The following is a 144,179-nucleotide window of genomic DNA, read 5'->3' as shown; positions in this document are numbered from 1 at the left end:
TGTCACACCCCTTCTCTTTCTAAAACCATGTTGGGCGTTAGCGAGAATATTGTAATGATCCAAATGTGACATGATGTTACTGGTAAGAATGTGCTCCAAAATCTTACAACAGATTGAAGTCAAAGCAATAGGTCTGTAGTTACTAGGTGAGCTTTTGCTACCTTTTTTGTAAATAGGTGTTATGTGGGACATGAGCCAGTCTGTGGGGAGCTGGCCTGTATTTAGGCTCTGGTTGAATATAGCAGCCAGAATGGGAGCCAAAGGCTCTGCACACTCCTTCAAAATTCTAGCTGGGAGTTTGTCCGGTCCTGGGGACTTGTTTGGTTGAAGGTCTGAAAGGAGTTTTTTTACCCCCTCTGACGTGACTGTAATGGGTGGCATCTCGGGGAAAGGTATCCCAGATTCAGTTGGGATGTTTGTAGTGTCCTCATGTGTGTAGACTGATTTGAAATACTCGTTTAGTATTTCCGCTTTTGTCTGGCTGTTATCAGTTGTATTTGAACCATGTATAAGTGGTGGAATACCTCCGTTGTCTATCCTCTTAGACTTCACTATCTTCCAGAAGTTTTTTGTGTTTTGATGCAAATTATCAGTCATATTGTTGTTAATGTAATCTCCCTGTGCATGTCTGAGTTCTTTCTTGTAGTTAGCTCTGTAGGTTTTGAAAGCTATTTCGTCTTGTTCAGAATTTGATTTCTTTTTGCTTATTGTAAAGCCTTTGAAGTTTACGATTCATTCGTTTGAGTCTGTTGTTGTACCAAGGCAAATTATGTCTGCTAGATGATAATTTAGTTGGAATGTAATTATCCATTAAAGCAGTAATTTTTTCTGATAAAAGAGTCCAGTTTTGTTGGACTGAGTTTTTGTGTAAATTTTGGATCAGAGATTCCCCAAAAATCTCCAGGTCTTGGCAAAGGGATGGCAAATCGCCCTTGGAGTACTGAAAAATCTTGCGTCTGGGTTGGCGCTTTTTACAGGGTTTCACGTCACACATGACCTTAACTACCTCGTGATCACTGAGTCCGGGCAATGTGACAATTTGAGTGACAAGAGTGGGGTTTGTGGTAAGGAATAAGTCTAGAGTGCTTTTACCACGTGTGGGAACCCTCACTGTTTGTGTAAGATGATAATTAGTACACAAATCCAGGAAGTAGGAACATTGTTTGAAATGAGCCACCAGGCTTGACAGAGTGATTTTCCCAGTCAATATCTTTCATGTTGAAGTCACCACTCAACCAAAATGAACAATTGGTACTGTAGTTTGTATGAAGTTTGGAAATTGATTTATCAAGTTCATGTAAGGAGTCCATAGACGTATCAGGATTATAATATGCACAGACGTAGATAACAGAGTTCTTACCAAGGTCGAGCTTGATCCATAACAGTTCAGCATCGACTGTTAGATCATCTAAAAGCTGGGCTGGCATGTTTTTAACTGCCACCAAAACACCACCATAACCATCATGGCGGTCTTTGCGGAAAACTTGGTAGTTTCCGGGAAGATTTCACAGGTTTTGATATCTGGGTTAAGCCACGTCTCTGTGCCTATAATAATGTCAGGTTGCTCGGTGTCTATGAGAGCCTGTATCTCAGGTACCTTACGTTTCAGGCTCTGGAAGTTTATGTTTAGTAGGGTTAAACCAAAAGTTTGTTTGCTGTTATGTGATTTAGCTCTCCCAGTATGCATTGCTGTATCTGTTTTATTGGCTTGGTTTTGTAACACAGGTCTGGGGATCGTGGGTACACGGTCTCCCGTTTTGCTGACTTGGTTGAGTAACACAGAACTGGTGATCTGGTGAACAGGATCACCCGTTTTATTGACTTGGTTGAGTAACACAGGTCTGGTGATCTGGGGTACAGGATCACCATTAGGTTTTTTCATGTAAATAATTGAACCACCATGGTGTTTTGTGGTGGGTGGGGCATCACCACTACTCATGTTGTTGCACGTTGGGTGATTTGTGGGCGCCCTTTTTGTTTTGATGTTTTGTTTCTTTCTGGACGAGCTGGGTTTTTTTTTACGAGGCGTTGTATCATTTGACTTCATGATACTACCTATGAATGAGTCACCAAGTATTTCATATAAATTAGTACATTCAATATGAGTGAAATTGAAGAATGAATCATTAAAATTTACCACATCACATGCAGGGCACAGCCATGCAAAGTCAACTACTTGTGTGAGAGTGTTGTATTCATCATCACTTACATCACCACATTGAGTATGAGTCCATTTACCACAACCATCACAACTAAGTGCACGCTGGTTGTCTAAAACTTCGTTGCCACAACAAGTGCATGGAAATTTGGGTTTTTTCGTACGCTTACCTCTCCTGCTTCGGGACAGGGGCCCAGGGTGTGGGTGGATATCGCCACACAAACCCAGCAAAGTGAACAAGTTTGAAGTTGAAATGATGCTTTGGTTCTTTATGTCAGGTTGGAAATTAATAAACATGGAGGGGAACAAACCCCTACTTGCAAGAAGATGAGTGTGAAGTTTACAAGATGTATACAAAAGAGTAGCATGGTCAAATTGATCGCTGTTAACAACATTGCTGATAACATTTCTTACGTCAGGGAAAATACATGAAGACCCAGAGAATAAGTGGTTGGATCCTACCTTACAATTCAGGCCCGAGTTGTAAACATGATGACCCTCGTCCCGCTCAATCCAGATGGAGAGCAGGAGTGTTGAGATGGTGAACAAAGAACGTAGCGAATGCATTACTCCAGAGTATGAGTCCTAAGAATAAGAAAAATAAATCAAGTCGGGAGATACAAGATGGCGTCAGGTGTCTTGGTACAGGTGGGTGGGGTCTTTAAAGATGGCGTCCCGTTGGTTTCGAAGCAATGGTCAGATGTACACAGCATAAAGTCCAAGGTTAAAAACACACAAAAACACGCAGAAAATCGTTGACAGGACTGCTGGAGTCTTGGTGAAACCGATGGAAGTGGTTTAATGACCTCAGTGATAACAATTTTCGAAGAACAATGTAGTAGAAAAATGAATTTTCATTCCAATGAATCTCCAATGGTGTCCGTATAGTCAACCAACGTAGGATACACAGGTACACGGGTGCGAGAAATATAAGTTAAAATTCCGAAGGTTAAAATTCGTAAAAATTCTTAAAAACACCAAAACTTTATTGAGAAGGTTAAAATGTAACATATATAACGCGGATTGGTGCGGATGGTAACTAAAAGTCGAAAAATAAAGGTGATTTAAAATCAGCGGAGGCTCCGCGAAATTTTTCACGTCTTCACCGTCTCGCGGTCAGAGGTCATGTTTAAAATAAATTTTGGCCATTTTCAGCAAGCAGGGCCTGTGCTGTGCGTTTCGCCCCTTTTTACACCGCTGGTATTTGCTGCCGACGATTGCTTGACAAGTCCCCTGCGTGCCTGCACACCGCCAGCCAAACCACGGAATGGCCCGGAAATGGAATATACTGGCTATATGTTGCGTGCTACGGTCACAGTGCCATTGATTTACCCATGTCATACCCGGCGATTTCGCGGAAGTCTTTACTTGCCAGCGTGTTGGATGACGGGTAGTGTGCGCAACAAAAATTTGTAATTGCGGGCCGTGTTAAAACATGTTTTGTGCTTGTAAGTCCGTACCATGCACACGAAGACGAAGGAAAGCCATTGAATTATGATACAAAATCATAAGGGTATTAATGAAAGTTGATTCCAAGTTTCCCATCATCGGCATCACTTTTTACATTATATTAGCTTATATTTTCACGAACAATAATTAATTTAATATGTCCGAAATTTAGGCCTTATAAATGTATTTTTATGTTAAATCCTTAGGCCTATGTATTTTATTTTTACAGGTATGTTTTCATGAACAAAAGAATCAATTATAGGCCCTATTATATGTGTTATTTTATTTTACAAATTATGTTTACTTACTTCATATAAGTTCATACTTTTTAGTGTTAAATTAATTATGGCCAGTATGGCCTAATAATTTATATAATATGGCCAAAAAAAGCGCTTATGAGTTTTGTTTGTTTTATTTAATTAACTTGAATCATTCATTTTACCGGTTCAAACTCACTTAAAATAAAGTTTGAGATGTTCAAAACTTTTAAAACTTGCAGTCCTATATAAGATATTAAATCAGAGAAGATCTTCTTTGACATAGCCTAATGAAACAATTAAGGGAAAAAAACATTTGCCAAATTTTTCAAAGACAAATGTGCACGACTAGCAAAACAAACGCCAGCAGCATGCAGCTTTGAGATATTTTGTGGGGTGCTGTGCAGTGACTTATGCCCCATTTTTGCACCGCGTGTTAACGGCGGATATTAGCTATACCACTTACACGAAAACGCCGGGTGTGATTATGTTCAATCAATGGTATCGTGATCCAAGCACGCAAAAATGCCAGAATACACCGATGTACCTTCCTTGACAAGGCCGGGTCCCGCGCGCGGCCGCATGAGTCCTGGGTCAAGTATGCTCTCAGTTTGATTAAGACCCGAGAATTATACGGGCCATGTTTTGTGCTTGCGACGTAGCGCTATTGGAGGCAAGCGAAGAAAAAAAAGTTGCAAATGTTTGCAAAACTGGTTAATACTAAAATACGATTTCGGTAAAATTTTAATTTGGGGTTATTCTTTGTCAAATATTATTAGTATTTAAATAACGTGCTCCCTTATAGGCCTACACATCCAAAGACCCATCATTTTCTTATTGTTTTCACGCAAAAGGCCAGCTCCCAAGACCACATGATAAATGAAAGAAAGATAATAATTATAATAATAGAAACAAGGAAGGAATTATTTTAGACAAGTGTTAATTGTGTGTATATGCCCAGCCTGATCATGCAAACGACATCCGAGTAATTATAGCTTCCAAATCTGGGTGTTTGATAAGCCTAGATAGGGAAGACCTATTCGTAGACGGTGCGCACATGAACAGGCAAAATACGAGCAAAATAATGATTTATATGAAGTTTAAAATGAAATCATGTATGGTATTTGATAGACCTAGGCAGGAGCGCGTGTTAACAGGATCTAGGAAAAATAACGAGTTATATGAAGTTTAAAATGAATCATACCTGTATATAAAGCCAAACAACCTACATCTTCCAAATCTGGGGAAAATAACGAGTTACGTGAAGTTGCAAATTAAATCACAGCTCAGTATATCAATAAACACATTTATTGCACAAAATGTTTCCATTTATTTGAAATTTTTTCCCAGGGTAGCCCCGATGTCTTACAAACATAATGAATTTGATTCCAATGTATACTCAGTGGACATGTTAAAACATTACAATGCCAAAAAATCAGCATGATCAGGGTTGAAACGTATTATGTAAAACGATCGAAGGCCTGCACTATATGGTTTTATCTCTTGGCCCGGCTCTTGACAGTTCAGTTTCGCACACTAAATTAATACTAGGAGAAACTCAAGAAATAAGGGAAGGATTCGACTTTGAGCTTGTCACCAAGAAATTTAAGAAAGAAGGACTCCGGGGGGGCCCGAGTAGACTTTGAGCATTGGTCATCAAAAGGCCCTTCCATCGTGAGACGACCATCTATATACATGTTGCGTAGAGAAACGTAACACTAGCTTGCAGCTGTAAATGCGTAGGTCTTTTAGTTTTAGCTTAGTCTTTCACATGTCATTTCAGTACACCCATTATAATCATTTTTTCCTCTTTCCCGTCCAATTATGCTTGTTTTGTACTCCGTCGGCCCGTCGGTAATCACTTAGTTCAAACTATAAACGAATACCGTATTAGATTGTTAACCCCCGGTTTCCTACTTCAGGCATATGGCCAAAGTCTTTCTTTCCTTATGTCCTTAATTTTTCTTTATTCAATCCTGTTCTTTCTTGAGGCCTAGGCCTAATTCTTTTTTCCCCTTTGATACGTTATTGTATTGTCAATGGCCATGTCATATACATAAATAATTCAAACTTTCTGACTTTGGTTTGAGCTGAGACTAAAATACCTAAAGCCTTACTTGCATTTGAATCAAATAAATATATTATATAGGATACATGCTAAATACTTGAAGCCAAAGCAATTGCGTATAACGAGTCAGATCATGCTGACGGTGTTTATGCTACATCATATGCGCAGGTGCTCCTTTGTTAAAAGGGAAATCCCTAATGAGGAACGGTCAAAGAGTAGTTCTCGCCAGTAAAGGAAGATAAACTGTGAAAGTCCACTAACCGCCCACCCGAAAAGGAACTTTCACCAGTTCATCTTCATGGTCTTTCTTACGCCATGTGAGATACTAGTAGTGATCATATATTCTGAGCTAAGCATAGTTTGGTAACTATAAAGAAAGAAAAAAGGTCCTACTCGTCCGACTGTCAAAAAGCTTAGAGCGGTTAAATAATAGCATTGCATGAGTACGACACTCATAGAATACTAGCTTAAACATATAAATCATCATTATCAGTTTGTTTTATAAAGTTTCAACACCATTATAAATTATACGACATGCACCGAATAAAGTGCACATGACATAGAGCCTCACGTATCTTCCAAATCTAGGTTTATCAAACTCCCAGATTTGGAAGTTATATGAAGTGGTCCTTTTTTTATTATTATTATTCATTTTGCATTTATATTAAACAGGACAAAAGACAAATAACTTGAGAAAAAAAGATAGAAAGAATAAAAAACAACATACACAACACAAATACAAAAGCATCTCTAACATTATAATATATGACTAGTACAATATTATGCATATTTTAAAATTCGTTTTATACTTTGTTTGTCCGTGGGCACACGAGAAAGACAATAATATGTTATATTTATGTAATTACTAATTTTCTTTGTTGTTACATTATTTTCTTACACAAAACATTCCCATTTCATACGAAGTGGTCCTTCAATAATGTGTGATTTGCATAAAAAATTGCTTCCTATTTAAATGATAGTTTTCACTGATAGCTCTTATATATTAGCTCGTACTGATCGCATTATCCCCTTTTAATTGCGAGCCAAACAAACGAAGAAAATTGGTATTTCATTCCAGCGCCTACAATCTGTGTATTAGCTTGCCGATCATATTATTATCCGGCGGGAGCTAAAGGAAAATTATAAAAGACCAACTTGGACCCAACCCATACCGATCAGATAGGGCCTACCCTTGAGTCAGACTCAGATGCCAACAACAACCCACCAGGAACCACGGAAATCCATCCAAAAGTGGCAATATAATAATAAGAAGTTAAGAACACATGCAGTAAAACATAAAATCAGACCAAATAAAAGAGGCGAATAAAAGTAAAACAAAATTGTGACTAAAAATTTTTTTTAAAAGTAGAACCACATAACAAAACGAATTCAACAAAACATAACATAACACATAACAAAAAGTAGAAAAACATAAAAATAGAACAAAAAGGCCTATAATCCAAAAGAAAGCAAGACCAAAAAGAAAATCATACATAAAAAAAAAAAAAAAAAATTAAAGAAAAACATAAAAATGGAAAAACAAAAATAGGACAAAAAAAGCCCAACCCCCAAACATGTCACAAAACAATACCAAATAAACAAAATCAAAAAGAAACAGTACAAAATACAGACAGACATAATATTAATTGATACAGACAAAATAAAAGAAACAAAAACGCATAATATACAAAAAACAATACGATCGTACCAAATTAGTATTACTATACTATAGTAGGCTACAAAACATTACAAAATAAAGAAAAGGATAACCAAACCAAAACGAGCCAAAATATAACTAGAAACGTAACAAAAACAAGCAAAAAGCCATAGACCTATTCCAAACAAAGAAATTATTCACCAAACAAAGAAAAGCATAAACAACAATACACTAATTAAAGGAAAAACTAAATTGAAAATATATAACCAAAAACCCACACAGACAAAGCTCTGATATATCCAAACGAAGAAAAACAAATAAACATTAAACAACATAACACATTATAGCAAGAACCAAGAACAACAACAAAGCCAAACACTAAAAAACATTACGAAAGATAAAAGAAGAATATGACAAATTACCCAACAAAGAAAACATGCAAAAGTCCAAAAGACTATTAAAAAAAAGCGGTACCGTAGGAAAACGTAGGCCTATTAAATTTTGATGCGCTATACTTTCCTTATTTCGGAAACGCAATACTGAGCTACTATTCTAATTGCCGCTATAGCTAAATTAGGTGAGGGGGAAATACAACTATACTTCTCAACTTCAAATCACCACAGCACCATCATTAAAAACAATCATCACCTATCGACACCGGGCTATTCTCAAGACTACAATAGGACGTGGTCACTATATTCTCGTCCATTCAATGGGGGCGATTTAATGAATACATCATTGATAGTACGATCTGAATACACACACATCCTGTGCACATCGATCGTATACATCCAAAATGCTTCTGCGTTGCATTGCCGCAATAGCTAATTAGGGGGCGAGATGGCACGTAGGCGAAATGGCATGTAGGCGAAGTGCATTGTGGGCGAAGTGTCCTGTATTCATGGTCATGGACATTAGATTGTCACGAATGACAAGTCTTTGAATTCAAACAAGTGTCATTTGCTTTTGATCGATAAATCTTTCTTACTATCCACAACAACACGATATATTAACTGTGTGTGAGTGTGGACAGTGTTGCCAAAACTTTTCAGCTCCAAGGCGCGGCACATTGGCTCGCCAAGCTGCGGTAAATGAGTCTCAAGTAGCCTAATTTTTAAACTTCCTAGAAAAGCGCCCGATACCGGATATTTGGGTAGATTTACCCTAATTTAGAACGCAAATCACCCAATTGGGCGGAAAAGTACTTGACTTCAAAACTTCCAGTACTATGGGAAGTTATGGACCGATCAATAAATGGTCACAAAATCCATTGTAATTGCAATTTCGAGCTTCAGTGACTCAAATCTTTATAAATCGGCTAAATTGAAAGGAGAATACATCAAATTACTGCCACGGCCTAATAAGTAGCCCAATTTTAGGCAAGTAGCGGCATGCTTTTTTGAGTAGCGGCAAAAAACGCCGGCAAGTGATCGCCAAGTAGCCCAATTGTGCGCATAAGGTGCAGCGTTGGCATCACTGTGTGTGGATGGCCGTGTGTCCTGAACTCGCCACCCTTAGCGTTACATGACAAATATTATGAATTTTTACACCAACCGGGTTTCTAATTAGATTATCTCGACAATCATCAACCCTAAACTAGCAAAAGTATACATTTTTGGAAAGCTGAAGGAATCAGCAATTCCAATATATACATTTCAACTCATTATACAGGGTGACCTGCAAGTTATACAGGGTGGAATAAAAAAGATTTGATAAAAAATGGGTCACTCAATGCATTGCTTATTACCAACTTACAGTAATAAACTGGAAGTAAACAACATTCATTTGGTGGAGGAAATGGAGAGCCAACTTACTTCGGAAGAAACCAAAATCACAGCTGTTTGGTAATCTCAGAATATAGGGTGTCCCAAAGTATGTTAGATTTTTTTTACAATTCAACATATTTTGAACCTAAACATTTTCCCCGTAACCCATACAGAAAAAATATGTCCATATTTAGATTCCTCGTCAAATTTCCCTTCAGAAAATCTATAGGCCTACTTTGACTATGATAGGATAAGTAATTAAAATTTTACAGCAACTTTCAGATTTTGAAGACATCTGCATTTACTTACTACAGTGTTTAATATGACAACGGGTAGTTTTGTATGGAAAAGTTTGTATTTTCTTCACTAAACCAATCATAAATGATTAAAAACAATTAGTAGAATTGTTTAGCTGTAAGGCCGTGAGTCGTTTAGATGCTAAGTCCAAATCCAATTTACAGCCTTTACAGAAGCAGATTACGCACTAAAAAATACCAATCCCATAGAGTTTGTGTGTACCACATCCCCACCACCACATCCCCCACTACCGCCACCCTGCCCATTCTGAATTCTATGAAGCACAGTGTCAGTATTAAAAAAAGTTCAAGTATTTCTTTTTACAGGGTTGAAAGTGCATTTTATTTAGCAATAAAATGAGACCACAAGCAAGACAATAACTTCTTGCTTGACAGAGATATCATCATTTGTTTTGAGTCGACTTTGGCAAAATGTAGCGTCGCCACCTTTTTTTTTTTTGGTGGCGAGCTCAAGACACACGACCGGATACTAAGATAGACAGGCCCCAGGGGAACCAATTTTGCCCTCAGTTTCATGGTTTGAGATCTCGTCAATTTTCACTAAATGCAAAAAAACATTTTTTAGATTGTAAATTTGGCTTCAATTTAGCTGGGCTAACATTTAATGATTTATGTATCTTTGCTAAAGTGTTTACCAGAAACACAGGCACTGAAGTACAAATTCTGACAATAGTATTTTGGGATCAGGCTTGATCAAAGTACCATCATAATGTTTGGGTTTTTTACAGGTAAAATCTTCAAATTCAAACAAGGAAAATACCCATGCTATTTTATTTTTTATATTTATTTTATTAAAAAAATTACCTCAGCTCAGAAAACTAATAAAAGATATTGATATTGAAACACAATTTGGCTGCGTCATCGATAGTACGGTATGTATTTAATAAAAATGGTGGCTGCATCACTCCAGAAAAATTGATACAAAATGACATTTTAGCAAGGAAAAGGTAAATAAACTGTCAAAATAATGCATCAACAAGTATCTTAGAACATGTCAGAAACCATTGTATGTAATATTTTTAGGGTGTAATGATGTAAATAAAGGAGTTGTTAGGGCTGATACGGGTACAAACAAAACTTGGGACTTACAATGACTTATTACAAGATGGGCAATTCCACGGTAACGGAAGGACATTTGCACTCTAAAACGACTTTTCAAACTTGGATATCAAAAACACCTTTATTAGTTATATCAAACAAATGTTACCATTTCATTACTAACACTGCTACCTTCAAATTTCACATCTTTTTTTCACAGAAATACCTTTCGCGTATGAAATATGAATATTAATGAGCTCGGTAATGGAAGGACGGTAAAACGGACATGTATTTTTTACCTAAATTTCTTTTGCAAAAATTATGTGAATTTTGTAAGGCTCCATTTTGTTTTCAAGGTGGGAAATGTAATCCTTTGAGTGTTAGCTACTTAATATCACTTTTCATTTGAATTTATGTGTTTCGGTAATATAATTACAATGCCAAGTGGATTAGCCATGGTAACGGAAGGACAAAAGGTTTACTAAATTTTAGAAGATAATAAAATACATAAGAAATACAAAAATCATGAAAAACACCACAGTATGTAAAACTTTTAACTCTCATTAAGCAATTTTGTACAGAAAACCTGTAACAACATCTTAATGAGGATGTGTAAATTGGATACAAAGTGAGGCAGTTTTTCTTTAAAAAAATCCCAAAATTTGACCAAAAAACGGGTTTTTTGAAGAAATTTCATTGTACATATTTTAAATTATCTGTAAGATAGCTCAAATGACAGAGCACATTGAACTCTTTCATCTGATACCAAATGTGTCATTGTAGCATTTGTAGTTTCAAAGTTCTAAGCATTTTTCAATTTTTTTCTCATGTCCACTTTGGTGTGGAATTGCCCAGATACATCCCCGTTCTAACTAAACACATCAAAAGAAATAAGTCCCCCTCTGAAAATTTCATCATAACATCGTAAAGTAAAACTTTGTACCAATAAAACTTACTATTAAAGAAATAATTATATGATTGTTTACTAAGCGTTTTGTGAAAATGAAAGATGTCCATGACTTCATGGCTGAATGAACCCAAATTGAAGACAAAAACTGCACTTTTCCAAAAGTCACAAAGTAGGCCTACATGTATGCTTGTTAACTGCAAGGCGTATTGGGACAAGGAATGGAACTGGGAGCTTCGGCGCACTTGGCTATGGATCATTGGATGTATAATCTACGTGCACTTTTAGTTCTGAAACCAAAAGGAAATACATGTAGAACAAGTATTGTGAGATCGTAAATATGTGTTTGTCTCAAGCTAAGAACAAACAAGAACAGCTTGAAAACCTGGCCGGGGAAAACTGGGTATCAAACATGTCGTGAAAATAATATTCAAAACATAAAATAATTTTGACTGCAAATGTTTGTACGTACAGACACGTCACTGATGTAACAAATGTTGATATAATATTGGATGGCTGAGCATGATGAGTCATAAAAATATCGGACGAGCCAACGCCGAGTTCGATATTTGTATGACGAATCCGATATGTTATGGTATCATGCGAAAAAAGCCATCCAGTATTATCATTATTAGGTTTTCTTAACTCCTAATAACCCTGAGAACATAATAATGAATTATATCTGCCATCTTCTATGTATCGGTCTGTAAAATTTGTGATGGCAAGACGAATGTTTTGGGTGAATAAATTGCTATTTCATAAGATTCATGTGTGGGGAAATTTGATGCACAAACCGATGACTCGGAGACCAGCGTATCACGGGCTGACTTTGCGGGCAAAAATGTCAGGTTCCCGGTTGGGTTCTTGCAAATTTATCGCGGGCGAAGTTTTAAAGTTAATAATAGCGCTCGTACAAACACAGGTTTGAGCATAAAGCGGGGATTTTTCTCAAAAATTTGCTGTTTTTATTTCCATTTTTGTACATGTTTAAAAACAGGTTGTCTTATTTTTTTTATTAGTTTTGTAAATTAATTGCGCATCGTTGATGTTTTAACTTTTGCTGTTCTTCTAAACATGGAAATAGTATTGAAGATAATGTTCATGTTCCAAGCTAACATCAAGCTGCTCAGTGCTTCATGTCATGATGTGTCACTGTCAATCAATAACGATGAAGGTACATCTCGTTGAACTACTTCAAGTGATGAATGCGAATCATTAGCCTATCGATTGAAGCGAATAGGATTAAGCGGTGCAAAACTCATGCGCGGTACAGTCAGTATAGAGATGCTAGTCACATGAAGAGGTTCATCAGAGATGACCGTGCAACAACTACCGCGCAAAACATCAACCCGCGAATACCGCGTGTGGGTTTTGCACGGCCCATGCCCGGTGGATTCCAGCCAGTACTGTACCAATATAATCCGATTCCCAAGTTTTGAAGTAAATTGCACTAGCCGTTTTGATATTACATGTAGAAATAAAATGTTTCACAATGGTCCATAGAATGGTACCGGTATGTATGGTGTAACACAATTGGGGATGAGGCTATCATATCATATTGATTTTCAGCCCTTTTTTGGGGGTATTTTAGCCTAATTTCACACTGTTAGGATATTTCACAAGCTATGAATCACACCCCTGGTACATGTATTTGCTTTTTAGCGAACATATCTACATTGTAAACAACCGGAAATCACATTTTCATCAAATAACTTTTATTTTTTAGCCTAGATATAGATTTACTAGTATAAACATGGGTAATTTCAATATCCTGGCATGTATGATAATAGAGATGTGATGATAGAGGTAGAACTTTTTGAATGACCCTTGTATCATAGACTGCGGAACTCAGTCGTTATACCTGTATATTCACATTGTTTTGGTCGTTATATGACTATCATTTGAAGACTGAGTTTTCATGATACATCCTCCAGCGAGCAGTTTCAGACAATAGCTTGGGATTATTAGGGCAGAGGTTATCTTTTGAATCCTTTCACGACCACTGAAGCATACTCAAAGACACTTGCACGTATTGAAAGACTTGTCACTTGTGTCAAAAGAATGTCAACGGTCATAAAACACCAATTTGGTGTTTTCCCCCGGGTGTTTTCCACTCCCCATAATATGTGTTTGAACAGCGGCTGGATGTATCAGGAGGGTGAAATGGCCAAGTGGTAAAAGGCCTTGCGCTGCCTGCCGGACGAATATGATCGGCAAGGTTTCGAGCCTTGGGCTTACCTTAGGTGAGAATTATCTTCCTCTCCCAAAATGTTCCTTTAAGGTCGGAAATCCTACAATTGTATTCAGTTACATTATAGAATAAAATTGTAGAATTTCTTCTCACCTCATACACTGCTTAGCACATGCAGATATGCAATGTGCAATGTCTCATGGTTAGGGAGTCATGTAAAGCCATTGGTCCTGTGTACAGGAAGAGTCAAACCCTGTGCACATTAGATCAACAGTCTTGAAAATAAGGCAGTTGTTGACCCATTGGTCATTAGCACATAGAAGGGGAGGAGACCTTGCCATTTCTATGCGATCACTGACCACCAGCGTGTACTCGGACCCCGGAAGTTGATCAAGAAGTCTATCCTCATCCAGGCCACTAATAACCCGTGATGGATGTGAGGATAGAACTTGGAGCTATCTCAAATCGTGTCAGAATCAGTGAAGTATGACACCATATAAAGCAATGAAAATTCAGAAGTAAACAACGCCAATCTCGAGGGGTATACATGTAGCACCTGAAAAAGTTGCTCAAATGAGACATTGGTGAATTGTTAATAGCATGGTTAATCTCTTACAAATTTGCAAACTTTGCTCTGAAGATAAGTCATCAAAATACATTTTGGTAACATTAAACTTCACAAAGAATTGTTTTAATGCGTTTGAAACTTGGCAACGATTGAGTGATTGAAGTAGTTATAGTTCCATGCTCTATCACTATCCACATGTAGAGTGCCCCTAGGGATATAACTCGGGGCCATGAGGGCTGAGGTTCGTGAATAGTAGATAGATTTGTCAATCAACACAGAAGTACTAACAAATCTACTTTGGTTTACACATTTGCTAGTCAGCCAAATTGGCCCAATACAGAAGTAACTAAGAGCCATGTGGTTCTCAAGAAGACAGGATCTTGTAATCACAAATCCTGACTTCTTGTGTTCCTGACTTAGCTAGTTTGAAATAAAGAAATAGTAAAGATATAAAAATAAAGAAATAGTTAAGACATCTCAGGATGTCAAGAACTCATGAAATCTGTTCAATTTTCACAGCGTCAGTATTTTAATTGTAAGCCCATCCACTTTTGTTATATCAAGATCCTATTTTTGTGACTTAAAGTCCGGAACTCACGAACTCACGCCACGCTTGAGTTCCTGACTTCTTGACTTAAAGTCAGGAACTCACAAACACATATATCGAGTTTTTATACTAAATACTATGTATTGAAATTATTTTTCAGAAGCTGACAAAGGAAGTAATAGCCAGTTCTGCAACCTAAATTTAAAAGATGTGATTTTGACAAGGAATATTACAAATCAGGGTTTTCAAAGGTAAATGGATACAGTATTTAAAATTCTCTTACCTCTACTGATGAGCAACCAGTGGTGGCACCAGGAACCTCTACTGATGAGCAACCAGTGTTGGCACCAGGAATTTTTTTTTGGGGGGGGGAGTGACATGTGGGTCGTGGGAGGGAGCAAAAGTTGGACAAATTTTCCTACAGTTGGGCGATTTTGGCCCCAAATAGGGTGATTTTGACCCAAAATAGTGGATATACTGATACGGAGAAAAAATGTGAGGGTCCCACTATAACACTGCCACTGCAAGGAATGAGTTCAGAAGGACTATGGATTAAGCATCGCACAGCGTCATCATCCCTATATCTTCGTGTCAAAAATTGCTGTGATAGTACAGCAAATCCTCTCTTTCTTCAAAAGCTACGCATGGCGATTTTGTTCGAGATAGGCCGAGCGACTCAGGCTAAGCATATTACTTGCACTATATGAGATACCGCACCGTTTCCATTCATACATGTTTATACGATCTGCGCATGCTCAGTGCCTCATATGGCGTTGCCATTACAAGAAAATTCAATTTGTTGTCAGGTAAAATGCAGGTTTTGTTTTCAATACACTAACTGGAAATTCAATACACTCAGCTGCTTCTTTAAACACATATATTTTACTGCATTTTCACCATAACGTTTTTTAATTGTACATTAATAATGTGATATATTCAACTGTTTGAGAATTATTATTATTATGGAAACAACAAGCATAGCCCAGACCACGGTGCTATTACACTGGCTATAGAATATTAAATCACAAGTCTATAATATAATACTGCACAGTGAACAACTATACAACTTTCTTTATCTGCGTCAATAATAGAATATTGATTTAAATGTAATTGAATACATCTCTACATCTCTTAGTTTGTACTTCATCACTGAGCGATCTAGCGATCGGTTTCTAGCCAATCAGAGAGGACGCCTTTTCTTGCATTCGGTGAAATACCAATCACCCGTCGCTCACTATAAACAGAGTATTAAGATGTGATTCATTTCAGGGAAAAGATATTTATCATATAGGTTGACGACACTGTGCACCGTCTGGGTGTGTCGGTGTGTGTGGGGTGGGGTGCATTTGTAATTACCTGCAAACATGGACCTACAGTAGGATGACACACATTGCAACCGTTGATGTACATCTGCAACCGTGGACATACTAATAAAAGCAGGACAACACAAATAACATAAAAATGCATTTAAAAAGCGGTCCATCTTTAATTGGGGGGTCAGGATAGGTCACGGTTGGATAGGAAGTTGTCAGTGTGTCGATTGAAATCGGGTTTGTGTGTCCTCAGTTTTAAATAGGTTTAAATCATATGCAAAATGAAAAGGGTGATTATATTGCTGCAACTGGAGATGGGGTCAAATTCATTCACTGCATGGAATTGGACCACCCTCCTTCAATCACTAGCAAGCAATTAATTTTGTTTTGTTTTTTTGCAGGGATTTGGTGAGTGTTATTGAGATCACATTTGAAGACCATACACCATGCAACACATGTTGGTTTATGCTGGTTGAAGCTGTCCCCAGTGGCATGTATGTTGATTTAGATCAAATCAAAGCAGTTGAATCATTTGGAGCTCCAAAGGTAATACTGTAATTCTAGGGGTTACTTTGGCCCACTACTTTTTAATTTCATTTGTTGGTTAACTGTACTTCTTGATAATTAAAAATAATAATTTATATTTAAATATCTTGGTTACAAAAGTAACAAAATAACAGTACATTTACACACACTTTACATTTCTTACATGTGATGCTGAAGTAATGATGACATGAGTATTGAGTACTACAAATCTTTTCGTGGATTCTAGGGTGGGGTTATCTTGAACCACATTTCTTTTTTCTCAGTCACTCATCAGGCTGTTTCACCCACTGGTCCTAACTCCTCCAGTATTTTCCATCTATTTCTCTGTTCCTTGCCACTGATGACCATCTCATTTGATCTGATGCCAAGTGCCTTGCACCTTGCATTTCTTGGTTAGCTTCATGTCATTAGTCCAATGTAAGTAGCAATGGAAAACACAATTGCACAAAGTAGGCATACTTTGAGGTCAATGGATAAGCCTGGGCTTTGCTTGACATGCCTTGCACAGTTGTCATTGCAAAGTTGCCTTCTGTTAATTTCAGTTGTGCTATCACCAATTCACCAATGTTGTTAATCATTGAACCCTGGTATTCAAAGTGCTTCTCTATCTGCTGTTCATCTATCACAAACTCATCACCTTTTTGCTCTCTGTCTACAACCATTATTTTTGTATTTGTGTTCAAGAGAAGGCTTTTCTCTTCACCGGCCTCTATAATGCGCTTCAAAAGGTCAATCAGCTCAACTCTGCTGCGACAAATAAGAGTGGTATCAACTGCATACCTCAGGTTATTAATCTTTGTACCGCCAATCTTCATTCCACCTTCAAACCCCTCCAAAGTTATTCTCCTAAAGTCTTCACAGTAGGTGTTAAATAGGTTTGGTGGATACACAGGTCTGCCATAAGCCTCTTCCAATCTTGAACCAATCTGTGTCTCCACTGCTTGTTCTGACTGCAGATCTTGATCTTCATATAATCGACTGATCAGGTCCACAAGATGACTTGGGAAACCCATCTTCTTCATAAGTTCCCACATCTGTGGGTGGCTAACACAGTTAAAAGCTTTACTGTAATCTATGAAGCACATGTAAAGAGGAAGTATATGCTCTCTGCAATTCTCAATCATATTTCTGAAACAAAATCCAGCCTGCTCATCAGATATTTCACTCTTTACTAAGCAAGGTATATTTGATTATTTTTTCAGATACCTTATAAGATCTTCAGAGGAGCAATAATTTGGTTGCAAAAATGTTTGACAATTCCACCCCCACCCCTGCCTCAAAGGCACCCTGGTTCCCTTTTGAAAAAAACAACAAATTGTGGCTGCGCTACTGCATTGGCTGAACTTAATGAATGCTCTTTCCATTATAGGTATTATCTTACGAAGAAATTGATGTTGAACAGCCTGCATATCTATCACCAGAGCACACAATCCTTGTCTACAGTCCCCACTTAATAACAGACTCTAAACACTATGGTACTATCCATGTTGATATGCCAATACACCTCAGATATCATAGGCCGTCCAGGGACACAGATGTAGCTTCAGCATTGGTAGAGCTACAGCATCCTAATGTCATGATTAGATGCCAAGGTATTAAATCATTAGTTTCTGGTAGAGTGTCAATCAGTGAATTTATTTGTGGAAATTAAATTTAAATACATTTTGTATACTGTGTCAAAAGTAGTTTCTGATCTGATCTGTTTATTGTAGACTAACTATACCCATAGTTCCAGCTAGTTACATAACTATAACAATAGGTTGAAATCCTTGTGATCAGACAAATAATTTGGTATATCATTTAACAAGATTGCAGACATTTTAAATTTTTACCCATGCATGATTTCAAGATGGCTGCCATCTACCAAGATATTTATAATTTTATGATGTACTAAATGGAAAAAATATGTTTTGCAAGATTCTACCAAAATTTACTATTGCAGTGATTTTGTTATCTCATTTTCAGGCTCAGCATCAGGGAATGAATTTGATCTAAAGGATCTGTACCAGGCTCCATGTGATAGCCTCAATACAAGCATGTGTGCATGGCAAGATCTCAAATATCGCATGGTTAGTATCCATAGCTACACGACCTGTGTGCCTGCCTGCCCAGGATCAGTGTATGGCACACTTTTTTAAAGTTTCCTAATGCTCAGGAAATTTTATAATTGATCGATTAAGGCCAGAGTAATGGAAGACACATTCGTCCACGACCGAATTTGAGATTTTTTGATATTTATCAACACTAAGATGTATTCTTTCACTTGAAACTGATAAAATACAACTTGCTAATATTTATTCGTATTTTTGCTTGATTTATTTCACTCTTTTCAACTCTAAAAAGTCACATGGCTCAAGACAGCTTAGTAGATTGGCGGAAATATTGAGTCAGAAATGCTTGAATCTGAAATATTGTGATTACTGCTAGCGTGATTCGCGTCGGCGTGGCCTTGGCGCAGCTCTCTTGCGTATGTTCAACGCATGATCAAGGCGCATTCGGTATGTTGTTAACGCCAGCAAAATGTGGTGTAAACAAAACAAAAATTTGCAGTCAAAATGCCACTTAGATTTTTTAATTATTTTGAATTTTGGCACACTGAAGCAGAAATTATAGATTAAAAAAAAAAAAAAGATGCATATTTAGACCATGCACCAGATACAGCTTTTACAAGTGTTTAAGTCTTACCGTTTTAAAATTTAAGGACGTTTTGTGCATAATTTTGACATTTTTTACTAAAACGTCGATTTCTCAGAGTTCACTTTTGACAATATTATGCGATTTTTGTGACAAGATAACTCAAAAAATATGCAAGCAAAGGGTAAACTTTTTGCACTATCCTTTAGAGTTCATCAAAGTCTAGGGAAGGTTTTTTCATTTTTTCAAAATATTTGTTTTAAACAAAAATATACACCATTATGTGCAAATTTTAGCTTAATAGAGTGACAAAATGGCTTTTTTCACATGTTTTTTTCAATATTTCGAAAAAAGAGACGAATTTCAAAAAAATAAAACCTTCCCTAAGTTCATGTCTCTTCATGAAAAGCTAACTGAATTTTTTTTACTCCGAACGGATTTTTTTCCAAGTTGTCACAAAAAAATTGGGGTAAAAAAGTGAATTTTTGTGATTTTTTCAAAAACTTGAGATTTTTGAACAAATCTGACATCACCATGGGATTCCTTGACTCATTTCCTTTCCAAAAATGTCTAGTTTTATATACTTTGGACATACAATTCAGAAATAATGAAGCTCAAAAAGGTCCATGTTCTCTCCCATTACTCTGCCCTTAACACTGGTTAATGAATGACCTTGGGTGTTTTGGTCCTAGAAAAGGAAAGATATATCGCTGGCGAAGTTACGTAATTAATCGGATTAATTACCATAGCAATAGGTGAAAACAATTTTGAACATATCGCTGCTGCACTACAAGCAGGTTACACTCATCATCTGTGTATGTCTGCAATCATAGATTGAATACAATACTGGTCTTTTCAAAGATACTAATCTTACAGGTGCAAGTAATCAGCTTGATATGGTTCAATGAAGAGGTACCGCGTGGCGGTATCAGTGCAGCGCGGTATATTCAAAAATTGTTTTCACCTATTGCTATGGTAGTTAATCCGATTATTACGTAACTTCGCCAGCGTATAGAGCATCGAGGGAGGGATAATATGACTTGGTCATCTGTAATGTATATTTGCTACAGGAACACATCATGAGCTAGAGTTGTTGTATGCTACAATGCTTGGGAAGCAATTTTGAAATGCTAACAATTGCATGTCAAATGATTAGGGGGTGCTAGACCATACTATTCACATGCTCTTGTTGATAGTTTTTATTTGGACTAGTGAACCGTATTTCAAATGTGGTCTAGCCAACTTTGAATAATAAAGTCAAATTATGTACTGTATTTGTTCCATTAACCACCCAGTCATTTTGGGTGAGCACTTATTTTTTACATTGTTAAATAATCATCAATCACCATCTGATAGTATCTAATTACTCACAGTTAATGTGCCCTCAAAAATGGTGTCCAGAAATGTCCAGGTTTGTTTATATTTAATGGCATCAAATTGTGACCGCATGCAAATAAAATACGATTTTGATGTCAGAATTACATCAAACTTGGCATTTTTAAGGCGTTTGCAGGTGGTTATTGACACATATTTTTAATACAGTAAAACCTCATTATAACGAAATCAGATACAAGAAAAACCCTGTTATAAAGAAGTATTTTTCCAGAACCAAGATACAAAATTCTTTTGTTATTTATTGTTTTTACAACCCTATGACGAAATTTGGATATAAAGAACTAATTTCTCTGTCCCTGACAACTTCGTTATAACGAGTTTCCACTGTATCTATACATCTGTCCACTATGAAATTGCGTCATAATTTACTTTTAGCGCACATTTTCAATATCAATTTCCCACATGCATGCTTGTATAGTCACCCAATAGGTAAGCTGAAAGGAAGTGTTTTGACAGTATTAGATGGGCGGTTAATAATATCACATTTTGCTTGTTGTAAAGTCGCTGGGTAGGCGCTAATAGGGGCATGGGCGGTTAATGGAATGAATACAGTAGCTTATTTAACTTTATTGTCGCTACCAAACAAGCTCCAATGTCTGTGTACAGTGTATGATGTACAGATTGTTTAAAGAGAAGTAACAAGGAACAAAAATATTCCCATCATGCAAATTGCTATTTACTTTATGTTCAAATCTGATATTACAGTAACTCGGCTTCAAACTACCATTAATTTCATGTATTTAGCTGCTCCTTATGAGTATTATCGCACTGCGTACAGCTTATTTTTTACTCTGGAACCTAGAGTAGATGAGTGTATTTTTGAAGTACAGTCAACAGTACCAGGATGATCCCCTGCTCTTTTTGAATAGCCTGTGACATTCTTTAACATGCACACTGCATTAATGTCAGAAATACATGTACACGGGACCGACAGCTTAAAGTGCCCTCCGAAGCACTAAGCAAGTAGAGTGAAGTGCCTTGCTCAAACCCCCGACCCTTGGATTAACAGTGCTCTACTTCATGAGATATGGTCAGCCCGGCCGGGAGGTGGGGGGGTCACTCCCACTTTGGAGGCTGTTTAGACCCCTCTTTTCAGATTCGCTGTCACCCAAAGACCCCATATTTGTTTACAAACATATACACTGTCCCCAGAGACCCCTTATATTTCCATTTGATCTATCAGCTAAAGACCCTTATTTTTTAATTTGAACAGCAACTTTCATTTATCACTGATTACTTCTTTACTTTGTTAAATTTGAAGCCATTTAGAACTAGCAATTCAATGTTCGAGGTTTCTGTGGCACTATTTCGGCTCTCACCCAAAGGTTCCATTTAAAGAAAGGTCATATTCTCACCCAGTGACCCCATATTTTTTGCATTATGCTCTCACCGAATGCCAAAATCATGCTCTCACCCAATGACCCCATATTTTTTACATTTTGCTCTCACCGAATGCCAAAAATCATGCTCTCACCCAATGGCCCCATATTTGTTTACATTTTGCTCTCACCGAATGCCCCTTACTGTGAAAGTGTCATATTGAAGTGCCCCCGATGGTCAGTTTTAAAAAATGCTTTGAAATCCAAATTCCAAATTGTCCCAATATACAATTCTTGAGACTTGAGTTCATTAATTGTGTATCGGCCTTGGAGGTAATAACTATAATGATATACTTTTGTTTTATTTTTATTTTTTAAGAATAATGGGAAGCAACTTCAGTTCCAAGTTCCTGTAGGTCAGCAAAGTGACACAGTGATAATCTCCATTGTGACGTTTGCAGCTACGATTTCAGGTGTTCTTGTGTTGCTATGGGATATGCACTTACCACATAAAAGCAAAATCACCTGATGATGGTTGGATTTGGTTTGTCATCCTTTTGAAATCCCTCCTTTTTGAGGAGCATCAAGCTAGTACTGTACAACTATTAAAATGTACATGTAAAAGAGTCACAATTAGCAGATAAAAACTAATAGACTATAAAGCAAGTGACCAAGCAGGTAAGCTCCAGTTCACAACAGGAATTGCATGCAGCAGGTTACCGCAGGTCAGTCACCCAGCACATGCAGATGGAAGGAACATGCAAGATGGTATACTAAAAACTACTGCTGGGGGAATGTGGAGCTAGATAAATAACATGTGCTCCAAATTAGGCTTGCTTTAGTTATGCCACTTAAAGTAGTCTGGCTGAGTAGGACCTGTTTTTGTCTTAGTTACCAAACAATACTCAGACTCTGATTGCTGAAGAAAGATTAAAGCCATATTGTAACACTTCAATACAAATAGATTAGTATTTCTTTTCCAAAAAATGTTACCTTTTACTGTCAGATATGTCTCCTTTTAATTTTGAGCGGAACAACTCGGGTAAGCAAAGAAAATGCTATTACCAGTCCCCAATTCATGTCACTCTGTCGGTCATGCTACGGTATGTTCCTTTGGTGTGTGTATGACCATCCTGCACCCATGTACGTACTGTGTTATGAATATCGCGTACACATTCAACTAATATTTCTATTGTAATAATTAAATGACGGTTCCTGCACTTTTTTCAAAATCTCAAGAAGTCTTGATTTTTGCAGGGTATGTTAGTTTCATAAAGTAAATCATGTAAAGAAGAATTTTGAAAAATATTGAGGGCGTCTACCTCAGCAAATGTTACAATATGGCTTTTTCTCAAGTCAGTGGCGTAGATTTCTTTTTAACATTGGGGGGATGGGGTTGGAAAAACTTCTTGAAGTATAGTGAATCCAGCACCTTTTTGCGACCAAATATGTTTATATGGTACAAATGCGTGCGGAAATTTTTGCCATATTGAAGCTAAAATGATGAAATACAGGGTGTCCCAGAAAAAATTACCGAGCGAATAAAATTGAACGTAAGTCGAGAAATAGACATCAGAATCATAAAATTTAAAATGTAGCGCATAGCTTATTTTGTTGTGCATCACATACACAAGTTTTATTTGATTCGGTTGACTGGTTGCGAAGAAATGAACGATTACATAATGCATGCATCAATTCAGTTCATTCCAAGTTTGATCTGATCAACAGGCGGTTTTTCATACTCGCTCACCGCTTCCTAAAGTTTGTGTATCTCATTAAATTTAGCCCACATTATATAGTTTATAATCGGACGGTGTTATGTCATTGATGCTTTTACTGAAGATGGGTAACTGTTTGTCCGAAAAAACTTTGATTTCTGCAATTGGAAGCTTTCCAACTTCAATTCGTAATGTTATATCTTAACTTTCAAAAGAACATTTTGAGCCAAGAATAACAATGATCAAGTGCTTACAGCTTTACGTGTGATTTTTGATACCAAGCAACATTAATGTTGAAGTTTTAAAATATTTAAACTTTGCATTACAATTTCTTGGAAATATTCCAAAAACATTAAGGGATCTAAAATGAGCCTTTATTGTGTTTCGACAGTATTTTTGTGGGACATGAGAGCACCTCAGACCTATCGAATTGCATTCTGAATCTGAAGCATGTCTTTCTGATATCAAATAATTTTCATTTTTGAAAATCACAATATAATACAAATTTTATGACAAATTATAAAAATTGATATTTTCAAATTTTTGATATATAGCAGTCCTCGAAGTAAATTTTATAAATCTAATGATATATACTTAAAGTGTATGTAGCAGGGAGGAAATGCCGACGGTCAATTGAAAATTTTGACCTTTCATATTGAAGATATGGATTTTTTTCCCAAAAAGACCTAATTTTTTTTGGTGTTTTATAAAGTTTACTTCAAGTACTGTTAAATATCAAAAATATCAATTTTTAATGATTTGCCATAAAATGTGTATTACATTGCGAATTTCAAAAAATCAAAATTATTTGATATCAGAATGACTTTCTTCGTATTCAGAATGCAATTCTATATGTCTGATGTGCTCTAATGTCCCAAAATAAATACTGTCCAAACGTTCATACCCCAGCCCTTAATGTGTGTGAGAAATGTTTTAAGCCAACTGGAATTCGTTATGCAATAATTCTTTATGCAACATTTATATCAACATCAACGAAAAAATATATTTACAAGTACCGAGCATCATCTTACATGCAAGTTTTCATTTTCAATATCGTGCAGGTTTTAATATTTGAAACAAAACCTTATTAAATGTTTTGCAAGAAACATTGTTTAAAAAGAACGAAAAGGATTTCACAGAACAAAATATGAAGCCCGTTGACAGTTAACCATTAGTTAACCACATTGTGTTGAATAATCTTTCTTTCAAACTTGGAATGAAGTGAATTGACGTATGCATTATGTAATCGCTCATTTCTTCCCGATCAGGCAACCGATTCCAGTAAAATTGGCGTATAAGATGCAGAATAAAATGGGCTACACGCTGATGTTTAGATTTTTGGATTTGGATGTCTATTTCTCGACTTTCGTCCAAATTCATTCGCCCGGTAATTTTTTCTGGGACACCCTGTATGGTGCAAAAGTGGAATCTATGCCTATGGCCAAAGTCCACTGATAACCACCCTGGCCAAAATTGTGCAGTGCGGTCACTGGACTTTTACGATTCGTCTTACGGTCTTTGTTGCGCCATGTGAAATAGTGATCATAGTCTTGACCGAGTATATTCTGGTAATTAACAAAAATAAGGTTGTACTTCTCGGTGGCAGTCACTTCAATGGCTTTCACAATTTATATTTCGTGCGCCATGTGAGATTGTGATCATAGTCTTGCATGTTAATGCTATAGTCTGATAACTAAGAATAATAAGGTCCTATTGGTGGGACTAACCTAAAGCTTATTGCTATCATTTCAATGTCTCCAATGATCTTGGCTATAAACCAGGGTAACAAGCCAAGTAATATTGTTTGTCGGTAAGAAGTCAAAGGAGATCTCTGACCAAGAATTTCAATTGGAGACACAATTCACGTAAAAATTGATGAGCAATATTTCAAGGGTTTTTTTCATTTGAATTTGATTGAGGTCCTTTTAATTTCCCAATGGTCCAATATAACATGGAATCTATAAATGAAAAACACTGTTAAGGCCACAGGATCAAATATGATGCAGCCACCTTTTTCTGACAATTCTGAAGAAAATTCACAATGCATGTAGGTAAAGGTCTAAGGAGTCTATTTTAGTGAGTTTTATTCTGAGCCAAAGGAAACCTTTGCTATCACATCGCTCTATCGTGACAAACTCAATTCATTTTGGAAAGCTTACTATTAACAGATTTTGTTTAAAGTTTGGATACCGGTATGCATTGTTAACATATTAGAGAAATAGGATTAGTCATTCGACTTTCAGGAATGCAAGCTGACCTTAAGGGAAAAACCTGAAAAGTGTGTGAATCTGGGCCAAAAGCCTCCAAAACGGGCTGAAAATAATGAAAAGTGCGGGAATTTGGACTTCAGGAAAGCAGGAATTACTGCAAAAGCAGAAAAACTTGCATCCCTGGACTTTACTAGCCCCCTGGGCTCATCTAAGTTGAACCCACATCAAAAGCAAGTCTTTACTATCAGTGGAAGTTTCTGCGCTTGTCGCTGCCACTTCCTGATGCATGATTTTGAGTGCAAGATAAACAACGCATTCAAATTTGAAGAATAAAATTGGATGTCTTTTTGCCATTTCAGTTTCCAAATGTAGTGTGGGTAAATACTCTTTGTGCAAGTTACATATGTATACTATTGTAGCTCAGTATAACTGCACGTGTGGGACGCGTGCTCGTAAGTACATAAAACGGTTTCATTGTTTTTTGTTTAAATGCCATAAATTATTGATAAACATGATTCACACAAAAGATGATTTTCCAAATTTTCAACTTAAGTTATGAAAGAGTGACCATTAATTATGAAAGAAATGAAGAAATAAACATGCTTATTTAATAAACAAGAAAGAAATGAACCTACCTGTTGTCTAGAACTGTCTGTCTGTTTTCCCAAAAAGTTATTAAATGTTCCCTCACGATTTTGCCCTTTTCAGAAAATCTAATGGATCTAATATTTTCAAGTTAGATAATTACATACCGTAAACGTTCACCTAATGGCCCTCCCATAAAAATCCCACCAGCAAATAAGGGCACATACAATGTACTATCAATTCTTGTTGGGATTTTTAGAGGAGGGAGCTCTCTATTTGTACATGAAATGTACCCAAAGTACTCATATTTTAAATAATTTGGAATATCCAATATTTTCACCATTTTCAAAGTAAAACAGTTATAATTTGGATAATACCAAAATTATCCTAAATATAATTTGGATATCTGAATTCTAAATGATCTGAATTTGGATAAATATCACATCATTAAATTTAAATATCAGAAATATAAGAATTTGACTCGTTATCTATAATATCGGGATATTTAGGATATCTATTGTGTTAATTTGGATCATTTTCCTTATATTTTGCACAATTCAGATAAAAAAAGTTAGGTGATATAAATTATCTGATATTTGGATAATTCGGACTCAAATTTATCAGATAAGATAACTAAAATAACTGATATATAATGTACATGTATCAGATTTGAATGAAATTAACTAGTGAGATATATTGGATATTTTAGATAATATCCAAACAATCGGTCCATGAGTGGCCAAACGGTTCCTGGTATAAAGCCTATTACAGTATATGCAGTCTACATCTCCTCTGTTGACAAGGGGCAGTCTTCATTGAACAGCTCTTCCTCAGAGCCAACAAACCTTTAATTTAGCAGATAGGCGAGGTCTGCTTGTTTTCTGTAGACAAGGGGCAGTCTTCAGCAAACGGCTCTTTTCAGAGCCACCAAAACTTACAAATTCAGCAGATAGGCGAGATCTGCTTGTTTCTGTAGACAAGGGCAGTCTTCAGCAAACGGCTCTTTTCAGAGCCACCAAAACCTTTATATTAGCAGATAGGCGAGATCTGCTAGTTCTCTGTAGACAAGGGGCAGTCTTCAGTGAAAGGCTCTTTTCAGAGCAACCAAAGCCTTTATATTAGCAAATAGGCGAGATCTGCTTGTTCTCTGTTGATAAAGGGCAGTCTTCAGTGAACGACTCTTTTCAGAGTCATCAGTAGACAAGGGGCGGTCTACATGTCTCATTCTTAGGTACTTTGTCTTGAAGAAGTCGGAGCTACTCCTGACGAAAGCTTGACAGTTCTAAACTTGTCCGACGGCGAACCCGCTAAAAACCCACTAATTGTTATGAATTCCTGTCGTAAAAGCCTATCCCACAAATATCCAAATTATACGGCTGATTTTCTAGATAATATCTAAGGGGCTGTGCAATAATTATGTGCCCTGGGAAAGGTAAAATTGGGAGGGGCAAGGATTTTTTGGCCAGCTGAAAGGGGGCAGCAATTTTTGGCACACATTCATGGGGTGCCTTTTAAGGTTATTAACTATTTTAAACTGTTGTGATTTGGTAGTTCACAGCATCTTACAAATGGTAGTGAGCTTTGGCAAACACTGCATTGCTCAATTCATAGCGAGCGTGTAGAAGAATTAAAATATCACAGATATACTGAAGAGGGCTGAAACAACGCTTTTGTAAAACGTACATAACTTGTTAACAACAATAAATTAAGCAAGTTTGCAAAGTATACGATTTGTAGAATGAACTTTTGCAAAACATCAAGGTGTTATTTTTCAATAATATATTGATCTAGATATCGACCAACAATACCTCGTCTACCCTTAAATAAAACACTCTAAGAAGGCTTAAAGGGCAGGTCTATAGCAAAAACAACATCATATCATTGGCAAGCTAATATTATGAGGACAATGAAAATGACTCCTTTTTTGTTGAGAAAATAGACGTTTAAAATTGATATTCCTCAAAAACCAACTTAAGCAGTGAGTTCCTTCGAACGAGACAGATTTAGCCTAGAAAACCGGTGACGTCATGAAATGAGATGTGCCCGCTGTGAGAAAAGGGACTATAAACGCTCTCAATGGACAAAACGTATACTGTTGCTGTTCACAGAAAAAAATCCAAATTAAGTATTACAAATTTCATGGTTTTTAAACATATGGATAAAACAGCCGCTTCTTTTTTATATATGAGACAATTGTGATATTACAATTCATGTATATCAATATCATAAGAAATGTTAGGCCTAAAAAATAAATACATAATTTGAGCTTAGAATTTCATCTGAGACTAGCATATAAACCGTGTTAGTCCACAAACTCATGTATCTGATTTCCCTGTATTATTGCAATGCTATAGTTTCAGTTGGATGAAATATTACAAAGCAAGCGCATAGTAACAATTACTGTGTGGGATTTGTTCCCGAAAGAGAACAATAAGCGTGCATATTGTTATGCAGCATTGTTATGGTAAGTGATAGTACAACTCATTGTTGCTAATGTCAAAGTGATTGTGATTGTATGATGAGAGCACGATAAAGTGTCCGCTTCATTTACCTCGTCATCAGTCAGGCGGGGAGAACACACGCTTCAAGCGGGGAAGAACACGTCTGAGGCTGAACTTTACCCACACAATTTCTCCTTTTTCAGGAGAAATACGCACAAAAAATTGCAACAAGTGTCAACTTGTAATGTGTAATAATTATTCTCTTCGAATAGAGATAAACTTGTTTTTGCTATAGACCTGCCCTTTAAGAAAACAGTAAGGAAATGTTAAAGCAGGCACACAGGATCACTCAGAGTGGGAAATTTTCGACATTGTTTTGTGTTAGATAAGTACATAAAATTATACATTTTCATAAAGGAAATGAGTTTTTGAGAAAAGTGTCAAATTTAACTTTCCGTTGCAATTTTCCCCCCATATGCAAGTTTTCCTGCTTGCTGCATTCGCAATATATATCTATCTGAGGTTTGCAAATTAGGATCCTAGCTGATAATTATTGCACACAGCCCCTAAATTTGATGATTTTTGGTAATTCATCTCATATCTTATATTTTCCACCATTTTGAAATGAAAGAATGAGCGGGTGCCACCGTGGACTGTGGCACCCTTGGGCATTTTTAAATAAATTAACCTGAAGGATTATGCTGGGGCCAAAAATTGGAAGCATTCAATATGATCAGTTCAAAGTACATCAAATTATTTATCTAGGCCCAAAGAATCCCAAATATGTCATTTTTGTCTCAAATCATTGGTGCCGCAAAGCCCGCAAATAGGTCAAGGGTAAATTTCCAATTTGTACAGGGGTCAAAATTAAAGTTGCTCCAATTTTGTTAGTTGATACAAATTGTTCATCTACTAATGGGGATTCAGACAAATAATACACAGTGGCGTAGCTGCCGGGGGGGCGGGGGAAAAAGACTTTTTTTTTTTTTTTAACTTTTTAGTAACAGTCAGGGATGTTATGTATATAAATTCCGAATCCTCTAAGGCAAGAGAACCTCGGGCAAATTGAACTGATCTATTTAATGCAAGACAGAGGAACAAGTTCAATACCATGTTAAACAATGAAATTTTTTTAATCTTTTCCCAGAGTAGCCAGTGCACATAAACGTTGAAAACACCCAACATGCATCTGGCCAGAATCGATAATACTAGCACGACACACGCTGGAAAAGAGCGGGAGATAATAATCGATAGGCATTAGTTCAAATGATGTTCGTCGCATTCCTATCGGAAGGCATACGAACTGCATATTTATAACAAATACACAGTCACATAGGTATGAAAGTTCAACTTTCAAGTTAAACAATGTTTACTCCAAAGATATTGCTAAATTAAATTTTCTCAACAGGGGGTATTTTTTATGAAGAAGACACTTAATTTTGGTGAAATTTACATGTCAGTCTTTTGAGTAACATGGTATTAAACTTAAGTTATAGTTAGTATGTGAAACAATTCTGTTTTTCTACTCCATGTTTCCTGACAATATGGCTGAAGTATTTGAGCTTTCTCTCCATATTAAATGCCATTTCTGATGGTTAACATGTACCTATTTTGTCTAAGATCTAGATATTTGTTTTCCTGTCTTTCCATGTCACTTGCAGAAGCCTCTTGTGTAGCACCACATCTCAGAAGCATGTCATAAGACTGAACACTCACATCCATAACTGGCAATGGCAAACATGATTGCATGTAGATATAAGCGTCTTATGGTCCATCTTAAATAAGACATTTACCTAATATCTTCACTGGCCTCTTTGACATGCTTCAAAAGATCAATCAGTTGCCTCGGCTGCTACAAATAAGTCAGCAAACCTGAAGTGGCGTTAGTGATTGTTGTACCATCAAACTTCTCTCCACCTTCAAACCTTTCCAAATAAGCTTCACTCCACTTTCAAACCCCTCTAAAGCTGTTCTCATGATGTCTTCAAGTTTGATGATAGTATGTAGCCATGTTCCAATTATCAAATTATCCGAACAAAGAAATATATAGTTTCGCAAGTTTGCTATATCTACAGAGTCTGAACTGTCAAGGTTATGTATACTTTCCAAGGGTAAACATAAATGGAAGACAGGAGCCATTTGGCCCCCAGAAACTCCGAAATGGCCCCTGGTTCCATCTTAGTTGACCAGGGGACACTTTTCTCACAAACTTGCACCCTGGATAGTCATCCAAAAATATCAAATTCAAAGCAACTAGTGCTTATTTAACTCACCAGCACATCTTTATTTTTATTGGCCCCTTGATTGGAAATGGCCCCCAATTCCTAGTTAAATTCTATGAAGGGGCCATTTGTATGTAAATGTAGCCCCTGATCCATCACTCTTTATTTTCACCCAAGGTCTGTGACCCCTGGTTCATCCAAAGTGGCCCCTGGTTCACTCCAAATCTTGGTGAACCAGGGGCCACTTTTTTTTCTTTTGCCAAAGTAGCCTATGGTTCAAGCTCTCTTATTTTCACCCTTGATACTCTCCCAGGTCCCAGCAAAGTGTTATGTGTTTTGGTATTTGTCACACAGATTAAGTTAAGTGCTGGACTAAAATGTGACTAAATCTTATAAAAGTAACATTTATTTTCCAGAAACGTCACAGGTGTGGAATAATTAATAGTCTCTAGATTTCTTTACCATAATCAGGTTAAATCATTGCAAAGTATTTCTCAGTTCATACATGACTTGTATCCTTATTGTATACAATAGAGTTGCACAAATATACTCTGATCAGCTCATACTAGACGGGACTCATAACACCGTGCATTGATATAGAATAGAATGCGCATTGTGTGTTGCCTGACTGACACACGCTTTTGTGAATTTACGTGGGCGTAAGTCGCAACTTTATTGACTCGCGCAGTAACAAAAACCGAATTCTCACCTATTACAAGCTGATCATAGTTTAAGCTGAAAATAGTCGTAGTCATAGCTATTAGCGATAGTCATTTCCGCCCCATGTGCATGATCCTTCTTCGAAGAGGGAAAAATAATGGCCAATACTTTTGTTTTGATTATTATTGGCTTTAAATCATGAACTGCATGCATGACCTATGGAAATATAAATGCAATTCATGGCTTCTTCAACTCACTTCCCATAAGATTAATGAAGTACACATTAGTCTAAAACTAGACAAAATATATAGCCCTTGCCATCTTAACTCGCCTTAATTGACAATAGCGTGTTCATAAGTGAAAACTAACATGCTGTCTAAAATAATGTTTGAAGTTTTTCTACACTGACAAAATCCACACACAGAAAGTACAGAAATTGCAATGTCCAGTGACAGCACCTGGGTTAAAAAATTTAAAGGGAGCAAAAATCCAAAACTTTGCCTAAAATTCATCACTTATGGCCTAAAATGTTTGAAATGTCTAATTTTGGGTGAGAAGGGGGGGGGGAGCCCATCATTGAAGGGTAGAAGATGTTTTCCTCATGGTGCTTGTCTCATCCAAGGCCAGGCACTATAAACCTCTTAAATACAGTTTGATGATGAGTTTGGCTGCTTATTCAATGACACATTCTCCTCCTGCTTTCTCCACTTGTTCTTTAATCTTCTCAGCTTCATCTTTACCAATGTCTGCTTTGACCACTGCAGGGATGGACTCTACAAATTTTTTTGCCTGTAAAAATATTTAAACAAATAAAATGAGTAAGCTTCAGAGGTTTCTTTTTACATTATATAAAGGGTATACTATAAGCACATTTTGATAACATTCATAAAATATATTTGAAAACATGATGCAAAACATTCAACAGTTATTGAAGACAAAATATTTGTCAAAAAATATTTTACAATGTTTTACAAACGTATTCATGACCTATATAACGCACCATTTAAATGTTTTGAATAAACCTTTTAAGAACATTTTTGTGCTGGGAACATAGATCAAGCAGAGTTCTCATGCAAAAAGCAATATATCAATTTTCCTCAGTTTTAGATATCTGTGGGCAAATAACTCCCTCGTCAAATATAAAGAACATATGGAAATATAATGTGTTGTTTTTGATCATATAAAAATATTTCAAAAATATTCATTGGATTTTTAAAGTAGGGTGTCAGAAGCTAGCATTAAAATGGCATATGTTGGTGGCCTGATGAAAATGGCGTATACTGCCTTTTATTTTGTATCTGAACTCTTCAATTCCTCTTTATCATAAAGTTGCATGAACATTTTGACTGGGTTTTATTGGTTTTTAATACAAGCTGTGACAAAAAATATCATACACTTGCCATTTTGTGTTTCAAAGTAAAAAAGTGCAATGGCATAACATTTCCAATATTAAATACATAGTGTCTAGGCCATCAGAACCACTTAGATGGTTGCTTTCAATGCTCAGGTGATCTTAATCATGGAATTATGGAAACTTTTGGCCTCGTAACTGCTAAATTATTAGTCTAAAGTATATAAACTTATACATATTTAGAATGGCAAAGAACTTGACAAATTCATCTGCTAGTTAAAATGTGGGCAAAATAAAAAAATAATAATGTGGGTTTTTTAGTTGGGGGAAAAAGTTCACTTTGGTGACCACTCTCTGGCTAGTAAGGTTTGACGATTGATTAGTCTTCTATGGACCATTTAGAAAAAATTAGCCACCATGTCCCTTGAAAATCCGGCATTTTTTGCTAGAGGCCAAAATCCAAAATGGCCGCCGCCACCATTTTTTGAAAATTTAAGTTTTGAACCAGAGCACCTATAATCATGCACAAAGACACTTTTTCGGATATATAGAGTACAAGGATTCGATTCTGACATTAGTTTGACATTACGGACATAATTTTCACCCAGAAATCCAAGATGGTGGCCGGCACCATCTTGAAAAATTTAGTTTTGAACAAGCGGACCTTAAATCGTGTACAAAGACACTTTTTTGGACAAGTCGACCACAAGGATTTCAAATTTGACATTACTTTGACATTACGAACTCATATTTACCCAGAAATCCAAGATGGTGGCACTTGGCATCATCTTGAAAAAAAATAAGTTTTGAACCAGATTACCTAAAATGTGTACAAAGACACTTTTTCGATAAGTCGACCCCAAAGAAATCCGAATCTGACATTAATTTGACGTTACAACATAATTTTTGCCCAGAAATCCAAGATGGCCCCCATTTGGTAGAGCGTAAATGTGATTTTTGAATGAGAGCAGAAGCACAAGTGTGTCATTTCCGCCTTATCTGGGGTTCATGTCTCTTATATGGGGTTTAAACTGCCTTATCTTGGGTTTACATCCCTTATCTAGGGATAAGGCGCCTTATCTGTGGTTTAGACGGCCTTATCCTGGGTTTCGTTCCTTACCTGTGGCTAAGATGCCTTAACCTTAGCATATCGCAGTCTAAACCCAGATGATGCATATAAACCCCAGATAATGCGCCGTAACCCCAGATAAGCGACGTAGACCCCAGATAAAGCAGTCTAAACCCCAAATAAGGTGCCTTAACCCTTAATAAGGAACATAAACCACAGAAAAGGCATCCAAACCCCACATAAGGTACCTTAACTCTAGATAAGGGTTGTTAACACCAGATAAGGGTCGTAAACCTCAGATAAGGCATCTAAACCTAAGATAAGGCGCCTTAACCCCAGATAAGAGACGTAAACTCAGATATGGCAGTCTAAACCCCAGATAAGGCGCGGTCAAGGGTTTACTTCTCTTATCTTAGATTTATGTTCCTTATTTAGGGTTAAGGCGCCTTATTTGGGGTTGGGACTGGATTATCTGAGGTGTACGTCCCTTATCTGGGGTTCTGGCGCCTTAAGGCGCCTTATTTGGCCTTATCTTGGGTTTAGATGTCTTATCTGAGGTTTACGACCCTTATCTGGGGTTAACGACCCTTATCTAGAGTTAAGGTACCTTATGTGGGGTTTAGATGCCTTATCTTAGGTTTATGTTCCTCATTTAGGGTTAAAGCGCCTTATTTGGGGTTTAGACTGCTTTTTCGGAGGTCTACGTCCCTTATATAGGTATACGGCGCATTATCTGGGGTTTAGATGCCTTATCTGGGTTTAGACTGCGATATGCTAAGGTTAAGGCATCTTAGCCACAGGTAAGGAACGTAAACCCAGGATAAGGCCGTCTAAACCACAGATAAGGGATGTAAACCCAAGATAAGGCAGTTTAAACCCCATGTAAGAGACATGAACCCCAGATAAAGGCGGAAATGACACACTTGTGCTTCTGCTCTCATTCAAAAATCACATTTACGCTCTACCAAATGGGGCCATCTTGGATTTCTGGGCAAAAATTAAGTTATTACGTCAAATTAATGTCAGATTCGGTTTCTTGGGGTTGACTTACCGAAAAAGTGTCTTTGTACACGATTTTAGGTAATCTGGTTAAAACTTTTTTTTCAAGATGGCCAAGCGTACCATCTTGGATTTCTGGGTAAATATGAGTTAAGTAATGTCAAAGTAATGTCAAATTTGAAATCCTTGTGGTCGACTTATCCAAAAAGTGTCTTTGTACACGATTTTAGGTCCTCTTGTTCAAAACTAAATTTTTCAAGATGCTGCGGCCACCATCTTGGATTTCTGGGTGAAAATGATGCCGTAATGTCAAACTAATGTCAGAATCGGAATCCTTGTACTTTCGACATATCCGAAAAAGTGTCTTTGTGCGTGATTATAGGTGCTCTGGTTCAAAACTTAAATTATCAAAATGGTGGCGGCGGCCATTTTGGATTTTGGCCTCTAGCGAAAAATGCCGGGATTTTCGCGAGGGACATGGTGGCTAATTTTTTCTAAATGGTCCATAGAAGACTGCAATCAATCGTCAAACCTTACTAGCCAGAGAGTGGTCACCAAAGTGAACTTTTTCCCCTAACTATTTTTTACCCAAATTTTTTCAGTAGTATGTTCTTAGTGGTTTGTTCTCCAGAAAGAACTTTAAATAGCTGTTTAATCAACAGACCTGATGAACCTCTTCAGTCCAGTGGCGTAACTACGGGGGCGCCAAATTGACCAATGCAGCATCAATTGAAGACTGATATTCAACTTCTAGTAACCAAAATTAATTAGTGGTAGGCCTTATTTGTCCAAAATTTCCGCAAGCAATTGTTTCAAGAATTGAGGGGTAGGGTGCATCAGATGCCCCTCATGTCAATGGATTCATCTGTCCCTAGTCTTAAAATGTTCCTATTGTCACAAAACTAACATGTGCCAAGTTTGAATTAATTAGGAGGTCGTCCTGGGGGCCACCGAGAGCCTAAAGTTACAATGTGTGTTCCTATGTAGTAAAGTTCGTTGACCCCTGTACAATTCCAATTAGAAGCCGATCGAACAATTTAAAGTAGCTGCCATATCAAAACCGTTAGGAATTAGAAGCTCAAATCTTTTGCGCTTATAGTACTGATAATCATCTTGAATCGGTGATAAAATTAATCACCAACAAAATGCGCATGTGTGGAATTGGCACAAGCGCCCTCGATACAAAATTTCAGTGAAATAGGCATTTTGTGGTAGTTTTTACCTCAAATTTTACAAATGTTGATGTCCTGGTTGTCATTACACTTTTACAAAGCAGATTTTCTGAACTTTAGATCAATATATAATACATATTAACAACTTTCAGTGTGAAATAAAGTATTATAGCACTTGGTTAAGACAGAAATTATAGATTTTCCCAAGAATATGGACTGTGGGGGCGCTTTTGACAATAAAACACGCACAGTCATTTCTTTGGAGATGGATTTTCATCACAGATTCAAAGATGATTATCAATACGATTAGCTCCCAAGATTTGAGCTTCTAAATCCAAACGGTTTTGATATGGCAGCTACTTTAAATTGTTCGATCGGCTTCTAATTGGAATTGTACAGGGGTCAACGAACTTTACTACATAGGAACACACATTGTAACTTTAGGCTCTCGGTGGCCCCTCAGGACGACCTCCGAATTAATTCAAACTTGGCACATGTTAGTTTTGTGACAATAGGAACATTTTAAGACTAGGGACAGATGAATCCATTGACATGAGGGGCATCTGATGCACCCTATTGAGGGGCATTATGTAGCCTTAGCCCTGGGCACCACAACCCCTAGCTACGTCACTGCCCGTGTCTAAGATATTCTCGGGTGGGGGTAGAGGTGCCAATTTTGTTTCTAGCCCCAGGCGCTACCAACCCTAGTTACGCCACTGCTTCAGTCATGACATTAATGTCCATTTCTTCTAAAAAAAGACATTAACATTATAGTAAAGGGCGGGCCTTGTAACTTCGCAGATAAATGTCAATATGTGACCAGCTCCAACAAAACCCAGAACAAGTCGCCAGACATGTTTTTGAGTTAGAAAACTTATAGGCCTTTAAAGATGACATTCCCATAAAAAAATGAAATTGTGGAATTCTTAATTTCATAATTTTTGACTGTGGGACTAAATGGTCGTTCAAATTCTTAAAAATACTTATTCCTAAGAGGTTTATTTAATAAATAACAGTTGAACTATGATAATCCTATTCAATCCTCGTAAGGCAGGAAACTAATTATTTAATACTCAGAATAGCAATTTGGCAAAAATATCAAGGTATCATTTACAAAGTTTTCCATATTTTGAAACGTATTGATGATATTTATATAATTTTGGTATCATTTTAAAGCTTTGTCTAGTGGTTACATTTTTATTCAAATCATGAAATGCAACTTGTTCCTGGTTTTGTCAGAGCGGGTCACATATATGTTATTACATCTTGCCAGAAGCATCACAAATTATGAATTCAAATCCTATACTTTGTCTGCTTTCTTTAAACACAAACAATACACCAGACAGGTCAACTATATCACTCTTAATAACTTGGGTCTACTTTTTGGCGTAGTGGCAAAATCCTAACAATTCCTGCTGATTACGAGCTAATAGGTTTCGTATTTTTTATATTCTCAGTCACAAAAAGATATTTACTGATTTATGACAGCATCACCATCTGCTGAAGACGGTAGTAGAACATTCCAGGTGAGCAAAAAATAGTGTAGTGTTGAAGTTAAACTCTTTTCATTTTATCTACCACTACGTATGAATATCCACTTGTATAAGATATTTACTGTTTGTAATAATATTATAGTCTTTTATTTCTTTATTATTTATCTATTATTCATTTATCTATTAATTTATCTCTTTATCAATTAGTATTGGGCGACTCTGTCGACTAAAGTTAACATTAGTCGGCAACTCAACTTTGACAATTGTCATAGTCGACTCTTCACCAGCTTATATAAAATGCCTATTTAATGCAGTAAAAATCTCCACTGCCTTGAAAAATAACAAATAAAAATAGACAGAATCATCAAACTACAATAGAACTTAATGCATAAGCTTAAACCATTATTTTTTATATAAGTTGGGTCACTGCTACTGTGCTACATGTCGGTTACATAGGCATTGTTTTCATCTGCATTTCCAGCAATCCAAATTCCAAAATTTATGGTCTGCCAAAGTCGCAGACTCAGTTGAAGTCACAACTTTCAGGCTTCTGACTAGTTGACTCCAGAAAAGTGCATGTTGCCCAACACTATTATCAATTTATATTTATTTCTTTAAATATTATTATTTAGTGCCTATTTATAATGAACATGATATTGAAAGAGACGATTAATTGCTAGCTTTTATTAAAAGCAGGTCAACATATGTGATGTGATCAAGCAAAATCAGTCAGAACTCCGAAATATTAAATTTTCAGTTTCTTATAGGATAGTAAAAAGCATTTACAAAGCTGGATTTTGCAGAAAACCCCATTGAAATTAAACAATGAGTTCCAAATATATGAACAATTAAAGAGTTTCCAAAACAGCAGGAAAGAAAAGGAAATAGTTCCTTTGTTTAGCTTTATCTCAAAATCAGTATTTTGCTTGATTTCAACTGATTTTGCTTGATCGCATCACATATGCTCTCGTCATACAGGAATTATAATCCCACTGAGTCAGGTTTTAATGTTTTGTGTGAAATGTGTACATAGAACTTTGCACTGTATAATATTATGATGAGGCTTTTTAGATTATGAGACAAAACTGCATAAACGTTCCCATATGATCGTACATCTCTCACATGTAAAAGATTGCCAAAGTTATTCATCACTATGGATTTCATTTGCATATTATCAATATCATAGGCAGGCTTCAAAATATACTTCAAAATTTTCACCCGGGGGGGGGGGGTGTATGTTTCCCCAAGCCTACCCCCATCATAATTTGAATACATATCTGGGTAAAAACAATACCAATGTATTTCTCTCATTATTGGGATCAGACTCTGAACTAATCTAAGAAGCTCTACCTACCTGTACAAGATTCATATTCGCTGATAAAGCTTTAATTTCCTTGATTAATTTCACTTTGTTTTTCTCATCAAATTTGAGGAGTTTGATTGTAAATGAGGTCTGGACTTGTTTTGCAGCTGATTCATCTTCCTCAGCATCCTCATCTTCCTGTAGTCAAATACAACATAATATCAAATTAATTAATACTCGCAAATCACACAGCCTCGCCTCAAATTCAACATGCACTACTGTAGATGGGTTATTTGCTCTTCAACAAGTTTATGGAGCTGTAACCTATAACCCTTTAGCTAGACTGTATCTAAACTCACTTTTTTCAGGCCTTTATCTACTCTTTTTCCACTTAAATGTACATTGACAGATGTGGTTTTTTCAGTGATCAAAACATGCACTGATAATTTCCTGAAACTGCTTTAACATTTCCTGAAAATGTATATATACTTTGTACAGGGAAGATCCAAGCAAATTTTCCTGAAATCAGGAAATTTCCTGAAGATTTTACATTCCTGGTTTTTGTAACCCAGACTTCCAACAAATTGTCAGAAGAATATAGAGCCAATCCATGTCAACTCCAGGGATGTGCACCGCAGCACCTCTTCAATTTTTCTTTTTCTGTGTGGTGGTAGATATTGATGAGGAAGTTAAATCCTGAAAATTTGAGCTTCATACTAAAACAAAATCTGTTTCTGAGGCAAGATTCTGCTTCTCTGGGTGAAAGTCACCCTGGGTAGTACTTTTCAGCTTGATATTTTTTTTGCAAAGTCAAAATATGAGTGTCCCAAAACGTGACTAATTCAACAGTGCGACTCGAGAGAGCAAAAAGTGGGGTCTGGGTAAAATTTTGACAAGCCATATCGCCAAAACCGCTTGGAGTTGAGCATTCATTTTTTCCATGTGTTCATTATGCCCATAGAGGTATGCTAGAAATGAATTTCAGCAAAACCTGAGGGGATGACCACTGACCAGCCAACCTATTTGTTGATATGGCATGGAATGACTCATACATACAAAGTGTGGAGTAGGCAAACATAACTGATGTTTTTAAAGCCCTATATCTTTTAAAGTAAATGTTTACAAGTTTTCTGATGCCAGATTTCAATTCTACACAAAATGGTACTCCAGGATACATACTTTTCAAAGTTGTAGGGGGTTCCCTTTATACATTTATGGACCTCCGAACATCGTCTTTCATGTCGCGCCACATTTTTTACGTTGACCCCCACCCCAAAAAAAATTGATTTTCAAATTGATGCCACAGGAAAAGAAATGGAGTATGAAGCTTTCATCAATATCTACCACCGCACAAAAAAGAAAAAATTGGAAGAGGTGCTGCGGTGCACATCCCTGGAGTTGACATAGATTGGCTCTATACTGCTTTTTTTGGGAAAGATGTGCTCTTTGGCGTAGGCCTAATCTGAACCTCCTTCATTTTGGCTGGATTAATAGCACATTTATTGGTTATGCAAACTGACTAGCTCACAGGTATTTGAAGCCACATAGCAGTAATCAAACAACTCTTTCATAAATCTATCACAAAATCATACATTTTGTTACATACATACATGTATAAATGACCATAAATGGTCAAAAACTAAATCTACAGAGTTGGAATTTAAAGCAAATCTCAGGGATTAAGCATCAATGGTTAAATTGTTGAAAATTTGCTCATTTTTCTGAATTCAACATGTAAAAGAAATTTCTCTTAAAGCCATATTATAACATTTTCATACAAAATAGATTAGCATTTCTTTGCCATAAAATGTTAGTTTTTACTGTCAGATATATCCCCTTTTATTTTTGAGCCGAACTACGGCAAAGCAAAGAAAAATTGGAATTTACTACCAGCGCATATGTCGCCAATACGCACTACTCCTTCGGTCATGTTATGGTACGACCCTTTGTTGTGTAGATCACCGTCCCCGCCGCCGTGTAATGTACTGTGGTTTATGAACATCGTGTATGCGTTCAACTAATAATTCCATCGTAATAATAAAATGTCGGTTCCGGCGTTTTATTCAAAATCTCGGATTTTGACAAAACTACAGCACCTAGAGTATTGATTTTTGCAGGGTATATTGGTTTAATAAAGTACAATATAATCGTGTAAAAAATTAATTTTAAAAAATCAGTGAGGGCATCCTCCTCAGCAAATGTTATAATATGGCTTTTATGTGAATGTCACAGAGAAACTTTGAGTGTTTATCTCAAAACATTTTATATTTCAAAAAAAAGATTTTAAAAAGTTTGATTTTATGAACATCAGGTTATATGTCCATTTCAGACCCAAAGGTTGCTGAGTAAGGAAGTAAGGAAGCAAGGAAGGAAGTAACATAGACTACTATAGGCTGACCATTTCATGGTTCAGCAATAACAGGTTTTTATTCACCTGCTGCAAAACCCTGAAACAAGTAAAGAAAACCACCATTTTTACAGATTTCAATGGGGGGCGATCATTTAGTGGTGTTTCTAAGACCTATAGATATATTTAATTTTCAGATTTGCCTAGAATCAAGTTTTAGAAAACAGAAAAAACACTGAATTTGACATTTATGTGACACCATCTGGTCCATTGGGGCTAAAGGGAGCAAATTTGAAATTGAGATAAAGGCAAAAATATGGATTAAAATAGACATCACAAATCTTTAGAACCAAGTATGCTAGACCTTTGGCATTTTAAGTATGCCCAATGTTTGTATTTATAAGGCAATAATTATAGTAACTCAATTGTCAAAAATGCATCCTTTGGCATCCATGGAGTAGATTGTGTCACAAATAGAAAGCGTAAAACTTGCCACTCTACACTCATCAAATTAATCTCTAAAAGTACAATGACAACACATCACTGTTTGTCCAGCACTCTTTCTACAGTGTTGGGTGTTTGAAATGCCAAAAATTGGTAAAAAGGGTGGGGGATAAAATTTTGCTGTATGAAGGGTGGGTTTCTAAAAAGCATGGGAGCAAAATATTAAGTGTGGTGGTAAAGTTACTGATTGAAAAAAATTATGAAAATTAAGTAATTTGCTGATTTTGTTCAAAAACGTTAATATTTTCATGAAAAATTTCCAATGAAAATTTGAAGATGAGGTTTGCAACCCATTCGATGTTGCCTATTTAATAGAATCAACGATTCCATAAACATTGCATGTATCGCAATCGATTCTGAATGTCAGCCAATGTGTTGAATCTGAATCAGTGTGTTGTTGTCCAGCAAAATGATGGAAATGGCCAATTTGCTGAATTGTCGATGCATGTGAGTTCGTTGACAGGGTCAGGGTTGGGCAAGTAATTGTGCCAATAACATTGCAAATGATTCAGATGAAGAATAAAATCATGAGTGTTTGTCAGATGAGGATAATTTCTGCATCAATTCAGACTCTGATAGTAGAGATAGTAATAATACAATGAACCTGGAAGTGACCATGAAATTTGCATTAGCGACTATGTTCAGTCTTTCAAATTCACAACTAACAAGCTTTGGCACAAAAGGGTGCATGGGGGTTCAATTCCTGATAAAAAGGGTGCAGGTTTGACCCCACAACAACCAGTGCACATGACTATCATTTCAAGAGCAAATTGCTCAAATGTTACCAATATTTTCCAAAATAGTTATAGGCGGCATGGACATTGGATCATAACACTGTGAATTATTTAATTATACACTCATAGTCTTAATGACTGACTTGCCTGCTTTGCTTGTGCTGGTGCCATTGTCATCCCTGCAGCCATTACAGGAGCATCTTGAATATTCAATGTTTTCTGTTGATGAAAATAAATAAGGAAACTTGGGTTTAGGTTCATCTGCTAACATGTAATTAAAGAATAAAATATAGGAATGATACATGTGTTTAGTATAAACATGTAGTGTCATTGAAGATAGGCAGGTGCTGCAGGTCCAATAATATCTCTTCTTTTCAATTGAATAATATATGTTTACAATGTGTCATGGCCAAGTGTGACAGTATGATTGTGGAAGAGACTGATTTTGTTTAGGCGACGTCAACACACACCGATCAAGTCGACACTGCACCCAGCCTGTTATAACAAAACAAGCAAGCTAATAAGAAACTAGAATTGCGCGGGTCTCGACCTGCGCAGTTCTCGACGCAAAGCGTCGGCCGCAATGCCTCCACCTTGACGCCCATCATTTTAACCGGTGCAATTTCACTTGACCCCAAAATGGCCTTTACATTCTTTGTCTCACTAAGGTGGCTGTTCCCACCAAATTTCATGAACCTGCAGCAGTCTATGGCGATTTGACCCCAGATGACTCAGACAGTTGACCCCAAAACTAGGCGTACCTTAGGGCTAACTTCAAAATCATCAACATGGTCTTTGCAGAAAGCCTGCCTATGATATTGATAATATTACAAATATGAGGATTATTTAACACGATCATCTAGATGAAAAGAGTTGGTAAGGAAAAAAAATTGCTTCCACTAAATTCACCAATCAACACAGTGATTATAGTTCGACATCATAGGCCTTGTCTTGGTCTACGTGGGGCCTAGTCGTCACTCTCTGACAAAATGGGCCTGAAGCTAAGGTGAAAGCATGCAGCCTGGCCTAGCCTGACATATTCTTTTAACCAATCACATGACAAGAATCTATTTTATTCAGTACATATAAAACAAATATTTAGTGCTTTATATTCGGGACATGGTTAAAATTATAGGCCCGCTGTGATGGTTTTGAGACCACCTTGGGCCTATAATTCGCCCAGGGGCATACATGTAGTCATGGTTTTGAGATATCCGCGGACCTACTTTCATGGAAATAAAGTTGATTTTAAAATTCTTTATATTTTTATGTTGTAAAATAGTGAGATATACATATATTGTCCTCTCAAACATGTCACTATTGCCAATTGGATGAAATACTTCAGTTACGTGAATGCAAGTTGTCACTCAAATTCCACTTGTTACAATTGGTTCCCTTCAGGTCTACAAAATGATATTACCTGAAATGATTTGCTGTGTGTTTGCCTTTTTTAACATTGCTCCTAAAGTAACTGGCTTGACAAAGTTGCCGCTTGCACAAAGACGTACATGTATTATGTTTAATTGCCAGATCAAGCCATTTCTTCACACTTTAAACACAATGAGCATAAAATCCCTTACAGAAACACTTAGTGTTAATGAACAATACAAAAATATTGTGCTTTAAAACAATATATGATCTTGAACACTACCATTGAATGAAGCTTTCCATGGTGCAGATATGACCAACTTTTGTTATAAAATTGGATACACATTTCCTGATTGGCTTAGCCTACCTTTAATAATTCATTAAGATCTGCCACTTCTAGTAATGTCAGCCCTGCAATTTGATCAACTACTTCCTGAATTTTCTGTGGGTATTGCTTTTCTTCTCCATCTCTGCCTGGTGGTGATAATGCTTCACTAGCTACACTACAATGTCTTACTGATGAGATAACTGGCAGTTGTTGTCTTGTGTGAGACAGAGACTGCTGATAGATGCAACATCTACACAAAGATTATAAAGTAAAACATTCAGTACATTATCATCTCATGTGTTCTTAGTATAATATTGTCTAGAGAAATTAAACCAGCTGCAACCACAGAAGCAGACCAAACAGAATCAGGATTCGAAAAAACATACACTGTTGAAGGTGGAAGACATCATGGTTTTAATGAAATTTGTACTTCACCTTCTGCAAACCATCTACAAACAAACACTTGGCACTGCCATGGGATTGCAATTACAATTAATTTTTTGTAACTTGGCCTGTGCTGTGCGCCGAGCATACACAAGTACAACTGCAGAAGTGATAAACAATCACACTGATTGGCTGATCAATACAGTCTTGACCATAGGTCGTTGGCACGTAGAAGGGGAGGAGCAAGCAACATCTTTGCTTGGTTTCTCTCTTTATTCCGTCCTTCTTTCCCTTCCAGTCGCCAAAGAGCCCCTCGGGTGTTAGGGTTAGTTAACCACTCCACTATCAAAACTCAATATAGGCTTCATTAACCCTATCATGCCTGAGTACGGTACTACAAAATATTACATTATATGCATTGCACCCAGCGTTCGAAATAAGCAGTGATGCCAACGCCGCGCCTTAGGCGCACAATTGGGCTACTTGGCGATCGCCTGCCGCTACTCAAAAAAGCATGCCGCTACTTGTCTAAAATTGGGCTACTTTTGGCAGTCTCAGGCCGCGGCACTAATTTGATGTATTTTCCTTTCAATTTAGCCGATTTATAAAGGTTTTGAGCCTTTGAAGCTCCAAATTGAAATTACAATGGGTTTTGTGACCATTTATTGATCGGTCAGTAACTTCCCAGTAAGTACCGGAAGTTTTAAAGTCAAGTGCTTTTCCGCCCAATTGGGTGTTTTGCGTTCTAAATGCGGGTAAATCCACCCAAATATCCGGTATTAGGCGCTTTTTGGAAGCTTAAAAATTGGGCTACTTGAGAATCCTTTACCGCGGCCTGGCGAGTCAATGCGCCGCGCCTTGACGCTGAAAAGTTTTGGCAACACTGGAAATAAGTGGTTGTCCGGTTGTCCGGAACAACCACAATGAACGTCGGACAACCCAAAATGCTGACGGCAGTTGTCCGAGAGACAACCATAAAAATGTGTACGATAATCATGACATACCGTATTTCGTCAAATAGTTGCCCACCCCCAAATAAACGCCCCACCACTTTTTTTCAACCAAGATGTTTCAAAATGCCGATATTTCCATGCTATCTTGTGTAGTGAGCTTACCAAGTTGCACACATGGTCGATAATAGCGTCACTCTTTGGCGAAAATCTGGATTGGAAACCCGGAAGTGAACCAGAAGTCAGTGTTTCTAGTTCATCGTTCGTCATTTTAGCGTGAGTTTTAAGTTTACCTAATGATTTTAACAGGAATTATCGTTCTAAAATTGACCTTGAATAAACGCCCCCCGTTTGGAAAATGTAACCTTCAATCTTCAATCTTCAAAGGTGAATCCTTTTGCAGCTTTAAAAGCTATACTAGGATGGTGCAGAAGTGACGTCAACAGGCAAAGTGCAGAAAAGTGTAGGTGAAGAAAAAAGGAACGCCCATACCAAACGAAAAACTTAGGGTGCGGGATAAAAACATACTTGCTGCGGTGGTTTACAGGAGTCTTGAGCCAACAGGTACCTTCATCCCCCTCACAGCTGATAGGGCGGCTTCCTTGAAAGTGGCTAAAGATGGTGCTAACACTGTCGCTGATGGTAGTTGGTTCCACAATCTTACGGCTCTAGGATAGTATGCATATTTGTAGCAGTCTATGGTGGCTTCTGGTATGGAATATTTCAATTGATGGTCGTGTCTACTAGATGTATGAAGCTGGTTGGATAATGTGTGGCAGCTGTATGTTGACCAGGCCATGTTGGATCTTATAGAACATGGTCAGCTGTGATGCCAGGCGCCTGGTATGGAGTTGGTCCCAGCCCAAGGTGTTGATCAGGCTTGACACAGATGTAGTTCTTCTGAAGTCTCTGAAGACAAACCGTGCTGCAGCTCGCTGAACTTGCTCAATGCGATTAACTACAGTGATGGTATCACGGGTTCCAGGCTTCAGCGGCGTAGTCAAGCTGAAGGCGTACAAGCGCCTGGTAGGCTCTGGCTTTGACGTCTTGATTACAGGGAGATAAGGTACGGCGTAGCAAACCCAAGGTGAGACTCGCTTTCTTGGTGATTTTACTGCAGTGGTCGTTCCATTGGAGATCATGCGAGATGGTAACGCCGAGATACTTGTGCTGGTCTGCTCTCACAAGCGGCTGTCCAAAGATGTTATATTGGAAGATACTTGGTTTGCGTTTCTTGGTGATGGAGAGAATGGCACACTTGCTGATGTTAAACTGCATAAGCCAGGTGGATGACCAGTCAGCGAGGACTTCGAGATCTCTCTGCAGGATGCGATGGTCTTCTTCGCTCTTTATCTCCCGATACACAATACTGTCGTCTGCAAACAAGCGTATACTGGACTGGATCTTCTCTTGGATATCATTAATGTACAACAGGAAGAGGGCTGGTCCAAGTACCGATCCTTGGGGTACACCTGATGTAACATTGCCCCAGCTGGAGTGAGAACCGTTTACTGACACAGCTTGTACTCTGTTGTGCAGAAAGGAGTTGACCCATTCCAAAGTCGGACCTCTGATGCCGTAGAAGTTTAGTTTGGCGGATAAACGATGATGTGGAACTTTATCAAACGCCTTGCTAAAGTCTAGCAACACTACGTCAGCTTGGCCGCGATTTTGGAGAGTGTAAGACCAGTCATGGCAAGATGTAATTAGTTGTGTTACCGTTGACAGTCTCTCCCTAAACCCGTGTTGAGAGTATGTTATTTGCATTGAGATGCTTGGAAACATGGCTGAGTACAATGTGTTCCATTATTTTGCAACACAGGCAAGTGAAATGGGTCTGTAATTTGCAGGGTCGGATTTGAGACCTTTCTTGTGTATACCGGTGACCAGAGCTTGTTTCCATTGGGTTGGTACGCAGCCCAGGGTGTACATGTAGGATTGGTGATAAAGAAATCTGAGTGCAGGTGTTAGTTCATGTGCGACCATCTTCAAGAGCTTGGCAGGCAATTCATCTGGTCCACAAGCCTTGGTTGGGTTCAGTGATGAAAGTTGTTTTTGTGGATTTGTGGTGGTGATCAAATCCAATATGCTATTGGATATGGGTCTAGTGACCTTTGTGACAAGTTGGGAGAGTGAGTTTTCAAGTAAAAAGCTCAAGAAGCTTCTGTGTTCACTAGCTGTTTTGGGATTGGTGGTTGTCCATGAATCCCAATTTATGTCAGCAAAGTTGAAATCGCCCCCGATGATGACATTTGGGAGCTATATCTTTCCTATAAATGGCGTAATTGTCTGGGAATATGGAATATGTAGCCATATCTTGACTGATTTTTGACTCACAGCCCAGGATGATATCAGGATTGTGATGATCAACTGAGGCACGAAAGGCTGCCTGTTTCTTTTGACCTTTCAGCCCATTACAGTTTATAATCATTGTCTTGATTTTGTTGCTACGGTTTTTGGGAGGAGAAAAACTCCTGAATTGTTGCTCATGGTTTGTATCAGTTGGAGTGGATGTTTTGGGGTAATCACCACCTGGATTGTCAATGATGGAATCACTTAGTGTTGAGAAAGGATTTGACAACTCTATGGATCTGGTTCCAAAAAGAGAGCTATCAAAATTTGGACAGCCACATTGATAGCACACCCAGGAAAATCTACCAGATGTGTTCATCAGGTCATTATAATTTTGATCAGATAAACCAACACACTCGGTGTGACACCAGAAGTTGCACTTGTCACAGATTAACGCTTGAGCATCATTACCAGTGTTCTTAATTAACCGGTTAATTATAAACGGCGGTTAATTAACCGGTAAGATTGGTTAATTATGGTTGAAAAATATATAAATCCAAGCTCGGAATTCAATATGCCATCATACTGAAGAACATTGTGAAAGTATTTAACATGAGCAGATGAAGTGTGCTTGTCCACCTTAACCTTTAAAACATTCCATTTTAAATTTTAAAATTGAAAAACTATTTTCATATAAACGTGGTCAAAAAATGTGCTTGGATAGGTAGTTTTCAACAGATTTACAACATTCGCCTTGCTATAACATTGAATTGTGTTATCTATTGACCTAATGGGGAAAAGTCTTTTTACGGGAAGTGTTAGCTTTCGTTTGATATTAAAAAAATCGGATTGGATGAAGGGAACACTTGAGGTTTTGACAAAAACCAATCACAGAATCCTATTTTCCACTAGATCTCACACAGCTCTTATGATGCTATGCACTCAACCGTGTGGTATAACACAGAAATATTTGAGTGCTCGGGTGTATCGAGGTGGAAACTGTGCGTAGATACATTAATAAGAGAATCGTTTTTGTAGTCAGCCTTATATGATAATCACGTATTATAGATCCGGCCGCAAATTTTAAGATTTTCACAAAATAACCATTTTTCAAGCACTAATTTTCCAAAAACTTGAAGTTTCCACTATACTAATATCTGACATAATTGAGGAGCAAGGTTTATACAACGCAAATCCACAAAAATTATTGCCGGATGGCCAAAGGAAATCAGAAAATTGCGAAGATTTGATTCAAAGCTTCGCGGGAGCAAAAAAGAGATGCGACCGATGCACAGTGTATTTTACCCATACGAAAAATCATTCCGTACGGACCGTACCGTGCATGCACAGATCACTGACAGTAACGCAATCAACCAATCAGCAGTTGGAAAATCGTTAACCCAATGACGTCATCGCTGCATTTTCATTGATAAAATTCAAAATCGTTCAAAAACACAAGTTTTTAATTGCAGATATTTAATTTTTGTAATCATGAATGCCAATGCCTAATTCAAATTAACATTGTGTATTATCGTTGCGTTGAATGCGCTGAAGCTTGTGAGGCGGATCCTTTGCAAATTTGGCGGATCTTTTGTTTTTTGTGACATTAAAAATCCATCTTTTGCATGGCCACTGTGTGTGTGTGTGTGTGGGAACGGGGTCAGCTATGCACGCATGGGTTCTATTAATAGCGACCTGCATGCATAAACACTAGTACTGCTGACTGAGTGTACCAATCGTAGCAGGGTGTAAAATTTAAAACAAAGTCAATGTTTAATCTCAAATACGTTATGGGGTAAATATAAGCATTTGAATAATTTAACAATAATTTGAACCTGAAAAATAAATGAACATGAAAGTTCATGAGTGATTTTTCAACATATTTGACTGTTGGATAAATATGGGTGCTGCAGCTTTGGAGCTAAGGCAATATGGCGCATTATTTTGAAGTTGGTAATGGGTAAATTACACTGTGCGATGCCTGTGATGTCACATCCCCGGGGGCGTTTATTTGACGAAATACGGTAGTTATGTTATTTTTTTCAGTGAGTTTTGCTTTATTCGGTGTTTGATTATGAAAAACAAAAAAAAATGGCCTCCAGGACTCTCTGTAGACTGCCTGTATCACGTTTCAGGGAAAGAACGTCTGTAGTACATACCTGTTTTTAATGATGTTGCAACAACGTTTCTATTGTCAGCAATAACACCTTGCATTCATACTTTTGAGTTTGTATGGTGGACGTTCGTACACATTATAAATAAATGAAATCAGAATATCCTGAAAGGAATTTAGGTAACGAATTGAACGACACTGACCTCGCAGCAGCTAATGTTTTCATGTAAACATGGCGAATGAATGACGTCATTAGACATTTTAGCCTACGCTCAGTATCCTACTATCGGATCGTTGAAACAAGAAAATCTCATTCCCGGCCTCATTCACGAATTCACTCACCTTCCTACACCACCAGTTGAAATAAAACTCAAAACATCCCGTGTTATTCCTCAAAACTACATGCACCTTCATTAATAAAAAATTGAAATCCTAGTAGAAATCCAGTGCCGTACTATTACGCTGACTTTCGTATTCGGCGAGGAGGACGATTTCGACCTCCTCGTTTGTTTACAAACAGAGAGGTAGACAAAGGGGCCTGTCAAACCTGTTCCGCTTGTCCAAATACTCAAGTATCAAAAGGATGGTCCACAATATATCCAGGCTGGACACATCACACTACCGTGTGATGTGTCCAGTTCGTCGCCGAACTTGCATATAACATGGAGAGCTTAGCATAACGGCCTGCCTATTTACGCTTCCTGAAAACACTCTTGCACATAACATACAAAACCACAAATTCACTAACTTCAACTTGCACTACCGACACCATGAAAAATATTTTAATTATTACCGATCCTTCAGAATACTTGCAAATATTGGCAGTTTCATAAAATCCTGCTGCTGAAAATCGTAAATTCCACAATCTTCTGTCAGATCCAGGTCAGTAATCACAGGTGGGCGAATCTACCAGCGTGACAAGACCAGAGATAATAAAAAGGATGAGAGGCCACGCCGTACAAATAGCTAGCCTGATTGGCAAGCGTAAATGCTGGCCAGATCTTCTACGATCGTGTATGATGAGTAGAGGCCATAGAGCCCTATATAGGGCTCTGTGGAAGAAACGGTTCCTAATTTTGAAGCCATGGATAATATATTCATTTATCACGAGAACCATATTTTTGTACCAATCACAGAACAGAATTTCACTTACTCACAGCTGTCAATCATTCTTGTGAAACGTAAGCTCCGCCTAGTATCAAGGTCTTCTTCTGCGCATTGGTTGTGCGCATTAACTAGCCTCCAGCACAAATCCTGTGCACACGATCAGGTTGGATGGGCGGTTTACGCCTGGTTTACACAACAGGAACTGCGATGCATCCTAAACTGGATCGTTTCCGTGTATTCGCATTGCATGGTGGGTAATCGCCTGCCAATTTACGTAGCTCCACGTTCACAACAGTTTAAAATCAACACAGGTAAATCCATATAAAAATTAACATGGGACACAAAATTGACATAGCTTATGTAATTCAAATAATAAAATAATAAAATGTAATATTATCATGATAGATGCACGTTTTATTAAAACTTGAAAAGATTATTAAGTCCAATAATTTGTTTGTGTTAGTTTGCACGAGTCACAAAATGGCGACCCATCACGCATTTTCTGCATGTGCCGACATTAGTAACTCATAGTGACTGTCCTCAAACTAGCGCCAGTGTGTCTCAGGCCTGATAACGACCCCAGGTAATTTTATGCAGAAAGTTTTCTTGCGAACAGCTGCAGGTGACAATTAAACAATGAACACGGCTTGTTTATGTACATGCGTGGGGAGGCTTGTACGTCAGCTGGCGTGTTTTGGACATGTTCGGCGTAAAAAGTGTCGTTTTCTTCATGAAAAATACCAGCGATGACCAGTTTTTGTGGGCTATTTGATTTACAGGTATGTCGGTGCGTCATAGGGTAGAAATGATAGCTGTACAATTTGTATAACATACAGTTTAACATAGGCCTAAACATTTATGGGCACAAATCGACCTTCCGTATTATGCACAAGTATGTGGAAGTGGCAGGCATAGGTCCACAATAGAGACTAAATCAGTGATTCACGCAACATGAATAGGGGATTAAAAACTGTGAAGTAGCACCATGTGCTTCTATTGTCCAATTTGCCATCAAGATTTCGAATGAAAACAGTTCAGACCCAGTACACGATAATGTCAGAAATTAATAATTTGTTCTGGGTCTGATTATTCGGACTAGTAGAAATCTGTTATCGAAAATTGTTTGATATAAAACGTCAACAAAAGTAATTTTTCTGAAGAGTAGATACCACGTTGCAAAATGGCGGCTCGCAGTCGCATCCCCTGCTTTGTATGTGTACCCAGGTCACGGTCTGACTACATGACGAACACTCAGTCAGGGTCAGAGGACAGCGCAACCTGACTGCTGCCATGCCGTAATGTATGCGTGACGTGTGCACAACAACAGCCTCTTATGCAGGTAAGAGCTCACGCTGTCCTCACTTTAGCGATTAGGATCGACGAGCGTCAGGCTGACACAATCTGGTTGTATGTAGGAGACTACAGACTATCATCATGATCATCGTGATGCCCACGTTGGAAACATTGGATTACGGAAGAAATATTCATATCAGGACTGAAGCAATAAATGCGGCCATTTCTATGTTTGTACCGGGCAAGTACGGACATTTTTCAACACGAGCTAGCGGAAATTACAACAAATTCGTCCAAAGGTAAGCAAAGGGTTGGGGATCGCATTTTTAACTTTGACTAAACTGTTTCGGAGTTAAGGCTCGCTAAAATTAAAAGTGGACCATTTCGGGGGCTGTATTTGGTGTACATGTGACGTTTTAAACAGAGTAAAAAACGACCATTTATTCGCTATTGCTGATATAGATCAGGTATCTGCTCTGTCTATTCATGTCTATGTGGACTGTCACATGGCTGTTGAATTCGGCACCGGTCATCCCGGTTACGGCATGTACGGGTAAAACGATTTTGATTTCCTACATTTCAGTTCACATCATTTAGCATGTGGGCATGGGCATGAGCTTACATGACATACAATTGCCTTACCTGCTTAATTGTCTAACAGCCCTAAATGGTATACAAGTGCGACAAATGATAAACATTTTGATTACGTTTTCTCAGCTCCCGAACTTCTATATCGTTCGTTGGAATGCTGGACGGTTCGCACCCTTTCAATTTCGGACCCGTGCACTTTCGCCCCCTTTCTATTTCGCACCCGTGCACTTTCGCCCCCTTTTTATACCGCGGGTATTGTGCTGCTGTTGGTTGATGCACGATCGATTGCTTGAACTCCCGGCGATGCGGCGTAGTATGTTTATAGTACTGGGCCGTCGGGCATGCACTTATTAAGTCATGATAAACCCGGGAAGGAAGGAAAGAAAGGATATTTTAAAACAAAATAGAGGAACGATTTTTTTTTTCTCAGAATATATTACAGGCCAGATATTTTAGTAGCAGGCTTACCCAAAATAATGAAATAATTAGAATTCAATGATAAAAATAGTAATAACAATAAATAGTAATAATAATAAATTATTTATATTTAATTTAATTATTAACTAGCGGGACGAAGCGCGGGTCCCTGCTAGATGAGTAAATGGAAGCGTTCACTCAAACAGGAGTAATTACTGTACAGGTAGACTCATTGAAAATTCCTCATTCCTTCCGAATCATCTTGGTAATCTAGTAATCTTACACATGCCAAATTTTTGGGATCCCAATTTTCAAACCTTAAATGGTCTAGATATATGTTGCGAGTGGAGCGAGCAGGATAATTTGCATATTAAAGCATTTCCGTACTGTTTTCCTATGCATTTTTAGAGCGTTTTATTTCAAAGGCGCCACATGAATGTGTGCCAAAAATCGCTTGCCCTCCGGCTCCTCTCAGCTTGCCAAAAATCACTTGCCCCCCTTTTTGGCTTGCCACAAATGTCTTGCCCCCCCCATTTTACCCTCCCCAGGGCTCATAATCATTGCACAGCCCCTACTAATAACAATGATGATAATATTAAATAATAACAGTAATAATAAACGTTACAATAATAGTTATTAAATAATAATAAATTGAATATAGCGTTTAGTTGCAATTCATAATATTTGTAGCTAAGTTCCAAAATAAATACTTTAATGTGTAAGAAAGAAAGAAGAAAGAAAAACAAAGAAAGAAGAAAGAAAGAGAAAGAAAAATAAAAAAGAAAAAAAGAAAAAAAACTAAATACAAAGAAATTAAGATGAACTGTCGAGAACTGAACAAATCTAATTGATAGAAATAAATTATTATGTGCAGCAACATCCAAAAACAAGACATGTTTCAAAAGACAAAGCAGCTTTCTTGATAAAAAGAAAAGAAAAAAAAGGCACTATAAAAAAAAATAAAGAAAGAAAGTCATCCCCTTTACACGATCTTCTTTATTAATATCTAAGAAATAGATGCTATTACATTATTGACATCTTCGAGTTCAAACATCCTGCCTTAAAATTGTCGGCATAAAGTATTTAGCGGATTAAGATACCGCGTAAGATATGCCGTGGTGTTCATGAAGCATCGTCATAATGAGTCCGTGATTGACAGGCCGGTAAACAAAATGAATCATGAACATATAAATGTCAATCATTTACAATGCAGAATTGGATAGCATTTTTTTCCACAAATTTGTTTATTTTCTTATTAAAACCATATTTATACAGGGTTACCCTTCAGATAAATCTGCTATTACAGGGGCCCTGTGTCATGAAAACAATATACATAACAATTTGTAGAATTATACATAGGCCCTATATATGTAAGAATTTTTTTTAAACATAAACATCAAAAAATCATACATCAAATATCAAAATTCATTAAAAGTATTTACATTTCTTTGTTTTATACAATTTTCGTAACACTTGTAGAAATATATATATATATATATATATATATAACAAGTATTGTTTTTCAGGTGACTAACTTTGGAATTAAAAGTGCTCAAACCCATTACAGGTGAGCGTAAGAAACAAATTCAAAGTATAGACCTCTGGAAAAGGCAACCGTTACTACTAGTTTCACAGCATACCCTCACTTACGATCATTGGGTATACCGATCATCAGACGGATAATTTGTCATGGTTTCAACTTAACAGAAATGCATATACAAGTATATACATTCTGTGGTGTCAGAACCATGACAAAGCCACGTCCCAGCACAGTCTTTACTGCAAAAGTAGTCGAAAGTGCTCAACCACTATAAATAGTGGGGGCGTAATATAACAAGTATTGTTTTTCAGGTGACTAACTTTGGAATTAAAAGTGCTCAAACCCATTACAGGTGAGCGTAAGAAACAAATTCAAAGTATAGACCTCTGGAAAAGGCAACCGTTACTACTAGTTTCACAGCATACCCTCACTTACGATCATTGGGTATACCGATCATCAGACGGATAATTTGTCATGGTTTCAACTTAACAGAAATGCATATACAAGTATATACATTCTGTGGTGTCAGAACCATGACAAAGCCACTTCCCAGCACAGTCTTTACTCCAAAAGTAGTCGAAAGTGCTCAACCACTATAAATAGTGGGGGCGTAATATAACAGAGGTCTATACTTTGAATTTGTTTATATATATATATATATATATGTATTAAATTAATTAAGAACACAGACAAAATACATCATTCATTAAAAGACATAAAAGTTAAAACATTTGGTTCATTATTTACATTTCTCATTAAAACGAACAGAAAACTTTCCTGATTAATAATATTTTATATTTGGCAAAGAATATGGATGCAATTGTAATATTTCTCAATGTGCAATCGTAACATATTGTTCATAAATAAATATCTTTCTATAGTTTCTATGCTTGTATTTCTTGACAAGCATTTTATACCGGCACGCGGCCGCGGGCGTCACTAGGCATATGGCACTTTTGCGTGTCTGTTTACGGTACCATTGATTGAACCCACACCATACCCGGCGCTTTCCCGTAAGTCATTCATTACATAATGGGTTGAAGAAGTTACACCTTATGTATACCGTCACGCGGCCGCGTGGCCCGGAGACTTGTCAAGCAATCGATCCGGTACGGGTATGTTCTGGGACGAATATATGCGTGCTACTGCCTTGTCACCGTAGGCTACCATTGCATTGATTGAACCCATGTCACGCCCGGCGCTTTCGCGTACTAGTGGCAGCTAATACTCGCGGTGAAGAAAGGTGGCGAAAGTCAGCACAGCATTATCGCAAAGCTGCTGCCAGGCGTTTGTTTTGCTTGTGCGCATTTGTCTTTGAGAAATTTGCTAAATATTTTTTCCCATTAGTTTCATGTCAAAGAAGATCAATTCGGCAACATAAAGACGGGATAAAATTATAAATTATAAGCCATCACATTTTTGACCATATCAATATTATGCCCTATATAAATTTTATAGGCTTTAAATAATTTAACACTAAATTATATAGCTATTAATGAAGTGCTAATAAGGTAACATAATTCTAATAATAATAATAATATAATAATAATAATAATAATAATAATAATAATTATAATAATTATATAAAAATTATAAATAGGCCTAAAATAAAATAAAATAGAAATGAAATAAAATATGCCTAAGTAAAATAAAATAACAAATCAAAAACATAATGAATACCAATCTTCAGTCGAAGCACATTTAATATATTGTAATAATATAGGCCTATTAAATTCAATCGAACCGGAGAGTCCATCAACATCCCGGGTAAACAAAACATACTATTTGCTTTTGTACACGCTGGACTCAGTACCGGTACTGCAAACACAGACAATCAACACTAAACAGTCAACCACTACAATACACATACAACACCCCACTGTACCGCCGGGAGTTGAAGCGATCGATCGTGCATCATCAATCAACAGCAGCACATTACCCGCGGTTTAAAAGGGGGCGAAAGTGCACAGGTCCGAAATTGAAAGGGGCGAAAGTGCACGGGTCCGAAATTGAAAGGGTGCGAACCGTCCTGTTTCCGTTCGTTGCATGTAAAGTCAGGTCAAAGTTGAAACAAGGATTCTCGAGCACTAATCATACTCCATCGCGCGCTCTGAGTGATTGGTATTTGACCAATGAGGTAGCACGCTTTTCCCAACGCAACACAAATCGAGTAACCTCATTGGCTAGGAAATCGCTCGTCGCTCAGCGATGGAGTATAATAAGTTCATTCGACGTATCCCCCAGGACACTTACCCCCGCCAGCTTTCACTCCCCTATACTTTCACCTGAGCACTTTTTCGCGTCTAGTCCCACGACCTGACGCTGATATATAGTGTTGGAATTAAATCCCCAGTGAGTTCCAGTGTTCCAGCATGCGCGGTTTTTTTTTGGGGGGGGGCTTTGGGGGCGCCAGCCCCCCGGGGTCAAAGCAGGGGGCGGCCAAAATGAAAGGGCGGTGGGAAGAAGAAGGGGCGGCAAAAAGGGCGGCCGAGAAGGGGCGGCAAAAAGAATTAGGTAAGAAAAAAAGGGCGGAAAATGTGAAAAAATTGTACTATATATGAAATTGGGGCAACCTTTTCGGGCTGTTGAGGAAGGGGCGGCAACCTTATCAGGGCTCTTATCCAGATCCAGATCCAGATACTAGGCCTACATACGGTGATCATTGACATACTGAGACAGAGACGGCAGAGATGAGTTTCAGTGCAGCATGTGTACCTGCCTGCCTGCCCCAGGTCGATGTCAGTGAACTTTCTCCATCCCATGTCCAACCACATGCATATGACAGGTGATATGAAACTAGGCCAAAATAAAAACTCCTTTAAAAAAAGGAATGGGGCGCCCAATGTGAGCTTGGACGCGATATGGTGAATTCCATGGTGTGTAGATTTATAATGATTTTTCTAGGGAAGAGTAGAAGATGATCAAATGCAAGAGAAATGTGTTTGATTGGAAAATATATATATATATATATATTTTTTTTTTAAACAAACTCATAGTGACCATAAAAACGAATAAAAACATCCGTTTCTCAACACAAATATATTGTTGTATTGCCCTCAAGTGGGAAATATGGGAAAGTTGTGTCAGTCGGTCGGTCGTTTTTTTTTTTTTTTTTTTTTTTAGCTTCAGTTTTAAAAGTCCCTCAAATATTAAATAATGATGCTTCTTCAATTAGGGATATTTTGTCAATTTTGACTTCTGGATACTTGTTAGACATGTTAGATAATCAATTTACCGTAAGACTAGGCCTAGTCTTTCAATAAAATGTTAATTTTAAGTGAAAAACATTGATTTTTGAACAAATCTGTAAAAATCATCAGTTGGTCGATTGAGGGCAACCGTGACAAGAATTTTGTGGCCCTATTTTGTGACAGGGATTAGTTAAATATATTAACCCTTAATAAATTGAGAAAGAAAGAGTTTTCAGTTAAATAAATAAATAAATAAATAAATAAATAAATAAATAAATAATTTAATTAATTAATTAATTACTTGTCATCCAAGGTCAGAGGTCATCAATCAGATGTCATCCTTGGTCAAAGGTCATATGGGGTCAATGGTGTCAAAAAGTATCTATCAAATTAGAGAAAACACCTGTCGCTGCTCCACCAGCATATTACTATTCAAACAGTATACAATCAGTTAGACAATACAATTTGCACAATGCACATGCCTAGCTGAATGTCACTTTTCACAATCTAAGAGGGCATCACCCACTACAGCACGTTCCCAAAAGACTGGTACTTTCCCTTTTTAATTTTATATGAAATAACATTGTGGACAAGCTAAATTTTAGTCAGGGGGCCGGGGATAGTGTAAGACCTGTAGAACACATGGAACACTATTTTTGATCAAATGCTTCAAACATGCATGTGTGGTGTAGAATTGTTTTTAAAATTTTAAATGGTGTGTACAATAATTGTACACAGTGTGTCTCACCTTGTCAATATAAGACTAATATATTGTGTTCAGTTGTACACAGTGTGACTAATCTTATCAATCCAGTTATTTAGTATAGTTTGTATACACAGCATTAACCCCATTATAAGAAATGTTTTGAAAAGAAAAATACTTTAAGGGGTGGGGTATGAACGTTTGGACAGTATTTATTTTGGGACATTAGAGCACATCAGACATATCGAATTGCATTCTGAATACGAAGAATGTCATTCTGATATCAAATAATTTTGATTTTTTGAAATTCGCAAGTTAATACACATTTTATGGCAAATCATTAAAATTGATATTTTTGATATTTAACAGTACTTGAAGTAAACTTTATAAATCTGATGATTTATACTTAAAGTGTATGTAGGTGGGATGAAAAGCCGACGATCAATTGAAAATTTTGACCTTTCGTATTGAAGATATGGATTTTTTCCCAAAACACCAAAAAAATTAGGTCTTTTTGGGAAAAAAATCCATATCTTCAATATGAAAGGTCAAAATTTTCAATTGACCGTCGGCTTTTCCTCCCTGCTACATACACTTTAAGAATATATCATTAGATTTATATAATTTACTTCGAGGAGTGTTATATATCAAAAATTTGAAAAATATCAAATTTTCATAATTTGTCATAAAATTTGTATTATATTGTGATTTTCAAAAATGAAAATTATTTGATATCAGAAAGACATGCTTCGTATTCAGAATGCAATTCGATAGGTCTGAGGTGCTCTCTTGTCCCACAAAAAATACTGTCGAAATGCAATAAACGCTCATTTTAGATCCCTTAATTCAGTTTATAATTTGCTCTGGGTACATTTTTTGGCAATACCACTCTGTAGGTCTATTATTACAGAGATAGTTAAGAGTAACCGCTTAACTGGTCGGTGATGGGCCCGAAATGGATCGTGTAGGGTGGAGTAACAAAATTAGTCTCAGAAATCAAGTTTATTAAGTGTAGTGTCTTTCTCGGTCCCTCCAAAGACAAGAACTGTTTATCAGCATTTTATACCAAATTAATGACAGTTAAGAGCCTACAGATACGGACGTATGAAGACAACAGAAAAAAGAAACAGAGGCTTAAAGCTTGTTGCGTCACACATGCTACCAAGTTTTACTGCCATTACTTAGTCATAATGTGTACAATTAATTGTATCCAAAAAACCATTGTAAAACGACGTCACTTAGTCACAATGTTTACAATTGTACATAGGCCCTAATTTGCATAATTGATGAGGTAATTATATTGTTTTAGTTTTTCACAAATTACTATCCAAAATAGTTATAATAAGCATAAACAATATTTTTTTGATCAATCCATCTTCCTTCGTGTCCGAAGGGGTTATTAGCCAGACGATGTCGGTGTGTGACGCTCCTTCAATGTCAAAAATTTAAACATGTGCAATAGCGTAAAATCAAGAAAACTTAGACAAAAAATAAGGGGTAGGTGAAATATATTAACTCACCCTTCAGCATATTAATAGGCCTAGGCCTACACTCATAAGGGCCCGGCTGTGCAAATGAATTATGAGCCCCTGGGCCGGGGGGTAAAATTTCCGAACGTCCCGCCAAAAATCGCTTGCCCCCCCCCCTTCGACCCGCCAAACACTGATTATTTGCACCCCCCCCCTAAGTTACACGTGCCAAATTGTTGGGATTCCAATTTGCAAACTTTATGGTCTAGATATATTGCAATGTTAGCATTTTATTTAAAAGGCGCCTCATGAATGTATGCCACTGGCTTCAAGTTAATATCGGTACTGTGCCAATTTCTATTTTCAAGTTAAAGTTCTATTTTGACAGGCCATATTTTGGTAACCGAATATCCGATTAAAATAAATTTTTCAGTCTGATCTTGTATTAGGAGACTCACATATTTCAATCAGATAAAAATCTATATCCAAGCTTAAAGCTAGCATTATAAATATCTCCTTAACTATAACAAAAGGTGCTTACTGGTATCTTGGAGGCATTGTCTTTTTTACAGACATTTCTTGTTTTATTTTGTTTTTAATGTCAGGAATAGTCCCCCTCCCCCCATCTAGGCAAACATTCAGATGTTCTGGTTCAATATTGTGCATGTTCAAAATGTTTATCGTGCTTGCATGTTGTTTTTTAGTGAGAAACACCCCACCTTCACGTCCTTCATCCCGCCTTCATCTTTCGTGCTAGTTTAGTTTTTAATATGCATCCCCCAGGACTCTGGGACTCTACCAAACTACGGAGGGTGCACCATATAGGCATGACTTTGTGAAAAGCTTCTAATTTCACTCTTACTAGATTACTCCGCAATTGCTTTGCTAAAATTGTGCCCTTGCTCAGAAATAAAACCACAATATGCTTGGATTTTATTTTATTATTGTTTTCTGATATGCACGGGATAAAATGGTGTGGCTATATTCTTTGTTTAAAATACAAAATTAATGGACTTATAAAAACACCAAATAAACCCAGACCTTTGACCATTGAATGGCTTAACCAGTTTACCGCCTATTAGAACCCGATAGACGATGACCAACACTATGGACTACAATAGCCTAATCTCAATGACATAGTCCAATACCCTCAAATAAACGAATGTCATAGAGTATGCAGAGTATGAGTTTTTGTACCCAAAGTCATTCACTGAATGTACAAATGTAGGATTGAAGAACAATGTGCTGATAAATGCGCATGTTGTGGATCCTAGTGCAAGTTGACCATAAGGCCAAAAAAAAAGATGTTTGTTTGCCCTCAACCGACCGTCCCTATAAATTTTGGAAATCAGAAAAAAAGGTGTGTTTTTTCTATTTACTGTACAAAAGAATACCGACCCTATTTTTGGAAATTTCTGCAAAGTTTTTTTTTTCTTTTCAAATTGTTGCATTCTGAAGATGTAAAAAAATGTATTTTAGAACTTGTGTTCAACATTTTAGTTGTTTTGTAATGTAAGTTGATTCATTTTGACACCAAAATTGTCTGATTTTTCATATTTTGAACCTTAATTAATACAAACAGTAGAGTTTGCTTGTAATAAAAAAAATAAAAAGGAAAAAAAAAAGAAAAAATCCCACGGCCGACCGACCCAATTTTGAAAATTCATTTGAGGGCAAGCAAACATTTTTTTTATTGGCCTAAGATCAAACAAGGCAGTGACTATGTAAACATGAACAAGGCCATGTTTTTGAGTAGTATACTGATAATGATAATTGCAGTCACACACAGCACGCTAATTAAATCTGAATAAAAACCGCTTATTTTGTAAACAGATAATACTCTGTGATTATTTATGGAAGAAAGTTAATGGAACTGCTCTCATTGAAATAATTGATATATTAAACATACATTTTATTTTGTCAACGATGGAAATCCGTTCACAAATAAAGTTTTTACGACATTATTTGACAATTCAATTCATTCGGAAAATGCAAGATTGATTCCAGGCGGGGAGTGAAATGATAGAGCCGGCAACTTGTGAAACCGTCCGGCCGTATGGCATTTTCCATATAGGCCTACTCGGTTAGTTTTGTGGGGTTCACTATCAAACCTGAACGGTTTAAGATTCTATTTATATTATTTATTAACATAGGCCTATTTGTTTGTGATATTTCAAGCGTTTTAAAAATTCAAAATAATCCCATTCAATTACACGGTTGACGATGGAAATTTACTGAATTTAGAGAATGCACGTCATTCACCACCTGATTGGATCATGAAGATGTTTGCTTATCTTAATGGTACAAGACAGAAAAGGCAAAGAGACAGAAATTTAGAGTTTTAAATTAGAGAGTTGTCAGGAAGTTGAGGAGTTAAATTGTTATGGACATGATTGGTGTAAGCGCGAAAATGTTGAATGTCATCAAAGTCATCCGAGGTGAATTAAGTAATGTCGATCACAATTCTGCGCCAAAATTGTTACAGGTCATCTGAGGTGGACTAAGTATATATTTGGATTGTCAGAACAACTTCCCCAATCAAACACATTTCTCTTGCATTTGATCATCTTCTACTCTTCCCTAGAAAAATCATTATAATAACAAATCTACACACCATGGAATTCACCATAATCACATCCAAGCTCACATTGGGCGCCCCATTCCTTTTTTAAAGGAATTTTTATTTAGCTTCCTTTTATAACACATTCAACATTATTATTAAACAAAAAATATTTCCCAACACTCCATCCAGCCATATTCAAGGTTAAAGGTCAACACAGTGGTCAAATTTCAAAGTTGCTCTAACGTAACAAGCACCCCAAATTATTCCTCGCAACGCATTGCAAGGATTCAGAAAAAGTCTAGTTTAACCTGCCTGCGACATACCGTTCTTGAGTTACATGTATAAGCAAAAAGGTAAAAAAAACTTTTGGGGGAGAGGGTGGTCAGTTTTTTTGGCCACAAAATTTGTACACAGGGGCCAAAAATTAAAAATGCTCCGATTTCAACGCAATCACTTACAGTTACACTTATGATCAAAATTTTAATGCACTACGCCACACGTGCACTTTCTTGATATATATATGATATGATTTTATTGGCACAAAATCGCGGCCCGGAGGCCGAATTAAGTCCGATGTATACTCCACTTCGCGATCGCGATTTCGCAGGCCGCAAAGTAATTTGAGCTGAAATTTTATGACTTCGCGAGGGAATTTCTTCGCTTCGCGGGAGAGTTGGATTTGGTTCAACTTTTGGGGGTAGGCCAGCGAAGTTTCTATATGAAAGCACAGAGCGGAAACAATTCTTCGCGATACTCGGCGATATTTTGATGAAGTATACATGAATGCCTTCGCGCGAAGCTGCGAATTAATTTTTTCATCACAGCTTCTCGCGAAGTGGAGTATACATCGGACTTTACATTGTACACAAAGAATAAAAAACAACAATGTTCTTCACATTCAAGTTTATCAAGTTTATCTGCGCGCTCCGCACCTTTAGTTCCAGCAATGAATAATTTGTTGTCAGTCTTGTGTAGGATTGATCATGCCAGGGGTCATAAAAATTTTCAACCCAAGATGGGGAGTCGTAAAATTTTAGCCCGTGATGGGGGGTTATAAAAATCATGACTCCGATCACCGACATATTCATGACCCCCCTTCAAAAAAAAAAAATGACATTCCCCGGGAGGCACTCCCATAATTATGTTGAGATACGTCATGTGCCCATGAAAAGACCCCGGTATTTTTGGCAAATCACCCAATGACCCTGTTTTGACTCCCTTTTTTGAACAATTAGTCCTCAAATTGAAATTTCAATGCGTTACATGCGCATTTTCAGCAAAATGAACGAGTTTTGTCTATTTTGTACTGTAAACGGAGGGGGGGGGGGCACTCAAATATGAAAGTGATGTACCTGTGCCCATCAGAAAAAGGGGTCATTCAGTATAAGTGTTGGCAATGTCGAAAATGGAGTGATTTTGTATGGGAGCGCCCAAAATTTTACATCATTAACAATCAAAAATAGCTTTTTACCCAATTTTCCAGTACAAAATAGACAAAACTCATTTTTTTTTTCAAAATGCGTGCGAAGCGTGCCGAAATTTCAATTTTGAGGACTACCGGTAATTGTTCAAAAGATGGGGTCATTCAATGTACTGAACCGAAAACGGGGTCATTGGGTGTATGATTTACCAAAAATAAAAGGGGCATCTTCATGGGCACATGACGTCGTATGTCAATATATGAGCCTCTTATATGGGGGTGCCCCCCCCCCCCCCGGACTGTAAAATTTGGTCACGTTCAAAAGCTATTTTTGATACAGACCCCTAGTTTCATACGCTAGTGGGCACATGTACCGGTACGTCACTTTCATATTCGAGTGCTCCTCGCCTCCCGGCCCCCTAATGTCCTTAGCCAACGGATTATGCTCTTTTAATTCTTATCATGAGTAAAACTTAGGGGTGGTGCAATAATTATGTGTACCCCCGGGGACGGTGGTGAATTATAGGGGGAAAAGATTTTTTGGCATGCCAAAAGGGGCGGGGGCAAGCATATTTGGGTACTGGTCGAAAGGGGGGACAAGCGATTTTTGCGGGTCGAAGAGGGGGGGGGGGGGACTGATCAAGTTGGCACAGATATTTTGGGCACCGTTTCTATATTACACTAAAACATTCCGTTCAAAAATTTCCTGCTCGCTGCACTGCGCTTGCATTATACGATATTAGACAATTTAAGGTTTTAAATTCGGGTTCCCCAAAATCTTAGTGTGGGGGGAGATTTTTGGCACATCAAAAGGGGGGCAAAGGTTTTTTGGCACGTCAAAAGGGGAGATATTGTGGCACGGCCAAAGGGGGGGGCAAGCTGAGCGATTTGAGACCACTTTGAGAATTCACCACCCGGGGGTACACATAATCATTGCACACACACCTTATGGTAGAATTAATATGGTATTCCATGAATAAAGAATAGCAGGTGAAAGTGTATCACTGTGTACATTCATTCATCAGTTTATTCATATTTATTCGGCAAAATCGACCAGAACAATAAATATAATCAATCACAAATTATCACAGATTTTATATGAAATACATGGATACAAGCAAAGACACCAAAAAGCCGAAATGCCAGGATAACCCATAAAGTCTAGCTGCAAATGTGTAAACTTATTTACACGGTGCCTGGGACGGAGGACAAAACAAGCAAAAGGACAGAAAGGAACAGGTTACACAAATGCAGCTGACTCTTGGGTTAACGCACTTCTGGCAAGGTGTTTTTTATGGCATTATTTAAAAGTATTTTTGTCAATAATAGCTTTGATTTGGGATGGTATTATGAATGCCAGACAACTCGCCCCAAATACAACTCGCCCCAACGGACAACTCGCCCCAACGGACAACTCGCCCCACGTATACAAACTGGTCCCACATACAACTTGCCCCAATGATAAGTGTACGCAGAGAATATCTTCTCTAGCATTCGTAACTTAGAAGGTTTTATCAAACTGCTACACAGGGATAGAACAACTACATGAACATAATAATTGGCAATATTTTGTGATTATTGCTGAAAATTTCGGTCAAACTTTGACAACTTCTTAGTATATGTGTATAGCGCACGAACGGAAATTCGCACATAAATCATGTCAATCGGCATTCAGAAACATCAGTAGAATACACACACTCGGTAGTAATTAATTGTTTCATAATACTAGTAGTAAATAGAAAACAGCATACCAATTAATATTCTTGGGCATGTCAAGTCCAAAAGTTGCAAAATTAAGCAAAATTGCCGCCAGGATTTCGATCACCCGGGCGATCACCGTACAGCGAAACCTGTCGAATTCCACTACCATGATTGACACTGGTCAAACTGCCGTGAATCGCGATGTTCTTTGCACGTTTTTCCACTCTTATTTTTAAATATGTTAACATCATACTTTTTATAATAGTGTTAAACATGTAATAATTTAAATATGATATGGCAAAACAAATCATTATTAAAATTTAAAAAAAAACGCTTGCGAGTTTTGTGTATTTTTATTTTAGCGACTCAAACTCACTTAAAATAAAAAAAAGCCTCAAAATAAGTTTGAGATGTTCAAAACTTTCAAAACCTACAGTCTTATAAACATATTAAATCAGAGAAGATCTGCTTTGACATGAAACTATTAAAAGGACTGGAAATATTTTCATATTCATTTCATATATAATTTTTTCAAAGACAAATGCGCACATCTAGCAAAACAAACGCCAGTAGCAGCAGCTTCTGAGATATTTTGTGGGTTCCGTGCTGTGCACTGACTTTTGCCCCCTTTTTACACCGCGTGTTAGCGGCGGATTATTTGCTGCCACTTACACGGAAACGCCCGGTGTGATATGTGTTCAATCAATGCTCCCAACTTCCCAAGGCCAAGCACGCGAAGTGCCAGAACACACCGACGGCGTACCTTGCTTGACAAGTCCCCGGGCCCGTGGCCGCGTGCTTTACACACTGATGTACGATCGATTGCTTGAAAAGTCCCCTGGTCAAGTAGTCTGCTCTCAATTTGATACCCCGGGTATACCCCAAGAATTACGGGTCGTGTTTTGTGTTTGTGAAGGAGGCACGGGAGGCAGTGCCGCGAAGAAGAAAAATGCAATGATTTTGTTTGCAAAACTGGTTAAAGCCTAGTATTAATACGATTTTGTTCTAATTTTAATTTGTTATTTTTTGTCAAATATTATTATATAGTAAGAACTGCCAGGAAAGTTTTTTGGTCATTTTCGAAAATCTAAAATAATCAAAGATATAAATCTAAATTAATTGAAAAACTTATATATTATTTAATTATATAATTTTTTTATTTTTTATATATCAGATACATTTATATGTACATACACTTGATACAATTTTGATAATTGTGATTGACAGTTATCATGATTCATTTTGTTTTCTTAATTTCTGAAACTTGCCTGTCAATAATGGCGGACTAATTATCATGATTGATTAAAACACCACCATGGAGCTATGTGAGACCCCGGGTATCTCACCATGACCATGGCACATCTTAATACGCTGTGTCCTAATCCTCTAAATATGCCAACAATTTTAAGACGGGATGTTTGAACTCGAAGATGTCAACACTAAATGTAGGCCTATAATTAATTATCATACGCTAATACATATACTTCGTATAACTTCCAAATCTGGGTGTTTGATATACCTAGATTTGGAAGACAGGTACGCACGTATCATTTAAATTTAAGTATGTTGTATGTAAAGGCCCCTCTGATAATAGTCATTATCAAATAGGCCTATACATTCTAAAGTTATTAAGAATATATTGTGGATTTTAAAAGCTCTTTGACTGCCTGCAATAATATTACATAAGAAATTGTTCCATTAATTGGATTTTTTTACCCATGGTAGCTCCAATATCTTAAAAACATAATGAATTTGTCCGACTCCAATGTAATCTTGGATATTTTTAAACATTAAATAGGCTATCGCCACTTTTTTCACATTGTTTAAGTAAAAACAAATTGCAGAAGAAAAAGTTTGTTCTCAGAGAATAAATAAATTGAATATCTTTCGTGTGAAATGGGAAGGTTTTGTATAAAAAACGTAAGAACAAAGTAAATAACATATAAATATTATTGTCTTTCTCGTGTACAGATTTAAGAATATTCGCAATATATTGTATTTAGCCTATTATGTTGTATTAAATAGGAAAGAAATCATAAATTCGGATTTATGCGCGCAAAAGTAACATTTTCCAATTCCGCGCTCAAGTATGGATTTCGTGTGTTCAATACTGTTCATGAAGGTGTGCGTTATGTAAATGGGGGGGGAGGGTGTATATAGTTGTTAAAGTTTTAGTGTGCCTATTTCCAATCAAGTGTGGCATTGATAGAAAAAAGACTTTTTGGTGTAAGATCGGTAAAGATCCTACTCTCTGGACATGGAAATTTGAAGTACTAGACCTAGTGGTATAATATGAACATGAGATATTTTTGTGAAGAATTGATTAAGATAAGACGTGGCCAGTGAGTGAAAAATATTAAACATGTGATTTAGCCTTAATTGTCTAGCCCTGTTTTGGGTATCAAGCAGTTTGACAGTGTCCAAATTGATTTGACCAACATGATCTCTCGAGGATAAGTTCAAAATAAAACGAACCATTTTGTTTTGAGTGATATGAAGCTTACGTTGACTTTCCTTTGATAAACCAGTAAACCAGGAGGTGCTACAATAATCTAAATGACACTGCAATAATGCAGAGCAGAGATTTTTTCGAAGCTTTTGGTTGAAATATTGTGTGTGTTATAAAAATTTGAGCCTGCCAATAGCTTTCTTAACAAGAGAATCAACCATAACTTCACCAGATAGATGTTGGTCTAGTGTGACACCAAGGTATTTTATGGATGGGACAGGATTAATTGTATGACCATTGTATGAGATGTGGAAATCAGAAGCTTTTTAAGTTTTCTGTGAACCAAATAAAATGAGCTCGGTTTTACCAACATGTAATGATAATTTATTTTTAATAAGCCAGCTGTTACAGGAACTCAAATCCATGCTTAGTTCATGTGCAACCACATCTGGGTTCTTCTTGTATGTGTGGTGTACATGATGTAGGGAGGATTCAATCTATGAAAGTGTAGGGTATGAATGTACTATGGGGTGAGAGAGTACGGGGGTGAAAATAATTATGATGAGATTATTGGAGGAGAGAAATACATGTACCAACAATCTATTTTAGCCTAAATCTTTCGGCCTTTCATAGCTACAAGCGTTGACCATGCGTTAACGCAGAGGCAGTGAATTTGCGTATAGTCTTTATTGACCAAGGTACTTACTCTTACAAAATTTCTACATTGATTGATTGATTGATACGCAATAACACACGAAGGAGTTCAACCATTCAGCCTTTTGCTATGTTTGCTTTATATTTGTCGGGTTTTCAAGTTCCCGTGTAACATCAGTTGGTAATCAAAGAACTAAAGGTAATTTTGAGTATGCCTTTGGCCTTTCCTTCGATCTATCTATTCTTTATTTTGCTTTTATAACCCCATCTTGAGCATGCATTGAGTGGCGATCCTGACTTTTAGACCACCCGCGCTATATAGGGCTAAAATATTACTATTTCATCAAGGTTTAATATTCTAACAAGCTTAAACTAAAAGTTTCATCTAAGGAGTCAAGCTTTAAACTATTTAGCAAAAATATCCAATAAGCTAAAAACGATTTTTTACCCGTTTTTTAACAAGCTAAAAGTAAAACCAATTTTTGAAAAGAAGCTAAAAACGTCAAATTTTTCATCGTAAAAATCATCTAAAAAAATCTTTAAAAATACCGTGACCTACCTAATATTACTAATCTCTGTTTCCGATGATATCCAAGAAGCTAAAATATTGTGAAAACGGGCAGGGCTTTGAGTAATGAGGGAAATTTTGGGGTAAAATGTATCACGTTTTTCGAAAAATTCGCCATTTTGAATAAACAATGTAAATGCAGAATTGCGCCACGCAGTAAAACGATGTCAAACACGCTGAAAATGCATGATACGCTAGCGTAAATTACCGCCAAAACGAGTGTACATCAAGCGCTTGTGCTACGCGAAAACTTCGAGCTGGCATCACAGAGTTTGTTACCACTACCAGCTCTTTTACGTCAAAAATAGCTATAAAAACGTAAATTTTGGAACAAAATAAAGCTTGTTCGATGGAATAAAAGGTATGTTTGTACAGTTGAGAACATGTTTAACCTTGTTGCAAAAGTTTAATATGATAAATTTGCAATTTGTACCTTATATAGCTCAGGTGGTCTAAAAGTCAGGATCGCCTGTTTAGTAGCAGTTGTAGTAACTACAAAAGAACTCTGTTCTCAAACGCGGGAGTTTGAGTTCCAATTATTGAACTGGTTGAGTAGTGCATTATATGCACTTTCAGTTTCCACGCGTTTGAATGGGAATTGGATTGCGTACTTTCCCTATAGCCAAAATAACAATTTCTCGATCATGAGAGGATGCAGACATAGACATGTAGACCGTAAGGTACATATTTCGAGGAGCATAACAAACACCAAATTGGTGTCGTATGACCTTTGACATGCATGCATTCTTTTGTCGAGAGTGACATGGTCTTCCATCATGTTCATTGGCGTGCCGAGTGTCCTTGGCAGACTTGACTATGCTTCAGTGGTCATGAAAGGATTCAATAGATAACCTCTGCCCCAATAATCCCAAGCTATTGTCTGAAACTGCACCTCGAAAGATGTATCGTAAGAACTCAGTCCTCAAATGATACATGTAGTCATATAATGACCAAAAGATAAATGACTGACTATCATTGAGGACTGAGTTCCGCAGTCTAGAGAGGATGTACCTTCTGCGTCAGCGTATTTTTCATAGAATAACACGATCGCGCGACCTGCATGACTGAGCCTTGACTGACCTTGCCTATAGCCAAAATAATAAATTCTCGATCATGAGAGCCAACTTGGGAACGCACAGACAGTTATTTGCGCCAAGCGTACTTACGCAAAGACCGGCGCTTACGGCGCAAACACAGCTTTTGAGAATTGACCAATTTAGTGCACGTTCGTAAATTATGAGCACATTTGAGGTTGATCGAGAAATCTATCTACTATCCACGACGACACAATAGTTAATGTGTGGATAGAAGATAGAGATTGCTAGTATAACACGGTCAGTCATCGTAGTGTCTTTAGTTTTAAAACGCATCAAAACAATTTTTTAGATTGTCCAATTTGACTTCAATTTAGCTTGGGCCTTGGCTAACATTTATGTATCTTAGCTGAAGTGTTTGCTTACTTTTAACAGGAAACACGGGCGCTGAAGTACAAATTTCGACCATATAATGAGTCCGTTTAATTCTGCAACCTTGCTTGATCATAGTTGTTTCGACAACTGCCAACTGCGTCGGTGATTTAAGATTTGAGAAAATCCAGTGCTGGGCAAATCAATCCATCTCCCGATTTGCAAAGGTTGACTTGTCATTGCAAACTGATGGTGATACCATTCCGGTTCTTGAACATGTGAGCCCAGCACTACATGTGTTGATCACCTATTTACAATGGGGACTGTGTGATGTCTGGCGATCACTCGAGAAAAATTGACACAAAATGATGTTTTTCGTGAGTAACGTTGTGGTGAATTGATGAAGGAATATAGCACATGTGTCACTAATATGTCAAGAACAATATCCTCATATCTGTGAGACAATAATTAACTTGAGGAAGAAGTTTTTATTCATATGCATGACATTGGGCCCTGGATGGCAACCGTGTACATGTGCCAAACAAGGTACGTTACATGAGCACGATATTTCCACGTTCCAACTTTAGTATCACAAGCTATCGGTTGTTCATACGAAAGTTAGAAATTTTCGAACAAATTTGAGGATGTAAAAGATCAGACTTGTGACTGTTATCGTCGCCGTGTTTTGAATTCTTCCTATAAATAGATGCTGTCAGTGTGACGTCATCACCGCGATGTGAGTTCATGGTGCCCCGTTTTTACGTACATAGGGCATTCATGGCCCTAGTGAGGAAGGAACAGGGCCATGATCAGGGGCTTGGCTAGAAATTGAGGGTTGCCCGTCATTTGAATAAATTTGCCTGTCCTAATTTGACCTTTAAAATATTTACCAGACATCTATAGGCCATTGGGGGGTTCAAAGAGTTCAAATATGTGCTGATATGGCCTTGTTCTACAATTTAGGTTCTACATTTTGTACTAGAAAGGGCAATTGGCTTTTCAAAACATACAATTTATGATATATCATCTGTCAAAGGCATTAATTTTGCCCGTCCCAGGAGCAAACTGGCCGTCTAAAATGACGGCCAGATGGGTGGCTAGCTAAGACCTTGGCCATGATGTTTCAGGCTAGTCATAGTGGGGATTATGTACTTTCAGTTTCCCACGCGTTTGAACGGGAATTGGATTGCGTAACGTACTTTTTCTATGTCTAGTGAGCAAATTTCTTCAATATTTTGAGAAAATGATGTCAAATTTTCTATTCTATATTGTTTGGTAATAATGTCTTTTGCCAATAGTAGGCCTATGTTTAAAGTTGTAATTTTGTGTTTTTGATCGCAAAGATCGGATATTTTCATTCCCGATTCGAATTCTGAACCCTTCGCAACGGTGCCGATTTCAGCAGAACTTTGACGATAATTTTTTCCTTTTTGGACACTAAAATGCATTCGATCCTTAGGCCTAATTTTGTTTCAACCAAGTCTTAAATTAGCAAGCATAATAAGGTTAGTACCACTTTTATATACATTGATGAAATTTTAAAGATTTTTTTTCAAGTTTCTAACCGGCGCAAATCGTTAAGTGTGTATTTCCCATTGACATCCAGAATGGCGTAAGCCAGTCCTTAATATACATAGGTACAGCGTATATAGGACTGGCAAGCGAGTCTAGGCTGTCAACTCTCACGCATTGAGTCACTTTCTCACGGTCTCACGCCAAGGTAGTATAGGTATGCTAGGTCAATTCAAATTTGCCATCAAACTGCATCATTTTATATACATTGAAGCCCTTGAGTAAAGAAAGGCAAAACTGAAAACCTTTTTGTTCATAGCACTTTCCGTAGCAAAGTTACATCTTGTCAAAGATTGACTTTCATCAAATTCTGCTGGCAAAATTCCCCAAAACGGCATTTCGGGGGTGTTTCTACTTTCTAGATCTTAGTCTCATGATGAAAGCAGCTTTTAATGGAACTGCTAAAAAAAACCCTCTAAAATTCCATGTGCGATTGTCTCATCACCATAAAAAATCATATTTGGATCAAGTGAAGTATAGAAAACGTATTTATGTAGGTTTCCTTGACCTACCTGTTCTTTTAAATTTCTATGTAAAATATGTATTGTGTTCTAGGCAAATTTGGTTGATTAACAAATGTGTTAAGGCTACATGCTCTTTTTGGTTGAAATTTTTGGCGGGAAATAATCCCGCACAAATATTAAAGTAATCGACTCAGTACACGGTCGATCTTACCGCTTCCGATGTTGATTAAGATACTTCTTGCATCGATCCCGAGATGCGGAAAAACCAATAGTCATTTTGTCCCACATAAATGAATAAATAACAAAAACCCCGATCCCCGGTGGACTCACCCAAAAGGTGACGCCACACCATATGATCGCCTTATCCTCCTTGGTCTCCGACTGACACAGACGTGCCCATCGATTGTTCATAGCACTGTGTATCAATTTCTCGACCAAGGCGAGATATACGGTTGTAGTTTCACACCTTAGGTAAAACCAAACCGGTATTGTTCGGCTGAGGATAGTTTTGACGGCATTTTCTGGCGAAAAAGTGACAAAAAACGATCCAAAACTTAGCCACATATCGTGCCTCCGCTTGTATACGGGACACACGAGCAATTCAAAATGGCCGCTCGTTGACGCCATTCATTTTGTTTCCCACGTAAAACAACCATTGCAGCCTGTAAGTTACAATAGATGTTTGTACATACACATTGTATTTCATGTACGGTAGGTTATTGTTGCTATGTTAGGGTGATTACTCTATCGTTATGTCTTCATTACCGTCCAATAAAGACGAGTTAATCAGATATTCATACGGTGGGGATTGGTAGGGACCCGTCTGACATTTTAGTAATAAAGTTAGCCAGTCCTTACTTTACCACTAACGTTAGCGACCAGCCTCCGTGCTCAGGTTTGCTTACTGGGCTTGAGTCGGCGTGTTGGGGGGGTAGTGCCCCCTCCCTTTCTCCTCGCTTCGCCTCGCCCTGTCGGGCTTGCCCTTCCCTGGTGACGGAGCGGACCCACACCCGCTCTGTTTCACCCACAGGAGTGCTCACGATCTTCTAGATGTCTTTCTTTTGCTTAGGACTCTCCGAGTTCCAGCTTGACGATTGGGACAGGCTCCGTCATCGCCATAAGACGGCGAAGAAGAAATCTACCAAGGGCACTGGTAAGGTCGACACGGTGGATTCTGCTGTGACAGCCCCTATGGGTCATGGCAGGTCTGCTTAAGGGGCTCCGGTCCCCGGACAAGCAGGCGGTTCCTTCGGGACTGCTAAGCGCGTCCAAAGGCTCAGCAGCCAGCGAAAGCACTGACTATACGTCGGAGCAAAGTAGCAGGCAGCAGAGCGGTAACCACCAGCGAAAACCCTAGCGGGTTTTGCAGCAGGAGGATACCAGTCGACACGGTAGATTCTGCTGTGACAGCCCCTATGGGTCATGGCAGGTCTGCTTAAGGGGCTCCGTCCCCGGACAAGCAGGCGGTTCCTTCAGGGACTGCTAGCGCGACCAAAGGCTCAGCAGCCAGCGAAAGCACTGACTATACGTCGGAGCAAAGTAGCAGGCAGCAGAGCGGTAACCACCAGCGAAAACCCTAGCGGGTTTGTAGCAGGAGGATACCAGTCCTCTAGCTTAAAATCCTCACGGGTTTTTAGCAGGAGGACACCCGTCTGTTGCAGGCATATCTACGGGCTCAAACAGCCACAGTAGTAGCCAGCGACGGGCAGCATGCAAGGGTACCCGGGCTTGCCTGGGTTGAACCCTAGCATGCATGGGTTCAGCAGAGACGATACCGCTGCTAACGCTGTGGGTGTAGTCTTAGCAGAACCAACTGGGGTTGTCACACGGCAGCGCCCATGGCGGGACCGCCGAGTGATACCCTGGGCCCTAGAATAGCTGCTGGCTGTCCACAGGGACTGGCTGGCGATTATTCAGGGGTTGGGCTCGCAGTCTCTCACGGACAGCGACCCAGGTGCATTCGGTGGCAGCTACAAAGACGAGCTACGGCTTGACTTCAGTGGTAGCCGCTATGCACCCGCCCATAGCTGCCGTGAGTGGTCCGCCACACACAGCGACCTTGGGCGAAGCTCTAGAGGGTACAGTAAGTAGCTTGAACAGCCTAGCTGATCAACAACCCACTTATGTCCTCGAGAGCCAGCGGAGCGTGGGTGATCCATTACCGTCAATGGGTCAATTACCCTCTCTTGATCGATCACTGTCAAATCAACAGGGCATAGCTCCATTGATTGACGCTGCCTATTCAGGTGGCGAGGTGATTGATCGGGGTATGCACGCCAGCTACCCGTGGTACTAGGCAAGCTCCCTCTAGCCAAGGGACAGCGGTATAGCGGGTACCCATACACACGGCTTGATCCCTTGCGGGGAACGCAGTGAGGCATGGGTACAGTGGTACACAGCCGGAGCCCTCACGGGCACCTACGCTGGAACCACGCATACAGCGGTACACAACCGGAACCCTCACGGGTACCCATGCTAGTACCGCACCGGTACCACGCCAGCACACAGCTTGATCCCCCAAACAGGGAACGCAGTATGGCGAGGGTACAGCGGTCCACAGTTGGGAACCCTCACGGGTACCCACGCTGATACCGCGACCGGTACCGCAGCACCGCTTTAGTCGCCACAGTCTCTGTGGCAACAAGGGGAGGCGGTGCTGGTACTGCAGTACCATGGGGTTACCCTGGTGGCGGATCCTTTCAGGGTCAGCTGCCGGCTGGGTATGCCCGTGGTACCCGCCGCAGGGTGTTTCTTCCACGGCCCAGCACCGTGGCAAGTGTCGCCTAGCGATGGCCACGCAGTACCAACATCAGCTGTTGACCAGGCCAGCCGGCTTGGGGCTAACCCAGATCTTGATCAGGGTAGGCCCCGTGCTGCTAGCGCTAGGACGACGGCTGCGAGAGCATGCGGACCCAGTGGTGCCATGGCGGATACCTCAGGGTCTTGCGGAGTACTCCCTCTTCTGCTGGCAGGTAGTCGGCGAGCCACACAGTGGTTATGCCTTCTTACCCGCTTTCAGATGCCCGTCCTCAGTTACCGCCATCATCGGAGCATGATACGGATACTGTGGGCGAGGGAAAGGAGTCGGAAGCTGAGTCCGGTAGTGACATCACTACAATCTCCTTCCCCGCTGCCCCGCGAGGGGAGCAACAGCACTGATCTTCCTCCGGACACCCCTAAGGGGGAGTCCATGGAGGAGGACCAGGGATCCTTTCAGTAGGATGCTCAGCTGCTGCTTCCTCACAGGGGACGCCTGCACTCTCATCCCCGGCAAACCTCACGGGTAGATATCGTCGGGCTGTCGAGCCCAGTAGAGCTATGACGCCGCGCGCTTGCACGCTTCCTCTGCGTGTAACGCGGGAGGACCACGGGACCTACCTGAGGGGATCCGAGAGGGACCCAGATGTCGTCAAGCGTATCACGCTCAGACAACATCTGAGCTCTTCCGCGAGGTGAGCCTATTAGCGGTGCTAACAGCTAGCCTCAACGAGAGCTCCATGGGCCTAGCCCATAGGGTGTCCACTCAGCGCCGGGGAGGGGCCTGCCACTCCAATCGCTCAACGCGATGGAAAGGCAGGGTCCTTTTTCTCTTTGGATGCTTCTGCGCCACGGTGGAGGACCGTGCAAAGAAGCTACCAACGGGAGCACTCTGAAGAGGTCGGAAACTGCCCTTACCATGGGTAGGAGCTCCGACTTCAGCAGGCCGTGCACCACCAACAGTACCCGAGCCCACTACCTCTGCAGCACCCATTTCTGGGAGGCGCAAGGGTAGCACAGGAACAGCTGGCAAGCCCGAAGAAGAGCAAGCGCTCTTCCAAGGGAAGCTAGGCAGAGCATTCCTGGGGCTCAGCGGTTTTTCCACAGGGGGATCTCCCAGTGGACGACCGCTTATGGCTTTCACCCAGAGGTGGGAAACCATCTCTTTGAGCGCCTGGGTATGGTCAGTGGTGAGTGGGGGTTACAGACTGGCAACCCAGTCTCCCACATTCGCCTGCACATTTCAGAGGTCCACAGTAGTGCCGTCAGACGGCCCCCAGCGCCGGGCACTACTGACAGGGATCACACAGCTTCTCACGGCGGGCGATTGTCCCGGTCTACCCCCGTTCTACGGGTGATCTTGGAGCCATTGGCTCCAAGGAAGACAAGGCGACGGAGCCCCATCCGGAACCGCAGGCTGTTGAACACGCTTCTTCAGGCCCAAGAGGTTCAGAATGGGGACTCTCGCCTCGGTGCTAGCCTGCCCCATCAGGGGCATGGGAACAGCATCGCTAGATCTCTCGGACGCCTATCTGCATATGCCAATCGCCTCTCAAGATCGGAGGCATCTGCGCTTCTAGGTACAGGATCAAAATTAACAGTTTTGATACCGCCATCCGCCTGTCCATCTCTCCCAGGGTGTTTAACACTCTTGGTCAGAGCGGTGGCAGCGCACCTGAAGCACAGGGGTGTCAACATCAGTTGCTACCTGGACGTTTGGCTCATATACGGACGCACTCCACTGAAGACTACGGGTCTCATGGGGTTGATAGTCCGTGGGGTGCGGGACCCTGGATTTTTTGATCAGCTCAAAAAAGTCCAGCGTGGTCCCGACGCAGACACCACTATTTGTAGGGGCCCAGATCACCCTCACGGAGGGGTTCGCGGTGCTCTCACCCGAGCGGGCGACGAACATGGTGCGGTGTGCCTGACTCTTGGCCGAGTCTCGGGCAAAACCCGCTGTGGCATGGATGAAGGTGGTAGGCCTAATGGCCAGTATGGTAGACCTCGTACTGTGCTGCCGTTTCTACGTTAGGCTTACCCAACTACACCTTCTAGCCTGCTTTGCAGGCCCAGTCGTCACCAATATCCTCGCGGTTCCGTTGTCGGAGATCGCGCGAGAGGAACTCTGGTGGTGGACCCATCAGCCCAATTTGACCCAGGGTGTCAGGTTTCCTGCACCCCGGTATGTCACGTAGTGACGCACCATAGCGTCCAAAACGGGGCTGGGGGTCCACATCCACGGAGACTCCGCCTCGGGCCTATGGGGCCATAGAGACAGAGTTTCACATCAACCTCCCTCGCTTACGAGGAGGTGATCGTGGAATCACATACCGTTGTCCTGACGGATAACACAACCGTGGTAGCCTACCCCAACAGACAAGGGGACTCCGGGCCACCACGATTGAGCCTGCATGCACGACACCTGATAGGGTGGTGCAAGTTCAGGCAGATTACGATGAGAGCGATACACATCGCTGGGGCGTCACCAGCATCCTCGCGCACAATCTGTCACGAGGAAGGGTGTCGGGACCAGCAGAATGGTCCCTTGCTCGCAGAGTCGCTCAGACGATCTTCAAGGGATGTACCACCCTCGAAAGATCTGTTCGCATCTCATCGCAATCATCCACTGCCGGTGTACTGCTCAAGGGTCGCGGACCCCAAGCATTCACCGTGGACGCTCTGTCCATAGACTGGGGAGGATGACAGCTTATGCAGTCCCTCCGATCTCACTACTCATGAGAGTGGTGGCCAAGATCGGGTGGGAAGACTGCATTGTCATTCTGCTAGCGGCAAGGCCGCTGGCACTCCCCGAGGTACCAGATCTACTCCGGATGCCCGGAGCGGAGGTACCCAGTCTATCACTAGAGCACCTGCAGTTAGCTGCATGGCCCTTACCCGGGAACACGCAGCGGAGGGATACTTTTCATCAGAAGCTGTTTTTCTCATCGCCGGGCTAGACGGAAGTCTACCCTCCGTACGTATAGCCAGAGTCTGGCTCCATACTACGCTTGGTGCAATGAGACAAATAGCTCTCCCGCTAGAGCCTCTGTGCTGCTAGTTCCGGAGTTTCTGACAGAAAGTTCCAAGCAAGACTTCAGCGGGCCACTGGGGCCAGCTATAAGTCAGCTGTCCTCTCCATTCACCGAGGTTTCGAGACGGGTCGACTATCATAGCCGATGGTTACCTTATTAGTCTACGCCTCGACGGTATGTTCAACGCAAAAAAAAAAAAAAGGAAAGTGATCCTCCTAAGGGATCCCAACACAGTCTTAGATTACTTTAAGGGTCACCTTTTGACCTTCCGTCAAAAGCGACGCTTAAATACGTAACTCTCAAGATGGCTTTCCGGTTTGGCGTTGGCTTCGGGACGGCGGTGCTGAGTTGCACACGGTCTCGAGGTTAGCTTCCGTGTTCACAAACACTGGAGCGACACTGTTTCGGCGCTCTGTTCTCGTGACTACGAACGGGCGCGGTGCATACCGACATTCGTCCCTCTCCAATCCCCAGGGTTGGGCAAGGTTCGGCTGAAGCCAAAGATAGGCTGGGGTGTCCGATAAGGCGCTGCAGCACTATTTCTCCGAACACAAGCCTTGCGAGGGACTCACGACCGCATTCATCACCCTTACAGAGCCTTTCGGTCCAGCCGCTGTCGCAATGGCTGGTCCAGGTGTTGGTGGGGTCCGGGATCGCGAAGGTTTCGCGTCCCCACGACCCACTCGACACGAGCTATCTCATCATCTTGGGTATACCGCTCGGTTGTCCCTTGAGGAGATCTAGCAGGCGGTGTCCCGAAGCCACCTTCGCCCTTCTCTACGATACTTCCGCTTACGTTAGTAATCAGAGACGGGCGGAGGTTTACCGACATTGTTCGGGCGATCATAATACGGTGGTGTACGGGTACCAGGTTTTCAGACTATACAGAATACTCAGCATGGTAAGAACCAGTGTCGCTATTCTTAACCACCAAACTTATTAAGTAAGGAGGTTTATGTCTGTGATCGCGTGGTCTTTTTTTTTTTCCCGACCTGTTGGGGAGAGTTTTTCTGACCTTGCGAAAACCATCGCTACCCGCTCCCGATCCCTGCTCTGATGCTGACCAATCTTGTACCTCCATCCGTCGGTTACTTGCTAGATCGATCTTTCAGATGTTGATGCAAGAAGTATCTTAATCAACATCGAACGGTAAGATCGACCGGTGTACTGAGTCTAGTCCCAAACAGAAATGTTTGGTAGACTCATAACCGGTGCGATCTTACCTTTCCGATGTTGATTATCCCGACCCCGCCACCCCTACAAGTTTGGTCCGAGTAGGGGATCCCAAGTCGGATAAGGGACGATCATATGGTGTGGCGTCACCTTTTGGGTGAGTCCACCGGGGATCGGGGTTTTTGTTATTTATTCATTTATGTGGGACAAAATGACTATTGGTTTTCCGCATCTCGGGATCGATGCAAGAAGTATCTTAATCAACATCGGAAAGGTAAGATCGCACCGGTTATGAGTCTACCAAACATTTCTGTTTGGGACTATTTTCCCACGACTAAATACCATAGTCAGGAAATTAATGATGCATCTGGTAGCTTAGATCATAACTTTCAAGTACTTTAGTTGCAATTATCCCAGAAAATTCTTGATTTGTTTTTACAGAGTCTTGAATTGACGAGGTTTATGATCAAAAAACGTCATTCGGTGTATTTTGAAATTCGAGGCTTTAACTCTTCTCAAATTAGCCCCAAATCATAATTTATTATATACACGTGTAGCAAACACCAATGGGAATAATTGGACGTTGTTTGCGGAGCCTAAATTTGATTTGATTTTATTTCACAATATTTCTAGTGTGAGAATTTTGACCTGTCAATCCCTTTTCGGATTTTGCATCCGAATTCATTAAAATGTGATATTTTGAATACATAATGAGTATGGTACGCTTACCTTTCTGCAACACTTCCTGGTACCTGCAACACTTCCTGGCTGCAAACCTTCCCTTCCTATCATTTTTGAACAAAATATGTCTCAAAATTACATACATGACACGTATATATTGGCACGGCGAGGAAATGAAGAGAGCTATTTACGGTGGGGTAGGCTATTGGAAGCTATTATGGTACCAGACATGTCAAGCAGATGCATACATAAGGGCGGTATATTCAAATGCTATTGTCTGGATCATTTCAAGAGTATCGATCGCGCAAGTAGGCTTATACACGTAGGGATGTGTTGTCGCTCCCCTGGTTTTGACATAAATTACAAGGACGTCTTTATTATATTTATTAGAAAATTAATCGTCGTTTATTTCGAATCCTAAGAGTCATACCAGTTCAATTCATCAAAATTAATTTGTGTTAAATGAAAAACAAACAGACAAGTAGAGTCCAATGTCTTACTATGACGGTATTCCTACCAAAATCTGCTTTTCAATACACTAGAAAGGTGTTGATATGTATATCTTTGAAAATCGTCAAACATTAACCACAGGTACCGCCATGGCACAGTGGCATCGTTCACTGTTCAGCATCCATAGTGTATCGGCAGTGGTTCGAACCCTGGTGTAAATTTTAGTATTTTTTATTCTTTTTACTAATACGCTGTGCCGTTTTTCAAACACGCCCCTGAATGAAATTCATGGGCAAGTACCCTTAATTAGGGTTTGCCTGGCATACCTAGGTAGTATTTAATCTCACTCCTAGGTAGTAAATCTCAAGCAAAACGCTGGAAAATGAGTAAAATCTCACGCATCATGAAAATTATTTGTTGTCTCAAGCACAATAAGGTTAGTACCACTTTTATACGTATTCACATTGATGAAATTTTAAAGAATTTTTTTCAAATTTCTGTCCTGCGCAAATTGTTGTTAAGTGTGTATTTCCCATTGACATCCAAAATGGCGTAAGCCAGTCCTAAATATACATAGGTACAGCGTATAGAACTGGCAAGCGAGTCTAATCTTGATCTTTACTAGCAAGAAGCTACAACTAAGTAACACTCGGCGCCAGGTAACCTATAGATGCCTATTGTTGCTACACAGTCATGGCAGTATTTAAGCAATAATCCGTTGACTGCTCTCCTGTCAATCAACATCTAATTGGAGGGGATAGGATTAAGGTTAGGTCAACAGATTACTGCTTACTTTGTGACAACATACAACAATAGGTTACCTGGCATCCCATAGACAGGCCTTGTCTTTTGAAAATTGCTGGTGAGTGACAAATCACTCTCCTCAAAACTTGAGTCAGTGAGCTGTAGGCGAGTGATTTTAATCACTTGTATTAATAGGCGACTGATAAAAAGCTCTCCTCAGCTTCATTTTAGGTGAGTGAATGATCACTCTCACTTGCCTCAAAAGACAAGGCCTGCAAACATGTAGCCTAGAGTCCAAAAGAAGAAGAAATTCAGGGAATTGGAGGTACAACACGGAAAATTACATTTTTATATTAGACCAAAAATGTCAAATATTAAAATAGCTGTAACTTTAAAAATATATTGAGTAGAAATTTCATTCCTGTTGTAGATGTTACATGTCACATGCATTTCCAACACTGGTAAATAAAAATGTCACAGGCTCACAGCACAACTCTAAAATATAAAAAAAATGGCAAAAATCATATTTTTTTGCTATTTTGGCCATTTTTGACCTAAAAATGTAATTCTGAACAAAAAAGTTAATGATGGTGAATGCCTGTGACCTATAGTTTTTGACCTATGGCCCTTTTAAATTCACATATGGACTAAAATAGCACGTTTTTTTTCAATATTTCCAATATTACGCCAAAAATGGTCTTTTATGGCCATTTTAACCAACTTGTTAGTTTTTGGAAAGTGGGAACTTCACTTAAAGCCATATTATAACATTTTCAAACAAATAGATTATCTTTTCTTTGCCATAAAATGTTAGCTTTTACTGTCAGATATATCCCCTTTTATTTTTGAGCCGAACAACAACGGCAAAGCAAAGAAAATTGAATTTACTACCAGCGCACATAAATGCTAATACGTACCACTCCTTCGGTCATGTTGTGGTACGACCCTTTGTTGTGTATATCACCGTCTCATACGCCGATACGCACTGTAGACTACTGTGTGTTATGAACATTGTGTATGCGTTCGACTACTAATTCCATCGTAATAATAAAGCGCCGGTTCCGGAGTTTTATTCAAAATCTCGGATTTTGACAAAACTACAGCACCTAGAGTCTTGATTTTTGCAGGGTAAAAAAAGGAATTTTAAAAATTCAGTGAGGGCGTCTTCCTCAGCAAATGTTATAATATGGCTTTAATATTATGGACATGTAATTGTACTTTAATGTTAAGCTGTTTCAAGATCCACTAGTATGCCCACTACCGGGGTAGCAGCAATTTTATCTACTTTCAATGCAGTAAAATGTTGACTAAAGTGATTTTGCTGCATTGAAATTAGTCAAATTGATGATATAATTGCTGCTGCCATGGAAACCGAGCTACCAGTGGATCTACAAATAGCTTAAAACGAAAGTACTATAATATATCCATAATATAAATGAAGTTCCCACTTTCCAAACACTGAAAAGTTTGTTAAAATTACTAAAAATGACCATTTTCAGTCAGCATAATATTGGAAAAATTAACAAAATCATGCATATTTAGTCCACATGTGATCATTATAGGCCCATAGATCAAAAACTATAGGTCACACATGCATCGTCATTAACATTTTTGTTCCAAATAAGTAGATTGACATAATGACACATAAGTCAATAAAATATATATTTATTTTTTTCCACGTGCAAAAATTACATTTTTAGGTCAAAAATGGCCAAAATTTGCCATTTTTTTATATTTTAGTGTTGTGCTGTGACATTTTTATTCACCAGTGTTGGAAATGCATGTGACATGTAACATCTACAATAGAAATGAAACTTCTACTCAATTTATTTTTTAAGTTACAGCTATTTTAACACAGAGTGTGTATAAATATGAGTACTGAAACCTATAATCTCTATAATGACAAACCTACGCTTGATTGGAACTGTGTTGAATGTGAAGTGCCATCATTTTCATCATCTATGCTTACGAAATATCGCTCTCAAGTGCTGGTACTCCTGATAATGACTTTTCTGATTGTGTTTCGGATAGTGGTAGTGGTAGCATTAATAGTGACAATTATAACAATATGCCTACCCAGCAACCCGAACCCATTCGTAAACCAACGCAACGAAAATCTGACATGTTAAAGCGCCCGCTGAGGTTTTTAAACATCAACCTCCAAAGTGTACGGGCAAAGCTCCCTACTTTTGAGGCCATTATTGACAGTGAAAAGCCTGACATTATTGTCGGAACTGAATCATGGCTTAATGAAAACATAAAACAGGTGAAATTTTACCGCCTTACCAGATGTTCCGTAAAGATCGCGATACTGGTAAAGCCTGTGGTGGCGTCTTTATTGCAATTCATAATGACCTTGTTGCCAAAGCTGAACTTGGTCTTGACAGTGACTGTGAGTTGATTTGGGCCAGCATCCATATTAAGACATGCAAACCCATTTATGTTGGTGCGTTTTATAGATCGCAGAGCACTGACACTAGCTACATGGATCATCTTCAGGAATCATTAAACAAATTACCCAATCATGCCCATGTGTGGTTACTTGGTGACTTTAACCTCCCTGATGTGGACTGGTGTGATAATACTTTTAAGGTTAGCCGAGAGTTTTTCATGCGCTTGATTTCAGAGGGGCGTAAGTTCATAACAGAAACAGCCATGCAGAAAATGAACAAGCGTACCGGGACGTAGGCCTACTTATAATAGAATATCGATCCACGGTCAAGACATGAAAAGGCTATGAAACTTGGCTTAGCTCGAGCTCGGATGCCGGGGTGGCACAAGCCGCTTTCGCAATTTTCACAAGGATTTTATCAATTTTAAAATTGATTGGGGCACTTCGTCAAGCTACGCCCTGGAAAATGTGTTGATTTTGAATTTATAGCCTTGATATCTTTGATGAAATCAATGCTGCTATTCCCCTGATTTATACAATGTACTAAGGGTAGGCAACAACAACAATATCAAAAAGCAATTATTTGTAAATCGAATTTGGGATGAAAATCAACAAGACAGACTTAGCAGGCCTACAAATTTCTGAATTATATAAAGTGAAAAACAATCAAAAACGATTCACTGCACTCAGCGAATCAATCAAATAAAACTAAAAAGAAAGGAGCAAGAAAGAATAAAGAAATAGTGAAAAGAGAAAGAAAGAGAGAGAAAGAAAATGAACAAAAAAGAAAGAAAGAAAGAAATGAAAAAAAAAAGAAATGAAAAAAGAAAGGGAGAAAGAAAAGAGGAAAGAAAGGAAGTAAAAATGAGAAAAGAGAGAAAAAAAAAAAAAAAATTCAGCCACACGGAGACTCGAACCCACAAAAATTGTTCATATTAGATTCCCATTCCCAAGAAGAAAACAATCGCTCGGTGTGGATTTATATCATGGAACGTGTTTTTGATCTTGTGAACATGGTGGGTAAAAATGCTTTAAACGAAGGATTTTCAAATTTATTCTAATAATTTGTATATAACACACACAAAAATGTTAAGCTACATCCAACATTTCACTCGCCAGCTGCGATATTTGATTACTGAGAAAACTCTGTTTTAGAGAACAACTTTATACGCCTTTTATAATGCTTTTTTATACGCTTTTTGTGTAACCTTAAACCAGGGGTAGATACCCAGGTCCTAGCAGGAAAATGATGGACATTTCAGCAAACATGAACTATCACCAGATTGTTACGAAACCTACTCGCCTCAACAGCATTTTGGATCTTTGCTTTACTAGCATTCCCACCTTGGTTCAAGATGTTGATGTGATCGCAGGGATTAGTGATCATGAAATTGTGCGCATTGACACCCTGATTAAACCTCAGCGTAGTAGACCTCCAAAATGCAAAGTGTATATGTTCAAAAAAGCTGATGTGGAAAGTTTGACAAAAGATCTTGATAAATTAAGTGACTCCTATACAGATGAATTCATTGAACAGTCGTCTGTGGACGAGTTATGGACTAAGTTCACTGAAGGCCTTAGTGAGGCAATGGACCAGCATATCCCCAATAAGATGTCCTCCTCTCAATTCAATCTTCCATGGGTAAATAGCACCAAACGTGCTATCCGGAGAAAACAGCGGCTCTATAATAAAGCCAAAAAGTCTGGCAAGGCAGAAGAATGGGAAAAATTTAAAACCATGCGCTGCAACATAGATCGTAGTATTCGTGAGGCACATAAGAGATATGTTTCTGAAGTGATCGGTGACAGTTTGTTATCTAACAATACTAAGCCTTTTTGGAACTTTGTTTTAAGCAAAGAGGCAGCATGCCTTTGGCATTGGAACCCTCAATACCGATTAAGGTTTGGTCAGCATCTGAGTCGCACTTGAATCACGGGAGTAGTCATTGAAGCAAAGACGAGCTGAAGATCTCTGGATCATGTCAAGGAGATGTTTTTCTTCTTTGGTTGACGGGTACCAGGCAGCTGTGCCGTAATTTAGCTTCGGCTGAATCAAGGATTGGTACAGGCGAGACCTGACATCAGTTGAACAAGCACGGAAATTCCTTCTGATGACTCTCATGGTTCTTCTGCAATTACTGGTCACTTTTTGGATGTGGTCTTTCCACTTCAGATTGTTAGCAAATTGGAGACCAAGATATGGATGGGTCTTAGTAGACACCAGTTTATTTCCACAAAGCGAGTAATCAGAAGTAAGCACAGTCTTCTTAGTCGTGAAGTGCATGGTATAGCACTTGTCAGTATTAAATGTCATTAAAGGTGAACCTCATTGAAAATAAAGTTATATATCAATGGAAAGCTTATGATGTCAGGATATTAAAAATTATTTTTTCCGATTTTTTTGATGGCCAATAAAGCTGAAAAATTAAAAAATGATTGAATTTTTGGTCTTTTTAAGGCGCCCAAAAAGCACCCAAATCAATCGCCTATGACCTTGGGAATGCTCGTGGCGTAAGCTCAGGGTTCGCAGTCACGTGATCTTACTCGAAACGTGTAAACAAGACTTGCTTCCTGTACTTTGCAAGCTGCCCGGCAAGTCTGATTTTCACAATAAAGCTTGAAATTAGAGGAATCTTCAAGTTGCTGGTTCCTTCTATATATATTAGAAATAATAGAATTATTGTCAACACATAAATTTTCCGTAAATTTTGACAAAATCAGTCATAACTGGCTGGGTATAACTGGGTAATTGAGTTTGAATTTCGCTGGGATCAATCCCATGCGCAAATGCTTGCTGCTACCGTTCATGTCATGGACTGAATAAACATGATCGAATAACAAATTAAATACTTGTTTGTGACATTCCCTATATATTCTTGATTCATTGTAAAATGTCTGATTTAAAAAATATCGCTTGCAGTAATCCAAAATTAATAAAAAACGCCGATTTCATCAAATCCAGCCCATATAAAGGTTTTCATATTTAGCGTATTGCGGTAATACATTCTTTCCACACAATCGCGATTGAAAGAAACAGATATTCGGGCAGATACTTTATTATAAAATAAATACAATTTAGGCTTAGTAGACCGTTATTTGATGGAATTCTGAAATCTGAATAAAATTAAAATATTGTCACTTGTGTCATGATTCTTTAATGATAGTACAATCAGTGTATGCGGTACTGAAAAAGTGAAACATTCATGTGTTTCATGGATTACCGAACACGATCGTAAATTGCTGCTGAAGTGCAGGGACGGATATGCACAAACACAGCGACTCGCTTCGGGGCTTCGTCCTCTGTGTTTCATGGGGTGTTTCAGCAAATTTGATCAATCGTTCCCTTATATTTGGAACATTTACAGGAATACATTTTGCTGATGAAGTAGCAATAAGTTGGAATGTGAATATCAAATTGGTCATTTTGTCTGCAAGTACAGTACAGTCGCGGATACTGAACACTCGGCGTAGTGAGACTCAGTCAGTCACTGAGCTCATCCCGTATGTATCTATATACGAGTTCGCCTATCATACATGACCGGTTGTAAAGCTAAGAAATAATTAAAAAATCCTGTACATGTACCTTATTCTATTCCTTCATTTTCTCCTTGTGATAAGTTCATCTCAACTTGGTGTGACGATCTGAACTGGTAGCACTAGCAGTTATTTTTTTGTAATCTGTTTTCATTCCGGTTCTTCGGCGAATCTTCGCTCTTCGTGCTTTACTGTAATATTCCCTATGCATATCGTGGATGGCTTGGCCTATCCCAAATCACCCGACCAGCACTTTTCCCATTTTTAAATCCACACACTTTATTCAGGAACTTCATTCTTAATTTGATCATGATATTTCCTTCATGTTATTCTTATTTTATTGAAGATATTTTTCATGTAAAGTAAGTTGACAATGACTGAATTCGTTCATTGGCCCGATGCATGCCACAGTAATACACGGACATTGTGTTTACAATCAAACCCGGAAGTAACTGTGTGTCCCTGGGCTGACGTCATCAACGAAAGCGCCCAATTTGAACGATTTCGTTTTGTAATTTAGGGGGGGTGCCAATATCCAATCTTTGCATGGAGATTATGTCTAGCCTGGTACGCTATGCAAATAAAAAATATTCTTTTCTGCTTCCTGACATCATAAGCTTTCCATTGATATATAACTTTATTTTCAATGAGGTTCACCTTTAACCAATCAGAACCCCATTTAGTGAGGGCGTCCAAATCTTGTTGAAGGATGGTAGCATCTCCGGGAGAATTTATTTCACGGTAAACAAAAGCATCGTCAGCAAAAAGTCTTGTCTTTGTGCCGCTACTGACACAATCAGGCAGGTCGTTAATATGAGAAAACTAAGCGGGCCGATGACCGTTCCTTGGGGAACACTGGAGTCAATGTCAACTGGTTGCATGTCATAATGTGGTCATGCAAAAAGGGTGAGACTGATACATGTACATCACTATGTTGTGAACATATCCTGGCATATTGGACAAAATCTTAATTCAGATATATTTGTTGTGGGGTATTTTATATGAAGATGGTCCAATTTGAGAAAAACGCATGGTTGAATTTTCAGATTTACATTGCCGCCTATACACTAATTAGTCATTAATTGGGATATTATGCCAAAACGAGAGGGATTTTGAACTAAAAATCAGTATGAATGATTAGAGGGTAATATTAACTATAACATATCAAAAAATACTTTTTTTGTCAATTTTGACCATATAACACAAATTACACCACCTTATGACATGCGACCACATACTTAAAGGGTAGTTTTGTCAAGTTTGGGATTTTGTGCTTTCTCCTTCATTCTTGAAAAGTGAAAGAAAAATCGTGTCTTCTCCCTACTTCAATCTATTCCAACACCCCAAAAGCCATCCTTCAGCTCAGCGATGTCAGATCCCTACTGGCCCAGCATTAAACATGACGTCCCCGGTCCCCGGACAAGGTCACAACCTGGCCAGAACAGAACATACAACCAATCAGCATGCGTTATGCCTTTTTCTTAACTGTAGAGGCAATATGAGGAAAAATATGAAGAGGTTTTCTGATTGGCTGAACCTCTTTAAACTCATCAATATTCATGATAGTTTTGACTCTTGATGGCTTCCAGCCCAGATAATTTGGTTGATCGGAACATGGTCAAAAGGAGCAACAATGCAACCACAAACTTCTAGGTTTGTAAACAAGCTGTGTGAACAAACTTAACAATCATTAATCCACTCTGCAGCTTATTTTAAAAACGCAATAACCGATCAACTTCAAACTTGGAAATTTTGGAATGGTGATTGGATATGGCGGTCTGAAGTGCTGTATAGTTTTGTGTCATGTTATTTGCATGTTTATGAAAATTAATGAGCTTACATATTTATAAATATTGATGAGCTTATTTGCATATTTACCTACATTTTCATTAATCCACTCTGCAGCTTAAATGCAATAACCAATTTAGCACATACATTGATTCATTTCTCACAGGAATATGATGGCTGAATCTGGTGAGGATTGGGTGTTGGTTCTTTCAGATGATGAAGCTGACAAAGAAATGGAGCAAGAAACGTCATCAGCTGCAGAAACTTCTGACAACACACTGAATACGGGTGCTGAGAATACTAAAGAATCACAGCCAGGTACATCTGCAGAGGCTGACTGTAAAGAAAAGACATCAATAATAGATGCAGATGTTGACAAGTCTATTGACCACCCTGGATTGTCCCAAGAGCAGAAGAGTGATGATGACGATGAGACTGGTGGTGGTAATGATGTAAAGCCAGATGCATCAGAAGATGCCAGAGAAAAATCAACAGACGGTAATTTTAATGAACAAAACAATGGGCAAAATAAATTAATTTCAGACAAAGGTTTTGACAGAGGGGATGAAGATGACAGTTGTGACAGCGACCAAACAATTGTTATGGATGCTGCTGATATTGAAAAAGCTGTTGATAAAGTTGATAGTGAGGTTAAGGAAGGTGCTGACAGAAACCTTGAAACAGGAAAAGCAGTTAGTGCAGATAGTAAATCAAATCAGGAATCAGTAGATGCTGATAATCAGGGGCAGCAAAGCCAACAAGAACAACAGCAAATTGGAGGGCATAGTGGAGATTTAAAGAAAACTGATCAATCAGAGGGTGTCAAATGTGAAATGACATCCACAGGTGTGTTGGAGAGGGATGAAGGGTCAAGAGAGACTTTCAGAAGTCTTGATTTGCCTATTCACCCTGTACATGAAACAAGACGGTAGGACAAGGCAGAAATCCAAGAACATCCTTTAGAAAGGTCGCCATCAGTTGCATCCAATAGGAGTGAAGAATCTTCAGGTACACATAGTTCTAACAAGCAGCGTAAGAAAGAAGAGCAGATGACAGAAACCCAGCGAGAGAGGAGAAAGAGTGGAGCATCATCAACCAAAGGAGGGAAGATGGTGAGACCTGGGTTTGAGTTCAGACCAGGGTTTAAGTTGCAAGCTCAAGATTTCTCTGATAAATGGTAAGTTACTGGTCATTAAACCCTTTATGCTGAAGTACATCTCTCAAAACCTTTCAAGAAGCTGCAAGGAATCCAATTACTTCACTGAAATTTCAGTGATTCAAGACAAGTGGTTCTGTTCATTATATACCGTAAAACCTTGTAGGGCTCGATTTAGAGGGCTTTTACATGCACAAATGCATGTAACTTTGGCTCTGTGCATGTAGAATTTTTGCCTGTACATGCAAAATTTTGTGTTATTCAGCCCATTTTGTGAAAAATGTGACTTGTGCATGTAAATTTTATTTTCTAAATCGACTCCTGCTCGTCTACAAGCATATAGAGTGCTTTTGGTGAAAGTTAAATTAATCGAGACGAAACTATAATATTATGGAGTTTGAGTAAATTATTTACCAATACAAGCATACAAACAAATACTATTGTATTGGCATATTTACGGCTGTCTCGTATTAATTTAGCTTTGATCAAAAACACTCTATTATGCTTGTAGACAAGGTTTTACGGTATGTTAAGAAATGAGGTACATTCTAGCAGTACCTCTTTTCTTATCATAAATAACGTACCATAGAATGGGGTGAAGGACAGTTTTGGCACTCTCTAGATTATAGTTTTTTTCCTGCAGCCCCATGAGCCAAACTTTTGAGGGCATATTATGATGCCTTTAATCCACCATTAGAGGGTTAATAGTAGGGTTAATGTTGCATATGATCAACTATTTTGGAATAATGATCATTCATTAGATCATGGGAATGAAAGTTTTAGATTTGCGTCCACTGCCCGCATGCTTTGAAATTTACCGCATGAAATTTCCATTATTTAAAAAAAAAAAATCATGATTTCCACAAAACAAGGCTCTGAAACAAAGATTTTAAGTTCTGAATCGATACGCTGCTTGTGAACACTTTACCTTTGGCACCTAGGGCTCCCTAGTTCTAGATCGTATCCCGATATAACCGCTTCGATCTGTGCACTCATGAATGAAGTAATAATAGTGTGATTTGAAAAAGTGACAGAAGCAAATCTAAAACTTTCAATCCCATGGCCTTAAGGGTAGTAATTACTTTTTGGTAGGTGCTTATATTTTGTGTGGGGGTGTGTGTGATGTGTGTATAATATAATATTGTGATTTTGTATCTAGGTATCCAGCTAAAATAGTTCAAGTGGATGAAGAGGATTCTACCGTTTTAATCCATTTTGATGGTTGGAACTCCCGCTTTGATGAGTGGATGGATTATAAGAGCAACCGACTGAGGCCTGCTCCTCGCAGGGAAACATCACCAGAGAAGGTAATATCATTTTGTAAATAATATGCGTTTTGAACTCTGCACCTTTTCCATCTCGCACAGTTTTAAGGTGGTATTTGAGGCATTATGGAACTATGGAAGTGCTCTAAACATGTTTTAAATAGATTAATTGAGTAGAGCAAAGCATACTTTTCAATATGCCAATTATATGGTTTTCACATTATATTAATTTGCTTTATATCTTATTGCTTTTATCAATAATCAATAAAGTTAATGAACTAAAATGACTGGAGAAGCTCATTAGGCCTATGTAATTTTTGCCAATATTTTGATAAAAATGCATGCATAAATGTTCATGGTACATTTATTTTGCATACTTTTGCCTTGAAACTTAGTCAAAGTGTTTTTAATATCGTCTAATGTAGTATAGTGAAGCCGCCCTCTAATTTACATATTTGCATTTAATTAGCATTTATTCTAGGGATGGGTTATTCCGTTTATTTTCCCACACGTTTAACGCATCAGTGATGCGTGCATTTAACATATTAACACGCATTGATCCAGCCCCGTCTGGCGGCAAGATTTCATGAATATACGATAGGTGTGGTGCACCTCACAAAACCGGAGTTTCTAGTACCAATGGCGCCAACATAAGGTAAAATTCGCGAGCGTGAAGTCAACAGCCTAAACATGTTGGAAACTGGGCATTATTTCGACATATTAATGTTTTAAAAAAATGAATGTTTTGAGCAAGTTTCATGTAAATTATTAAGGTCGTCGTCTTCAGATTTTGTTACTTTCAACTGTTGATTAGCATTGAAAAATGGAAAATTCAAGGTTGAAAATGACTTGCATGTTACACGTTTACCACAATTGCTAAACGTTTAACGGATCATGCGTGCGTTTAATGGTACATGCATTTAATGTTCCCATGCCTAATTTATTCAAATTAGCTCATTAATTATACAATGATACATGTATGTGAGAATGTGGTTTTATAAATGTGACAGAAATGGTAATGAAGTGCAGACCTGAAACTTTTCCTCTTTTAGCAGATTTCCCCTTTTTTTATTCCTGAAATTTACATATTATTTGTTATTTTCAGCCAATTTGAGCCTTTTTATCATGATTTTGCCGTATTTTCCTGGTTTTTGCTGAACCATGAAATGGTATCAGCCTATATTAGTGTACCGTATCTTACTTATTGACTGACTAACCTTTTGGCCGAAATGCCACAAAGGTATGATCCCCCAAGTGGTGTCAAATTAAAGAGAAAAAAGTGAAGAATATAATAAAAATATTTGCCCACCCGAGTGGCACTCAACATGAGACCCAGGTCAATATTCATATGGGTCCTTTTCGTATCTTAAAATGCCAAGAAAGTATGAACCCCCGAGTGGTGTCAAATGAAAGAGGACAAAGTAAAGAATAAAAATAATTTTCCCACCAGGGGTAACAATCCTCATAGGACCTGGATCAATATTCATATTTTGGGTCCTTCTCATATCTTGAAATGCCAAGAAGGTATAACCCCCTGAGTGGTGTCAAATGAAAGAGAAAGAAGCAAACAATGTACAATTAAAAATAATTTTCCTGCCGGGGGTGACACTCTTCATAAGACCCGGGTCAATATTTATATTTTGGGTCCTTCTCATATCTTGAAATCCCAAGAAGATATGACCCCGAGTGGTGTCAAATAAAAGAGAAAAAAGTAAAGAATATAATAAAAATAATTTCCGGAGGAGACACTCATAATAAGACTCGGGTCAGTATTCCTATTTTAGGTCCTTTTCCTATCCCAAGAATGTATGACCTCTGGGTGACAGTGGTATACCACAATATAATGCCTAAGGCCCATGGTTCAGCTGTGGTGCGGTAACCGCTCTAACTTTAAAAGCATTTTCATTTTTTTTTTCCCTGATGGTCAGTTTCAGGTCAGGAACTGGTTTTATGTATGTGTGAGAATTGGTAATGAAATGGTTTTTTGTGTAAGAATTGGTTATAATGGAATGGTTTTATTGGTGAAAATTGTTAATGAGGTTGGTTTTTGGGAATTGGTAAAGAAATGGTTTTATGTGTGAGAATTGGTAATGAAATGGTTTTATGTGTGAGAATTGGTAATGAAATGGTTTTATGTGTGAAAATTGGTAATGAAATGGTTTTATGTGTGAGAATTGGTAATGAAATGGTTTTATGTGTGAAAATTGGTAATGAGGTGGTTTTTATGTGTGAGAATTGGTAATGAGGTGGTTTTTATGTGTGAAAATTGGTAATGAGGTGGTTTTATGTGTGAGAATTGGTAATGAAATGGTTTTATGTGTGAGAATTGGTAATGAGGTGGTTTTTATGTGTGAAAATTGGTAATGAGGTGGTTTTAAAATTGGTAATGAAATGGTTTTATGTATGAGAATTGGTAATGAAATGGTTTTATGTGTGAAAATTGGTAATGAGGTGGTTTTTATGAGGTGGTTTTTATGTGTGAAAATTGGTAATGAGGTGGTTTTATGTGTGAGAATTGGTAATGAAATGGTTTTATGTGTGAGAATTGGTAATGAGGTGGTTTTTATGTGTGAAAATTGGTAATGAGGTGGTTTTATGTGTGAGAATTGGTAATGAAATGGTTTTATGTATGAGAATTGGTAATGAAATGGTTTTATGTGTGAAAATTGGTAATGAGGTGGTTTTTATGTGTGAAAATTGGTAATGAGGTGGTTTTCAGGCATGAGAATTTTCAGTTTAAAAACTGAATTCAGTTTTTTTTATAGTCAAAATTTCCGCAACTTTATTTAATTTCAGCCTGTTTTTGGTACTTTTTGCCCAATTTCATGCGCATTTTCAGTTTTTTCAGTTTTTTTTAGGAAAGTGCAGTCTCATGCCTGGGTTTTATGTGTGAAAATTGGTAATGAAATGGTTTTATGTGTGAGAATTGGTAATGAGGTGGTTTTATGTGTGAGAATTTGTAATGAAATGGCTTTATGTGTGAGAATTGGTAATGAAGTGGTATTATTTGTGAGAATTGGTAATGAAGCACTTCATTTGTTTTATGTGTGGGAATTGGTAACGAAGCACTTGGTTCTATGTGTGAGAATTGGTAAATAAACCTAGGGTGCATTTTCTCCCATTTGAACCCCTTGGAAATTTAAAGAGCCATGACATGAAAAACACATGTGTGCAGTTTTCGTTCATTTGTGCATAATTATGTTGGTTCACTTTCCTGGAATACATCACATTTTCTTGCAGGTGTTCATTGTTGGGGATACAGTTTTGGCACGCTGGTCTGATACACGCTACTATCAGGGTAAGATACGCGGTGTCAACTCCAATGGATCCTATCGAGTACGATTTTATGATGGCCTGGAGAAGAGTGTTCAGGCAGGCAACATCAGAGAGATGCCGGAGGAACTGAGACCAATTGTGTCCCCTCAGGTGAGTTTGGTCTGGTCTCCTCAATACGATATCAAAGAGATGCCGGAGTAACTTACACCAATTGTGTCCTCTCAAGTGAGTTTGGTCTGGTCTCCTCACTACAATATAAAATAGATGCTGAAGGAACTGAGACCAATTGTGTCCCCTCAGTTGAGTTTGGTCTGGTCTTCTCACTACGATATCAGATAGATGCTGGAGGAACTGAGACCAGTCAATAAAACAAGAGATTAATTGAGTTATAGTCCACACACAGTGCTCCAGGCGCACTATAACTTTTAAGGGTTAGGGTAGGTGTTCGGGTAGTGTTTACGATAACTCAGTTTTGCTACATGTAGACCTCTATATACAGTGATACCAACGCCATGCCGTAGGTGCACAATTGGGATACTGGAGGATAGTTTGCCGCTACTCAAAAACCCATGTGCTACTAGTTTAAAATTGGGCTACTTTTGCAAGTGTCAGGTTGTATCAGTAATTTGACCTATTTTTCTTTCAATTTTAGTCAAATTATATAAGACTCTGAAGCTCCAAATTGCAATAACAATGGTTTTTTTACCATTTATGGATCAGTCAGAAACAATTAGCAGTGTTTTTCCACCCAATTGGGCAATTTATGTTCCGAATTTTGGTGAAACCGCTCAAGTATTCGGTTTTGGGCGGGTGTCTGGAATCTTTCAAAATTAGGTTACTCAAGAGTCATTCACCATGGCCTGGCGAGCCAACTTGCTGCTCCTTGGCAATGAAAAGTTTGGGTAAAACCGTATATAATGCAGTGGTGTATGGGTATGAAGAGGAAGGTGATTTTAGCTGTGAGTATTTTTGAGATAACTGGAGGCAGGGTCACATTACTTTTAGGTTTTGTAGTAGGCCTCCAATGCAGCGACTTAGGCGTTTAATTGGGTGCCTTGGAAATTGCTGGCCGTGCAGGCCTCAGAAAAGCTCTGTGACTTAAAATTGGGCTACTTTTGCAATTGTCACTTGAGGCATGGCAGCGATATTGATATATTTTCCTTTTATTTAGCATGTTTAGCCGAATTTCAAGGTTTGTTGAGATTCGGAAGTTCCGAATAGCAATAACAATAGGTTTTGTGACCATTTATTGAAGCATATTATAAGTTAAGTGCTTTTCCACCCAATTGGATGAATTACGGTATTGTCTGTAATAAACGCCCCTGGGCGTTGCATTTTTCCACAAGGGGGGTGTTTATTAGAAGTGATTTTTCAGTGAAAAAAATTTAAAAATCAGGACCGATTTCCCGATGGTGCTCCTGTTGAAATTAGGGATTTATGACAACAATACTACTACTTTACTAATGGTGGTGCCCACAGAATCGTGTGGAAAATGACATTTCGTGCTAAATAGAACAAAATTACATCGGTAAGTGCATGCAATTAGTGAAATTCTACCATAATTAGTTCATGAATTGGATAGAAGTTTGAGTCATAATAGGTTTTGTCCATGCAATTTAGCGATTGTCACTGACATGACAGATGCAAGTTTAAGCTTACTCACATGATATAGCATGGAAATGTTTGCATACTTGTCAACTTTTTATTGAGAAATTGGAGGGAGCGTTTATTAAAGGGGGAGCATTTATTAGAGGGGAGTGTTTATTATAGACAATACAGCATGGCCAAATTTGGACAAAAGTGCCCAAATTTCCCGTATTGTGCGCTTAAAATTCAAAAACTAAGAATTGGGCTACTTGGCAGTCAGTTGCTGTGACTTGACGGCCTGTTCCACAGCGCAGTGGCGGTCAAAAGTTAGGTAGGTAGGCCTATATTGCTCCATTACCCAGAATCAAGACTGGACAGTCTTAAGGAGGATTTATTACATAGTTTTGCTTGTTCAAAACAGTTGCAGGGCGTATCTACTGGGAGACATACAAGTAATTACATACAATTACATGTCTAATTCTAAAAGATCTTTTGATTTTTGAGATATAGGGCCTATATTTGTAAATATGCACCTCTTGAACATGAGCACATTTTAGCATAGCTCATGGACTCATCCTGTGTAAAAAACCACCCTCACAGGTCACCTGTAATCAGCATTGCCATTTTGATTGAATCAGAAAAGGCAGGTTGCTTTTGTTTCAAGTGCACATTTATAAATTGAAGCAAAAAAGAAATTATTTGCCTGAGCTTTAATCTTCATGTATCCTTCATGTATCATGTATCCTTTGTGGTCCCACATTTAATATTTAACTGAATGATGTCCTACTAGAACGCAGAAGATAGCATCTCTCTTTATAATTAATTTACTTGGCTGTGTGACATATCCGAGAGAATAAAATTATTGCTTGTTAAATTTGCCGGCAGATCCGGCATGAACTGTTGTGGTGTGCGTGTGGTTGTGAATTCAACGGCATGTAATCATGAGTGCGCGCTGATTCAAATCTGGACATTTCTGATTTTTTCTCCCCTTTATTATAGTGCTAGTTTGCCTAAGCTTCACTTCTTTATCAAAATAAATTATAATTGAAAGGACAAGGTCTTGTTGGCAAACTATTGCATGACACACCTCTTTGTTTGAAAAACATAATGAGCAATACTGGCCCTGAAAAGAGCCGTCCACTGAAGACTGCCCCTTGTCAACAGATAAAAGTACATATTGAAGTGGTGGCTCTGAAAAGAGCTGTTCACTGGAGACTGCCCCTTGTCAACAGGGAAGGGGCGAGTAGGCAAGGGGCAGCCTACATGTCTAATTCTGAGGTACTTTGTCCTGAAGAAGTCAACAGCTACTCCTGATCAAAGCTTGTCAGTTCCAAACTTGTCCAGCACTGAATCCACAATTCATGTAATATTTTTTGTGCCGTTTTAAAAAGTTGTGACCATCTAGTTTACACCTTAATTCATTATTTTTGTGTTTCAATTGCAGGGATATGGTATTGGTGATGAGGTTCTAGCACGTTGGAATGATTGTCGCTACTATCCTGCCAAAATCTTAAGCATAAAGAAAAATGGGGCGTTTCGAGTGCTTTTTTATGATGGCATTGAAAAAAGTGTACAACCGTTTAATGTGAGAGAGATGTCTGCAGACCTGAAAGCACAGGTGAGGTATACACGTATGTGGGGCCATCAAGTAATATGAGTCATTTGATTGGGAGTGACTCAAAATTGATTTTATGATAATGCACCTGACAGAAGTGTTCAGCTTGTCCATTGGAATATAAACATGTCTGATTTTAGGCTTTTTGAATTTTAAGAAAAGCATTGGCCGAGTCCTACATGTAAGGCATATTATTGTGTTTTGTGAGCAATTGAATGGCTGCTTCATGCATTCTTTGTACAGCACATTGCATACCTGGTGACCTGTAACTTTCATTCCGTTACCTCAACGACCCATTATTCAAAATTGCACACTGTTATTTGTCGAAACGCATCACATGAAATACCTATAATTACAGTAAACTGGCAACTTAAGTGGCAAGGGCTATGTTCTTGCATAACAGTGCACAGCAAAGCACGATGCAGTATAAGCGCCGTAACACATTCTGCGCAAAGTGTTACGCTTGGTACACTCTCTGTCACTTACGCTTTGTCTAGGCGTATGCACTCCCCATTGAACTTAAAATATTTTTTCTTTAAATCACACTAGTTTGTGCTAATAGAATAGAAATAATGGGTGTAGTAAAAACATTAAATAATAATTAACCTTTTTACTGCCACCGACACATTTGGGGATAAAATAAGGCCAAAAAAAATTTGCTTTTTCTCGTCCGACCGACTGTCTCGGCAGTTCCGACCGTAGAACTTTTTTTGAAATAAGGTTTTTTTAACAATTTAACCAAAAAAGTCATGAACTTTTTCGCCTGAAAATTGAAGATGTAAAAGAAATGTTGTAAAATACCAATTCCTACATGTTTCCCCCAGTCTAGTCATACCTGGCTATGGGTTCTGATATTTCGTATTATCATCCTCAGTGTCTACACAAGTAAAACATTGTTGAACTTAAAAATGCAGTATTTCAAGTCTGCCAGACATGTACATGCAATTCAAGTAGGGTTTAAATTGAATTTGTTTTTGGTGGAAATTCTGTGGTCAGTGAGGGTTTTACATACAAACAAGTACTTCACATTATACTTTTTTACTTGAAAAAAAAATTACCGACCGACCAAACTTCTGAAAGTGATCTATGGATAAGCAAACAATTTATTTATTTGTTTTTGCCTGATGAATTACCCTTTATTCATTATTTGCGTGTTTAAAATACAGTGCCCACTATGAGGCTCTTTAATGCATGACATGTACACCAGCGCTTTGAGGGAATGCACTCTGCATTTGAGGCACACAAATGTTGTATTGGCGAAACCCGACTGACCCTAAAAATAAGGTGTGATACGGATTACCTCTAGTCTTGGAGCCCGTATCAGCACAAGAATAATACAGACTCCTAGACCCCTAATAACTGTTAGTATCAGGCTTGTCCCATACTTCATGTTTATCAATCTGGTTTTCTTCAACAGGACTTTTTCAAACAGTTCAAAGCACAAATAAAAGCAAGTGAAGAAAAGAACCGAAAAAGAGAGAAGAGAAAGAGGGAGGAAGCTGAAGCTGCCACGGATGGTAAGAAATTAATCTGAAAGAATGTAACTTGCATCTAATGCACTCCCCTCTGTGGGATGATGAAATCCATACACTCCCTATGCTAGACATTGCCTTAATCTTCCACATTGGGAGTGTGAATTTCAAATCTACGTCATTGGATATGGTGACCAGAGGTGCAAAAAACTGAATTTTGATGATTTTCTGAATGAGCAAATCTCTGGATATATGTCTTTAATCTCCAACACAGGTAAACCCTATTTGAAATATGCACTCCCTGTGTAGGAGATTAAGGTGACATTTTCCATTGGGGTGTATGGATTTCAGGTGTAATAGCCCATTGCAATGCTCCTTTTCTTGACCTTTATAGAAGGACCTGGCTGGTTACTCACCTGTCAGTGTACACATGCCTTGGCCCTTATAGAAGGACCTGGCTGGTTACTCATCTGTCAGTGTACACATGCCTTGGCCCTTATAGAAGGACCTGGCTAGTTACTCATCTGTCAGTGTACACATGCCTTGGCCCTTATAGAAGGACCTGGCTGGTTACTCATCTGTCAGTGTACACATGCCTTGGCCCTTATAGAAGGACCTGGCTGGTTACTCATCTGTCAGTGTACACATGCCTTGGCCCTTATAGAAGGACCTGGCTAGTTACTCATCTGTCAGTGTACACATGCCTTGGCCCTTATAGAAGGACCTGGCTGGTTACTCATCTGTCAGTGTACACATGCCTTGGCCCTTATAGAAGGACCTGGCTAGTTACTCATCTGTCAGTGTACACATGCCTTGGCCCTTATAGAAGGACCTGGCTAGTTACTCATCTGTCAGTGTACACATGCCTTGGCCCTTATAGAAGGACCTGGCTAGTTACTCATCTGTCAGTGTACACATGCCTTGGCCCTTATAGAAGGACCTGGCTGGTTACTCATCTGTCAGTGTACACATGCCTTGGCCCTTATAGAAGGACCTGGCTGGTTACTCATCTGTCAGTGTACACATGCCTTGGCCCTTATAGAAGGACCTGGCTGGTTACCCATCTGTCAGTGTACACATGCCTTGGCCCTTATAGAAGGACCTGGCTAGTTACTCATCTGTCAGTGTACACATGCCTTGGCCCTTATAGAAGGACCTGGCTGGTTACTCATCTGTCAGTGTACACATGCCTTGGCCCTTATAGAAGGACCTGGCTGGTTACCCATCTGTCAGTGTACACATGCCTTGGCCCTTATAGAAGGACCTGGCTAGTTACTCATCTGTCAGTGTACACATGCCTTGGCCCTTATAGAAGGACCTGGCTGGTTACTCATCTGTCAGTGTACACATGCCTTGGCCCTTATAGAAAGACCTGGCTGGTTACTCATCTGTCAGTGTACACATGCCTTGGCCCTTATAGAAGGACCTGGCTAGTTACTCATCTGTCAGTGTACACATGCCTTGGCCCTTATAGAAGGACCTGGCTGGTTACTCATCTGTCAGTGTACACATGCCTTGGCCCTTATAGAAGGACCTGGCTAGTTACTCATCTGTCAGTGTACACATGCCTTGGCCCTTATAGAAGGACCTGGCTAGTTACTCATCTGTCAGTGTACACATGCCTTGGCCCTTATAGAAGGACCTGGCTGGTTACTCATCTGTCAGTGTACACATGCCTTGGCCCTTATAGAAGGACCTGGCTGGTTACTCATCTGTCAGTGTACACATGCCTTGGCCCTTATAGAAGGACCTGGCTGGTTACTCATCTGTCAGTGTACACATGCCTTGGCCCTTATAGAAGGACCTGGCTGGTTACCCATCTGTCAGTGTACACATGCCTTGGCCCTTATAGAAGGACCTGGCTAGTTACTCATCTGTCAGTGTACACATGCCTTGGCCCTTATAGAAGGACCTGGCTGGTTACTCATCTGTCAGTGTACACATGCCTTGGCCCTTATAGAAGGACCTGGCTAGTTACTCATCTGTCAGTGTACACATGCCTTGACCTTTATAGAAGGACCTGGCTGGTTACTCATCTGTCAGTGTACACATGCCTTGACCTTTATAGAAGGACCTGGCTGGTTACTCATCTGTCAGTGTACACATGCCTTGGCCCTTATAGAAGGACCTGGCTAGTTACTCATCTGTCAGTGCATGCCTTGGCCCTTATAGAAGGACCTGGCTGGTTACTCATCTGTCAGTGTACACATGCCTTGGCCCTTATAGAAGGACCTGGCTAGTTACTCATCTGTCAGTGTACACATGCCTTGGCCCTTATAGAAGGACCTGGCTGGTTACTCATCTGTCAGTGTACACATGCCTTGGCCCTTATAGAAGGACCTGGCTAGTTACTCATCTGTCAGTGTACACATGCCTTGGCCCTTATAGAAGGACCTGGCTGGTTACTCATCTGTCAGTGTACACATGCCTTGGCCCTTATAGAAGGACCTGGCTAGTTACTCATCTGTCAGTGTACACATGCCTTGGCCCTTATAGAAGGACCTGGCTAGTTACTCATCTGTCAGTGTACACATGCCTTGGCCCTTATAGAAGGACCTGGCTGGTTACTCATCTGTCAGTGTACACATGCCTTGGCCCTTATAGAAGGACCTGGCTAGTTACTCATCTGTCAGTGTACACATGCCTTGGCCCTTATAGAAGGACCTGGCTGGTTACTCAAATGTCAGTGTACACATGCCTTGGCCCTTATAGAAGGACCTGGCTGGTTACTCATCTGTCAGTGTACACATGCCTTGGCCCTTATAGAAGGACCTGGCTGGTTACTCATCTGTCAGTGTACACATGCCTTGGCCCTTATAGAAGGACCTGGCTGGTTACTCATCTGTCAGTGTACACATGCCTTGGCCCTTATAGAAGGACCTGGCTGGTTACTCATCTGTCAGTGTACACATGCCTTGGCCCTTATAGAAGGACCTGGCTGGTTACTCATCTGTCAGTGTACACATGCCTTGGCCCTTATAGAAGGACCTGGCTGGTTACTCATCTGTCAGTGTACACATGCCTTGGCCCTTATAGAAGGACCTGGCTAGTTACTCATCTGTCAGTGTACACATGCCTTGGCCCTTATAGAAGGACCTGGCTAGTTACTCATCTGTCAGTGTACACATGCCTTGGCCCTTATAGAAGGACCTGGCTGGTTACTCATCTGTCAGTGTACACATGCCTTGGCCCTTATAGAAGGACCTGGCTGGTTACTCATCTGTCAGTATACACATGCCTTGGCCCTTATAGAAGGACCTGGCTGGTTACTCAAATGTCAGTGTACACATGCCTTCAGCAATTCAGCATTGTTTTTCTCCCTTTCACAGAAACTAGCAGCATCTCAAAAGAGCCCCCACAACGATTGATGAAGAGGAGATTTTCCCCACCACCTGTGGCTAAAAGATCCAGACATGATTCAATGGACAGCAGTAAAACTGGCTCATCTATTATAGAAGACAAGGTAGGATTTCTGTCTGTCACACCTTTCACAACTGCTTAACTATGTTGGCTTAGTTGGCTAACTAAGCTGTATTTTATTATTATTATGTAAATTAAATCTAATACTGGAACTAAAATTTGCAACTCACTTTGCTACGTTGCGTCCGAAAACTTCGAACTTCATCAGGCATCTGATTGATGATGTTGTGATGACGTCAGGTACTAGGTGTTGTCATCCTTACTAAAGTTTGCCATTTGAAAAGTGAACTTCGACTAACATGTTGCAAAAATTCTTGCCACCAGCTGCTATCAGTTTTTGTGGCGGTTCCTTATCTATGCCCGTGCAACGGGGCATAGATATTGTATTTGTTGTGTTTAGTCTCCGGGTTCTCCTCCTCCTCCTCCTCCTTCTCAAGACCAGTTCTTTGCTCTCCTCAAGAACTTAAGTAGCCTCGGGGCCCATACTTGGTACAATGACATCCTACAAACATCCTAGGGTACCCCCGACCCCAGAGGTCAAAGGTCATGGGCTACAGGGGGCAATATGTGTAAAATTTGAAACATCTCTAGCTCAAGAACTTTAGCGTCCTCAGGGTTCATACTTAGTATAATGATGGCCCATGACCCCTAAAAGTAACTTATGGTAACCACGACCCCAGAGGTCAAAGGTCATAAGCTACAGGGAGCAATATGTGTAAATTTTCAAACAGCTCTAGCTCAAGAACTACAGCGCCCTCAGGGTACAATGGTGGCCCATGACCCTAGATGTATTCTGTGGTAGCCGCAATCCCAGAGGCCAAAGTTCTAAGGCTCAAAAAAGCAAAATAGGTAAGACCTATTAACACAGTGTAGCACAATAGGTTTGTTAGCTACCTGTGTTTGCAATGACAACGGCCCAAATCGTACATCAAGGAAATTGATCACTTGACAAAAACTCCCTTCAAAGGGAATGTGTAGGCATTTTGATATTGGTGCCTTGGACCACTTCAAAAGGTTGTCATTGTGGGACATGGGGTGTGGTTGGTTAATGGGTGTTGGGAGGGTAAAGGGTTGTCACGATTTGTAAGGGGGTTGTCACCATTTTTTTAGATTTGGCGCCTAATTGGGAGCATTTTCATTTTAAGTGCTATGAGGATGATACTTATACCAATTAAAGTTTATAACAAGGGCTTTTACATGATGGTCACTAACTTTTGGATTTGACGCCCAATTGGGTGCTTTTTTATTTTAATTGCTATGAGGATGATTCTTACAAATGTATATCAATTAAAGCTTTATAACAAGGGCTTACACATTTTAGTCACCAATTTTTGGATTTAGCACCCAATTGGGCGCTTTTGAATTCTATGTGCTAGGAGGATGATACTTATATCAATTAAAGCTTTTAACAAGGGCTTCTACATGATGGTCACCAAATTTTCGTTTGTGAGCAGGGGAAGGGGGCCACGGGCATAGATATTTGTGTTTACTCAAACACAGCTGTGCCATCTAGTTTGTTTTTCTGATTGTGTGGTTAAGTGGTGCTTGAGGTGTAATGACACTAGCTTAACTGCCTTGGCCATAATGACTTCACTGGGATAAGTGCATAAAATTTGCAATGTTTACTTTATTTCGGCTCAAAGAGAATGGTGGCATCTTTCTTCCCCTAGCCAGTCTGTACACCACTGGTGGAAATATTGGCAAATAATGTGAAAAAACATTGTTTGAAATTGTGCAACTTTCATATATGTATTGATTTGAAAGTGCATTGAAATATCAATTGCGATCAACTAGAAGGTGAATCTTTTTTAAAAATATGAAGTGTGGCTCTCTTTTGTCACAGGATGTTAGCTGTGAGAAAGAAGTGGATGTGAGCCATGACAAAGAAGATGATGCCCAGGAAATTCTTACCGATGAAGCAGGACAAGAAAGTAAGCTTTGACAACTTCACTTTTGTGAAAGATATTTACATAGCTTGCAGTTTACTGATAATGAAATGGCATATCCCTAAAGCTATTCCCATTCCTTTTCAAAAATTCAATCTTGTGGGGATGACCGGTTGTATAAGTTTGTGGGTTTCCTGAAGTACACTGTAGATCACTGTCAAATGAAATTAAACCCCAACTGCACCACGTACTACAAAATGCTACAACCAAAAGCCACTGTGCATAAATGCATTGATGTGATGTTTGATTTATTTATTTATTTATTCATTATTTATTCAGGAAATTTCATCAATACAAATGTACTGGCCTCCCTGGAAGAACTGATATATACATGATAATATGAAAACAGTAATAGATATTACAAAATGTTTACAAAACAATTTTTATGGAAGTTGTTGCAAATTATTCATCTACCAAAAGGAATTGAGAAAAGTTACTTAGACAAGAATTGCATAGGTCAGTAATCTCAATAGGATCAAATGGCAACATATATATTATGGTGTTTATAGATACAGCATATTATTCTGTTTCCTATTGGGAGACAGACAAAATCAGAGCAACTTTAATTTTTGGCACTTCACCTATTCAAACTGGAAATTGACACTTGACCTGTTGCAGCACATAACTTCTGAACCATGGGTCATATTGAGAAAAAAATTACATATTTGTGATCCTTGGGCATAGTGAATAATTTGATATTTATTTCAAAATGCCCAAAAATGTCATGGCGGCACCCACCAGATTCTGATCCAGTAGGCCCCGAAGATATAGAAAACGTCAAAAAACATTGTGCAGACGCTACTTTTTAAGTCAAGCAAAATATTCCTATTTCAACACCAGACTATACTGCTGGCTTTACAGGTTAACCCTTTTGAGCAATAAATACCACAAAACAGAAATTTAGTGCTGTTTTACCCCCTAGGCAGGTTTGAAAGATACCCCTAAGCAGGATTTTATTTGAAAGGTACCATCTGTACAGGTTTTTGATAAAATAAACCCTTAGATATGGAATGATGTGAATGCAAAATATCCAGGGAATCCCCAAAAGGAAACATACCAAGGAAACACACTTTATGAAATAGCGGGATTCTTAAAATGACCCCTAGACACACCAACTAGACATTTAAAAACAACTCTTTTTCTTGAAAACAGGCATTTTTGACCCCTAAACTTGCTTATGTACATTGTGAAACTTGAGTGGCCCTTAGGATTCTTGTCCTGACCATAACATTGAGATGTCTAGATTCAATCCATGTTTCCTTGCATTGCTTATACATTGTTATGCTCCTCACTCACTCACTCCATTTACTGTATCAACACAATGATCTCCACACAGGTAACAGTGAATATGAGATCCACAAAGTGGTCCTCAAGCGAGGCATCGGCTATTACATTAACAATTTCATCTACATCAAAAACCGGGAGAGCAGTATAGGTTTAATTCTCCGATGTCAGAATAGAAACCATTGTCATGCCAGGGCGATCATAAAAAAGAATGGCAAAGCGGTCATCAAGCAGGGACACATGCATGAGCCACCATTGGCTAAGAATATTGAATTTTGTAACACAGATCCAGATGATGATACATCTGCCATGTTAAATAAGCCTTCACATTCCCAGGACCTGAGAAACATAAGCACTGATAGTGGTGAGTAGCTGGGTTGTCAGGTCATCCTAAGACCTTATGGTACTTGTATCAAAAGTCATTTGTCCGTCCGTCCATCAGTGTGTATGTTTTGTCCTTCAACAATTATGTAAGGCTTTTGGTTAAAATTTGATCTCATATGAACAGTTCAAATCATATTGCAACAAAACTTTGGGTCATAGCTGCACTATGGGAACCCTTATCTATTGGTGGTGTTCACGATCATATACTGAAGTCAAAGGTCATCAGAGGTCAACTTGTAAAATTAGCTGAAAATGAAAAAAAAAGTGTTTACAAAAATGAAATCAAATTTTCGCATGAATATTTACTATGCTTGGTGTTCATTACCCTTATTTTTGGACAACATCTGGGACCGCCGTCCCTATTTTTATTCACAACAATTTTATCTACATCATCAAGGATGTCTTTCAATATGAGCAAATGGAGAAATTGTGTACATCCATATCAAAATGATGCACTTGTCGGCTGCTACATGTGTCTCATTTCACATAATAGCTAGGTATAAATACCAGACTCATATCAAGTGTAGGTCACTTCAAATCATCCCCAAGTCATTGTATAAAAGGAATGTTCTCTGTATTCCTAAAACCATGTGACTTGGGATGATTTGAAGTGACCTCCATTTCAGAGATGAGTCTGGTATTTATTCCTAGCTATTATGTGAAATGAGTCACATGTAGCAGCCGACAAGTGCATCGTTTTGATATGGATGTACACAATTAGTTACGCAAACTTGTTATATAAGTTACAGACTGTAGGGGAAACTGAACATTTTAAGATGAATTTAGATTGCAAAATTTAAGAAAGTGTTGTTAGCATTGTCATTTCAGAAGGTAGACAGTTCACTGAGAATGTCTCAACCAAAAACCCTAAGCGCTATGCTTTTTAAAAAACTTTTTGGGTTATGCAATTTTTTCTCCTTTGCGATACAAAAAGGTGCAATGCAATATTGCCAACCATCTTCTGTCATTTAAGAACAAATGAATTGGATATAACAAGATGAGGTACAATTCTGGTTTACCCTGTGCACCATGCAAGTCTACAAAATGTCATCATGGGAATAATTCTGGTTTACCCTGTTCTAGGGTTAGGGTTCTACTTGTGTGCAGGGTATACCAGAATTATTCCCATGATGACATTTTGTAGACGTGCGGATTTCACTGCTGCACATCTTTGATTTCCTTGTATAGCATCACATTTTGCGCCACTGTTTTTCTGCCTTGTGATACACTTTTGAAAATATATTGCACAAAATTCTGCACAATATTTGCCTTTTCAGTTGGCATTAAATGACTGGGAATTTATGGAAGGCATCATCATTGTTCCTTCCTACGGTCAGTTCATTTCCCCAATGGAACGCTTTGCAGTGCTCGCACATGCTGCAATTTTGTATTCGGCCCCATGATGTTAAATTGTTTATGAGTCATTCTAGTGAAAATGTTTTTGCATATATTATGAACAGGAACAGTAATCTTTCTATCACCAAAATATTAGTGCAACAAAATTATTTAATAGTCCATAGAGGTGGAACTGTCCCCCAAACCCAAATCCACTATAGAAATGGTTTGCGGGTGCATGGGGCATGCTTTCAAGCTGGAAACAGAGCAGTACCGATCAGGGGCAAGGGTGCATTATGTGAGTAAGCTTACAACTTACATCAACCATGTCAGTGAGATTGCTAATTTGCATGGACAAAACCTATTATGACTCAAACATCCATCCAGTTCATTGCCTAATTATGGTAGGATTTCACCAGATTTTTGTTTAATGATGCATTTACGGATGTAATTTTGTTTATTTGTCCTAAAAATACCATTTTCCGTGGGCACCACCATCTTGAATTTGAACCTGGAAGTGAGTGATTCTTCCAAAGTTTGCTGCCAATTTTGAAGATTTCTTCACTGAAAATTCACTTCTAATAAATGCCCCCCTTTTGGAAAAATGCAACGCCCCTGGGGTGTACAAACAATATGGTAAGTAAATGGTGTTTATTTCAGTTTTGTGAATGTAATAGGCTATTGCAGTTGAAATCCATACACCCCCTATGGAAGACATGACCTTAATCACCAACAAAGGGAGTGTAAATTTCAAATGAGGTTACCTGATTTGGTGACTCCATTTGAAATCTATACCACCTGTGTGGGAGATAGGTGTATGGATTCCCATTCATGTGAACAAAATCTTTGTAAAGTAACATTGGTACCTTCTTTATTTTGAATCTATAAACATGGTTATTTCCCCACTCTTTTTATTGTCAATGCTAAAAACAGTGGAAAGTTCTCCAGGTGCCAATCCTTTATCATCACCAACAACAGAGGGCTGTGTGACACCAGTGATTCAAATGCTAACAGCAGAAGAGGTGGAGAAGATAAAGGAACGCAAGAAGCATATTAGAGAGCCATGTAAGTTGATCCAAAGAGAGTATGAACAAATTGCTATAACAGCTGATCAGTTTGTCTGCAATCCACTGTGCAGTGAATTGATTTGAATAGTGGGCTATTTCATATGAAATTTGCTGTAAACCTTTGATGAGCGTGTACTACCATGATGTTCTAACAACGCATATGGTGCAAAGTTCATTCATAATTTGCAATTTCCGCTAAGCAACAGCAGATCACCTCAGCAGCCAATCAGAAACAAGTGCATTTCAACACAGTAAATATGTGATGTATGCTTAAAATGTGCTCTCATCAAAAGTTTATATATGCAATTCTATGTCCAAATTGCCATTCTATTCTCAGATTATTGGGAGCCCATAAAACCTGGTGATTGCAAATCTCAAATTTACAAAGGCTAGCCTTTTTAAAGGCAAACAAATTATGTGGAAATGACTATTTGATGTATGGTATACACAAAAAGAGGCCAGTGTTTTAAATACATGACTCCAAAAAATAAATTAAAAGATCATACTTATTTATTAGCATTTTTTAAAACAATATTAACATTGTTAGTAAAACCGGGTGAGTGTCATTTCATTGAGTAATGTTAAGGCAACACTTGCACTACTAGGTACTGAAGTCACATGACACTGAAAAACACCTTGGTCAACTCCATAAGAACAGAAAAGAAAGAATGCAAATCAGGATTGTCATTGTCTCTTACGTTTTTGTGAGTAGTGTAATTTTTAGCTGACAAAATTTTGCTTGTCAGAAAGGTGAGTTATTTATTTGAATAGACATTTTCACACTGATTAATTTTGATAAAACCTGAAGCAGGCCACGCGTTTTGAACTCGCCACCCAAAAATGGTGGTTTTGTTACGCTTTTCCAAATCGAGACTCGTTCAAATTGTTATATCTCTGCTTAAACAAAGGTATTGAAGTGTGTTTGGTGTCATGTTGTAGCTAAATGTTTGCCCTAACAGACCTCCAAAGGAGAATTTTTATCAGCTAAGATAGTGGAGTTAGAGTTGTTCGAGTTCAGAATGACCGAGGTGGGGGATGAGGCAGTGGCGGATGAGGCGGTGACGGTATGTGAAAAGTCTATGGGAAATAAAGATTTTGTGTGTGCGCGTTGAATCAACTGATCATATCTTTGCATCCATATGGGCTACAGACATGGTTAAGAGCTCTTTTGAAAGATTATTTATTCTGCTAATTGTAAAATAATTTTGAACTCTTTATGATTGGTTTAGTCTATGAAATGCAAACTTTTATGAGCAAAACTACCTGTTTTCATATTGAACACTGTAGTAAGCAATGCGGATGTCTTCAAAATCTAAAAGTTGCCCTAAATTTTTAATTACTTATCCGATCATAGTCAAAGTTTACATTTTCTGAGAGGAAATTTGACGAGGAATCTAAATATGGACTTACTTTTTTTTGTATGGGTTAGGGGTAAAATGTTTCAGTTCAAAATATGTTGAATTGTAAAAAAATTTGAACATATTTTGGGACACCCTGTATTCCGAGATTACCAAACAGCTGTGTTTTTTTTTCTTCCAAAGTCAGTAGGCTCCCACTAACCTCTAACCAAATCAATGTTGTTTACTTTCAGTTTATAACTGCAAGTTAGTAATGAGCAATGCATTAAGTGACCCATTTTTTATTTGGATTTTTTTTTATTCCACCCTGTATAGCTTCAAGGTCACCCTGTACAATGAGTTGAAATGTGTATATTTAAATTGCTTTTGCCTTCAGCTTTCCAAAAATGTATACTTTTGCTAGTTTAGGGTTGATAGTTGTGGAGATATTCTAATTTGAAACTTGATTGGTGTAAAAATTCATAATATTTGTGATGTAACGCTAAGGGTGGCGAGTTCAAAACACATGGCCAGCATGAAATAATTTCCCCTATCGCACACACATAAAAGTACCTCTTCAGCATCATGTACAGTGCGAAGTTCCAATGTGTAACAGGCATCATAAACTACGATGAACTTTCGATGGTCAATTATGGATGAGAGAGGTACTTTTGCCAAGGATGCTCAATGTGCAATCAAGCATGTGGTGGTATGTCTTGTATAAGAGACAGACCTGTGGAAGGGGTTATGCATAGTTGCATACACAAAATGTTCTGTAAAAAAAATTAACTGATGAAAAATTATGAACATTTTATCATTTCTTTCCATTAGTATCTTATTGTGAAAAACCAAGTAGCTGAGGTGTTAACTCAATATGCTAGGAAAATATTTAAACCGATGATCCCATGTTCACATTGGCTAAATAAGCTGTATTTTTGCACAAAAGGGTACCGTAATTCATGATGTTTTGGGTAAAATTTGACCCCCTAGCTTACTGGATAAATAGCGCGGTTTCCGATCTTGATATGAAATGGTGGATTGCATGCATGCACCTCATGTTTTCAAGAGACCTACATGTAGCGATGGTTTGATCCTTGTGGTGTACACAATTTCTATTTATAGACATCACACATTGCAAGTCATGTTACTCTTGCTTTCAAGCTTAACAATTGTCCATTTACAGTTTGTACACAGCTTTAATTCACACATTTGTAGTTAATTTAGGACTGCTTTGTTTGGGATACACTGTTTGAACAGATCACCTTCATTGATAATAAAGGTTTTGTGTTTCCTGCTTGTCCATCATTCTGTTCATCCGAGCTTTTGAGTGTAATTTTTCGGAACTGGTAAGGTGTATCCTGATGTGATTTGGTGGAAGGGTTGCAATTAGCAGTCTCCAAATTCTATTAGGTTTTCATCGCAAAATATGTTAATTTGGTAGCTAATTTGCATAAATGCAGACCTGCCAACTGTTCTGCGTTATTTTATTTTATTTCATTCTCATTTAACCTGGGTTGACCATTCAATGCACTAGCATTGTTCATTTGTTCTACTAAGGTGTGGGGCTGTCCCCTTTTCGCGGTACAGTCCCCCATTCCGAAGTTAAAACCCCGAAAATGCGTGACATCCCGCATTTCCGTCCATTAATAAAGATTGCACGTAAAATGAAAATTAAGAAATAATAATCTTGTCCGACATGGTTTGGTGTTTTGTGGTGGTGCTATTATGTAAAAGCATCACTAGCATTGTGTTAAATTCACATTGCTTATGTAGGATATTGGATATTTATCAGACATTACAATGAGGCTATATGCACCTCATCGCTTGGTGCATGGTTCCTTGATGCAACATTGTGTATCTCATAATTTGTGTCTTTTTTCTCATTGGCAATTGGCATTCGTCGTATACATTTTCATGTGTTCTGCGTAGTTTGCAGTGTTTCAAAGTGTTGACCTGGAATTTCGTCAGAATGGCAAACAAACCAGCCAGTAAGAGAGGTTGTAGTTATACAGCAATTTCTGTGCATGAAGAGATTGAGGAAAGGGGACAAATACATATTCTGTGCATTATGTAGGCAAGACTTCACCATTGCCAGTGGTGTCCCTCTTTCTGACTTTCATGTGTTGGCAGGCCTCTAAATGTCCCTGAGTGCAATTTCTCGGAACTGATAAGGCATAGTGATGCGACTTGGTGCAGAGGTGGCAATTGACAGGTTTTTGTTGCAAAATATGCTAATTTGGTAGCTCATTTGCATAAATTTATTTTTTTTTCTTTTCCATTTTTTTTTTTTTTTTTTTTTTTTTTTTTTTGAATTGCATCCCCCCCCAAACTCCCAAGCAAATTTGTCCTGGTTTAAAATGATGCATGTTATGATGAAATAGGCATTGCAGTCGACGCTTTGTGTCGAGAATCGTGTAACCCGAAAAACCACAACATTCTAGTTGTATTTTGCTTATAATGTTGAAAATTTCCTGACTTTTTAAATTCAGTGGTTTTGTTTTGTTTATGTACTCATACATTGACATGTCTATCTTGCATGCCCAAGCAGCTTGCCATCCCATCAAATTAATTGATTACCTAATCCCATGCTGCTGACAGGCACTGTTGCTTTCAGTTCAGTTCATTTTTTGTGTTGTTGTTTTTATTTGTTTTGCATTCTGCAGTGATCATAGACAGTGCACTAGGTGTATTGAGTGCCCCTAAAAAGTGTAAGTTTTTAGTTTGTGTAGCTTTGATTTTCGTTGTACTTATTGTCTTTGTAGTTTTAGTCTTAGTTTGTTGATTTCTCTTTTTGAGTTTGTCATTTTATCCACTGGCTTTAACCATAAGGGAATATTGCAACCATGTATTCCTTTGGTTGGTTTGTTAATTGAGGGGGGGGGTATTTATGTACATGTGTGTTCCTGTTTTGTTAGGGTTTTCCCCAGATATATTGTTGCACATTTATGTATCCTATAGTGATTATAGTGATGAAACTTAGTAGAAGTTAACTTCAATATGTCCCTATATCACATAATTTGTAGGTCATTTTAAAAGGTCATCTGAGGTCAAATTAGTAAATATTATTGGATTTTCACCCTAGTTTGCACATTTATCCTTCAATAAGTATCACACACATTGAAGGTCATTTGAGGTCAAATTATTCATTTATCCTACAGTTAAACGATGAAATACACTTGGGGTAAGTTGACTTCATTATGCATCACACATTTATTTCAAGGTCATCTGAGGTCAAATTAATAAGATGGTCAGATTTTTACACAAGTTTGATTTGTTATAACAATTTAATCCAGTGTGATTTGGTGAGAGTAAATATCAATATGTGTGACAAAATTTGTTTTTAATTTGTAGGTCATCAGGGGTCATCTGAGTATGGGTAGTTTTCTGATGAATATTTATGGTAGTCATTCCTACACAGCACCCTTGCTTTTACTGATCTTAAGCGTCCTGATCCAAGGATTTCTCAATTCAAGGACCATTTTGTAAATAAATGTGGAGTACATCTTTGTTGGTGATGCAAATCATTTACAGGCCTTGAGATAATACTACATAGTTACATGGGAAATAGAGCAAACTATTTTGCCCATGATACTGGCTATGTCACCCTGCAGGGTGAGAGGTGATAGACAATACAGAGGGCTGGCAAGATTGCCTTATTTCCCAGATATAAACCATGTAGGATTTGTTTTATTATACCTCACTCTGACTCTGAGGATAAGGTTGGAGGGAGATAGGATACAACTATTGACTGGCTGAGGGCATGTTTAAAATGACAGGCCCCAGGTGATCTTGATGACCCTAGCCTTGCATAGCATGTTTTGGAGATCACTACCACATACATGTATGTCAATTTACAGGAAATTACAGAGATTTACTTACTGCTCCACAAATCAATTAATACAATAATACAATTGAATATATGAATACAAAAGCCACCTAAGTCCATACTTTGGCCAAATTGAGTTAAGCATGGGAAATTGTTGCTATACATAGGCCTGTCATATGCATGAAAGAACAACTCAAATTCATTCTCTGTGTCTATTGGGCATGTGAAAAATAGCATGTATGAAAGAATCACCCAATTCCATGATTTGAGTCTTGTAACACATTGATTGAAATCCAGTATGTATAAAAGTCCACTTGTAACACATTCATTGCTAGAGAATGACTTTTAAACAAAAAATGGGTTTAATAAAGGAAAGTGTGTTGTTTATATTACATGGCAGAATGCTTATCAACATTATACATACCTGTGTGCTTTATTTTGTATTATCTTACTAGTGGTAATCTCATTCTAACATTGTTGTCTTTGTATATGATTCAAAAAACCACCTAAGTCCAAAATTTAAAATGAACCCCACGAAGTCCCTGAAATGCTAATCGTCATACCTAATACAGGTTAATCCACTCATTTGCACGTAAAACTTACCATATTGACCAGGTAAATCTAACTGAAGGAATTAAAATGATACACAGGTTTTTCTCTCAAAATAACTTCGCATGGACTTAGGTGGCTTTTGTATTCATGTATTCAATTATAATTTTGACCTTTTAAAAAACAACTTTTAAGAAAAAGGTAAGTTAAGTATAATGAAAGACAGAGATAAAAAGAATTTATCACGTCTGGAGACGTCATCTGTCAATCAAACTGGAGCACAGTTTGTTTACAAGTGTTGTGATGATGACTTGCTGAACGCGACGGTATAACCGGGTGCCTTATTGTTAATTTTGCACCTTCAAACACAAACCATCTCAAAAGTTAGGTCTTTATAGTAGGAAACTTTCTTTCGTGAAGGCACCATGTCAACAATGCCTAGAAAAGTTGATTTTTGCCTTGTAAAAGTACGTAATTTTTCGCCATTTTCTGCTATTCCTTTTCTCCGATCGGAATCAGATAAATCAGCCTTCCTTTTATGCGCTATTGAGCCTGTGTAAACCAATCAAGGATCGTAATTGACAGTGACATCAGACGTGATAAATTCTTTTTATCTCTGTCTTTCATTATAACTACTTCAGAGTTAGCGCTTTCTTCCATGGTAAGTGTGTGTTGACTTGTTGTTGTCTGCAGGCATTGGTGTGTTAAGCAGACTTGCTAACCTTTACTGTCTTGAGTGGATACTGAGATCAGGCATTTAAAAAACACATCATTGTTGTAAGAAATTATGCGTATAAGGAAATAGTGGAGGCCTAGATCTTTCTCCTGTGATAATAATGTTAACATTTGTTCTAATCTTACTCTTGTTGTATAAAGTTGCTGCCCCAAAAGAGCTAATCATTGACTTGGATCATAACAAGTACAAGTGTGAGGTGCCAGAGTGTGGCAAGTCATTCCGTAAGGCCACCTTACTGGAGTATCACAAGAAGTATTATCACATCAAACAAGCGACATCTAGTGTGACAACAACAGCAGCAAGTAAAGTACTCAGCAGAAGCAGAAAGAGAGTTTCTACATGTAAGTAACAAGACCATTATCCGCCCTAATATGACTGTCACATCAGTGTGAAAAATGGTGTAAAGGTTGTGTTGAAAATTTTGAAATTTTGACTTGTACATAATTTCAGTGCTTAAAAGAATTTCTTCATTGTCATTTGTACACATTTAGAGAAATAAATGTTTGGGTCACTATAGCATGGACATTGTTTTCTTTAATTTTTGATACAGAAAATTCAGAGAACAAATTAAAGGCCCCTTTCAGAGATATGTCCTACAAAATTGTTTACCTAACCTATCCATGAATTGATCTTTAACTTGTGCTTTTCATGAAATAGGTCAAGTAATTTTTCTTGATGTGTCCATTGGCCTATCATAATAGCATCTGCTAGCGTATGTATGAACACAGTTCCCTTGCTGTCATTGTTCTTGGGGACAGAGAATTACCAAGATCTAATACTTGACACAAAACAAAGTTTGCAACTTCTCATTTAAGGATTCAGTTACTACAATAGTTAACATTGTAAACTTGCAAATGTGGGGGTTGCAAATCATGATTCGCCAGTGACTAGGATTTTTTTTAACGTAAATTTACACAGTTAACCAACTGGCTTGTGATCCGTTCAAATGGACAAACAAATAACCATTAATTTACACCCCTACCAGTGACAGGTCTTTCATGTCACATCATTGGCACCATTATGTAATTTAAAGTGAAGGATTTCTGTTGTAACAAAGCATGCAATATTACTTTTGCAGCCCCGACCACATCCAGCAGCAGACGAAGCAGTGAAGAAACTGGAACCCCAGCCAAAGTGACACGCAGCCAGCGCTCCTCGGCCCCCAGTGAGTTGGCAATCATATCGCCAACACGTGAACCTATGTCGCCTCCCATCAATTCACCTGCAGAGAGGAAGAAATCACTAGATGGAAAGAGAGAAAGGAGTGGTGATAAAATACCAGAAGTCAGAGTAGCAAAAAATCCAGAAACAAGGAGTCCTGTGGAGACTAAAGCTGGTAAAATACCAGAGACCAGAATACCCAAGTCGCCCGAGACCAGATTAGTCAGATCTTCTAATGGGAAATTTGTGAAGACAACACCAGAGTGTAGAGGGTCAAGGTCATTGTCAGCAGAGAGCAGGTCATCTCCGACAGCAGAGGGTAGAGTAAGAAGAGTATCTGCACCAGATAGAACAAGGCAGTTGTCTGGGTCGGGCGTGGTCAAACCACCTGAGACTGTTCCTGAGCATGCTGATAATGAGAAGCCTACAGAAACTGTTGAAACAACAGGTCCAAAGGTAGGGGATATGGAAGGTAATATAACTATCACCAAAGCTGATGAGGTGGTGGGCAGTAATAACAATGACACCAATAAAGACATCAGTAAAGACGCAAGTAAAGACATCAGTAAAGACGCAAGTAAAGACAACATTAAAGACGCAAGTAAAGACACTAATAACAAAGGTATTAACAATCTTGATGAAGCTAAATCAATTGATGATGTCGTCATTAAACAGGAACCTGATGATGTCAAGTTGCCTCAAGAATCGCCCAAAATTTTGGAAACGCCGACGCCTGTGCACAGTTCGAAGCAAGAGATCAAATCCAAGATGGCATTGCCGGCATCTACTGAAGGCAGAAAAGAACACACTGAAGTAAAGGTGGAGAAGGAGAGAGAAGGGAAGAGCAGGAGTGAGCGAGCCAAAGTGAAGCATAAGAAAAAACACAAACATAAGCATGACAAAGGCAAAGATGAAAGGTCCAGGGATCGACACAAAGGAGACCGTCGTAGGAAGTCTTCGGAAAAGACCAAACTATCAGATGTGGAAGGAGCAGAACGGTCATCTCTGGCAGGTCAGTAATCTATATACCAGGGCTGGGATTTTTCCGGATTTATTCGTTTTTCCGGATTTTTTATGTGCCCCGGATTTTAAAAAACCTATTTTTTTTTTAAAGCAAGGGAGTCTCTTGTCTCAACTAAAAAGGAGACATAGGAAAGGAAAGGAAAAGAAAGGTGGAATGGAGATGAGAGCATGGTGAAAATAGAAGCGAATGTGCTTCCATACCTCTAGATGCTGTATCTTGTGAATGGATACATAGGCGGATTGACTTCAGATTTTCAGGATAGATGGGTCATGGTCAGAAACTCTGGCTACTTTTGGTGGTGTTCAAGGGCATTATATACTGAGGTCAACGGTCATTTGAGGTCACCAAATTTGTAAATTAAAATTTGTCTCGTATGAACAGTTCAAATCCTATTGCAACAAGTATTATGTTTTGATGGATCCAAGTGTGTGAAAATATTGAATCCCAAACGTAATAATGATAAAATTGGATGCTTTAAGCCCAATATTATTGGTCTCGCTATAAGTTTTAAAATATTGGACTCGACTAGGTCTCTCTTCCAATATTTTAAAACTCACTTTCATATCAAACTTGGGTCATAGATGCACTATGGGAACCCTCCTCTATTGGTGGTATTCAAGGTCATATATATTGAGGTCAATTTGTAAAATACCATTATTAAAGACTTGGTTAAAATTTGGTCTCATATGAACAGTTCAAATCAAATGTAACCATTATGTTGTGATGAGTCCAAGTGTGTGAAAATATTGGATCCAAAACATAATAATGATAAAATTAGATGTTTTATGCCAATATTTATTGGTCTCACTATGAGTTTTAAGATATTGGAATATATTCCAAAATAATTTGAAATTAATAGCTTGACCATAGGCTCATTCGATCCAATTTTATATCAAACTTGGGTTGTACCTGCATTATGGGCACCTTCATGTATTGGTGGTATCTGTGGTCACATACGGATGTCAAAGGTCATTTGAGGTTAGGTTTGTTTGTTTACCACTCATAAAGTTTGACATTTAGCTGTTTATTCTTTCCGAATTTAAATTGCCCCATGGTGGAAGCATCACAATCGTCGCCTTGCGTCAAAAACCGCAATGCTTCAGTTTTGGACAACCATACACTTTTTTTGTTTAAAGCAAATAATGACAAATGGTTAATTGAATGGCTTTAATTGGCCCTTCATTTAAAAATTTTACACAATATTAGTGTAAAAAATATTTGCCTCCCGGTTTTAAAATCCTGCCCTATGTGATAATATAACATTTGTGACATTCTATGCATTGTTGTACAGTTAAGGAAGAGCCAGTGGAATCCAGCAAGACTGAAGTTAAACATGAAGACACATCCAGTGGTATGGAAGGCTGTGAGGACATTGATTTAGAAGAAGAAAAAGAACTCATCAACTGTGTGTGTGGTTACTTGGAGGAAGAAGGATTTATGCTACAAGTAAGTCAAATTGGTTTGTGCCATTGGAGGTGATGCGTGGTAGCAGGTTATAATATTATCAAAAGTCACTTGTATTATGCCTCCACTGCAAGGCATACTGTTTTTGCAATGCCTCCGGATGCTATATCCTGTGAATGGATCTAGGCGGATTGATTTAAGATTTTCAGGATAGGTGAGCCATGGTCAGAAAGTCTAGCTACTTTTTTTGGGTGGTGTTCAAGGTCATATGCAGAGATCAAAGGTTATTTGAGGTCTAAATTTGGTCTCACATGAACAGTTTAAATCCTATTGCAACCATAAAACTGTCGTATGGGTATGAAACTTGGTGGGTACAGTCAACATTTAGAGCCAAATTTTTGGAAGGTCATTTCGGGGTCACCATGTGTTGTTGCAGGTTCATTTCAACCAAAAGTAATCGCGAATGCAGGCGGTCGCGAAAGCAGGTGAGACTTGTGGTTCGAGACTGCCTTGTTAATAAACTTCCTTAAAATTTGTATTGTATCACAAAAAAAAAATCAAAATTATTTGATATGAGAAGGACATTCCTCGTATTCAGAATGCAATTTGATATGTCTGATGTGCTCTCAGGCCCACAAAAAAATACTGTGCGAAGGTGGGTGAGGGACCCGTAAGTGGAATGATTTGCCCTGATTTGACAGATGCTGAACTTAGCCTAGTTGTGAGGGATTTTCTTAATAATCTGTGGTTTGTTGTCATTATACCGACCAATTGGATAAACTTAGTTTCCATAATCATTTGTTTTACATGAAAGCCTCTACTAATGTGAATATGTATATCAGGGATGTAAATCTTCCGGAAATTGTCGGAAATTTGGCCATAAATGAAAAAAATCCGGATATGTAAAAAAATATTTATTTTTTATTTTTATTTCTTTGCATTTCCGGAATTGGATGATGATAATTTGTCATAAAAAGAGCCAAAAAAACTTTTTTTATCCTGCAGCGTATTCCCCGGACAAACCCCTCTATTCCCCGGACAAACCCCGCGACCACCTGTCCAAGGACCAGATGGATTTTCAGGAAATGGATATGTTGCCCATTTACATCCCTGGTATATGTATGTATAGGAAAAATAGATCCTGCTGCTTTAAAGTTACTGGAAGACTCTGTATTTCAAGTCTCGGGGAACTTAATATCCGGTCGGGAAAAAAGTATAAAGTCGACCCCCGATCATTTATGCCAAACTGGCAGAGAAAATGAATTGGATAAAACAATCTTGAGGTATGCTATTTTATAAATATGACAAGTATGTTCTTTCCTTATTTATTTGTTGATTTACAATATGAAATCATCTTTTGATTTTGCAGTGTGAGCGATGCTATTGTTGGCAGCATGGTTGTTGTGAAGGAGTCAATCAAAGTACAGCACCTAAGCATTATGTGTGTACATTTTGCAGACACCCAAGGGGTAGGTTTGTAAGGCAGTAGCGTAGCCAGGATGTTAGAGTGAGCGGGGAAAGCCAAATTTTCGTCCCCATTTGTCAAGTTTTTTGTCCCATTTCAAGTCATTTTAAGGACACTTTACTCTTTGCCGTCCCACTCCCCATTTTATCCCTGAAATCTTATCCCTGTGAAATTTGCCTCCCCCGGCTACAGTCTGTCCACATCAAAGTATGAGGTATGAGAATAATTATTTCAGTTCAATGCGTGTGTAAATGCTTCTTTGGCACGCCAACTGCTGCGCAGTTTGTACTTGCAGAGTGCACCACACTCTTTATGCATCACATTTTTTTAACACGCAGTGCGTGTGACGCAAATCATTGACCCCCAATGCCACAGGTTTGGTTTGTACTTGTATGTGGACAGACTGTAGGACCCTGATAAAAGGCAATGTGGTCAAGCAAAATGAGTTGCATGGTGACTATATTCAATTTTTGCTGAGAGTTATCAAAATTGAATGAGTTGTTTCTATATCAAAAATTTGATAGTATCTCTGAAGCAGAAGAAATTGAATCCATGACATTGATCATTTCAAAATTGGTTTTCTGCAGCATTGGTTTTCTTCAACGTCTGACTGACTCAAATGTGGTTGATTGTATCACATGATAATCTGTGTGTATTAGCAATAAGCTGAGAAAATTTGGTTTGGTGATCCTCAAAATATGACTTGACATAATATTTAAAAAAGGAATTATAGGTTAAAACTACTTGTTGGGAGGAAAGGGACACAAATCAATAGTCATATGTACACACTCTGATCTGGCTAATAAATGAGCCTGGCAGATTTTAGAGGCCAGGAAAAGGAGGGAAGAAACAACTTAATTTTCAGCTATTTTTATAGCAAAGTTGTTGCTAAAAATGTTGGAATCTTCAGGTAACTTGGTAGTCCTCATATTAAAATGACATTTTGAGCATCGAATGTGACTATTTTGTACTCATGCAGGTGAACGTGTGCAGTCCAAATATCGCTATGACCAGGAGTGGTTTAAGACCGGGAAGTTACCACGTTATAAGTATATATGCCAGGATGATATATCTGACAGATCACCATCTATCCTAACTGCACATAACCTGATGGCAGATATACACTCTATTCATGATGTACTACATGGATTACAACACAAGATGATAATACTAAAGTAAGTACAATTAGTCAACAGTGGTATACATCACTTGCACCTGTTCACATTACAAAATTTCTTCATTCAACAAAGATGAACAAAATAACCGATTATAGGTTAATGAACGTGTAGTACTTTTTGGCATCAGCGCAAGTGCATTATTTTGTCTAATTTCTCGAGCAATAAGTTTTGGTTGTCCGTTCGCCCGGGACAACCAAAACATGCACCGGACAACCGAAAATAATGCTCTAGTTGTCCGGCGGACAACCAAACATCTACAGCCAAAAGTCACTTTTTCAGCGTAGTTTGCTCAAACCTGACACAACTGATGAATTGTTAAATATTCAAGAGTATTGTTCATAAATTACTCCACTTTATTGGTCACATGTAGTTGTTTCAGATTATGGCAGCTTATGGACAACCAAAAACTTTGGTGGACAACCAGAAATTACAACCTGGTTGTCCGTGGGACAACCCCTTTTATTTTCTTAATTCGGACACTGAATACAAGTTTATTAATCTATTTCATACACGAGAAGGAAAAAAACACATGATTTTTATTGGGCTAAGCATTTTTTTTATTAATTTTTAAAAACTAGATAAAAATATCTAGCAAACTTTAGACCAACGATATGAGGCCCAAAAGTTTCTATAATTCCAGGGTTCAGACGCTGAATGGAGATGGAACAAAGACATTGCACCGTACACATTTTATGTCTTACCGCGAGTATCGTCGACCATGCCAAAGTATCAATGCTATTTAAAACAAACAGAAAAAAATGGGTAAAACTAATGCTGAAAGTTAATGAAACAGATGCAAGTTGATGTACGTCAGTAGACAGACAGCTGGGATACATATGAGATAGGCTAACAATTGTCACTTGTCACATGATCACTTTGTCGAGTGTTCCAATATCTGTGGTCGAGCGTACACATTATAAATATAGCTTCATCAAATTAAGAATTGCTTGGGGCTAGCTGCGGAGTGTTTGGAGGAGGTAAGTGGGTTGACTTTCATGCGTGTTACTGTTGTGGCCCAAAACTTTCCTAGGATTGTATTTTCAGGAACCTCACATTAAATTGATCTATTCCTGATGAAATATAATTGAACGACTTGGACACTGTTCCATTATGTACTGTTGTGAGAAACATAGTACAAGCTTAATCAAAATGATTCTTCTTGACACATGAGAAATGTTAAACAAAATATTAAACATAGAATCAATTACAATTTACATTGTATTACACCAAATGAAATGGTGTCTAATTAATGTTTTTTTTACTGGCCATGCCATAGGATTGAACATAAAAAGTCCAAGTTTTGAAATATTCTCAAAATATCAAAAATTATTTTAAGAACCATTAAACCAAAACTGGGCTTCTTTGTACTCATTGTAATGCATTTTTCATGCCAATTCCAAATATGGTCATGAAAATTTTCGAATTTATTTGAAAATATTTGAAACTTGTCATCTGCAGTCGACACCCACATGAAGAGTGTTGGCTACATGATCTGTGAATTTTGTTGAATTATGCAGATCACAGATATCTGTGTGCTGATAGTGGTGTTTTGGAAGGTGATGCTGTGGATTTCACTTGTATTAAAAAAAAGTACAACGCCTAGACGTTGATCCACAAGCCTCGGCACACTTTACAGGTTGTCACTGACCAATACGGCCCACGTCATTCCATAAACCATTTAACAACATTTCAAGGTCTATGCTGCTACAAGAGCACACACGGCAGACATTCGACAAATAACCTTCGCAACCAGGATCAGCTCCCCGAGTTTCGTACAGGTTACAACAAGACCATTAGCAACAAGTTCCTTGTCCAGGGGAAATTCAAGCTAATTCTATTTTTCCATGAGTGCGTACTAGTACCATTGTCGAACGCCTAAAATATAAACATTCAATATTTGTTTTATATAACTCAATATAAAATTCTTTATCTTCCACTTAATTTTATAAATCACCAGGAAAACAAAATAAATTGCACAAATATTACAAACTGTATTTATTTTAGAAGCGACACCCACACCTATAATTAATGAGTCAAGGTGGTCACCGTTTGTGATGTACGCCTGCGTCTGTCAGCGTTGCCATGTAGATGCCCGCCAGTGCAATGGAAAATGGACTATTGCACTGGCACGGAGTGCAATAATCTTTTTCTATAAATAGCAATTATATTCAATAGTAATTGACCAATTAAATGATAAGAATCTTTGTATGAGTTACATAACACAAAACAACTCATCCACTACTTGAAATATTATGCATGCTTATACTTTGTCAAGCAAAATAAATTTATTTGTAATCTGTGGTCACCATTTATGCCCTGCAAGGTGCTAACACTTCATAGTTCTGGTCGCTGGGGTTTAACTCCCTGCACAGGCATGGAAGCGATCAATAACCTGAGTGTAATCCTCTTCAATGCACAAGTTCATGCACCTGTGGTTCTTTGATGTCAACTGCATATAATAGAAACTGTGATCAATAATAAACGTTGGTCAAAAGACGAGCTTACTGAAGTGAAAAATTATGTACATGCATAATCATCATTTATGCATATTGCCTTGAAAATCATAAAAAGCGATTACTTGATCAACTCAAATGATTTTATTAGCATTTACAAGTCAGATTCAGAAATAGAGAATCTCATTACACACAATAATCCAAACATAGATGCAGGGGAAAGAATTACCCATTGCACACTAGCACAATTAAACATGATTTTACAAATGGAAACATGATATGCATAGGCAGATATACCAGAGTAAAAACTCGGGACATACCTGCCTGTCCAGGGACTTGAACCCCAGACCTTGAACCCCAGGTCTTTCCCCTGTATATCGATATATTAAGAATAACAATTAAGCATCATTAATTTGATCTCATGCACTAGTTTGTATTATTTTTGAATGTTTCCATGTTCTAGTGTATGATGCGTAAGCCTCTTCCCTTGTTTGCCAAAAATAGATGGTCAAGTTCATGGAGAATGTTACAAACTGTGGAATGTTTTGCTATTTCGTTTTTCTGCAGGGAATGTTTATCATTAAAATCGGATATGAAAAACTATAAAAACAACAAAAAACAGGCATCACTATTTGTGTGCATAATGCAAATTATGAGAATTATACAGAAGTGACCTATAACACTTAGAAAAGCTGCATCTTGAAAAAGCAATTACCGTATTCATTCCAATAGGCGCCCATGCCCCAATAAGCGCCCACCCAGGGTATTTTCAATTTGCTAAAGGCGGGTACGCCAGGTATCATCAATGTTGAAGTGATGGATAGACGTCGATACAGTGAAATAGCCGGAGGACTAGATTTCTACATCAGAAAAGCTACTAGAACATTCTCAAGACCCATTTATAACATACATAAATTTGTCTCTAATAAACGCGCCTAACAAAAAAATCAGGTAAACCAGGTAAAGAAATAAGCGCCCACCCAAAATGACTTTGTTAAGCGCCCTGGGCGCTTATTAGAATGAATACGGTAGTCTGATGCTAGAATCTGAGCATGGAAACTCTGGTGAAATGAAAAAGAATCTTTCCGATTGATTTTGTGTGCCTTTTGAGTGTTAAATGTTTCAACATTTAATGAATAAAATGCGAGTAACTATGATGGCATCAACATGACAGTAATATTTACAATGAATAATAATTATTGCTCAGTAAAGAAAGAAATGGTTACCATTGGTTTGATTCATTGCACCACCTTCAGTAACTGTATCTAGAAATTGGTGCAAGTTACTTGTCAGTTTTTGCCGGAAACAAGCTTTTTCTATGGTTACTGACCAGCTCATTAGCATAGTTCATCAGACATTGGGACATTGGCTGGATTACTGCCCTCTGTTACTGACAGGGCTTCAAACTCTTATTAAGGTGGTCTAAGTGCAGGGGTGTGCAAACAACAGGTTAGAAAGACTATGGCTGCTAACACTCATGAACAATGATTTTGATACCACTGTAGCATCTTTCCTATCATGGATAATAAGATGTTCTTGTGATTTGGTTTTTGCTGAAATACCAGATATTGTTTGTTCATCTCTCTTAAACACTATATTTTGATGCCTTTACAGGAATCCAAATCATTCTGAGTTAGCATTGTGGGCGCACCCATGGAGGAGTGGTGAAGAGTGGTCCTTTGATGGTCAAGTGCCTTTTGACACCATGGACACTAGTGCGCAGGACACTGATCTGAGTAACATGGACACTAGTAATTTGGACACTGTTCCTAATAGTATCAATACCAGTACACAAAGTGTTGAAATCATGGATACTTCTAACAGGGATACTGACATGAATCAAATGAATGTTGGTGTGATGGGGAATGAAATCAATAGTGACATCAGCATCAAAAGTGCCATCAGTGGTGGCGGAAAGACTCATCCTGTAGTTGAGGCTGCATCAGATGCACCCATTGGTAGTATGGAAGCTGGGCAAGAAACAACTCCTGAAGCTGGTGAACCTTTGCCAGTTGCAAATGAGAAAATTGCCACTGACGAAAAGCCTAAGCCAACTGATGCTGATGCTGTTGTATCAGATGAAAGCAAAAAGGAATCTTTACCAGATACTAGTGCGGCAGATAAAGAGGAATCAGCAGACAAAAGTGATAGTGCTAAAGAACACCAAAGTTCAAATGATGAGGCTAAAGAACTCCAAAGTCAACAGAGTACTTCGGAAACGTGTGATAGAACAAATGCAGATAGTGCAGTGAAGAAAACTGTAGAAGAGAAAGTAACAGAAATGGAAGTGGGTAAGAATGAAACAAGTAACAAACCAACACAAACTGGTAATAATGAGGAGCCAAGTATCTCCACATCATCCTCTTTTGCTGAACTGAGTCAGTTAGATCCAACATCACCAGGGGGATCTGTATTTGGTACACAATCATTGAAAGACCCAAAACCTTCAACAAGTGCCGAAACTGATGGGCAGTTCAAACTTACTGTGGATGATGCCGTAGATATTGATAAACCAGGACCATCTGGATTACAGCAATCCATAGAGAGTAATCAACCAGGCCCATCTGACCAACAACCACCACCTGTGGATGCTGATATACCTGGTCCATCTGGTTTACAGGCTACCAACATACCTTCCACATCAGCAGATGATGGTACAGAACTGTTATCAACTGCAGTGAAGGTGACAGGCAGCAGTGTATGGACACCTGTTCAGGTATGTCATTGACACTCACCAAGGGTGGGCTACCATATGGGTCATGCATTTTATATAACTAGAGCAACTTAGGCTTTTGAATGCCTTTCTGTTTGTTGATTTATTTGTTCCTTTATTTCACACAAAGTTTGACAGCAATAGAGTCATTTTAAAGGTTTTACATTACTTTGACCCTGGACAACCCTCTGTGAATATTTGACATGTAGGTCTCTTTCTTTCTTAATAAATGTTCAAAGTTGCCTCCTTTTTGCATGGTTGGATCAGATCATACAAGTTTTTTTGTGCCTCCACAAGGCATATTATTTTTGCAATTTGCGTACTTTATTCGTATGCTGTACATGTAACTCTTCAATGGATTGACTTCATATATTCTAGGATAGGCTATGGTTACAAACTCTAGCTACTTTTCTTTTTGTGGGGGGGGGGTCTAATTTGCGCAAGCAGGGAGCCACAAAATTCTAGTAATTGGTCAATATTTTGCCCCGTTTATACCAGGCAAGCAACAGTTCAACCCTACCTTCAACATGTGGCAATGTAGCAGCTGTTCAGCACCCTGCCATTCCTCCTCCAGCAGTGTGCCAGGCTAATCTAATGGAACACATACAGACCATGCACGAAGAACTCTTTGATAGGCTGGCGCTTATTGAAGAGCAAATAGAAGGTAAGGCAATTAATAAGTGATAAGGTGTTACGGCTCTCACTAGGATCCACAACATGCTCATCTATTAGGGCACAGTTCTTTAACTTAAAGTTGAACATTCATTGAATGACCTTTGAAAATTTGGGTACAAAAACTCATACTCTGCAACTTGAGGTCAAATTTTGCACTGATTGTTTAATTGAGGTTATTGAACTATGCCATTGGGATGAGGCTATTGTAGTCCTTACTGTCTTACTGAAACTCCTGACATGGGACACCAACTTTACTCAGCCAGTAATCCTTCCACATTGACATATGCCCGAATGTAAACAATGAATTGGTTTATAATCTCTCAGGATTTACCCATCAAAAGTATTGTCAACCAGGAAAGAGCCATCCTGTGTATTCTCATCTCATAAGGAGCCCTTACTAAACAACCCAAAAGATCAATGATGTGCTATGATTGTAACTAGAGCGTGGCCTAGCGGTTAAGGCATAGGACTGTGAACCCAATGGTCAAGGGTTCGAATCCCAGGTCCGGCTCTTTGTGTCCTTGAGCAAGACACTTCACTCTACTTGCTTAGTGCTTCGGAGGGCACTTTAAGCTGTCGGTCCTGATGTACATGCATATTTTCTCACATTAATGTAGTGTGCACGTTAAAGAACGCCACAGGCTATTCGAAAGAGCAGGGATCATCCGGTCATGTTGACTGTACTTCAAAATACACTCATCTACTCTAGGTTCCAGAGTAAAAAATAAGTACAGCTTGTCTGTACGCAGTGCGACAATACTCATACATATGAGGGAGGCACTTATAAGGAAGAAGAAGAACACAACACAGAAAGCCGTCACTCCAATGTCTCATCTCATCTTGAATACGTCAAGCTTGCTTGGATTAATAATTTGACATTTATTAAAGTTATTTAAAACATTTTATAACTTATTTTTAAATATTTTTAAAACGTTTCAAAAGACATTTTGTGTTTGCTGGGCAGTTACGAACCATGTATTTGTTCTTGATGTAGAACATTTTAAACTATTTTTCCTTATCTTTTAATGACTCAACAATTGTCATGTAACATTTTATAACTTTCAGAAAATGTTTTGAAAATGGTTTAAAAGATATTTAGTGTTTGCTGGGCAAGGTGATCTGTGGGAATCAATCAACTTGCAGTATAGATGACTTGAGGGAGGCTATGTCTTGCCATTCATTTTGGGGCAGGTAGAGGTCAACGACCGTATTCTCATCCAAATTCTGGATAGAAATCAACTAAATTTGTAAAAAAACTTGATGAAATTCTTGTACATATACCGTATTAATTGTGATAAACGCTCCCCCTCTAATAAACGCCCCTCCAGTTTTTCTGTGAATTGACAATACGGTATGTGACCGTACACCACAAATGAGCCGTAAATGTCCTAAATTGTATTCTGAGTTACAGTGTAAAATTTGCATGAAGGTCGTATTCATAGGTACCTCAAGTTGGCACAACATGTATCTCATTTTTATAGTCAAACACCTTTTAAACCAATTAATAATCCTGTTCAAGTGGTGGGTTACAAACCATTGTATTTTGTCTGGGTATGTATAACCAACAATTAACAATGAGTAGACATTGCTGAACCTCATTGACTTGGGGATGATTTGAAATGACCGCCAATTATGACTGTTTGATATTTATTACCAGCAATGTGAAAAAGAAACACATGTAGAAACAAAAAAAGGTACCATTTTGTTGAAGGAGCAAAGTTCAACAAACCATAACCCTGCTTCTGGGTATCGTTTGAAGTCAAATAATATACCATTTTAAAGCTTATAATATATATTTTCTAAACACGTATGTCTTATGTAAGTTATGCTAAACTATACCAACACGCTTTCTTATGGGAAAGCTTATTGTGGTCTTACATGTGTCCGCCATTACAAATCAGAAGCAACTGAAATAATTCAATGTGTCTGGAACCTGTACCACATATGAGTACACAGTGCTTGCTATATAAATACGCATCAAAAAGTGTAGGTACCACTAGGTAGCACTGTATTCATTATGTATTAGGGTCAAGGCGTACATGGGCAAGCCATTACAATACCTTAAACTATACCTTTTTCACATAATGCACTATATCTATTGCATTTCACAGCACTTGAAGTTGCCTATGCACAGAAACATCCAGGAACAGTGAATGAGCCTCCACCAAGCAGTGAACAAGAGTCCTTGGCACTCAAAAGGAAAATGGCTGTACTCATGGCAGACTTGGAGAAATTATCCAACATAGACCTAAATAGTCACAATTAAATGTGTAGACAAGGTGTGATTTACAGGTCTTGTCATTGCAGATATGATGTAGGTGTGTGTATCATGTTGAGTAATAAAAGGTTGGCCTATATATTCTATGGTTCATAGGCAAATAGCTTCTAGGTGACCAACTGAATCAATCATCTGTAGGGGTCCCAGCATGCTGGTCAAAGGTGTTGTTTTTTTAAATCAGAAAAAGTACAGTTTAACCTGCCTGTGACGTCCAGTTCTTGTGTTATTAGCGAAAAGGTCACATTTTGACCTCCACAGGGGTCAACATTGTAAAAATGATCCAATTTAAACCAAACATATCTCAAGTTCTTCCTCTTGCAAAACCATTATAAGTAAAGAAATTTGCACCATCTATACAATTATTCAGGGTTCTTTTATGTGTATACACGCACAACGTCAAGCGTGTACATAGGACCTTGTAGAAAATAATATGTGCTGGACAGCTGGCAGTGCGCTTAATTTGTAAAAGGAAGTATGGAAAATATAGCTTCTAGGTGACCAACTGAATTAATCATCTGTAGGGGTCTCAGTATGCAGGTCAAAGGTGGTCTTTTTTTTTTTTAATCAGAAAAAGTACAGTTTAACCTGCCTGTGACGTTTGGTTCTTATATTTTTTAGCGAAAAGGTCAAATTTTGACCTCCACAGGGGTCAACATTGTAAAAATGATCCAGTTTGAACCAAAAATTTCAAGTTGTTAAAACCATTATAAGTAAAGAAATTTGCACCATCTATACAATTATTCAGGGTTCCTTTTATGTGTTAACCATCGTGTATACACGCACAACGTCAAACGTGTGCATAGGACCTTGTGGAAAATAATATGTGCTGGACGGCTGACAGTACGCTTAATTTGTAAAAGGAAATCTGTTACGAAGAAAAATATGTTAAGGTCAGTAGAGTTCAAATGAATTGAAATGTGTTGAGACACCTATGGAAAAATCATACTATATTATGGCCTAATCTCTGTTATTTTTAACATGCTGAAATGACACTTTTTTTGGTGTGAAGCCTAAACCCTTCCCTAACTTGCCCTATCCCTATCAGTCAATGTTGGTACTGCTAGGTGCACACGAGCAACATTATGATTGTTCAGGGTAAATGGGGGAGGCTTATTTACTTTACTAAATTTACCTTGACAAGTGACCAACACTTGTAAGTGTTGAAATACATAAGTAATGAAATATCCAAGATAACAAACTGTTCTTAATTTTGACAAATTTTTGCAAGAGGAACAATGTTAGACGTAAGTGGTTTAAAGTGGAGCATTTTCACTATGTTGACCCCTGTGGAGGTCAACATTTGACCCTTTTTCAAATAACCCTAGAACCGTACGTCACAGATAGATCATTGACCAGAGATATGTTTATTGACCAGAGAAATACTGACAGGCTTTAAAACAAGATTCAAGCTGTTTTGAAATCTGCAGATGATTGATTTAGTTATTGCCTATGACCCTTATACCTACCTATTTTTATAACTTGGTATGTTAATTTCTTCCATAATGATATGGGATTTGGCTCCTTAAGTAAACACAACACAAAAAGAAAGTCCGCACTATGTTACCCATCCTACACCAAAACCTGATCTTGTTATGACAATTTGATTGAATCTTGTTAGCTCAAATTTGCTATCAAACACTATAAATTGACAAAGATTGGTAACAGTATATGAAATTTGGTGCATTTGTAAGTTGCAAATTAAAAAAGAGCATGCAGACCTTTAAAGGTGAATTGCAGAGTGCAACCGAAAATCGTGCACTTGGTATAGTCGACAGGGGCCCATCGCACGCTTAGCAATTTCGACCGCGTGCATCGTGTTGATTTGCAACTTTTGAAAATGCATCAATTTTATCTACCAATTGTATCAAAATTGTGAAATTATTTTAAGCCAGAATCTAAAAAGTGTTGGGGTCAAAATTTTTTCAATAGTTGTTACTATTAAATATTTTATAGGAAAGGACTAGCATATTATATAACAGCCACAGCACAAGTTGATAGGCCTACATTAAATTTTTATATGAATCTGGTAAATTGCTGATGATCAAATGGTTTTGCCGATAACAGTAAATTTTAGCCGACATAAGTAAGAATGGGGGGAGTGTCACCCCCATACCCCCCCTAGTGGCGGACCTGAAAGTGCAGACTTTGTATTGTGTTTATATCAGTACACGGCGCTGTGTGTTTGGGTTTTATTTTGCTACATTAATGGAACCGACGTTTTTGGCATCCTTACACCTCAAATAATCGAAGCAAAATTGATTCCATTTTTCTATATGACCCCTATTTGAGGGTCAAAAGTTTGGCTAAACTGGATAATCTTGGAATTGTTAGTGTAGTGGTTCCAATTTAGATATATTGTTTATTATTAGGTGCCAGTTCAACTAAGCTTCCTTTTTCTGTTGAACATTTCTAAAATGATGAACATCTAAAGCAAACACAAAGTCAGATGTTACAATGGGAATAAAAATCTGTACTGTACAGAAGTTTTATTTGCACCTGTGATCATAGTTGACAGGCTATTCCATTTGAAATCAATTCACCTCCTGTGGGAGACATGCCCTTAATCTTCTATACAGGAAGTGTACATTTCAAATGGGGTTACCTGAATGGGTGACACTCCCTATGTCATGTCTTCTATATAATGTTGTGTATAAATTTCAACTGGAATATCCCAATTTCTTTGTATGATATGTAGTGTGTGCCTCTCAACACACAAATGTAAGCTAGCCTTTATTGTATTGTATGCAATCATACGCTGGGCTAAGTGTTAACATTAATTGGCAAACTCTGTAGATTCTCTGCGTGCATTTAGACTGGTAAATGAGCTATGAGATTACTCCATGCATCCATCCTTCAGACATGCCATCAGTCCTGTGTTCAGAGAATCATACATGTACAACACTTGACCAAGTTGGTTTGACATTGTAAATGAATCTTTAAAAATACAATATTCATATGCCTATATTCTAAAATCATTTTTGCAAACACATTAAAATCAAAATCGGCCGTTCGTGGTGCGGCTTATATGGCGGTGCGGCTTATACGCCGCCGTTTGAATCTTATTTTAGCATTTTTTCGGACCTGCGGCTTATACTCCGTGCGGCCAATATTCCGGAAATTACGGTAGGCAATTTACTGTGAAATTTTGGGCATTATTTGCTTGGACCTATTACATTGCAGGTACTTTACTGTACACTGAAGGCTGTAAATATTAATATAATGATATTCATGCTATATACAATGTATAACAATGTATAATGAAGCCAGACCACTGGCCTGCTGAATGGATTAAATTGTATATAGACCCTAGCTTTTCTAGGGCCTTTGATTGTACACAAAACACTACCTGACTACAGTATGATCTTTGAGTTTGCCTATGGGTTATTACATGGAAAGTGGAAAGTGTTACCCTTCAAAAGATTATCTATTTTACCAGTATTCAATTCAGTTGTTGAAAGTGCTCATGAATGATGGACATTTTATTTTAACATCTTATATCATTTCAAGTCTTAAGCATGAAGTTGTTTTGTAAAAGCATGCTGAATCCCATGAATAAACTTGGGTATCAGCATGTAGACTCTTCCTTAACACATAATTGCCCCTGGGTTGTAGTTGCTTGTAACTGTTCAATGTCCTTTGTTAATTTCGTCATCTCTTCTTGGAGCTTTTTCAGTGCATCTATAGTCGACTTGCACGTAGTTTCCACTTGAGTTCTGAAAGACAAAAAAAATGGATCACGGTCGTTGAATGCAAAAGAATTTGGACACAAACATGTACGTCAATTCTGGCACTGCAAATCATGTATTGATTATGTCAGTTTACCATTTAAAGCCATATTATAACATTTGTCAAGGAGGACGCCCTCAATATTTTTCAAAATTCTGTTCTTTTACACGATGGTTAGGTACTTTAGTAAGCTAACATACTCTGTAAAAATCACGACTTGAGCTGCTGTAGTTTTGTCAAAATTTCGAGATTTTGAATAAAACACAGGAACCGTCGTTTTATTATTACGATGGAAATATTAGTCGAACGCGTACACGATGTGTATAACACAGTACGTACAGTGGTGTGTGGTCAGGTCAAATTTAAAGACTGCCCCTTGTTTACAGAAAACAAGCAGACCTCGCCTATCTGCTCAGTTTTTTAAAGGTTTGGTGGCTCTGAAAAGAGCTGTTCACTGAAGACTGCCCCCTATCTACAGAAAAGAAGCAGACCTCGCCTATCTGCTAAATTTAAGGGTTTAGTGGCCCTAAAAACGGCTCAGTCTTCAGTGAACGGCTCTTTTCAGAGGCACCAAAACCTTTAAAAATTAGCAGATAGGCGAGATCTGCTTGTTCTCTGTTAACAAGGGGCAGTCTTCAGAGAACGGCTCTTTTTAGAGCCATCAGTAGGCAAGGGGTGGCCTACATGTGTCATTCTTGGGTACTTTGTCCTGAAGAAGTCAGAGCTACTCCTGACGAAAGCTTTGGCAGTTCTAAACTTGTCCGATGGCGAACCCGCTAAAAACCTACTAATTGTTATAAATTCCTGTCGAAAAAGCCTATCCCACAATGTGTTGGAAATGTTTCATATATTTCATTATAATTTGTATTTACAAAGTTGAAAAGGTTTTATATATTGAAACATACATGTATATGGCCAAGTCAGACAAGTTTGAAATCGTATTATAAACAAACTTCCAAGCCAAATATGAAGCAGCACTCATTCTATATTATATTATTATTATTTTTTCCACACAAATGTTTTATTCATCATAAAAAGAGTAAAAAATCAAAAAAAAAATTTTGGGGTATACCCCTCACAGTGTCAACACCCTGTATTATAAATATTTTTTCCATACAGCTCAATACTCCGTTGAAATCAATATTCTATTATTGACACAGATAAAGAAAGTTTACATATGCATTTTGTTATAGGACATGCACCTGGATACTGAATGGGCTAAACGTGTTCCTTTATACATGTACCTATAAAGTATAATAATGTAATTCGCAAAATTAAATATATCACAATTTTTACTTTGGATTTCAAAATTTTTACTTTTAAAATGCAGTAAAAGATATCCACAGCAAGCTGCAAGGCCCCGCTAATTACTAGTGTATTGCTTTTCGAGTGAGTGTACTGGAAACAAAACCCTGGTTTTACCTGAAAACAAATCGATTTTTCATCAAAGTGCTCAGAGGTGTCAAAATGTTCATTTTGATGAAACAAATCAAATAAGGATAGGATTGTAATATCTTGGATGCTTCGTTACCTAGGTAACACAACAACATAATCAAGTAGGCCCTACCATTGAGGCCTATTGACCTTGACCTATTTTGCTATCAGAGCACTTTGATGTTTTCGAAAAACGTGACCTTTGACCTTTTTGGTTATAACTCAAGAACAATATGTCCTAGATAGGTCAAACTATACATTTTCTGAATCCTTGTGACTAGGGAATACATTGGAATGGTTTTCAACACAATTTGAGCAAGTTTGAAATTTTGACCCTATGCAAAGTTCGATGACCTTTAACCCCCCTTGGGGCCAGTTTATATTTTTGGGAACATCCTGATTATGTTTTAGGGTCATCTTAGGAACCTAAAAAATTTGGTTTGGTTTAGTCCTGTGGGGGGTGCACAGAAAGTGGTCCTAGCTCCCCGAGTATCTTGACTTTAACCACTGCTGCCCTCGGATTCCCATTCAAAAAGCAGTTTTAGACACATGGAGCCATATTTTCTAGGCTTATGTCTTGTTTATCAACACAGCAGACTACCTGTCGTCATGTTGAAATTGCATAGGTCAGATCGCTAAATTGCTGCCTCTAATGATAGCTGCTTCATTAAATTTCAGGCATTTTTTCACAAAATGACCCCTATCAGACCGCACATGAACTTTGACCCCCAAACTGAGGTACAACACATTAACATCTTGGCCCAGCGCTTCTTCTCACCACGTCTGGTGGCCATAACATGCAATTTAAAGGAGCAATTTTTAAGATTTACACAAAATGACCTCTAATAACCCTGCACAACCTTTGACCCTTATCTGTGTACACCCTATATGAAGCTTGGACCATTCCGTGGCCAAGTTTGGCTAACATAGGTTAACAGCAGGCTGAGTGGTCCTGCGCTGCACTCCTTCGGGACACTTGCAGGGATTTCACCAGGACCAGTATCTGGTTGCAGATTCCTGAAAAGTTTCCTAATAGGTCTGTCACACTACGACGGACTGGATCAACGTACATCACCGAATACAAAAATATTTTATTCGTGGAAAAATCACCAGTCCGCAGAAGATTCGGTGGGATTTTGGGTCCGATTCCCGTTCGTCTCTCTATACGTTGTGGCCGCAAATAATCCTGCAGGCGTCTTATATCCGATCGTTCAACGTCCGACAAATGACCGGCTTTGGGGGTCCGATTCCCGCTCGTTTCTCTATGCGTTGAGGCCGCTAATAATCCTGCAGGCGCCTTAGATTCGATCGTTCAACGTCCGACAAATGACCGGATTTGGGGTCAACGTCCGACAAATGTCCGGATTTGGGGTCCGATTTTCCGCTTGTCTCTCTATGCGCTGTGGCTGCTAATGATCCTGCAGGCATTTTATATTCAATCGCTCAACGTCCGACAAATGACCGGCGAATCCGTGCATGTGGCACCAACAGGGACGCCCACCCTATCAGAAAAGTGGGGAGGAGAGGGTGTTTGAGAGGGTTTTGACCCTTAGAGGCAGTGACGTAGCAAGCACTTTTTCAGAGGGTGAACAATGTGGGAAAAGACAACTTTTAAGGGGGAAAACTTTGACGAAAATGGTCAAATATTGGCTAATAAGTACAAAAGGGCTACAAATCTGATATACGGTATCAGGGCAACCAGCGTCCGGGGGCAATAGAGGTGAGAAACCTTTGGACAATGAAGGCCCAATTGAAGCCATTTGTCATTTTTTGGATCAATTTTAGCACTATGGGGCCTATTGTGTAAACATTTAGTTTTAAAAATGGAAAATTTGGAAAATTGTTTTTGGTGCATCATTTTTACACTATTATTGCCTTAAACAAAAAACAAAGAAGGCCCGAACTGAATTTGCAAAATTTAAAATGTTACACTGATCCACTGACACTTAGATATAAGACTTCAGACTCGTAATTTCAGGTAAAGCATGCATGGATTGATATGTTAAAGTCAGTAATAGACCTATTAGTCCGTCTTAAATACTGACTTTAGTGACAAAATGTCACGGGCCCTACATATCGACGGGCCGGCAGAAATGTTCACAGGCTTTTGGGCCAAGGAACCACATTTAAGCACTGCCTATAATAATCACAGGCCTATACTTAGGCTTACTACTATCCTGGGCCTACTCAATAACGTACAATTTAACCTTTTCCATGTTTTCTCTCTGTGTCTTTTTTCTTACAGGATCTTCTTCTTTCTTCTGTCGACCTTTACATTTGCTGTAGCACTGACATGCGTACACTGATTTTGACCTAACTTGGTCACAATCATCAATGACCATGCCCCTACATGTCACATAAAATTCGTGGGGTAAAAGGTCAAGAAGGGGTCACAGAGGTCAAAAACGTGATTTCAACTCAAAATGCTACTTCTCCCACAAATTTCGTAGGACAGTAACGCCACTTGCACACATGAATTGTTATTGTCGAGAGGGCGAGATGGCCGAGTGGTTAAGGCCCTGGTTAAGGCGTTGCGCTGCCGGCCGGGAGATACGATCGACGAGGGTTCGAGCCTTGGGCTTGCCTTAGGTGAAAATTATCTTCCCTCCCAAAAAGTTCCTATATGGTCAGGAATCCTTCAATTCAGTTCAGAAATTTAATTTCAGAATTTAATTGAAGAATTTCTTCTCGCCCCCATACACTGCTTATCACGTGCAGATATAGGTAATGATGTGCTTCGTCCGTGGTTCGGAAGTCACGTAAAGCCGTTGGTCCTGTGTACAGGAGGGCTCTCGATCATCCCTGTGCACGTAAAAGTGTCAGAGCTATTCGGAAAGAGTAGGGGATCATCCCCCGGTTCTGGTATCTGTACCCCTTCCCTAGGTTCCAGGGCAGTAGTAGTTGTCTGTACAGTAATAGATTAGTTGTGTTGTGTAATGGTGATATACACCAATCCGAGAAGCGTTTACTGCATTTGGCCCTCTATTGACGGAACCACAGATGTAGCAGTGCGGGAGATTTAATTTGTTCAATCAATTCATGATCGTGTATTGAAAATCACTGTTGTGCACAATTCTGTATAGCACACTAACAAGTAATTGATGGAACCCCCGGCCTTGGGACACCGCAGTTTCACGTCGGGGACACCGCAGTAATGGCGTAGTCGGATTGATGTATAGATTATACATGTAAAAATCGAAATTCGAAAAAATTACACTGCCGTTGCAGTGACGCGTGAATTGTCGAATTTACACTGCCGTTGCAGTGGTGCGCCTGAAAAAAAAAAAAAATATGCGGGATTTCCTTGAATTATTATTATTATTATTACCCAATGGCTATAAATCATACACAGATTTGAGGTCAAAGGTCATTAAGGGGTCACTTCCGGCATAAAACCAAATTCCTTCAAACATTTTTATTAGCTAAAAACATAGGAGAGTGACGGTATGTGCACATGTGAATTATGTTAACCTAATGTATATGTGGTATTTTTTTGTTTGAGGTCAAAGGTCATTAAGGGGTCACTTCCGGTATCAAACGAAATACCTTCAAAATGCTACTTCTCCCACAAATCACACATGCATTGCTATTGCCCAGTGTCTATGAATCATACACAGATTTGAGGTCAAAGGTCATTAAGGGGTCACTTCCGGTATAAAACCAAATTCCTTCAAAAAATTGATAAGAATAACATAGGACAGTAACGGTATGTTCACACATGAATTATGGTTACCCAATTCATATGTGGTATTTTTTTTTATTTGGGGTGAAATGTCATTAAGGGGTCACTTCCGGTCTGAGACGAAAACCTTCTGCCACAAGTAACATAGCAAAGTGGTGCCACATGCACCCATGCATTGACATTAGCCAATGTCTATGGGCGTTTTCATATGATTTTTGGGTCAAAGGTCATTAGGGGTCACAACACGGCTGTGTTCGTGGGTTAGACCACAGCTTAGTCTAGTCTTTTTCTTTCTTCAATCACTAAAACTGGTAGGAATTTGATAATGCGTCCTCTACCCTTCAGAAAGTGCCCCTCCCTGAATACTACTTACATGCATAGGCCTACTAAATTACGTGCAATTTAACTTTTTCTCTTCTCTTCTCTCTTCAATTTTTCTCACTTTCTTTTCTTTTTTCTCTCCTTTCCCCCTTTTTTCTACTTGTCAATCACTAAAGTACTGGGGAAATATGATATTGCGCCACACACCCTTCAGAAAGCCCCCCCCCCCATGATCGATGCACATGTTCGCCATAGGCCTACACCCGGCACAAGCGCCTGCGAAACCTTGCAAACACCTGCGGTATATAAACGAAAGAATAACGAACAAACCCAGGGTATATATACAGAACAGCACGAACACACATCGGACAACTTCCGAACATGTGTATTCGGCACACTCCGTTCAAGTTTTGTGCATGCACAAAACTTGAAACGCATTGTCGACGGACTAAACAAACATCACCTAACACGAAACGCATTTGGCGGATAATAGCAGGACATATGAAGAACATAAAACGAACATTGACGAACACTAACGGATTTGCTAAAATACCATCCGTTTCTTATGCGGAAGACCGATCCGGTGTAGTGTGACACTAAGACGGTCTGGGTCAACGTACATCACCGAATGCAAAAATATGCTATCCGGTGCAGGGTGGTGAAGGCGGGGGTGAAGGCCTCACAGGAACGTATTTGCAACGAACACGGGCCGAGTGCAACGAACAAAGAACGAACATGAACGAAAGGAGAGCAAACAAACTCCGGCAATATGCAGCATCATACGAACACACATCGGATAAATACCGAACATGTGTATTCGGTACACTCCGTTCAAGTTTTGTGCATGCACAAAACTTGCCGACGGACAACGAACATCACCTAACACGAAACGCATTTGGCGGATAATAGCAGGACATATGAAGAACATAAAACGAACATTGACGAACAACAACGGATTTACTAAAATACCATCCGCTTTCTTATGCGGAAGACCTATTCGTGTAGTGTGACAGGCGCATAACATATAAGTATAATGAGCCTCGCAGGGAAAGTCTTCTGCAGCATTCTTCACAGCCGGATGAAAAGGCAAACCGAAGAGATATTAGTACTCTCTGAATCACAAGCAGGGTTAATAGACCTGGCCGTAGCACTGTTGACCAGCTTTTTACACTGAGACAACTAAATGCATGAATAGGCCTACCGTTGGCATTTTCATGGATTTATCAAAAGCCTTTAATACGGTTGATCATGGCATTTTTCTGCATACATTATAACACTATGGTTTAAGAGGACTATCATTTTTTATATACACTAAGCCAAAAAAGAAACTTATAATTTTTCACAAGGTCATATCTTAAAATCCTCTCCATAAAAATGAACAAAAATTGCACACAGGATTACTTCAATACTCTACTCTAAACACTGGTCAGTAACCAAACAGTTGTCCAACTGACACAACAGCAAAATGCACTGACATGCAACACCTTCCTGGACCACATTCACAGCGCAACAGATTTCTTTGGCTGGGTTCCACTTTTTCGCCTGTACATGAACAAAAATTACACACAGGATTACTTCAATACTCTACTCTAAACACATGTCAGTAACCAAGCAGTTGTCCAACTGACACAACAGTAAAATGCACTGATACGGAACAGCTTCCGGGATCACGTTCACAGGCGAATAATTGGAACCCAGCCAAAGAAATCTGTTGCGCTGTGAATGTGGTCCAGGAAGGTTTTGCATGTCAGTGCATTTTGCTGTTGTGTCAGTTGGACAACTGCATAGTTTAGTGACATGTGTTTAGAGTAGAGTATTGAGGCAATCCTGTGTGTAATTTTGGTTAATTTTGATACACAGGATTTTAAGATATGACCTTGTGAAAAATTATAAGTTTCTTTTTTGGCTTAGTGTATGAATGGTTTAGCAATTATCTCTCTAATAGTAGAAAGCAATTTGTATTGTATAATATGGTTAACTCTGGAGCTGTGGAGTTCCACAGGGGTCTATTCCTGAACCATTGCTCTTCATTATTTATATGAACGATATTTACTACACATCAAATTTGTTGAATACAATCTTGTTTGCTGATGACACTACAATTACGCACATAAAGATGTTTTGTGCTGTGTAATGTTAATAATAACATGAATAATAAAGGTTATAACTGGTTTGAAGCAAACAAATTGTCATTGGACGCAAAAAAGATGAACTTAATGTTGGGCACACGTATGCAAACGAATAAAATTAAAGATGGTTATGATGTATACCTTGATCCGTGTGCGCGAAGCCAAGTTCTTGGGAATCATAATTGATGAAAACTAAAACAAATTGAAAATGCATGTAAAGCATGTTCTAGGAATATTGGCGTTTTTAACAAGCTCAAATCGTTTTTACCAAAGAACACGGTGTTTCAATTCTATTGCTCACCTGTTCTTGCTGATATAGGGAAATGCCAACACGGAATATCTAAGGGCGAGTTTCTCCCGGAGTTTCTCGACTGGTGGCTTAGCAGTTGGCTACTCTGGCCTCATGGCTTTTGAGGTCGCAAACACGTTTCCCGAAGCCCAGCTACCACCCCCCCCCCCCCGAGTCTTAGAGCTTCTTAGTTAGCCGTATGTGCAAGCTTGTAGGATTAGCACCAAGTTTCTCCAAAAATATTGCATTTCTCGAAATCTTGCTTCAGTACAACACTTTTTTCTGGCCCTTCCTCCCACAGCAGGTCTTAGCTCCGAAGCTGGAGTCTTTTTCAATTTATATCATCATCATCAGTCGGCTGTGGAGCTTTCTCCAACTATTGCAATCTTGGGCAAGCGAAACAATTTTGTTTGGCTGCAGCATCCCTTCAGTATCTCCCAGGAGGTGCTGGACATACTATAAGTAGGCCTACAGCGTGCGCGGCTGTCCTGGTTTCCTCTTCCCATGTGGTGGAATATGAAGGGCATAGTAGTAGTAGTAGTAGTTCGTAAATCCCGCCTTACAGTAGGCGCACCCCTGATAAACAGGGTAATGATAAGGTTCACAAAAGTACAATTAACACCAAAAAAATACACAATTTACAATCAACTAAACTACAAAGTCAAAAGTTTTTCACAACATAAGCCAGTGTGGTCGGTGGAGACGGGTGCACTGCGGAAAAGAACTGTTCGTCACTCCGTGGCAAACGCATCGCACGTCCAAAACACGGCGTTAAACTACAGGATCAAACAATGGATGTCCAGGATCCTTTTCACAAGTTCTACACGGTTTAATCCAGGATTCAAATCAACTGGTCAAACACTAGCTACGCTACAAACTACAGGATCAAACAACGGATAGATCCGGGATCCTTTTTACTAATTTTACAGTCGGTCCAGGATTTAAATCCACTGGTCACAAACAACACAAAAGTCAATTACTAGGTGCAGAAGATATACAGTGCAGAAGTTTCTCCATGAAAATATTATTTCATGGTTTGTAACAGTCAAGTTTGTGGAATTTCCAATGCTGAGCTTGACAGTTCCTGCTGCAATAGGATGCCATATAGCAACGGGTGCATTTCTTGAGACCTCCAGGAGCCAAATATCCTGGAATCATGCAAACTGTGTTAGCGCATTGGTCTAGATCCAGCTCCTCATCTGAAATGGGTTCCGTGTCAACACTCACTTCCTGGGTTTGTTCTACCTGGGATGAGTCTGTACGGACATGACACTGGGCGTCATGTGAGTCACTAGGGGGTTTCACAGGAAAGGGGCCTGGAGCTGCGGCAGCCTGGTCACCAAGGTTACATGCAAGAGGCACATCAGCAAGAGATTGTTCAAGATGTTTATCAGGTGGAGTGATAGAAATATCTTTAACTGGCATAACAGAGTTAGGTTTCAAGATGGGTACCAATCTTTTTTCCCGTTTTGAGTCTAACCACTTTTCAAGTCTCTGCCTATCTCTTTTCTGTGTAGAGGGGGATTTCTTCTTTCTTCTTCTTGGTGGCACAATGCGGGTATCCAGAGGAGCGGTAGCAGTCTTTTTGTTGCAGTGAGGTGGACATTCCACGCCCCGTTTATCCAAAATGTCTCTACCACGCTTCACTTGGTCACATGTATCGATTCGTGTGCTTGACACAGCTGTCGTGGCGGGAGATTTAAGCTTAACCCAACAGATATCAAGGTAAATTTTCCCCTTGTTATCCTTCAAAGTCCACGACGGAGGCTCCAAATTGTTGATATCTAGAGCTTGGAGAACTCGTTGCAGCTTTATTCCAAGTCCAGAGAAATTCGGCGAGTCCATATTTTCTCGAAAACTGGTAAAATAGCTGCACAAAATCACAAGCACGTCAACACACGTCCACCATCTTCATTAGTGTTACCGGTATCAACCTATTTGATCGTATTCTTTTACA

The 144,179-nt window shown here is 38.7% G+C and overlaps 4 protein-coding genes across 4 annotated transcripts in view; 3 read left to right on the top strand and 1 right to left on the bottom strand.

Moving 5' to 3' along the window:
• Window positions 1-24,198, top strand: part of LOC140150548 (phosphatidylinositol-glycan biosynthesis class X protein-like) — a 26,412-nt gene extending 2,214 nt beyond the window's left edge. The window contains exons 2-6 of the mRNA XM_072172581.1: window positions 15,084-15,174; window positions 16,638-16,782; window positions 18,152-18,374; window positions 18,748-18,851; window positions 22,510-24,198. Of these exons, the coding sequence (XP_072028682.1) occupies window positions 15,084-15,174; window positions 16,638-16,782; window positions 18,152-18,374; window positions 18,748-18,851; window positions 22,510-22,659 (713 nt within the window). The 3' untranslated portion in view covers window positions 22,660-24,198. The remainder of the gene's footprint in view (window positions 1-15,083; window positions 15,175-16,637; window positions 16,783-18,151; window positions 18,375-18,747; window positions 18,852-22,509) is intronic.
• A 5,987-nt stretch (window positions 24,199-30,185) lies between these two features.
• LOC140150547 (large ribosomal subunit protein bL12m-like) lies at window positions 30,186-53,516 on the bottom strand. Its single transcript, XM_072172580.1, has 5 exons — window positions 53,416-53,516; window positions 44,674-44,884; window positions 43,082-43,157; window positions 39,405-39,547; window positions 30,186-32,755 (listed from the first exon to the last, which is right to left on the bottom strand). Exons 1-5 carry the CDS (start codon window positions 53,469-53,471, stop codon window positions 32,639-32,641), a joined length of 603 nt encoding a protein of 200 aa, XP_072028681.1. The 5' UTR covers window positions 53,472-53,516; the 3' UTR covers window positions 30,186-32,638.
• A 16,051-nt stretch (window positions 53,517-69,567) lies between these two features.
• LOC140150546 (uncharacterized) lies at window positions 69,568-90,971 on the top strand. The gene is made up of 2 exons (XM_072172579.1): window positions 69,568-69,670; window positions 90,202-90,971. Exon 2 carries the CDS (start codon window positions 90,206-90,208, stop codon window positions 90,965-90,967), a length of 762 nt encoding a protein of 253 aa, XP_072028680.1. The 5' UTR covers window positions 69,568-69,670; window positions 90,202-90,205; the 3' UTR covers window positions 90,968-90,971.
• Window position 90,972: 1 nt separating this feature from the next.
• LOC140150545 (uncharacterized) lies at window positions 90,973-134,530 on the top strand. The gene is made up of 18 exons (XM_072172578.1): window positions 90,973-91,212; window positions 92,351-92,498; window positions 95,697-95,882; window positions 98,764-98,937; window positions 100,352-100,451; window positions 103,736-103,869; window positions 105,670-105,757; window positions 107,109-107,420; window positions 109,709-109,840; window positions 113,843-113,887; window positions 116,431-116,631; window positions 117,369-118,463; window positions 119,767-119,921; window positions 121,249-121,348; window positions 122,324-122,519; window positions 126,590-127,691; window positions 128,187-128,352; window positions 130,475-134,530. Exons 1-18 carry the CDS (start codon window positions 91,085-91,087, stop codon window positions 130,627-130,629), a joined length of 4,617 nt encoding a protein of 1,538 aa, XP_072028679.1. The 5' UTR covers window positions 90,973-91,084; the 3' UTR covers window positions 130,630-134,530.
• Window positions 134,531-144,179: the final 9,649 nt, after the last annotated feature.

This window comes from Amphiura filiformis, chromosome 4 (assembly GCF_039555335.1).
Source record: "Amphiura filiformis chromosome 4, Afil_fr2py, whole genome shotgun sequence".
Classification (NCBI taxonomy): Eukaryota; Metazoa; Echinodermata; class Ophiuroidea; order Amphilepidida; family Amphiuridae; genus Amphiura; species Amphiura filiformis.
Note: the sequence above shows the minus strand (reverse complement) of the source record. Positions and strands in the feature narration are given on the sequence as shown.

Excerpts from the sequence above, each read along its gene's own strand:
- LOC140150547 (XM_072172580.1), bottom strand. The coding sequence starts at position 53,471 with ATGTTTATCATTTGTCGCACTTGTATACCATTTAGGGCTGTTAGACAA. Across the intron at positions 44,885-53,415 it reads GCTGTTAGACAATTAAGCAG|ATGTTGCATCTATCAGCAGT; the intron begins GTAAGGCAATTG and ends ATCTTTGTGTAG. Across the intron at positions 43,158-44,673 it reads ATCTTAATGAATTATTAAAG|AAAACATTGAATATTCAAGA; the intron begins GTAGGCTAAGCC and ends TTTCATCAACAG.
- LOC140150546 (XM_072172579.1), top strand. The coding sequence starts at position 90,206 with ATGATGGCTGAATCTGGTGAGGATTGGGTGTTGGTTCTTTCAGATGAT.
- LOC140150545 (XM_072172578.1), top strand. The coding sequence starts at position 91,085 with ATGACAGAAACCCAGCGAGAGAGGAGAAAGAGTGGAGCATCATCAACC. Across the intron at positions 95,883-98,763 it reads GACCAATTGTGTCCCCTCAG|GGATATGGTATTGGTGATGA; the intron begins GTGAGTTTGGTC and ends TTTCAATTGCAG. Across the intron at positions 107,421-109,708 it reads AAACATAAGCACTGATAGTG|TGGAAAGTTCTCCAGGTGCC; the intron begins GTGAGTAGCTGG and ends TGCTAAAAACAG.